The sequence below is a fragment of the Scyliorhinus canicula genome, chromosome 6, assembly GCF_902713615.1.
Source record: "Scyliorhinus canicula chromosome 6, sScyCan1.1, whole genome shotgun sequence".
Lineage (NCBI taxonomy): Eukaryota > Metazoa > Chordata > Chondrichthyes > Carcharhiniformes > Scyliorhinidae > Scyliorhinus > Scyliorhinus canicula.
The window spans coordinates 214662482-214806660 of NC_052151.1; positions in this window are offsets into that span (position 1 = coordinate 214662482).

Sequence of the window (144179 nt, forward strand, 5' to 3'; positions counted from 1 at the left end):
ACAGATAGAAACATGGACAGAGAGTGGATCACCAGACACACAAAGGGACACAGAGAGAGAATCACAGATACATACAGGGACACCGAGAGAATCACAGATAGAAACATGGACAGAGAGTGGATCACCAGACACATAAAGGGACACAGAGAGTGAATCACAGATACACACAGACACAGATAAAGAATGACAGAGACACACATGGACACGGTGGGAGATTCACAGATACACTTTGGTGCAAAGGAAAAATCACTCATGGACACATGTACAGAGAGATTGAATCAGTGATAGAAAATGAGACAGAGAGTGGATCACCAGAAACACAAAGGGACTCAGATGGAAAATACCAGATAGACACAGGGATACACAGAGAGCGAATCACATGTGCACTCAGGGAGAGAGAGGCCGAATCACAGATACACACAGGGAAACAGAGAAAAAATCACAGATACTCACAGGGACACAAATAGTGAAGCACAGATGCACACAATTACACAGAAAGACAGTCACAGATGCACACAGGGGCCCAGAGAGAGGGTCACAGATACACAGAGGGACAGAGAGAGAGAATCACAGATACACACAGGGACACAGAGAGCGAATCACAAATACACTCAGGGACACAGAGTAAGAGAATCACGAGGGCACAGAGAGGACACACAGACAAAGAATAGCAGATACAGAGGGAGACAGAGATAGAATCGCAGACCACTTTGGGGCAAACAGAGAATCATGGATACCCACAGGGGCACAGAGGAAGAATGCCTGATCCGCACAGGAACAAAGTAGGGTAATAACAGAGACAGAGAGGGGCAGAGAGCAAGTCACAAATACACACAGCGACACATAGCGAATCACAAATACACACAGGGACACAGTGAGACAATCAGAGATACACACAGAGACAGAGGATCACAAGTAAAAATGAAATGTTTACAGAGAAAGGAAAAACTAACAGTAATGTTAGACGACGTCAAATTCTTGCGAACGAAATGAGACTAATTAAGAAGCGTAGATAACAGGAATGCAATAATCATAGAGATACACAGAGGGAGAAACCCATTCTGAGTCACAGTAAACGATAGTGAAATAGAATGGAAAAGAAACACAGAGATTGTGAAATGCAATCTGGGCGAGACAAAACAATAGACTGATAAACATGTTCACATGTACACACAATTCCTTTATACAGGGAAGGGGAGTGTGAATCAAAGTGGAAATAAAAGTACAGCACAGGAACAGGCCCTTCGGCCCTCCAAGCTGCCCGACTAACCTACAATCTTCTACACTTCCTGGATCCGTATCCCTCTATTCCCAATCCTATTCATGTTGAGGGACGAACTGATAGAGGTCTAAAAATTATGAGGGGCATCGACAAAGTGGATAGTCAGAGGTTGTGCCCCAGGGTAGAGGGGTCAATTACTAGGGGGCAGAGGTTAATGTGTGAAGTGCAGACAGAGAAAGTAGAACAAATAAATACATAGTGGCACAGAGAGAGAATCACATATACACACTGGATGGCAGAGAGAGAATCACAAATACACACAGGGACACACAGAGGGAATCACAGATGCACACACGGACAAGAGAGAGAATCACAGATACCACAGTGGCTCACAGAGAGAATCACAGATACACACAGTGACACAGAGAGATTCACAGATATACACAAAGACACACAGAAGGAATCACAGATGCACACAGGGAGATAGAGAGAATAACAGAGACACACAGGGGCACAGAGAATCACAGATAGAAACAGCGACCCATTGAGAATCATAGATATACACAGCGACACAGAGATAATCACAGTATAAACATGGACAGAGTGGATCACCAGACACGCAACGGTACACAGAGCGAACAGAGATACACACAGGGACACACAGAGAGCATCATAGATGCACACAGGGACACCGAAAGAAAATCACAGATACACAGAAACGCACAGAGAGAGAATCACAGATGCACACCGAGACATAGAGTGGGAATCACAAATACACTCAGGGTCACAGGGAGAGAGAATCACAGACACACAGAGGGGCAGGCAGAGAGACAATAACAGATACAGAGAGCGACAGAGAGAATCACAGACCACTTTGCAAGAAAGGGAAAATCACGGATACACACAGGGTCACAGAGGAAGATTGGCAGATCCACCCAGGACACAGAAGAGGAATAACAGAGACAGTGAGAGACAGAGAGTGAGTCACAGATACACACAGCGGCACACAGAGAGAATCACCAATACACACAGGGACACAGTGAGACAATCAGAGGTACACACAGAGAGAGAGAGGATCTCCAGTAAAAATGAAAGGTTTACAGGGTAGAGCAGTTGATGTGGTGTATATGGATTTCAGTAAAGCTAGTGAGCACTTTGGAAACAGTGACCACAATTCGGTGACCTTTACGTTAGTGATAGAAAGGGATAAGTATACCCCGCAGGGCAAGAGTTATAGCTGGGGGAAGGGCAATTATGATGCCATTAGACATGACTTAGGATGTGTTGGTTGGAGAAGTAGGCTGCAAGGGTTGGGCACACTGGATATGTGGAGCTTGTTCAAGGAACAGCTATTGCATGTTCTTGATAAGTACGTACCAGTCAGGCAGGGAGGAAGGGGTCGAGCGAGGGAACCGTGGTTTACCAAAGAAGTGGAATCTCTTGTTAAGAGGAAGAAGGAGGCCTATGTGAAGATGAGGCATGAAGTTTCAGTTGGGGCGCTTGATAGTTACAAGGAAGCGAGGAAGGATCTAAAGAGAGAGCTGAGACGAGCAAGGAGGGGACATGAGAAGTCTTTGGCAGGTAGGATCAAGGAAAACCCAAAAGCTTTCTATAGGTATGTCAGGAATAAAAGAATGACTAGGGTAAGAGTAGGGCCAGTCAAGGACAGTGGTGGGAAGTTGTGTGTGGAGGCTGAGGAGATAAGCGAGATACTAAATGAATACTTTTCGTCAGTATTCACTCAAGAAAAAGATAATATTGTGGAGGAGAATGCTGAGACCCAGGCTATTAGAATAGATGGCATTGAGGTGCGTAGGGAAGAAGTGTTGGCAATTCTGGACAAGGTGAAAATAGATAAGTCCCTGGGGCCGGATGGGATTTATCCTAGGATTCTCTGGGAAGCCAGGGAAGAGATTGCTGAGCCTTTGGCTTTGATTTTTATGTCATCATTGGCTACAGGAATAGTGCCAGAGGACTGGAGGATAGCAAATGTGGTCCCTTTGTTCAAGAAGGGGAGTAGATATAACCCCGGTAACTATAGGCCAGTGAGCCTAACGTCTGTGGTGGGTAAGGTCTTGGAGAGGATTATAAAAGATACGATTTATAATCATCTAGATAGGAATAATATGATTAGGGATAGTCAGCATGGTTTTGTGAAGGGTAGGTCATGCCTCACAAACCTTATCGAGTTCTTTGAGAAGGTGACTGAACAGGTAGACGAGGGTAGAGCAGTTGATGTGGTGTATATGGATTTCAGTAAAGCGTTTGATAATGTTCCCCACGGTCGGCTATTGCAGAAAATACGGAGGCTGGGGATTGAGGGTGATTTAGAGATGTGGATCAGAAATTGGCTAGTTGAAAGAAGACAGAGTGGTAGTTGATGGGAAATGTTCAGAATGGAGTTCAGTTACGAGTGGCGTACCACAAGGATCTGTTCTGGGGCTGTTGCTGTTTGTCATTTTTATAAATGACCTAGAGGAGGGCGCAGAAGGATGGGTGAGTAAATTTGCAGACGACACTAAAGTCGGTGGAGTTGTAGACAGTGCGGAAGGATGTTGCAGGTTACAGAGGGACATAGATAAGCTGCAGAGCTGGGCTGAGAGGTGGCAAATGGAGTTTAATGTGGAGAAGTGTGAGGTGATTCACTTTGGAAAGAATAACAGGAATGCGGAATATTTCGCTAATGGTAAAATTCTTGGTAGTGTGGATGAGCAGAGGGATCTCGGTGTCCATGTACATAGATCCCTGAAAGTTGCCACCCAGGTTGATAGGGGTGTGAAGAAGGCCTATGGTGTGTGGGCCTTTATTGGTAGAGGGATTGAGTTCCGGAGCCATGAGGTCATGTTTAGTTGTACAAAACTCTAGTACGGCCGCATTTGGAGTATTGCGTACAGTTCTGGTCGCCTCATTATAGGAAGGACGTGGAAGCTTTGGAACGGGTGCAGAGGAGATTTAACAGGATGTTGCCTGGTATGGAGGGAAAATCTTATGAGGAAAGGCTGATGGACTTGAGGTTGTTTTCATTAGAGAGAAGAAGGTTAAGAGGTGACTTAATAGAGGCATACAAAATGATCAGAGGGTTAGATAGGGTGGACAGCGAGAGCCTTCTCCCGCGGATGGGGGTTGCTAGCACGAGGGGACATAGCCTTAAATTGAGGGGTAATAGATAAAGGACAGAGGTCAGAGGTGGGTTTTTTACGCAAAGAGTGGTGAGGCCGTGGAATGCCCTACCTGCAACAGCAGTGAACTCGCCAACATTGAGGGCATTTAAAAGTTTATTGGATAAGCATATGGATGATAAGGGCATAGTGTAGGTTAGATGGCCTTTAGTTTTTTTTTCCATGTCGGTGCAACATCGAGGGCCGAAGGGCCTGTACTGCGCTGTATCGTTCTATGTTCTATGTTCTATCAGTAATATTAAACGATGTCAAATTCCTGTGAACGACATGAGAGAAATGAAGAAGTGCAGATAATAGGGATCAAATAACAGTAGAGATAACAAAGGGAGAAACCCATTCTGAGTCACAGTGGACAATTGTGAAATACAATGGAAAATAAACAGAGGTTGTCAAATGCAATGTCGGCAAACAAAACAATAGACTGATAAACATGTTCACATGCACACACAGTCCTTGACACAGAGACGCGGAGTGAATCAAAGAACAAAGAACAAAGAAAGGTATAGCACAGGAACAGGCATTTTGGCCCTCCAAGCCCGGGCCAATAATGCTGCCCGACGAAACTACAGTGAGACAATCAGACATACACACAGAAAGAGAGAGGATCTCGAGTAAAAATGAAAGATTGACAGCGGAAGTAAAAACTAACTGTAATGTTAGACGACGTCAAATTCTTCTGACCGAAATGAGAGAAATTAAGAAGTGCAGATATAAGGGATGAAATAATCATAGAGACACAAAGAGAGAGAAACCCATTCTGAGTCACAGATTGTGAAATAGAATGGAATATAAACACAGAGATTATGAAATGCAATCTCGGCGAGATAAAACAATAGACTGATAAACATGTTCACATTACACACAGTCCTTTACACAGAGACGGGGAGAGTGAGTCAAAGATGCACACAGACAAATAGATCAAATGTAGACACAGGGACACAGAGAGCGAGTCACAGATACACACAGCAACATACAGAGAGAAACACACATACACACAAGGACACAGTGAGACAATCAGAGATACACACAGAGAGACAGTCACAGATACATACAGTGACACGTGAAGAGAATCACAGATACACAAAAGGCTCAGAGTAAGTATCAAACTTATACACAAGGACACAGAGAGTCACAGACACACTCAAAGTCACAGAGAGAAAATCACAGATGCACATAGGGTCAGAGAGAGAGAATCACAGATACAGTGAGGGTCACAGCGAGTGAATCACACATACACTCAAGGACATAGAGAGATAATCAAAAATACACTCAGGGTCACAGAGAGAGTATCACAGACACACAGAGGGTCAGAGAGAGACAATAGCAGATACAGAGAGCGACAGGGAGAATGACAGACTACTTTGCTGCAATGATAGAATCACGGATACACACAAGGGCACAAAGAAAGAATGCCAGATCCACCCAGGAACACAGAAGAGGAATAACAGAGATAGGGAGAGACAGACATCGAGTCACAGATACACACAGCGACACACAGAGATAATCAGAAATACACACAAGGAGACAGTGAGACAATCAGTGATACACATAGGGACAGAGAGGATCACGAGTAAAATTGAAAGGCTGACATAAAAAGTAAAAACTAACAATAATGTTAGACGACGTCAAATTCTTGTGAACGAAAAAAGACAAAATAAGAAGTGCAGATAATAGGCATGAAAAAATCATAGAGATACACAGAGGGAGAAACCCATTCTGAGTCACAGTAAACAATTGTGAAATAAAATGGAAAATAAACACAGAGATTGTGAAATGCAAACTCGGCGAAACAAAATAGACTGATAAACATGTTCACATGCACACACAGTCCTTGACACAGAGACGCGGAGTGAATCAAAGAACAAAGAACAAAGAAAAATATAGCACAGGAACAGGCCCTTCGGCCCTCCAAGCCCGTGCCGACAATGCTGCCCGACGAAACTACAATCTGCTACACTTCCTGGGTCCGTATCCCTCTATTCCCATCCTATTCATGTTTAGGGGTGACCTGAAAGAGGTCCACAAAATTATGAGGGGCATAGACCGAGTGGATAGTCAGAGGCCTTTTCCAAGGGTAGAGGGGTCAATTACCTGGGGCAGAGGTTTAAGGTCCAAGGTGCACACAGATAAAGTAGATCAAATATTGGCACAGGGGCACAGAGAGAGTATCACAAATACACACAGGGACGCACAGAGAGAATCACAGAATCACACATTGTCAGAGAGGGAGAATCAGCGATAGACTCAGGGTAACAGAGAGAGAATCACAAAAACACTCAGGGTCACAGAAAGAGTGAATCACAGATATACAGAGGGACAGAGAGAGACAGAGACAATGGCAGATACAGAGCGACAGAGAGAATGACAGGTCACTTCGCTGCAATGATAGAATCACGGACACACAGAGGGGCATAGAGAAAGGTTGGCAGGTCCACCCAGGAACACAGAAGAGGAATAACAGAGACAGAGAGGGACAGAGAGCGAGTCACAGATTCACACAGCGACACACAGAGAGAATCACGGAAACACACAGGGACACAGTGAGAACATCAGAGTTACACACAGAGGCAGAGAGGATCACGAGTGAAAATGAAAGGATTATAGAAAAAGTAAAAACTAACAGTAATGTTAGACAACGTCAAATTCTTCTGAACGAAATGAGAGAAATTAAGAAGTGCAGATAATAGGCATGAAATGATCATAGAGATAACAAAGGGAGAAACCCATTCTGAGTCTCAGTAAACAATTGTGAAATAGAATGGAAAATAAACACAGAGATTGTGAAATACAATCTCGGCTGGACAAAACAATAGACTGATAAACATGTTCACATGTACACACAGTCCTTCACACAGAGACGCAGAGTGAATCAAAGAACAAAGAACAAAGACAAGAATAGCACAGGAACAGGAACTTCGGCCCTCCAAGCCCGTGCCAACAATGCTACCCGACGAAACTACAATCTTCTACACTTCCTGGGACCGTATCCCTCTATTCCCACCCTATTCATGTTGAGGGACGACCTGATAGAGGTCCACAAAATTATGAGGGACATAGACCGAGTAGATAGTCAGAGGATTTTCCCCAGGTTAGAGGGGTCAATTACCTGGGAGCAGAGGTTTGAGGTCCACGGTTCACACAGATAAAATAGATCAAATATAGACACAGGGGCACAGAGAGAGAATCACAAATACACACAGTGGCACACAGACAGAAACACGAATGCACACAGGGACACAGAGGGAGAGATGCACAGATATGCACAACGACACACAGAGAGAATCACAGATGCGAACAGGTAGATAGAGAGAATCACAGATACGTACAGGGGGATACAGATAATCACAGATAGAAACAGCGACCCATAGAGAATCACAGATGAACAGAGCGTCACAGAGATAATCACAGGTGGAAACATGGACAGAGAGTGGATCACCAGACACACAACGGAACTCAGACATAACACAGGTACAGACAAAAACACAGAGTGCATACAGTTGCACACAGTGACACAGAGAGAGAATTACAGATACACACAAACGCACAGAGAGAGAATCACAGATGCACACATACACAGAGAGTGAGAGTCACAGATAGACACATGGGCACAGAGAGAGAATCGCAGATACACTCAGGGTCACATAGAGAGAATCACATATACACTCAGAGACACAGAGACAGAGAATTACAGACACAGAGGGACAGAGAGAGAGAGACAATAGCGGATACAGAGAGTGACAGAGAATCACAGACCACTTTGCTGCAAAGATAGAATCACGGATACACACAGGGACACAGTGAGACAATCAGAGTTCCACCCAGAGACATTGAGGATCACGACTAAAAATGAAAGGTTTCCAGAAAAAGTAAAATCGAACAGTAATGTTAGACGATGTCAACTTCTTGTGAACGAAATAGGAGAAATGAAGACGTGCAGGTAAATGGGATGAAATAATAATAGAGAGATCAAAGGGAGAAACGCATTCTGAATCACATTAACCGATTGTGAAATAGAATGGAAAATAAAGACAGATATTGTGAAATGCAATCACTGGGAGACACAACAATGGATTGACAAACATGTTAACATGTACACACAGTCCTTTGTACAGACACGGGGAGAGTGAATCAAAAAATAAAGAACAAAGAAAAGTACAGCACATGAACAGGCCCTGCGGCCCTCCAAGCATGTGCCCACCATTCTGACCGACTAATCTACAATGTTCTACACTTCCTGGATCCGTATCCCTCTATTTCCATCCTATTCATGTTGGGGGATGACCTGATAGAGATCTAGAAAATTATGAGGGGCAGAGACAGTGTGGATAGTCAGAGGCTTTTCCCCAGGGTAGAGGGGTCAATTACTAGGGGCCAGAGGTTTAAGGTCCTAGGTTCACACAGACAAAGTAGATCAAATATTGTCAAAGTGGCAGAGAGAGAGAATCACATATACATATAGGGGCGCAGAGAGAGAATCACAAATAAACAGAGGGAAACAAAGGGAATCACAGATAGAAACAGTGAGTCATATAGAACCACAGATACACACAGGGACACGGAGATAATCACAGGTAGATACATGGACAGAGGGTGGATCACCAGACACACAACGGAACTCAGAGAGAATACAGATACACACAAGGACACATAGAGAGCATCATGTTTGCACACAGGACACAGAGAGAAAATCACAGATACACACAAACGCACAGAGAGAGAATCACAGATGCACACAGACACACACAGAGAGAATCACAGATAGACACATGGACAGAGAGAGAGAATCAAAGATACACTCAGGGTCACGGAGAGAGAATCACAAATACACTGAGGGAGACAGAGACAGAGAATCACAGACACACAGAGGGACAGTGAGAGAGACAATCGCAGATACTCGTGTGACAGAGAGTATCACAGGCCACTTTGCTGCAAAGGGAGAATCACGGATATACAAAGGGGCACAGAGAAGTAATGGCAGATCCACCCAGGAACACAGAAGGGGAATAACAGAGACACAGTGGACAGAGCGTGAGTCACAGATACACACAGCGACACACAGATAGAATCACAAATACACACACAGTGTGACAATCAGAGATACACACAGAAAGAGAGAGGATCTCGAGTAAAAATGAAAGATTTACAGCGGAAATAAAAACTAACAGTAATGTTAGACGACGTCAAATTCTTCTGAACGAAATGAGAGAAATTAAGAAGTGCAGATATAAGGGATGAGATAATCATCGAGATACACAGAGGGAGAAACCCATTCTGAGTCACAGTATACGATTGTGACATAGAATGGAAAATAAACACAAAGATTGTGAAATGCAATCTCGGCTACACAAAACAATAGACTGATAAACATGTTCACAAGTAAACACAGTCCTTCACACAGACACGGAGGGAGTCAATTAAAGATGCACACAGACAAAGCAGAGCAAATGTAGACACAGAAGCAGGGAGAGAGAATTACTGATCAACACGGGGACACAGAGAGACAGTCACACTTACACACAGGGACAGAGAGAGATAATCACAGATACACACAGTGACACGGGGAGAGAATACAGATATACACAGGACACAGATAAAGTATATACACAAGGACAGAGAGAATCACAGATACACTGAGGGTCACAGAGACAGAATCACAAATACACAGAGGGACAGAGAGTGAGAGAAAACACACTCAGAGAAGGAGAGTGAGACAATCACAGATACACACATGGACAGAGTGGGAGAATCATAAATACACACAGGGTGACAGAGAGAGAATCACAAATGCATCCAGGGTCACAGAGAGAGAGAATCACATAGACACAGAGGGACAGAGAGAGAGATAATAGCAGATACAGAGAGCGACAGAGAGAATCACAGGCCAGGTTAGTGCAAAGGGGGAATCAAGGATACATACAGGGGCACAGTGTAAAAATGGCAGATCCACCAAGAAACACAGAAGAGGAATAACAGAGACAGAGACGGTCAGAGAGCGAGTCACAGACACACAAAGCGACACACAGAGAGAATCACAAATACACACAGGGACACAGTGAGACATTCAGATATACTCACAGAGGCAGAGAGAATCCCGAGTAAAAGTGAAAGCTTTACCGAGAGTGTAAAAACTAACAGTAACGTTAGACGATGTCATATTCATGTGAACGAAATGAGAGAAATTAAGGAGTGCAGATAATAGGGATGAAATAATCATAGAGATAACAAAGGGAGAAACCCATTCTGAGTCACAGTCAACGATTCTGACATGGAATGGAAATTAAACACAGAGGTTGTCTAATGCAATCTCGGCGAGACAAAACAATAGAATGACAAACTTGTTCACATGTACACACATTCCTTTAGACAGAGACGGGGAGAGTGAATCAAAAAACAAAGAAAAAATAAAAGTATAGCAAAGGAACAGGCCCTTCGGCCCTCCAAGCCCGTGCCGACAATGCTGCCCAACTAAACTACAATCTTCTACACTTATTGGGTCCGTATCCCTCTATTCCCAACCTATTCATGTTGAAGGGCGACCTTATAGAGGTCTACAATATTATGAGGGGTATATACAGATTGCATAGTCAGAGGCATTTTCCCAGGGTAGAGGGGTCAATTACGTGGTGTCAGAATGACGTGATGTCGGCGTTGAATTGGGGTCAGCACAGTAGGAACAAACACGTTGGACTTTAACCTGGTGTTGTAAGACTTCTTACTAGGGGGCAGAAGTTTAAGGTCCAAGGTGCACACAACGAAGATGCAATATAGACACATGGGCACAGAGAGAGAATCACAAACACACACAGGGACAGAGATGTTGATCCACAGAGGGTGAATCACTGATGCACACAGGGACAAAGAGAGAATCAAAGATAAACAGAGTGGAAAAAAGAGAGCCACAGATACACTGAAGGACACAGAGACAGGGAATCACAGACACACAGAGGGACAGAGAGAGAGACAATAGCAGATATATAGAGTGGCTGAGAGAATCACAGACCACTTTGATGCTATGGGAGCATCACGGATATACACGGGGCATAGAAAAAGAATGGCAGAACTACCCAGAAACACAGAAGGGGATTAACAGAGACAGAGAGGGACAGAGAGCGAGTCACAGGTACACACAGCGACACACAGAGAGAATCACAATACACACAGGGACACAGTGAGACAATCAAAGATACACACAGAGACAGAGAGGATCTCGAGTAAAAGTGAAAGGTTTACAGAGAAAGTAAAACCTAACAGTAATTAGATTACGTCAAACTCTTGTGAAGGAATGAGATAAATGAAGAAGTGCAGACAATAGGGATGGAATAAGCATAGAGATACACAGAGGGAGAATCCCATTCTATGTCACAGTAAACGATTGTGAAATAGAACGAAAAATAAACACAGAGATTGTGAAAAGCAATCTCGGCGTGACGAAACAATAGACTGATAAACATGTTCACATGTACACAGAGAAAGTAGATTAAATGTGGACAGAGGCAGAGAGAGAATCACAGATACACACAGGGACACAGAGAGGCAGTCACCGATACACAGGGACAGTTAGAGATAATCACAGATACACACAGTGACACGCGGAGAGAAAACAGATACACACAGGACACAGCGACACAGAGAAAGTATCACATACACAAGGCCAGCATGGTAGCATAGTGGTTAGCACAGATGCTTAACAGCTCCAGGGTCCAGGTTCGAACCCTGGTTTGGGTCACTGTGTGTGTGGCATCGGCGCGTTTTCCCTGTGTGTGCGTGGGTTTCATCTTGGTGCTCCGGTTTCCTCCCACGGTCCAAAGATGTGCAGGTTAGGTGAATTGGCCAGGCTAAATTGTCCTCCGGGTCCAAATAGCCGTCAGTGTTAGGTTGGGTTATGGGGATAGGGTGGAGGTATGGGCTTGGGTATGCTGCTCATACTAAGAGCTGGTGGAGACTCAATGGGCCGAATGACCTCCTTTTGCACTGTAAATTTTATGAAACTTCTATGACGCAGAGAATCACATACACTCAGGGTCACAGAGAGAGAATCACAAATGCACTGAAGAACACACACACAGAGAATCACAGACACACGGAGGGACAGAGAGTGAGCAAAAAGCTCATACAGAGAGGGAGAGTGAGACAATCATAGATACACACATGGACAGAGTGGGTGAATTACAGATACACTCAGGGTGACAAAGAGAGAATCACAAATACATTCAGGGTCACAGAGAGAGAATCACAGGAACAGAGAAGGACACAGAGAGAGATAATAGCAGATACAGAGAGCGACAGGGAGAATCACAGGCCAAGTTGCTGCAAAGGGGGAATCACAAATACACACAGGGGCACAGAGAAAAAATGGCAGATCCACCAAGAAACTCAGAATATCAGAGACAGAGAGGGCCAGAGAGCGAGTCACAGATACACAAAGTGACACAAAGAGAGAATCACAAATACACACAGGGACACAGTGAGACAATCCGAGATACACACAGAGACAGAGAGGATCCCAAGTAAAAATGAAAGATTTACACAAAAAGTAACAACTAACAGTAATGTTAGACGTGTCAAATTCTAGTGAACGAAATGAGAGAAATCAAGAAGTGCAGATAATAGGGATGAATTAATCATAGTGATAACAAAGGCAGAATCCCATTCTGAGTCAAAGTAAACGATTCTGACATAGAATGGAAAATAAACACAGAGATTGTAAAATGCAATTTGGGCGAGACAAAACAATAGACTGATAAACATGTTCACATGTAAACACAGTCCATTACACAGAGACTAGGAGAGTGAATCACAGAAAAAAGAACATAGACAATAATAGCACAGGAACAGGCCCTTCGGCCCTCCAAGCCCGTGCAGACCATGCTGCCCGACTAAACTACAATTGTATTCACCTCCTGGGTCCGTTTCCCTCTATTCCCATCTTATTCATGTTGAGGGACGAACTGATAGGGTTCTACAAAATTATGAGGGGCATCGACAGAGTGGATAGTCAGTGGCTTTTCCCCAGGGTAGAGGGGTCAATTACTAGGGGGCAGAGGTTTACGGTCCAAGGTGCACACAAACAAAGTAGATCAAATATAGACACAGGAACACACAGAGAGGATTACAGATGCTCACAGGGAGATAGAGAGAATCACAGATACACACAGGGACACATAAATAATCACAGGTGGAAACATGGACAGAGATTGGATCACCAGACACACAACGGGTCACAGAGTGAACACAGATACACACAAGGACACATAGAGAGCATGATAGTTGCACACAGGGACAAAAATCACAGATACACATAAAAGCATTGAGAGAGAATCAGAGATGCACACAGAGACACAGAGAGAATGGCAGATAGACACGTGGACAGAGAGAGAGAATCACAGATACACTCAGGGTCACAGGGAGAGATACAATAGCAGATACAGAGAGCGACAGAGAGAATCACAGACCACTTTGCTAAAAAGGGAGAAAGATTGGCAGATCCACCCATGAACACAGAAGAGGAATAACAGAGACAGAGAGCGACAGAGAGCGAGTCACAGATGCACCCAACGACACACAGAGAAAGTCACAAATACACTCAGGGACACAGTGAGACATTCAGATATACTCACAGGACAGAGAGGATCACGAGTAAAAGTGAAAGTTTTATAGAGAATGGAAAAACTAACAGTAACGTTAGACGATGTCATATACTTGTGAACGAAATGAGAGAAATTAAGGAGTACAGATAATAGGGATGAAATAATAATAGAGTTAACAAAGGGAGAAACCCATTCTGAGTCACAGTAAACGATTCTGACATAGAATGCAAAATAAACACTGAAATTGTGAAATGCAATCTCGTCGAGTCAAAACAATAGAATGACAAACATGTTCACATGTACACACTGTCCTTTATACAGAGACGGGGAGAGTGATTCAAAAAACAAAGAACAAAGAAAAGTATAGCACAGGAACAGGCCCTTCGGCCCTCCAAGCCCCTGCCGATCATGCTGCCCAGCTAAACTACAATCATCTGCACTTATTGGGTCCCTACCCCTCTATTCCCATTCTATTCATGTTGAAGGGCGACCTTATAGAGGTCTAAAAAATTATGAGGAGCATATACAGATTGCATAGTCAGAGGCATTTTCCAAGGGTAGACGGGTCAATTACGCGGTGTCAGAATGACGTGATGTCGGCGTTGGATTGGGGTCAGCACAGTAGGAAACACATGTTGGACTTTAACCTGGTGTTGTAAGACTTGTTACTAGGGGGCAGAGGTTTAAGGTCCAAGGTGCACACAACGAAGATCCAATATAGACACATGGGCACAGAGAGAGAATCACAAACACACACAGGAGCACAGAGGTTGAATCATTGAAGCACACAGGGACAAAGAGAAAATCAACGATACACACAGTGGCACACAAACAGAACCACAGATACACTGAAGGAAAAAGAGAAAGGGAATCACAGACACACAGAGGGACAGCGAGAGAGACAATAGCAGATCCATAGAGTGGCTGAGAGAATCACAGACCACTTTGCTTCTATGGGAGAATCACGGCTAAACACAGGGGCATAGAAAAAGAATGGCACATCCACCCAGAAACACAGAAGGGGATTAACAGAGACAGAGAGCGAGTCACAGATACACACAGCGACACACAGAGAGAATCACAACTACACACAGGGACACAGTGAGACAATCAGAGATACACACAGAGACAGAGAGGATCTCGTGTAAAAATGAAAGGTTTACAGAGAAAGTAAAAACTAACAGTAATTAGACGACGTCAAATACTTGTGAAGGAAATGAGAGAAATTAAGAACTGTAGACAATAGGGATGAAATAATCATAGAGATACACAGAGGGAGAATCCCATTCTGAGTCACAGTAAACGAATGTGAAATAAAATGGAAAATAAACACAGAGATTGTGAAATGGAATAGCGGCGAGACAAAACAATAGACTGATAAACATGTTCACATGTACACACAGTCATTTACACAGACACGGAGAGAGTGAATCAAAGATGCACACAGAGTCACAGAGAGGCAGTCACAGATACACAGGGACAGAGAGAGAGAATCACAGATACACACAGCGACACGGGGAGAGAAAACAGATACGCACAGGACACAGAGACACAGAGAAAGTATCACATGCACAAGGGCAGCACGGTAGCACAGTGGTTAGCACAAATGCTTCACAGCTCCAGGGTCCAGGTTCGAATCCTGGCTTGGGTCACTGTCTGTGTGGTGTCTGCACGTTTTCCCCGTGTGTGCGTGGGTTTCCTCCGGGTTCTCCGGTTTCCTCCCACAGTCCAAAGATGTGCAGGTTAGGTGAATTGGCCAGGCTAAATTGTCCTCAGGGTCCAAATTTTCCCCAGGGTAGAGGGGTCAATTACTAAAGGTCAGAATGATGTGGAGATGTCGGCGTTGGACTGGGGTGAGCACAGGATGAACAAACCTGTTGGACTTTGACCTGGTGTAGTAAGAATTCTTACTAGGGGGCAGAAGGTGCACACAATGAAGATCCAATATAGACACATGGGCACAGTGAGAATCACAAATACACACAGGGAAAAAGAGGGTGAATCACTGATGGGCACAGGGACAAAGAGAGAATCAAAGATACACACAGTGGCACACAAAGAGAATCACAGATACACTGAAGAACACAGAGACAGGGAATCACAGACACACAAAGGGACAGAGAGAGAGACAAAAGCAGATACATAGAGTGGCAGAGAGAATCACAGACCACTTTGTTGCTATGGGAGAATCATGGATATACACGGGACATAGAAAAAGAACGGCAGAACCACCCAGAAACACAGAAGGGGATTAACAGAGACAGAGAGGGACAGAGAGCGAGTCACAGATACACACAGCGACACACAGAGAGAATCACAAATACACACAGGGTCACAGTGAGACAATCAGAGATACAGATTGAGACAGAGAATATACAGTAAAAATGAAAGGTTTACAGAGAACGTAAAAACTAACAGTAATTAGACGACGTCAAATTATTGTGAAGGAAATGAGAGAAATTAAGGAGTGCAGGAAATAGGGATGAAATAATCGTAGAGATACCCAGAGGGAGAATCTCATTCTGAGTCACAGTAAACGATTGTGAAATAGAACGAAAAATAAACTCAAAGATTGCGAAATGCAATCTCGGGGAGACAAAACAATGGACTGATAAACATGTTCACATGTACACTCAGTTCTTTACACAGACACGGAGAGAGTGAATCAATAGATGCACACAGAGAAAGTAGATTAGACGTGGACACAGAGGCAGAGAGAGAATGACAGATACACACAGGGACACAGAGAGTCAGTCAAAGATACACAGGGACAGAGAGAGGGAATCACAGATACACACAGTGACATGGGGAGAGAAAACAGATACACACAGGACATAGAAACTCAGAGAATGTCTCACATAGACAAGGGCAGCAAGGTAGCATAGTGGTTATCACAAATGCTTCACAGCTCTAGGGTCTCATGTCGTTACCCGGCTTCGGTCACTGTTTGCGTGGAGACTGCACGTTTTCCCCGTGTGTGCGTGGGTTTCCTCCGGGTTCTCCGGTTTCCTCCCACAGTCCAAAGATGTGCAGGTTAGGTGAATTGGCCAGGCTAAATTGTCCTCAGGGTCCAAATTGCCCTTAGTGTTAGGTTGGGTTATGGGGATAGTGTGGGGGTATGGGCTTGGTTATGCTGCTCTTTCTAAGAGCCGGTGCAGACAGGATGGGCCGAATGGCCTCCTTCTGCACTGTAAATTCTTTGAAACTTCTATGACGCAGAGAATCACCTACACTCAGGGTCACAGAGAGAGAATCACAAATGCACCGAAGGACACACAGTGAGAGAATCACAGACACACGGAGGGACAGAGAGTGAGCAAAAAGCTCACACAGAGAGGCAGAGAGAGACAATCATAGATACACACATGGAAAGAGTGGGAGAATCACAGATACACTCAGGGTGACAGAGAAAGAATCACAAATGCATTCAGGGTCACAGGGAGAGAATCACAGGCACACAGAAAGACAGAGAGAGAAAGATAATAGCAGTGGTAGAGAGCGACAGAGAGAATCACAGGGCAAGTTGCTGCAAAGGGGAATCACGAATACACACAGTGGCACAGAGAAAAAATGGCAGATCCACCAAGAAACTCAGAAGAGGAATAACTGAGACAGAGAGGGTCAGAGAGCGGGTCACAGACACACAAAGTGAGACAAAGAGAGAATCATAAATACACACAGGGACACAGTCAGACAAGCAGAGATACACACAGAGACAGAGAGGATCCCAAGTAAAAATGAACGATTTACACAAAAAGTAAAAACTAACAGTAATGTTAGACGACGTCAAATTCTTGTGAACAAGATGAGAGAAATCAAGAAGTGCAGATAATAGGGATGAAATAATCATAGAGATAACAAAGGGAGTATCCCATTCTGAGTCATAGTAAACGATTCTGCATAGAATGGAAAATAAACACCGAAATTGTGAAATACAATCGCGGCGAGTCAAAACAATAGACTGACAAACATGTTCACATGTACACACAGTCCATTGCACAGAGACGGGGAGAGTGAATCAAAGAAAAAAGAACAAAGACAAGAATAGCACAGGAACAGGCCCTTCGGCCCTCCAAGCCCGTGCAGACCATGCTGCCCGATTAAACTACAGTCTTCTACACTTCCAGGTTCCGTTTCACTCTATTCCCATCCTATTCCTGTTGAGGGACGAACTGACAGGGGTCTACAAAATTATGAGGGGCATCGACACATTGGTTAGTCAGAGGCTTTTCCCCAGGGTAGAGGGGTCAATTACTAGGGGGCAGAGGTTTACACAGACAAAGTAGATCAAATATAGACACAGGAACACACAGAGAGAATTACAGATGCTCACAGGGAGATAGAGAATCACAGATACACACAGGGACACATAAATAATCACAGGTGGAAACATGGACAGAGATTGGATCACCAGATACACAACGGGTCACAGAGAGAACACAAATACACACATGAACACAGTGAGACAATCAGAGAAACTCACAGGGACAGAGAGGATCACAAGTAAAAGGGAAAGCTTTACAGAGAATGTAAAAACTAACTGTAATGTTAGTCGATGTCATATTCTTGTGAACGAAATGAGAGAAATAATGGAGTGCAGATAATAGGGATGAAATAATCATAGAGATAACAAAGGGAGAAACCCATTCTGAGTCACAGTAAACGATTCTGACATCGACTGGAAAATAAACACAGAGCTTGTGAAATACAATCTCGGCGAGACAAAACAATAGAATGACAAACATGTTCACATGTACACACAGTCCTTTATACAGAGACGGGAAGAGTGAATCATAAAACAAAGAACAAAAAAAAGTATAGCACAGGAACAGGCCCCTCGGTCCTCCAAGCCCGTGCCGACCATGCTGCCCAAATAAACTACAATCTTCTACACTCACTGGGACCCTACCACTCTATTCCCATCCAATTCATTTTGAAGGGGGACCTTATAGAGGTCTACACAATTATGAGATGCATATACAGAGTGGATAGTTAGTTGCTTTTCCCCAGGGTAGAGGGGTCAATTACTAAAGGTCAGAATGATGTGGAGAGGTCGGCGTTGGACTGGGGTGAGCACAGGATGAACAAACCTGTTGGACTTTGACCTGGTGTAGTAAGACTTCTTACTAGGGGGCAGACGTTTAACTCCAAGGTGCACACAATGAAGATCCAATATGAAGACACATGGGCACAGAGAGAGAATCACAAACACACACAGGGAAAAAGAGGGTGAATTACTGATGCACACAGGGACAAAGAGAGAATCAAAGATACACACAGTGGCACACAAAGAGAATCACAGATACACTGAAGGACACAGAGACAGGGAATCACAGACACACTGAGGGACAGAGAGTGAGACAATAGCAGATACATCGAGTGGCTGAGAGAATCACAGACCACTTTGCTACTATGGTAGAATCACGGATATACACGGGGCACAGAAAAAGAATGGCAGAACCACCCAGAAACAAAGAAGGGGATTAACAGAGACAGAGAGGGATAGAGAGCGAGTCACAGATACACACAGCGACACACAGAGAGAATCACAAATACACACAGGGACACAGTGAGACAATCAGAGCTACATATAGAAACAGAGGATCTCCAGTAAGAATGAAAGGTTTACAGAGAAAGTAAAAACTAACAGTAATTAGACGACGTCAAATTCATGTGAAGGAAATGACAGAAATTAAGAAGTGCAGAAAATAGGGATGAAATAATCATAGAGATACACAGAGGGAGAATCCCATTCTGAGCCACAGTAAACGATTGTGAAATAGAACGAAAAATGAACACAGAGATTGTGAAATGCAATCTCGGCGAGACAAAACAATAGACTGATAAAGATGTTCACATGTACACTCAGTCCTTTACACAGACACGGAGAGAGTAAATCAAAGATGCACACAGAGAAAGTAGATTAAACGTGGACACAGAGGCAGAGAGAGAATCACAGATACACACAGGGACACAGAGAGTCAGTCACAGATACACAGGGACCGAGAGAGAATCACAGATACACACAGTGACATTGGGAGAGAAAACAGATACACACAGGACATAGAGACGCAGAGAAAGTCTCACATACACAAGGGCAGCATGGTAGCATAGTTGTTAGCACAAATGCTTCACAGCTCCCGGGTCCCATGTTCGAATCCTGGCTTGGGTCACTGTTTGCGTGGAGACTGCACGTTTTCCACGTGTGTGCGTGGGTTTCCTCCGGGTGATCCGGTTTCCTCCCACAGTCCAAAGATGTGCAGGTTATGTGAATTGGCCAGGCTAAATTGTCCTCAGGGTCCAAATTGCCCTTAGTGTTAGGTTGGGTTATGGGGATAGGGTGGGGATGTGGGCTTGGTTATACTGCTCATTCTAAGAGCCGGTACAGACACGATGGGCCGAATGGCCTCCTTCTGCACTGTAAATTCTATGAAACTTCTATGACGCAGATAATCACATACACTCAGGGTGACAGAGAGAGAATCACAAATGCACCGAAGGACACACAGAGAGAGAATCACAGACACACAGAGAGACAGAGAGTGAGCAAAAAGCTCACACAGAGAGGGAGAGTGAGACAATCATAGATACACACATGAAAAGAGTGGGAGAATCACAGATACACTCAGGGTGACAGAGAGAATAACAAATACATTCAGGGTCACAGAGAGAGAAGCACACGCACATACAGAAGGACATAGAGAGATAATAGCAGATACAGAGAGCGACAGAGCGAATCACAGGCCAAGTTGCTGAAAAGGGGGAATCACGGATACACACAGGGACACAGTGAGACAGTCAGAGATATACACAGTCAGAGAGGTTCACCAGTAAAAATGAAAGGCTTACAGAGAAAGTAAAAACTAACAGTAATTAGACGACGTAAAATTCTTGTGAAGGAAATGAGAGAAATTAAGAAGTGCAGACAATAGGGATGAAACAATCATAGAGATACACAGAGGGGGTAACCCATTCTGAGTCACAGTAAACGAATATGAAATAGAAAGGAAAATAAACATAGAGATTGTGAAATACAAACTCGGCGAGACAAAACGATAGACTGATAAACATATTTACATGTACACCGTCCTCCATACAGGTACGGGGAGACTGAATCAAAGATGCACACAGACAAAGTGGATCAAATGTGGAGGCAGGGACTCAGAGAGCGAGTCACAGATACACACAGCGACACACAGAGAGAATCACACGTACACACAAGTACACAGTGGGACAATCAAAGATACACACAGATGCAGAGAGAGAGAATCACAGATACACACAGGACACAGCGTAAGTATCACACTTATACACAAGGACACAGAAAATCACAGATACACTCAGAGTCACAGAGAGAGAATCACAGACACACTCAGAGTCACAGATACACACAGGGACAGAGAGAGAGAATCACAGATACACTCAGGATCACAGAGTGAATCACAAATACACTCAAGGACACAGAGGTAGAGAATCACAGACAAACAGAGGGACAGAGAGATAGAGAATAGCTCATACAGAGAGGGAGAGAGAGAGAATCACAGGTACACACATGGTCAGAGAGGGAGAATCACAGATACACTCAGGGTCACACAGAGATAATCACAAATACACTCAAGGACACAGAGATAGAAAATCACAGACAAACAGAGGGACACAGAGAGAGAGGGAATAGCACATACAGAGAGGGAGAGAGAGAATCACAGATACACACATGGACAGAGAGGGAGAATCACAGATACACACAGGGTCACAGAGAGAGAATCACAGATACACACAGAGGGACAGAGAGAGAGAGAATTGTAGATACAGAGAGCGACAGAATCACAGACCACTTTGGTGCAAAGGGAGAATCACGGATATACACAGGGGAACAGAGAAAGAAGGGCAGATCCAAACAGGATCACAGAAGCAGAATAACATAGACAGAGAGGGACAGCCAGCGGCATACAGAATGAATCACAAATACACACAGGGACACAGTGAGACAATCAGAGACATACACAGAGACAAGGGCACACAGCAATAATATAGATACACACAGGGACATAGAGAGATAGAATCGCAGATACGCACGTGGACACAAAGAGCGAATCACGGATTCAACACACGGACAGAGAGAATATCAGATACACAGATTAACAAAGAGAGAAAATCACAGGTCAACAGAGGGGCACAGAGAGACAATCAGAGATACACTGATGCACACAGGTACACAGAGAAAGAATCATAGATGCACAGAGGTACACTAAGAGAGAACCACAGATATACACAGTGAGAGAATCATATCACAAGCAAAAATAAAAGTTTTACAGTGGGAGTAATAACTAACACTATTGATAGACGATGATAAATTCCTGTGAAGGAAATGAGAGAAATTGAGAAAAACAGTGAAACTTGGATGTAATAATCAGAGGGAGAAAGTCATTCTGATAAACAGTAAACAAGAGATTGTGATATGCAATCTCGGCTAGACAAACCAATAGACTGATAAACATGTTGGAAAACGACGAGATAGTTCCAAGTAAGGATAGGGTGTGACTTGGAGACACACTTTCAGATGACGATATTCTCAACTTCCAGCTGGCCTTGCTCATTCAGCGATATGATAGCAAGTTTGCTAGATACTGATGAAGAAGATTCCATAATCCTCCACTGCAGTTTATGATGGCACTAAGTCTACGAATACAGATAATACAAAGAAAATGAATGTTTAAGGCAATGTCCAAGTGGATCATTAATTTAACTTTATTTTCATTGATAAAATTCCAGGATCTTGAGATAATCACAGCCTGCAGGGCAATTCGAAAGAACAGCCCACGCCTCCATCCTACCCCTAACCCAGTAACCCAACCTAACGTTTTCGAACCTTAAGGACAATTTAGCAGAGGAGAAATATTTCAACTGTGAGAGGAAACCAGAGCACGAGCAGGTGGTCCAAGCAGATACAAGGGGAAATTAAGAATGTGCATCACTGATACACACAGGGCAAGATAGAGAATCACAGATACACGAGGGGGCACAGAGCCAGAACCATAGATACACACAAACGCAGAGAGAGAATAACAGATATACGAGGTCGCACAGAGCCAGAATCACAGATGCACACAGAAACAGAGAGCGATCATAGTTACACACAGGGACAGAGGGAGAGATTAACAGATACACACAGGGACAAAAAGAGAATCACAGATACACACAAACGCAGACAGAGAATTACAGATGCACGCAGAGACACAGCAAGAGAATCACAGATACATGGACAGAGAGAGAGAATCTCATATACACTCAGGGACAGAGAGACAAAGAATCAGACACACAGAGGGACAGAGAGAGAGAGAGACAGTAGCAGATACTAGAGTGGCTGAGAGAATCACAGGCCACTTCGCTGCCAAGGGAGAATCACGGAGAATCAGAGAACAAATGGCAGATCCACCCAGGAACACAGCAGGGGAACAACAGAGACAGAGAGGGAAAGGGAGCGAGTCACAAATACACACAGGGATACAGTGACACAATCAGAGATACACACAGAGACAGAGAGGATCTCGAGTAAAAATGAAAGCTTTACAGCGTAAGTCAAAAGTAACAGTAATGTCAGACGACGTCAAATTGTGAACGATGGTGAAATAGAATGAAAAATAAACACAGAGATTGTGAAATGCAATCTCGACGAGACAAAACAATAGGCTGATAAACATGTTCACATGTAAACACATTTGCTCTACATGTAAACATGCAAAGCAAATGTAGACAGAGATGCAGGAAGAGAGCATCACAGATACACACAGGGACACAGGGAGACAGTCACAGATACACACAGGGACAGAGGGAGAGAATCGCACATACACAGGGATCCAGAGAATCACAGATACACTGAGGGTCACAGAGAGAGAACCACAAATACACAGAGGGACAGTGAGTGAGAAAATAGCTCACACAGACAGGGATGGTGAGACAATCATAGATACACACATGGACAGAGTGGGAGTATCACAGATACATTCAGGGTGACAGAGATAGAATCACAAATACATTAAGGGTCAGAGAGAGAGAATCACAGACACACAGAGGGACAGAGAGAGAGAGACATTAGCAGATACAGAGAGCGACAGAGAGAATCACAGGCCACGTTGTTGCAAAGGGAGAATCACGGATACATACAGGGGCACAAAGAAAGATTGGCAGATCCACCAAGAAACACAGAAGAGGAATAACAGAGACAGAGATGGACAGAGAGCGAGTCACAGATACACAAAGTGACACTCAGAGAGAATCTCAAATACACACAGCGACACAGTGAGACAATCAGAGATACATACAGAGACAGAGAGGATCCCAAGTAAAAATGAAAGATTTACGCAAAAAGTAAAAACTAACAGTAATGTTAGACGACGTTAAATTCTTGTGAACGAAATTAGAGAAATTAAGAAGTGCAGATAATAGGGATGAAATAATCATAAATAACAAAGTGAGAAACCATTCTGAGTCACAGTAGACAATTATGAAATAGAATGGAAAATAAACACAGAGATTGTGAAATGCAATCTCGGCGAGACAAAACAATAGACTGATAAACATGTTCACATGTACACGCAGTCCTTCACACAGACACGGAGGGAGTGAATCAAAGATTCACACTGACAAATAGATCAAATGTAGACACAAGAACACAGAGAGCGAGTCACAGATACACACAGCGACATACAGAGAGAATCACACATACTCATAAGGACACAGTGAGACAATCAGAGATACATACAGAGACAGAGAGAGAGAATCACATATACACAAAGGGACAAATAGAGACAGTCACAGATATACACATAGACAGAGAGAGAATCACAGTTACACAAGTGACACGGGGAGAGAATAACAGATACAAACAGGACTCAGAGTAAGAATCAAACTTATACAGAAGGCACAGAGAGTCACAGACACACTGAAAATCACAGAGAGAGATAATCACAGATACAGTGAGGGTCACAGAGAGTGAATCACACATACACTCAAGGACACAGAGAGAATCACAGACACACAGAGGGACAGAAAGAGAGAGTGAATAGATCAGACAGAGAGGCAGAGAGAGAGAATCACACATACACACATTGTCAGAGAGGGAGAATCACAGATACACAGGGTCACAGAGACAGAGTATCACAGACACACAGAGGGACAGAGAGGGAGAGACAATGGCAGATACAGAGAGTGCCAGAGAGAATCAGATACCACTTTGCTACAATGATAGAATCACGGATACACACAGAGACACAGAGAAAGATTGGCAGGTACACCCAGGAACACAGAAGAGGAATAACAGAGAGAGAGAAAGGGACAGAGAGCGAGTCACAGATACACACAGCGACACACAGAGAGAATCACAAATACACACAGTGATACAGTGAGACAATCAGAGATATACACAGAGACAGAGAGAATCCCAAGTAAAAATTAAAGATTTACAGAAAATGTAAAAACTAACAGTAATGTTAGACGACGTCAAATTCCTGTGAACGAAATGAGAGAAAATAAGAAGTGCAGATAATGGACACGAAATAATCATAGAGATAACAAAGGGAGAAACCCATTCTGTGTCACAGTAAACGATTGTGAAATTGAATGGCAAATAAACACAGAGATTTTGAAATGCAATCACAGCGAGGCAAAACAATAGACTGATAAACATGTTGACATGTACACACAGTCCTTTACACAGATACTGAGAGAGTGAAACAAAGAACAAAGAACAAAGAAAAGTATAGTACAGGAACAGGCTCTTTGGCTCTGCAAGCCCGTGCCGACAATGCTGCCGACTAAACTACAATCTTCTACACTTCCTGGGTCCGTTTCCCTCTATTCCCGTCCTATTCATGTTGAGGGACGACCTGATAGAGGGTCACAAAATTATGAGGGGCATAGACCGAGTGTATTGTCAGGGGCTTTTTCCCAGGGTAGAGGGTCAATTACCTGGGAACAGAGGTTTACGGTCCAAGGTACACACAAAGTAGATCAAATATGGGCACGGGGCACAGAGAGAGAATCACAGAAGCACAAAGGGAGATAGAGAGAATCACAGATACACACAAACGCACAGAGAGAGAATCACAGATGCGCATAGAGACAGAGAGAGAGAGGCAGAGATAGACACATGGTCAGAGAGTGAGAATCACAGATACACTCAAGGTCAACACAGTGGGCAGCACGGTAGCATGGTGGTTAGCATAAAGGCTTCACAGCTTCATTGTCCCAGGTTCGATTCCCGGCGGGTCACTGTCTGTGCGGAGTCTGCACGTGCTCCCTGTGTGTGCGTGGGTTTCCTCCGGGTGCTCCGGTTTCCTCCCACAGTTCAAAGATGTGCCGGTTAGGTGGATTGGCCATGCTAAATTGCCCGTAGTGTCCTAAAAAGTAAGGTGGGGGGGGGGGGGTTGTTTGGTTACGGGTATAGGGTGGAAACGTGTGTTTGAGTAGGGTGATCATTGCTCGGCACAACATCGTGGGCCCAAGGGCCTGTTATGTGCTGTGCTGTGCTATGTTCTATGTCACAGAGAGAGAATCTCATATACACTCAGTGATACAGAAACAGGGAATTACAGACACACAAGGGACAGAGAGAGAGAGACAGTAGCAGGTACGTAGAGCGACAAAGAGAATCACAGACCACTTTGCTGCTATGGGAAAATCACGGATAACACAGGGGCACAGAGAAGAGAAAGGCAGATCCACCCAGGAACACAGAAGGGGAATAACAGAGAGGGACAGAGCGAATCACAGATACACACAGCGACATACAGAGAGAATCACAAATACACACAGGGACACAGTGAGACAATCAGAGATACATCAAGAGACAGAGAGGACCTCGTGTAAAAATAAAAGATTTAAGGCAAAAGTAAAAACTAACAGTAATGTAAGAGAGAAAACAGTAATGTAAGAGAGAAAATCACAGGTCAACAGAGGTGCACAGAAAGACAATCAGAGATACACTGATGCACACAGGTACACAGATAAATAATCATAGATGCACAGAGGTACACTAAGAGAGAACCACAGATATACACAATCAGAGAATCATATCACAAGCAAAAATAAAAGTTTTACAGTGGGAGTAAAAACTAACACTATTGATAGGCGATTACAAATTCATGTGAACGAAATGAGAGAAATTGCGAAAAACAGTGAAACGGATGTAATAATCAGAGGGAGAAAATCATTCTGATTGACAGTAAACAAGAGCTTGTGATATGCAATCTCGGCTGGACAAACCAATAGACTGATAAACATGTTTGAAAACGACGAGATAGTTCCAAGTAAGGATAGGGTGTGACTTGGAGACAAACTTAAGGGGGACGATATTTTCAACTTCCAGCTGGCCTTGCTCATTCAGCGATATGATAGCAAGTTTGCAAGTTGCTGATGAAGAATATTCAATAATCCTCCACTGCAGTTTCTGATGGCACTAAGTCTACGAATACACATAATGCAAAGAAAATGAATGTTTCAGGCAATGATTCTCTCTCTCTGTCCCTGGGTGTTCATTTCACAAGGACACACTGGGACAATCACAGATTCAAAAAGGAACATAGAATGATACACAGAAAAGCACAGGTACACAAAGAGCGACACGCAGGGACACAGAAAGAGAATCTCAGATGCACACAGCGACACAGAAAGAGAGAATCACAGTTGCACACAGGATCGCAGACAGAGAGAGTCACAGATGCACATATTGACACGGTATGTGAGAATCACAGATGCACACAGGGATACAGAGATATTCACATATGCACACATGGACACAGAGAGTGAAGCATACATACACACAGGGAGACAGTGAGTGAATCAGAAATGTAATGTAAATGCAAAGACAACATAATCCCAGATGACCACAGGCTGCTTTCCCTTTGATGAGTTGAGCAGACAGATGGTGATCAATGCACCTCAGGTGAGGGAAAGTTTGTGAATGCTGGCCTTCATGAATAAACACAGTCTGTCGGGGAATTGAAAAGAATTGTCTACTTTAGCCAACACCTCCATCCTACCCCTAACCCATTAACCCCACCAAACGTTTGAGACTCTTAGGGGCAATTTAACATCGGTAACTACCTTACCTGCAAATATTTTGGACTGTGCGAGGAAACCAGAACACTCGGAGGTGGCCCAAGCAGACTCAATGAGAAATTAAGATAGTGCATCACAGTTACACACAGGGGTAGAGAGAGAATCACAGATACACACATGAATAGAAAGGGAATCGCAGATGCACACAGTGTACAGATGCAGTGAATCACAGATACACACAGGGACAGAGAGTCATCATAGTTACACACAGGGTCACAGAGACAGAAACACAGATACACACAGGGACACAGAGAGAGAATCACAGATACACAGAGGGACAGAGAGAGAATCGCAGATACACATAGGAACAGAGAGAGAGAGTCGCAGATAAGCACAATGCCATTGTCGACTGTTGAAAACCCCATCTGGTTCACTCCTTCAGGGAAGGAAATCAGCCATTCCTACCTGGTCTGGCCTACATGTGACTGCGGACCCACAGCAATACGATTGACTCTTAAATGGCCTCAGTTCAATTTATCTTGCCCATCCAGCGATGCCACATGCCCATGAACAAATTAGAAAAAAGCTGATGCTCCCATCAGTCATCTATATAAGCTTCAAGAGTTCATGTTCCCCATAGCACCCTTCCTCATGGTCACAACGTCCTGTCTCTGATGAGGGAACCAATCAGAAGGGTATAAATTAAAAGGTTGCGAGGGTCTCTCTCTGAACCAAAGGGCGGGATGTACCACCACACCCTCCCCTGCGGCATGGTTCCCGGCAGACGGGCGATCCATACAACATGCCCCTAACGTCGGATGTACTGGAAGATCCCGCCGGATCCACAGCCGGAAAACAATGGGTGGGGCCGGAAAATCTGACCCACATTGTCCAGGTTATCATTGATTTGTCACCCTGCAACTTTGACTCCTAATCATTGTTTCTGCTCAGAATATCCCCAAGGACACGCGCTAATTGTCGCTACCGTTGTTGCGATTTACACTGGAGGCCATCAGCACCCACAGACTACAGCTGCAACACATGTACTGCCATACCTTTTTGCGGTGTTTAGTTGCCACAAATTGATCAGATGTCCATATATTACGGATTTCTAAACGTTAAACATTCAAATTAATGTATTTCCTAAATGTCCCCATTTCCAGCTTAAAATATAGACCCAGTAAGGAGGGAAGCCATAACATAAAACTCACCAATGACTTGCCTGAAGAGATTCTGAATGCTTTAAGAATCCAGAGCAGTGTTTCTGAATGTCTACTTCAAACCAGTCAACACTTGAACAATGTCAGAAGAAGCAGCTCTCCACGCTCTGTATCGAATTCACTCACTCAACAATTGCAGAAATCAAGCAATTTGTCACGCAAAGCTCAGTCTCCCGATGTTCCTTAAAGTTAGGCAGAATAAACACAGCGACACAGACAAAGAGAGGCAGAGGCAGAATCACAACAACATGTAGGTCCAGACAGAAAGAGGAAACATGATATTCGAACGGGACAGAGAGAGAGAATCACAGATGCACACAGGGAAATAGAGGTCACAGATACACACAGGGAAACAGAGAGAATCACAGATACACACAGGGAAACAGAGAGAATCACAGATACACACAGGGACACAGTCAGAGAATCACAGATACACAAAAGAACAGAGATATAATCACAGGCACACACAGGGACAGAGAGAAGCACAGACAAACGGGAGCACGCAGAAAGAATGACAAATACACACAGGGACAGAGATAGAATATTACTGATACACACGGGGACACAGAGAGAGAATCACAGATACACACAGGGACAGAGAGAATCACAGATACACACAGTGACACAGACAGAGAGGGAGAACTATAGATACACGCAGGGGAAGAGATAGATTCACAGATACACACAGGGAAAATAGAAAATCACAGGGACAGAGAAAGAGTGAATCTCTGATGTAAGACAAAGATGGTCATCATTGTCCCAGTTGACCATCGGCTGCTATCCCCTTTCAGGGGGTGAGTTGACTGGTGATGATTTAACCTGAGGGTCACCAAACCTCAGGAGAATGGCAAGGTTGGGAAGGCGTTGCCTTCATGAGTAACCTCAGCCTATATGGGAATTGATCCCACTAGTTGGTGGCACTCGGTATCATGAACCAGCTGTCGAGCTAAGATGTACCAGGGTGAGTGAGACAAAGAGTCTGAGATTAACACAGGGCACATAGAGTCAAATACACATACACTCAGGGACTGATAGAGAGAGAATGAGATTTATACACAAGGATCAGTGCTGAGCCTCTGGTGTTTGTAGTATGCATAAATGAATTGGAGGAAAACATAGCTGGTCTAATTCGTAAATTTGAGGATGACACCAAGGTTGGTGGAGTGGCAGATAGTGTTGAGGATTGCCAAAGGTCGCAGAAGGACATAGAGAAGTTGGAAATTTGAACAGGCAAACGGCAAATGGAGCTTAGTCCGGGCAAATGTGAGGTAATGCATTCTGGTCGATCAAAGAGAGCGGGGGAATATACCCGTTAAAAACAAAAGTCTTCGGAATATAGAACGTCCGAGAGATCTGGGCACACAGTCCACAGATCATTGAAAGTGGCAACATAAGTGGACAACGTAGTAAAGAAAGCATACGGAGCATTCATCGAGCAGAACAACTGGCAAGTCATGCTGCAGTTGTGCGATCATTGGTAACGCCACACTTGGAATACAGGACAGGATTCTGGTCACCACACGTCTAGAATAATATGGAGGCTTTGGAAAGGGTGCAGAGGAGGTTTACCAGGATGTTCCATGTTATGAAGAATGTTAGCGATGTGCAGAGATTGAAAAGATTTGGAATGTTTTCATTAGATAGATGGAGTTTGAGGGATGATGTGATAGAGGTTTACAAGGTGATGAGGGGAACGGATCGAATGGCTGGATAAGCACTCTTTCTCAAGGTGGAGGGGTCAGGCACTCGGGGGGCATAGTTTTAAGTTCCATGGAACACGGTTTAGAGGCTCTGTGCGAGACATGATTTCTACACAGAGGGTGGTGAGTGCCTCGAATGCGTTGCCAGGGGAGCCTGTGGAAGCAGATGCATTAACGGCATTCAAAAGGCATATCTAACAAAATATGGATAGGATGGAACGGGATACAGCACTAGGAAGTGGGAAGGGTTTTGGGCAAGGGTGGAATCATGACCAGAAAAGCCTTGGAGGCGTGAAGGGCATGTTGCTGTGCTTTATTGTCCTTTGTCTTTTGGCTGATAGAGAAAAATATACACAGGTAGTGATGGAGAGAGAATCACAGATACACAGAGGTGAAATGCGACAGAATCACTGATACACACAGGGACACCAACCGAGAATCACAGATCGACAGAGGGGAAAGGAGAGTGAATCACAGATACATACAGGGTACAAAGAGAGAATCAAAGATACACCCATGGGCACAGGGAGAGATTCACGACACACACAGGAACACAGAGAGAGACTCACTGACAGACAGAGGGGTATAGGATAGAGAATCATACACACACACAGGGACAGAGATAATCACAGATACATACGGTGATAGAGATTCACAGATACACACAGGAACATAGAGATACAAATCACAGATATTCACATGGACTGAGACGTAGAGATTCAAGGATTTACTCAGTGACACAGAAGGAAAATCAAACATACACAATGGGTCAAATAGAGGGAGAGATTCAAAGATAGAGACAGTGACATGGGGATGGAATCACAGATGTGCGCAGGTTACAGAGAATCACATATACACACTGGGATGAAGAGAGAGAACCACAGAGAGAGAATAACAGATACACACATGGACATAGAGATATCATCACAGATACACACTGGGAAGAGGTAGAATAACAGGGGTTCACCAAGTCACCTTGGACAACATCTTCAAAATTAGCAAAAAACATTCAGAGTGAGACAAAAGGAGGAGATATTGAGAACATCACCATCAGCACGGTCACCTCCAACACACACACGATGCTGACTGTTCTATCCTCTTTTTTATATAAATTTAGTGTACTCAATTATTTTTATCCAATTAGGGGGCAATTTAGCGTGCCCAATCCACCTACACTGCACATCATTGGGTTGTGGTTGAAACCCACGCAAACAAGGGGAGAATTTGGAAACTGCACACTTACCATTCTATTCCAGTCACTGGGTCAAATCCAGACGGTCCCCCAACCCAATGGACAGCAGAAATGTCATAAAACAGCTCTCCATCACGTTCGAGACGGCAATATGTGATGGTTCATTACTGCTGGCCTTGCAGTTCAGGTGGGCGATTGTGAATTTGACTGAGCGACAGAGAAGGAACGACGAGATAGTTCCAAGTCAGAATAGTGCTTGACTTGGACGAGGTCATACAGGTGGTGATATTGTCATCATTCACCTGTTCTTGCCCATTAGCCATGTTCTCACGTTTGCAGGACGTTGTTGAAATAGATTCAGAGCATTCACTATAGTTTCTGACGGCACAAATGCGATGAATATGCAGAGGGTGTAGAAAGTTAATGTTTCAGACAATGTCCGACTGGATCATTAATATAACTTTGCTGGCATCAATACAATTCAAGGATGTTGAGAAGGGGGGAATTCACAATAGCACAAAGGGAAAAATTAAGAATCGCAGATTCAGACAGTGAAGCACAGGTAGATTGACAGATACACACACAGAAACAGAGAGAATCATACATCCACACAGGGGAGAGAGAGAGTGTCATGCATACACACAGGGACACAGAGAGATTCACAGATACACAGGCACAGATATATACAAATCGGGGATTCTCGAAGGCTCAGAGAGGTAGAGATTCAACGATTTGCTCACAGACAGAGAAGGAAAATCACACATACTCAAAGTGACAAAGCGAGAGAAAGATTCACAGATGGCGATAGTGACACGGGGATAGAATCACAGATGCGCCCAGGGTACAGAGACTCACATATACACACAAGGAACGGAGAGAGAATCAAGTATATACACAGGGACACAGAGAGAGAATCACAGACAGAGAATCACATATACACACAGGGACACATAGAGAACCAGAGATACACATATGGACACAGAGAGAGTATGACATATGCACAAAGGGACACAGAGAGATAATCACATATATACACAGAGTCACAGAGAGAGTATTACGGATGCACAGAGTGACACAGAGACAGAATCTCAGATACACACTGGGCAAAGGGAGAATCACAGGAAGTCGCCAATTCTCCTTTGACAGCATCTTCACAATCAGCAAAAAACATTCAGAGTCAGACAAGACGAAGAGTTATTGAGAACATCACCATCACCACAGTCACCTCCAGAACACACATCGTGCTGACTTGGAAATATATCACTGTTCTATCAACATTTTTATATAAATTTAGCGTACCCAATTATTTTTTTCCAATTATGGGGCAATTTAGTATGCCCAAACTAACTACAATAAACATCTTTGGGTTGTGGTGTGAAATCCACGCAAACACGCAGAGAATTTGGAAACTACACACTCATTGTTCTATTGCTGTCACTGAGTCAAATCCGGAGCATCCCCCACAACCCAATGGACAGCAGCAATGTCATCAAACGGTTCTCCGTCACATTCAAGGGGGTAATATGTGGTGGTTCATTACTTCTGGCCTTGAGTTGAGGTGGCAGAGACTGGATTTGACTGAGCGACAGAGAAGGAAGAACGAGATAGTTTCAAGTCAGAGTAGTGTGTGACTTGGCCGAGAACATACAGGTGCTGATATTGTCACCATTCACCTTTTCTTGCCCATTCAGCCATGATATCATGTTTGCAAGAAATTGTTGAAGTGGATTCAATGATCATTCACTGCTGCGTCTTATGGCACAAGTTCGATGACTAGGTAGAGATTCAAGGATTTGCTCAGGGACCGAGAAGGAAAATCACACATACACAGAGGGACAAAGAGAGAGAGAGATTCACAGATAGAGACAGCAATACGGGGATAGAATCACAGATGCGCCCAAGGCACAGGGAATAACACATACACACAGGGATACACAGAGTAAATCAGAGTGAGGGAATCACATATACACACAGGGACACAGAGGGAGTATCACAGATACACAGGACACCGAGAAAGTATCACAAGTAAACAGAAGGACACAGGGAGATTTATTACAGATACACAGGGGGCCGCAGAGAGAGCATCACACGGATTAGCCAAAATACCTTTGTCAGCATCTTCCCAATCAGCAAAAACATTCAGAGTCAGACAAGAGGACGAGATACTGACAACACCACCATCACCACGGTCACCACCAATGCAAACACCATGCTTACTCTGAAATATATCTCTGTTATATTCTTTATTTTTAAATAAATTTAGTGTACCAATTATTTATTTCCAATTAAGGGGCAATTTAGCATGCCCAATCCACCTACCCTGCACATATTTGGGTTGTGGGGTGAAACCCACGGAAACACAGGGTGAATGTGGAAACCCCACACTCACTGTTCTATTCCTATCTCCGAGTCAAATCCAGACCCTCCCCCCAAACCCAATGGAGAGCAGCAAGGTCATAAAACAGCTCTCCATCACAGTCAAGAGGGTAATATGTGGTGGTTCATTACTGCTGGCCTTGAGTTGAGGTGGCAGAGACTAGATTTGACTGAGCGACAGAGAAGGAAGAACGAGATAGTTTCAAGTCAGAGTAGTGTGTGACTTGGCCGAGAACAAATAGGAGGTGATATTGTCGCCATTCACCTTTTGTTGCCCATTCAGCCATGTTCTCAAGTTTGCAGAAGTTGTTGAACAGGATTCAATGATCATTTACTGCCGTGTCTAATGGCACAAGTTCAATGAATAGGTAGAGATTCAAGGATTTACTCTGGGACCGAGAAGGAAAATCACACATACACAAAGGGACAAAGAGAGAGAGAGAGATTCACAGATAAGGACAGCAATACGGGGATAGAATCACAGATGCGCCCAGGGTACAGAGAATAACACATATGCACAGGGACACACAGAGAGAATCAGAGTGAGGGAATCACATATACACACAGGGACACAGAGTGAGTATCACAGATACACAGGACACCGAGAAAGTATCACAGGTACACAGAAGGACACAGGGAGAGTATCACAGATATGCAGGGGGCCGCAGAGAGAGCATCACACAGATTCACCAAAATTCCTTTGACAGCATCTTCCCAATCAGCAAAAACATTCAGAGTCAGACAAGAGGACGAGATACTGACAACACCACCATCACCACGGTCACCACCAGTGCAAACACCATGCTTACTCTGAAATATATCTCTGTTATATTCTTTATTTTTAAATAAATTTAGTGTACCAATTATTTATTTCCAATTAAGGGGCAATTTAGCATGCCCAATCCACCTACCCTGCACATATTTGAGTTGTGGGGTGAAACCCACGGAAACACAGGGTGAGTGTGGAAACCCCACACTCACTGTTCTATTCCTGACTCCGAGTCAAATCCAGACCCTACCCCCAAACCCAATGGAGAGCAGCAAGGTCATAAAACATCTCTCCATCACACTTAATGGGGTAATATGTGGTGGTTCATTACTGCTGGCCTTGAGTTGAGGTGGCAGAGACTGGATTTGACTGAGCGACAGAGAAGGAAGAACGAGATTGTTTCAAGTCAGAGTAGTGTGTGACTTGGCCGAGAACATACAGGTGGTGATATTGTCACCATTCACCTTTTGTTGCCCATTCAGCCATGTTCTCAAGTTTGCAAGAAATTGTTTAACAGGATTCAATGATCATTCACTGCCTTGCTTATGGCACAAATTCTATGAATAGGTAGAGATTCAAGAATTTACTCTGGGACCGAGAAGGAAAATCACACATACACAAAGGGACAAAGAGAGAGAGAGATTCACAGATAAGGACAGCAATACGGGGATAGAATCACAGATGCGCCCAGGGTACAGAAAATAACACATACACACAGGGATATACAGAGAGAATCAGAGAGAGGGAATCACATATACACACAGGGCCACAGAGGGAGTATCACTGATAACCAGGACACCGAGAAAGTATCACAGGTACACAGAAGGACTCAGGGAGAGTACTATAGATACACAGGGGGCCGCAGAGAGAGCATCACACAGATTCACCAAGATTCATTTGACAGCATCTTCCCAATCAGCAAAACACTCAGAGTCAGACAAGAGGACGAGATACTGACAACATCAAAATCACCACGTTCACTACCAATGCACACACCATGCTTACTCGGAAATATATCACTGTTATATTCTTTATTTTTAAATAAATTTAGTGTACCAATTATTTATTTCCAATTAAGGGGCAATTTAGCATGCCCAATCCACCTACCCTGCACATATTTGGGTTGTGGGGTGAGACCCACGGAAACACAGGGTGAGTGTGGAACCCCACACTCACTGTTCTATTCCTGTCTCCGAGTCAAATCCAGACCCTACCCCCAAACCCAATGGAGAGCAGCAAGGTCATAAAACATCTCTCCATCACACTTAATGGGGTAATATGTGGTGGTTAATTACTGCTGGCCTTGAGTTGAGGTGGCAGAGACTGGATTTGACTGAGTAACAGACAAGGAAGAAAGAGATCGTTTCAAGTCAGAGTAGTGTGTGACTTGGCCGAGAACATTCTGGTGGTGATATTGTCGCCATTCACCTTTTGTTGCCCATTCAGCCATGTTCTCAAGTTAGCAAGAAGTTGTTGAACAGGATTCAATGATCATTCCCTGCTGCGTCTTATGGCACAAATTCGATGACTAGGTAGAGATTCAAGGATTTACTCTGGCACCGAGAAGGAAAATCACACATACACAGGGGGACAAATAGAGAGAGAGAGATTCACAGATAGAGAAAGCAATACGGGGATAGAATCACAGATGCGCCCAAGGCACAGAGAATAACACATACACACAGGGATACACAGAGTGAATCAGAGAGAGGGAATCACATATACACACAGGGACACAGAGTGAGTATCACAGATACACAGGACACCGAGAAAGTATCACAGGTACACAGAATGACACAGGGAGAGTATCACAGATATGCAGGGGGCCGCAGAGAGAGCATCACACAGATTCACCAAGATTCCTTTGACAGCATCTTCCCAATCAGCAAAAACACTCAGAGTCAGACAAGAGGACGAGATACTGACAACACCACCATCACCACGGTCACCACCAATGCAAACACCATGCTTACTCTGAAATATATCACTGTTATATTCTTTATTTTTAAATAAATTTAGTGTACCAATTATTAATTTCCAATTAAGGGGCAATTTAGCATGCCCAATCCACCTACCCTGCACATATTTGGGTTGTGGGGTGAAACCCACGGAAACACAGGGTGAGTGTGGAAACCCCACACTCACTGTTCTATTCCTGTCTCCGAGTCAAATCCAGACCCTACCCCCAAACCCAATGGAGAGCAGCAAGGTCATAAAACATCTCTCCATCACACTTAATGGGGTAATATGTGGTGGTTCATTACTGCTGGACTTGAGTTGAGGTGGCAGAGACTGGATTTGACTGACCGACAGAGAAGGAAGAACAAGATCGTTTGAAGTCAGAGTAGTGTGTGACTTGGCCGAGAACATACAGGTGGTGATATTGTCACCATTCACCTTTTGTTGCCCATTCAGCCATGTTCTCAAGTTTGCAAGAAATTGTTTAACAGGATTCAATGATCATTCACTGCCTTGCTTATGGCACAAATTCTATGAATAGGTAGAGATTCAAGAATTTACTCTGGGACCGAGAAGGAAAATCACACATACACAAAGGGACAAAGAGAGAGAGAGATTCACAGATAAGGACAGCAATACGGGGATAGAATCACAGATGCGCCCAGGGTACAGAAAATAACACATACACACAGGGATATACAGAGAGAATCAGAGAGAGGGAATCACATATACACACAGGGCCACAGAGGGAGTATCACTGATAACCAGGACACCGAGAAAGTATCACAGGTACACAGAAGGACTCAGGGAGAGTACTATAGATACACAGGGGGCCGCAGAGAGAGCATCACACAGATTCACCAAGATTCATTTGACAGCATCTTCCCAATCAGCAAAAACACTCAGAGTCAGACAAGAGGACGAGATACTGACAACATCAAAATCACCACGTTCACTACCAATGCACACACCATGCTTACTCGGAAATATATCACTGTTATATTCTTTATTTTTAAATAAATTTAGTGTACCAATTATTTATTTCCAATTAAGGGGCAATTTAGCATGCCCAATCCACCTACCCTGCACATATTTGGGTTGTGGGGTGAGACCCACGGAAACACAGGGTGAGTGTGGAACCCCACACTCACTGTTCTATTCCTGTCTCCGAGTCAAATCCAGACCCTACCCCCAAACCCAATGGAGAGCAGCAAGGTCATAAAACATCTCTCCATCACACTTAATGGGGTAATATGTGGTGGTTCATTACTGCTGGCCTTGAGTTGAGGTGGCAGAGACTGGATTTGACTGAGTAACAGACAAGGAAGAAAGAGATCGTTTCAAGTCAGAGTAGTGTGTGACTTGGCCGAGAACATTCTGGTGGTGATATTGTCGCCATTCACCTTTTGTTGCCCATTCAGCCATGTTCTCAAGTTAGCAAGAAGTTGTTGAACAGGATTCAATGATCATTCCCTGCTGCGTCTTATGGCACAAATTCGATGACTAGGTAGAGATTCAAGGATTTACTCTGGCACCGAGAAGGAAAATCACACATACACAGGGGGACAAATAGAGAGAGAGAGATTCACAGATAGAGAAAGCAATACGGGGATAGAATCACAGATGCGCCCAAGGCACAGAGAATAACACATACACACAGGGATACACAGAGTGAATCAGAGAGAGGGAATCACATATACACACAGGGACACAGAGTGAGTATCACAGATACACAGGACACCGAGAAAGTATCACAGGTACACAGAATGACACAGGGAGAGTATCACAGATATGCAGGGGGCCGCAGAGAGAGCATCACACAGATTCACCAAGATTCCTTTGACAGCATCTTCCCAATCAGCAAAAACACTCAGAGTCAGACAAGAGGACGAGATACTGACAACACCACCATCACCACGGTCACCACCAATGCAAACACCATGCTTACTCTGAAATATATCACTGTTATATTCTTTATTTTTAAATAAATTTAGTGTACCAATTATTTATTTCCAATTAAGGGGCAATTTAGCATGCCCAATCCACCTACCCTGCACATATTTGGGTTGTGGGGTGAAACCCACGGAAACACAGGGTGAATGTGGAAACCCCACACTCACTGTTCTATTCCTGTCTCCGAGTCAAATCCAGACCCTCCCCCAAACCCAATGGATAGCAGCAAGGTCATAAAACAGCTCTCCATCACAGTCAAGAGGGTAATATGTGGTGGTTCATTACTGCTGGCCTTGAGTTGAGGTGGCAGAGAGTAGATTTGACTGAGCGACAGAGAAGGAAGAACAAGATAGTTTCAAGTCAGAGTAGTGTGTGACTTGGCCGAGAACAAATAGGAGGTGATATTGTCGCCATTCACCTTTTGTTGCCCATTCAGCCATGTTCTCAAGTTTGCAAGAAGTTGTTGAACAGGATTCAATGATCATTCACTGCCGTGTCTCATGGCACAAGTTCAATGAATAGGTAGAGATTCAAGGATTTACTCTGGGACCGAGAAGGAAAATCACACATACACAAAGGGACAAAGAGAGAGAGAGAGATTCACAGATAAGGACAGCAATACGGGGATAGAATCACAGATGCGCCCAGGGTACAGAGAATAACACATATGCACAGGGACACACAGAGAGAATCAGAGAGAGGGAATCACATATACACACAGGGACACAGAGGGAGTATCACAGATACACAGGACACCGAGAAAGTATCACAGGTACACAGAAGGACACAGGGAGAGTATCACAGATATGCAGGGGGCCGCAGAGAGAGCATCACACAGATTCACCAAAATTCCTTTGACAGCATCTTCCCAATCAGCAAAAACATTCAGAGTCAGACAAGAGGACGAGATACTGACAACACCACCATCACCACGGTCACCACCAATGCAAACACCATGCTTACTCGGAAATATATCACTGTTAGATTCTTTAGTTTTAAATAACTTTAGTGTACCAATTATTTATTTCCAATTATGGGGCAATTTAGCATGCCCAATCCACCTACCCTGCACATATTTGGGTTGTGGGGTGAGACCCACGGAAACACAGGGTGAGTGTGGAAAACCCACACACTGTTCTATTCCTGTCTCCGAGTCAAATCTAGACCCTACCCCCAAACCCAATGGAGAGCAGCAAGGTCATAAAACAGCTCTCCATCACACTTAATGGGGTAATATGTGGTGGTTCATTACTGCTGGCCTTGAGTTGAGGTGGCAGAGACTGGATTTGACTGAGCGACAGACAACGAAGAAAGAGATCGTTTCAAGTCAGAGTAGTGTGTGACTTGGCCGAGAACATTCTGGTGGTGATATTGTCGCCATTCACCTTTTGTTGCCCATTCAGCCATGTTCTCAAGTTAGCAAGAAGTTGTTGAACAGGATTCAATGATCATTCACTGCTGCGTCTTATGGCACAAATTCTATGAATAGGTAGAGATTCAAGGATTTACTCTGGGACCGAGAAGGAAAATCACACATACACAAAGGGACAAAGAGAGAGAGAGATTCACAGATAGAGACTGCAATACGGGGATAGAATCACAGATGCGCCCAGGATACAGAAAATAACACATACACACAGGGACACACAGAGAGAATCAGAGAGAGGGAATCACATATACACACAGGGATACAGAGGGAGTATCACAGATACACAGGACACCGATAAAGTATCACATGTACACAGAAGGACACAGGGAGAGTATTACAGATACACATGGGGCCGCAGAGAGAGCATCACACGGATTAGCCAAAATACCTTTGACAGCATCTTCCCAATCAGCAAAAACATTCAGAGTCAGACAAGAGGACGAGATACTGACAACATCACCATCACCACGGTCAACCACAACGCACACACCATGCTTACTCTGAAATATATCACTGTTATATTCTGTATTTTTAAATAAATTTAGTGAACCAATTATTTATTTCCAATTAAGGGGCAATTTAGCATGCCCAATCCACCTACCCTGCACGTCTATAGGTTGTGGGGTGAAACCCACGGAAACACTGGGTGAATGTGGAAACCCCACACTCACTGTTCTATTCCTGTCTCCGAGTCAAATCCAGACCCTCCCCCCAAACCCAATGGATAGCAGCAAGGTCATAAAACAGCTCTCCAACACAGTCAAGAGGGTAATATGTGGTGGTTCATTACTGCTGGCCTTGTGTTGAGGTGGCAGAGACTCGATTTGACTGAGCGACAGAGAAGGAAGAACGAGATAGTTTCAAGTCAGAGTAGTGTGTGACTTGGCCGAGAACAAATAGGAGGTGATATTGTCGCCATTCACCTTTTGTTGCCCATTCAGCCATGTTCTCAAGTTTGCAAGAAGTTGTTGAACAGGATTCAATGATCATTCACTGCCGTGTCTAATGGCACAAGTTCAATGAATAGGTAGAGATTCAAGGATTTACTCTGGCACCGAGAAGGAAAGTCACATATACACAAAGGGACAAAGAGAGACAGAGAGATTCACAGATAAGGACAGCAATACGGGGATAGAATCACAGATGCGCCCAGGGTACAGAGAATAACACATATGCACAGGGACACACAGAGAGAATCAGAGAGAGGGAATCACATATACACACAGGGACACAGTGAGTATCACAGATACACAGGACACCGAGAAAGTATCACAGGTACACAGAAGGACACAGGGAGAGTATCACAGATATGCAGGGGGCCGCAGAGAGAGCATCACACAGATTCACCAAAATTCCTTTGACAGCATATTCCCAATCAGCAAAAACATTCAGAGTCAGACAAGAGGACGAGATACTGACAACACCACCATCACCACGGTCACCACCAATGCAAACACCATGCTTACTCTGAAATATATCACTGTTATATTCTTTATTTTTAAATAAATTTAGTGTACCAATTATTAATTTCCAATTAAGGGGCAATTTAGCATGCCCAATCCACCTACCCTGCACATATTTGGGTTGTGGGGTGAAACCCACGGAAACACAGGGTGAGTGTGGAAACCCCACACTCACTGTTCTATTCCTGTCTCCGAGTCAAATCCAGACCCTACCCCCAAACCCAATGGAGAGCAGCAAGGTCATAAAACATCTCTCCATCACACTTAATGGGGTAATATGTGGTGGTTCATTACTGCTGGACTTGAGTTGAGGTGGCAGAGACTGGATTTGACTGACCGACAGAGAAGGAAGAACAAGATCGTTTGAAGTCAGAGTAGTGTGTGACTTGGCCGAGAACATACAGGTGGTGATATTGTCACCATTCACCTTTTTTTGCCCATTCAGCCATGTTCTCACGTTTGCAAGAAATTGTTGAAGTGGGTCACTGATCTTTCACTGCAGTTTCTTATGCCACAAATTCTATGAATATGCTTGCGGTGTAGAAAGTTAATGTTTCAGACAATGTACGAATGAATCATTATTTTATCTTTGCTTGCATCAATACAATTCAAGGATCTTGAAAAGAGGGGATTCACAATATCACACAGGGAAAAATGGAGAATCACAGATTCACACAGGGACGCAGAGAGAGAATCCAAGATACACACAGGAACAGAAAGGGAGGATCACAGACACACACAGGGAAACAGAGTGTATCACACATACACGGAGGGGGCAGATAGAGGGTCATACATACACCAGGGACACAGGTTCAAAAATACACACAGGCACAGATAGATACAAATCACAGATACTCACATGGACTACGAGGTAGAGATTCAACGATTTACTCGGACTGAGATGGAAAATCACACATTCACAAGGGGACAGAGAGAGTGAAAGATTCACAGATAGAGACAGTGACACGGGAATAGAACCACTGATATACCCAGAGTACAGATAATCACATATACACACAGGGACGAAGAGTGAATCAAATATATACACAGGGTCACAGAGAGAAAATCACAGAGAGAGAATCACATATACACTCAGGGACACAGAAAGAGAACCACAGATACATACAGACGAAGAGTGAATCAAATATATACAGGGTCACAGAGAGAGAATTACAGAGAGAGTATCATAGACGCATAGATGGACAGAGAGAGAGTATCACAGATACACACAGGGACAAAGGCAGAATCACAGATACACGCTGGGAATGACGGAGAATCACAGGGTTCAGCAAGTCTCCTTTGACAGCATCTTACCAATCAGCAAAAAACATTTAGAGTCAGACAAGATGACGAGATCCTGACAACATCACCATCACCACGGTCACCACCAACGCACACACCATGTTTACTCGGAAATATATCACTGTTATATTATTTTTTAAAAATAAATTTAGTGTACCCAATTATTTATTTCCAATGAAGGGGTACTTTAGCATGCCCAATCCACCTAACCTGCACATCTTTGGGTTGTGGGGCGAAACCCACGGAAACACGGGCAGAATGTGGAAACTCCACACTCACAGTGATATTTCTGTCACAGAGTCAAATCCAAAGCCGCCACACCCCACCCCAGGCCAATGGATACCAGCAAGGTCATAAAACAGCTCTCCATCACATTTGAGTTGGCAATATGTGATGGTTCGTTTCTGCTGGCCTTAAGTTGAGGTGCGAGAGAGACTTGATTTGACTGATCGACAGAGAAGGAAGAACGAGATAGTTTCAAGTCAGAATAGAGTGTGACTTGGCCGAGAACATACAGGTGCTGATATTGTCACCATTCACCTTTTCTTGCCCATTCAGCCATGATATCATGTTTGCAAGAAGTTGTTGAAGAGGATCACTGATCTTTCACTGCAGTTTCTTATGGCACAAATTCTATGAAAATGCATGCGGTGTAGAAAGTTAATGTTTCAGACAATGTTCGAATGAATCATTGTTTTAACTTTGCTTGCATCAATACAATTCACGGATCATGAGAAGGGGGGATTCACAATATCACACAGGGAAAAAGGGAGAATCACAGTTTCACACAGGGACGCAGAATGAGAATCCAAGATACACACAGGAACAGAAAGGGAGGATCACAGACACACACAGGGAAACAGAGTGTATCACGCATACACGGAGGGGGGCAGAGAGAGGGTCAAACATACACACAGGGACACAGAGAGGTTCAAAATACACACAGGCACAGACAGATACAAATCACAGATACTCACATGGACTGAGAGGTAGAGATTCAACGATTTACTCAGACAGAGATGGAAAATAACACATTCACAAGGGGACAAAGAGAGTGAAAGATTCACAGATAGAGACAGTGACACGGGAATAGAATCACTGATGTGCCCAGAGTACAGAGAATCACATATACACACAGGGACGAAGAGTGAATCAAATATATACACAGGGTCACACAGAGAGAATCACAGAGAGAGAATCACATATACACACAGGGACACAGAGAGAGAACCACAGATACACACAGAGACGAAGAGTGAATCAAATATATACAGGGTCACAGAGAGAGAATTACAGAGAGAGTATCATAGACACATAGATGGACACAGAGAGAGTATCACAGACACACAGAGGGACAGAGGCAGAATCACAGATACACGCTGGGAATGACGGAGAATCACAGGGTTCAGCAAGTCTCCTTTGACAGCATCTCTCCAATCAGCAGAAAACATTCAGAGTCAGACAAGATGACGAGATCCTGACAACATCACCATCACCACGGTCACCACCAACGCACACACCATGTTTACTCGGAAATATATCACTGTTATATTCTTTTTTTTAAAAATAAATTTAGTGTACCCATTTATTTATTTCCAATGAAGAGGTAATTTAGCATGCCCAATCTACCTACCCTGCACATCTTTGGGTTGTGGGGTGAAACCCACGGAAACACGGGCAGAATGTGGAAACTCCACACTCAGTGATATTTCTGTCACAGAGTCAAATCCAAAGCCTCCACCCCCCACCCCAGCCCAATGGATACAGGCAAGGTCATAAAACAGCTTTCCATCACATTCAGTGGGGTAATATGTGATGGTTCATAACTGCTGGCCTTGAATTGAGGTGGGAGAGACTGGATTTGACTGAGCGACAGAGAAGGAAGAACGAGATAGTTTCGAGTCAGAATAGAGTGTGACTTGGCCGAGGACATACAGGTGCTGATATTGTCACCATTCACTTTTTGTTGCCCAGTCAGCCATGATATCATGTTTGCAAGACGTTTTTGAAGAGGATCACTGATCTTTCACTGCAGTTTCTTATGGCACAAATTCTATCTATATGCATACGGTGTAGAAAGTTAATGTTTCAGACAATGTTCGAATGAATCATTATTTTAACTTTGCTTGCATCAATTCAATTAAAGGATCTTGAGAAGGGGGGATTCACAACATCACACAGGGAAAAAGGGAGAATCACAGTTTCACACAGGGACCCAGAGAGAGAATCCAAGATACGCACTTGAACAGAAAGGGATGATCACAGCCACACACTGGGAAACAGAGTGTATCACACATACACGGAGGGGGCAGAGAGAGGGTCATACATACACACAGGGACACAGGTTCAAAAATACACACAAGCACAGATAGATACAAATCACAGATACTCGCATGGACTGAGAGGTAGAGATTCAACGATTTACTCGGACAGAGATGGAAAATCACACATTCACAAGGGGACAAAGAGAGTGAAAGATTCACAGATAGAGACAGTGACACGGGAATAGAATCACTGATGTGCCCAGAGTACAGAGAATCACTTATACACACAGGGACGAAGAGAGAGAACCACAGATACACACAGAGACAAAGAGTGAATCAACTATATACAGGGTCGCATAGAGAGAATTACAGATAGAGTATCATAGACACACGGATGGACACAGAGAGAGTATCACAGATACACACGGGGACAGAGGCAGAATCATAGCTGTTCACTAAGTCTCCATTGACAGCATCTTCTCATTCAGGAAAAAACATTCAGAATCAGACAAGAGGAAGAGATACTGTGAACATCGCAATCACATCCGTCACCTCATACACACAAATCATCTTGACTTGGAAGTATATCACTGTTCTATTCTTTTTTCAAATAAATTCGGAGTACTCAATTAATTTTTGACTGAGCGACAGAGCAGTAACGACGAGATACTTCCAAGTCAGAATAGTGTGTCACTTGGAGGAGATCATACAGGTGGTGATACTGTCGTCATTCCCTTGTTCTTGCCCATTCCGCCATGTTCTCACGTTTGCAAGATGTTGTTGAAGTGGATTCAATGATCTTTCTCTTCAGTTTCTTGTGGCACAAATTCTATGAATATGCAAATGGTGTAGAAAGTTAATGTTTCAGACAATGTCCGACTGGATCATCAATTTAAGTTTGCTTGCATCAATACTATTCAAGGTTCTTGAGAAGTAAGAATTCACAACAGCACACAGGGAAAAGGGGAGAATCACAGATTCAGACAGTGAAGCAGAGAGAATCACAGATACACACTTGAAGAGAAAGAGAGGATCACAGAAACACACAGGGAAACACAGAGTATCACAGATACACACAGGGGACGGGGAGAGGGTCATGCGCACACAGGGCCACAGAGAGGTTCACAGATACACACAGGCACAGAGAGATACAAATCACAGATACTCGCCTGGACAGAAAGGTAGAGATTCAAGGATTTACTCAGGGACCGAGAACGAAAATCACACTTACACAAAGGGACAAAGAGAGCGAGATATTCACAGATAGAGACAGATATATGGGGATAGAATCACAGATACGCTAAGGGTACAGAGAATAACACAAACACACAGGGACATGGTCTCACACGGCGGGGTCTGGCAGGTAAGTTGGCGTGGGCGGTCCATGGAGGATTGAAACTCTCACCTAATTTAAAAGCTTCCTGGACCTGCATCTGAATTTCTGCAACTTGCCCGGCTACAGACCAGGTGCAGGAAGTGGGATTAAAATCAGGGGCTATATTTCTTTGCTCTTTATTGTTCCATCCAGACATGATGGGCGGAATGGCCTCTTTCTGCACCATAACAATTCTACATTTCGACGACTAATCGCGTACAGACGTGGAAATATATCACGGTGCCGTCACTTTCACTGTGTCAAATCCTGGACTTCTGCTCGAAGTGCACAGAGGGTGTCCCTACACCAGTTGGACTGTAGAGGTTCAAGAGTTTCTTGGGATGCTGACTCACATCCCAAGAAGAAATGTTTCAATCTTTACAAAGCAAATGGGAGAGGAACACAGACGGAAAAATCAGAATCGCAGACACAGAGATAGAGAGAGGGAGAGAATAACAGACGTCTGAAAATGTCTTCATGGAATTTCAGTTCCTTACAAATCCAGCAGTTCCCCATCCCTAATTTCCCTCCAGAAGGAGACGGGGAGCTGCTTTCTACAAATGCTGCAGTCTGTCTGCTGTAGGTTCACCTGCAGGGCAGTTAGGGAAGGAGTTCCAGGGTTGGACTCTGTGACAGTGAAGGGGCACCGATATAGTTCCACACGGTGTGTGTTTCAGAGGGGAATTGCAGATGGCCACAAGTGCTAGATATCCTGATCCGCCAGTTTGAGAAGTGTCCCTGAGATTAAACAGTGCCTTCATTTGAGGTTTGATGTGTGATTCGGTGCAACTTGCACACGATAGAGATTGCTAGTTCTGTGCACCGAGCGATAGGAACCACATGTGTCAGCGGGCAGATGCATTGCCGATCAATTGGGCAGTTTGTCTGAGATACCCATAGTGTATGACTGGGTGAATCACAGATTCTCGTACCAGGAGAGATTGGGTCGACTCGACCCGTATTCACTGGAATTTGGAAGAATGAGACGGCCTCAAATTCTCACAGGAAATGACAGAGTGGATGGAGAAATGTTGATTCCTCTGGCTGAGCGGGGTGGGGCAGGGGAGGATGTGCAATAGAATAAATGGTTAGGACTGAGGTGAGAATAAACCACTTCACTGGGAAGTTCTGGAATTCTCTACCACAGCAGGATGGATTTGGAAAATTAACCAAGGACACAGTAGGCACAATGGTTCAAATCGCTGCCTCATAGCTTCACGGACATGAGTCAAATTCTGGCATTGGGTGACTGTGTGGAGTTTGCACTTTCTCCCTGAGCCTGTGTGGTTTTCCTGACACTGTCCAAATAATTGCAGATTAGGTGAATTGGCCATGCTAAATTGCCCCTTAGTGTACAAGTTAGATGGGGGTACAAGGATAGGGTGGGGAAGTGGGCCTGGGTAGGGTGCTGTTCCAGAGGGTGGTGCAGACTGAATGGGCTGAATGGTCTCTTTCTGCACTGTAGGGGGTTTATGGTTACATGATTGGGACAGGCATCTGATTAAAATGAATCACAGAACTGCACATTCTCGTTGACGAAGATGTGTGAAATATTACAACACAGCGAGTGTAGTGAGAGAGCAAATGTCGGAAGGACTGGCATACCTGAAGGTGGATAAATTACCAGAGCCCGATGGATTGTATCCCAGGCTGTTGAAGGAAGCCAGGGAGAAAATACCAAAGGGTCTGAGCATTACAGTTATGCAAAAGTTGTCCTATTATATTATAAAGGCTGGGAAGGACTGGCCGAATAAAATACAGGTCAGTCAGTTGAACGTTAATGGTGAAAGAATTACTGCAAACAATTCTGAGAAATTATCTTAATGTTCATTTTGAAACGCATGCATTGATCAGAGATAGTCAGCGTTATTTTATAAGGGTGAGACAGCCTTTAACTAATTTATATAATGGTTTGAGGAATCAACAAGGAGGATTGAGGAGGGTAGTTCAGTGGATGTTGCTTACATGGATTCAGTGAGGTATGCAACATGGTACCAATTGGCAGACTGGTCAGAAAAGTAAGGTTTCATGGGATGCAGGAGAAGGTGGCAGGTTGGATCCAAGATTATCTCAGTGACAGGAAACATGGATATTTGTCGATGGCAGATTTTGAGAAGGGAAAACAATTTGAAGTGACATTCCACATAAATCAGACTTAGGGCCCTTGCAGTTTGTTGTCTATAGTAACTATTCCATTTTAAATGTGTCTCGAATGAGAATGTTTGGGAAGTGGGCAGAACGGTAGCACAGTGGTTAGCATTGTGGCTTCACAGTGCCAGGGTCCCAGGTTTGATTCCCGACTGGGCCACTGCATATGCGGAGTCTGCACGTTCTTCCCGTATCTGCGTGGGTTTCCTCCGTGTGCTCTGGCTTCCTCCCACAGTCAAAAGATGTGCAGGTTAGTTGGAATGGATATGCTAAATTGCCCTTAGTGTCCAAAAATGTTGGGAGGGGTTATTGGGTAATGGCGGTAGGGTGGAAGTGAGGGCTTAAAGTGGGTTGGTGCAGACTCGATGGGCTAAATGGCTTCCTTCTGCACTTTTTGTTCTATTCAAAGCAGCTCCAGCTTGTCAAGTTCCTGGCGCCAAATCCTACCCCAGTGAATCCGACACTGGCAGGAATGAGAATTACTCTAGATTCACGTGGGCAGAGTGCAGGCCCAGTAGAATGTCCTGCATTGCTGCAGAAATAGCACCTTCAACGGTAATGGGAACCACATGCAATTCAGTCCCCACATCAACACTCCACCCAAAGAATGTGAACGGCGCAGAGTATTCACAATTCTCAAACTGCATTAAAGAGATCTTTTTGAGACAGAAATAGGAATGCCAATAAAGGGAGGCTCAAATCCTGGTTTAGTCTGATTAAGTGAAGCTGGGCAAGTAGATGATGTAACAGTGGGGGGCCATTTTTGAGATACTGTTCATAGACAGTTGGATTGAGCATTGTTGTGTAAACGAACAAAGATAAAACAGCAGTACGTATCCTAAACTGGGGGAAGACAAATCTTACAGACCTGAGAGATGAACAGTAGCGAGTGGATTGTATAAGCTTTCAGAAGGAAAATCAGTGTCCACGCAATGGGAGGAATTCAGTGGTGAGATTTGATGGGCACAGTGTATACATGTCGCTGCAAATAAAAAGATTGTAATGCCAAATGTAGACACCCCCCCCTCCCCCCCCCCCCCACCGTTATACAGAATTTTACAGTCCAGGACAAAGCAGAAAAAGAAAGCTATTGACAGCCACAAAACATATGGGGCTGGATTCTCCGATTGCCGATGCCAAAATTGCGTTCGGTGATTGGCCAGAGAATCCGTTTTCATGTCGAGATCGAGGGCGGCGCCCTTTTTCAAATGCTCCACCCCTCAATAATGGCGTGAGCCATTGGGATGGCCTCAGGACGTCACCTGAGGCCCTCCCCCAATGCTCCGCCCCCGATTGACCGACTTCCCGATGGTGTCGGTGGCATGTGCTCATAATTTGTGGGGACCTCACGTGGTGGCTGCGGACTGTGTCAAGCGCTGCCACAGTCGGGTCGGTGGATGAAGCCATTCTGATGGCCGGGTGCCTTCAGCGGGGACTCGGGGATCTGGCGGGGGGTGGTACGGGGTTGGAGAGAGGGGTTACAGGGGAACACTATCTGGCAGGCCGCGTCTGTGCATGGCTGGCACCAAGCTGTACGCCGCGGCCACCGCCGTGCGCGTGTGAGGCCATGGTCCCGACAATTCTCCATCTGTACCTGCAAGTGAAGTCGGGGCTTTACACGACACAACTGCTAGCCCCCCACCGGTAGGAGCATCGGTGCAGGTGCAGCGCCAACGGTTTGGATGTAAGACTCAACAAATGCTCCACACATAGCCTCAAAATCAGAGAATCCAACCCCTCTGATTCTCTACAAAAACCTGCAGGGGTATCGCAAGGACAGGGATGAAGTAAAAATGTAATTTTGGAAAGCAAACAGAGGATATGAGAAAACATTGGCAGGCAGAATAAAATAAACTAACAGATTTTGCTGGCAATTAAGATCAAAAGAATAATTAAGGAAAAGCTGGAACTATCAAAGATGTGGGACAGGATTCACTGTCCCGCCTCACCAGTTTTCGGGTGTTGCGTGCCCCCGCCGGCAGTGGGATTCTCCATCCCGATAGCCGGCCAATGGGGTTTACCATTGTGGGCACCTCCACGCCATAGGAAATCCGCGGGTGTGTGTGCTGCCGGAGGAACAGAGAATTCCACTGAAGGGGAATCCAGCCTGTGATTTTTATGGGTTGATTCAGAAGATGTGGGCAGGGTTCTCAATGAGCACTTTGTCTCTGCCTTCACTGAGGAGATGGATGACTCAGACATTCTAGTTGAAGAGGAGGAGTGGTGCAGACGTTGGCACTGCTGCCTCACGGCACTGAGGATCCAGGTTCAATCCCGGCCCCAAGTCATCGTCCACATGGAGTTTGCACATTCTGAACATGTCTGGGTGGATCTCACACCCACAACACAAAGATGTACAGAGTAGCACGGTAGCACAATGGTTAGCACTGTTGCTTCACAGCTCCAGCGTTCCAGGTTTGATTCCCGGCTCAGGCATTCTGTCTGTGCGGAGTCTACGTGCTCCCTGTATCTGTGTGGGTTTCCTCCGGGTGCTCCAGTTTCCTTCCACAAGTCCTGAAAGACGTGCTAGTTATGTGAATTGGACATTCTGAATTCTCTCTCGGTATACCCGAACAAGCGCTGCAATGTGGCAACTAGGGGCTTTTCACAGTAACTTCATTACAGTGTTAATGTAAGCCTACTTGCAACACTAATAAAGATGGATTGGCCACGTAGTATTGTCCCTTAATTGAAAAATGTTAAAAGACGAGTATGAAATACTAGATACAATGAACATAGTGAGAGCGAAAGCACTAGAGGGACTGGCATTCAGGAAGGTGGATAGATCAACAGGTTGTTGAAGGAAGCCAGAGAGGAAATAAAGGATGCACTGTGGATCATTTTCCTCACCTCACTCGATAAAGGGGAGCTTCTTGGAATGTGTGCCCATTGGTTCCACATGGATTAAACTAGCGTGATAGAGGTGGGCTTGTTATGTTCTGTCTTAAAATGTTCTCTTGAACGCAGTTCACCAATTATGCGCCCTCTGTCCTTCACACTCGTTGAATCCCACCTGTCACTGGGATAGCCGAGGACAATGATCAGTGCCCCATTGGTTTTGTACTCAGAAATCTCTCAAAATACTTTATCTTCTAACTTCTATCCCGTCTGCACCGGGCTTGAAGACATGATTTTATTCAAAGTTGGATGGGTGTCCCCTTCACTTGTCTCTATCTGTCCCGTGTGTATGAACAGATTTGGATGGGAGATCTGCGAACATTGTACCTTTATTTTCAGAAAGTGCGAGAGATAGACAATAAACTATAGGCTGGTCAGTCTGACATCAGTGGTGGGCAATTTATTGGAAATAAGAGCTTAAAATGTCATGGAATGATCAGGGTAGTCGGCATGGTTATGCTACATGTAGATCACGTCTTACTAAATAGGATAGTTTTTGAGTAATTAACAAGCAGGGGTTGATGAGGGTAGTACAGTGGATGTTGTCTAACTGGATTTCAGGAAGACACTTCACAGCGTCCCAAATGCCAGCCTGATCAAAGAAGCAGAATAACCTGCGATACAGGGGATGGGGGCGAGTTGGATCCAAAAATGTTTCAGTGTCAGGAACAAAGAGGGAGGTGAACCTATGGAATTCTCTGCCGGATGAGGATGGTTGGAGGACTACCTCAGGACATGGCGGGTCGCTTCAGGGACATGGGTTCAATTCCAGCCTTGGAAGACTATCTGTGTGGAGTTTGTACCTTCTCCCTCTGTCTGCGTTGTTTCCTCTGGGTGGTTCGGTTTCCTCCCATAATCCAAAAATTGCAGGTTAGGTGGATTGGCCAATGCTAAATTGCGCCTTAATGTACAAGTTTCACGGAGAAGTGGGGATAGGCCAGTGAAGTGAGCCTACGTAGGTTGTGTGTTGTTCCTCGTGTCTTAATAAAGCTCGTAGTCTCAGAGGTGGAGAAGATGCTTTATTGTGAATTTGTTCTGTCTTCAGACCTTAACTTACGGCTACCTCAAATGCTGCCTGCCTGCGTCTATGTCCTGCTACGTTCTGCCTTCCGTGAAGTGTGTCCTCACTTCCTGTCCCGGTGTATTTATAGCTCTCTAGTGCTCCCTCTAGTGCTTGCTCAGTTGTATTGCATCTACACTGATACACAATCACCACAGGTTGCTCTTTTCGAGGATCAGTGCAGGATCACTGTGGAGAATGGCCTCCTTGTGCACTGTAGGGATTCTATGGTTGGGACTGGCACTGAATTAGAATGAATCTCAGAACTGTAAATTCTAGTTGAAGAGGAGGAATATGAAATATTACAACACAACATGATTAGTGAGAGAGATACTGGACGGACTGTCATAACTGAAGGTGGGGAAATCGCCAGAGTCAGTTGGATTGTATCCTAGGTGCTTGAAAGAGGCCAGGGAGACATTTCCAAATGCTCTGAGGATTGATTAGATCTATGCAAAGGTTGTACTATTGTATAATGAAGGGTGGGAGGAACAGGCTAAAAAAAAAGGACAGCCAGTCAAACCTCAGTGAAGGACAAATGATTGCAAACAATTCTGAGAAATTGGAAAAATATTCCCTTCGAAATCATGGATAGATCAGCGATAGTCAGCGTGATTTTGTAAACAGAAGCACACCTTTAATTAACCTTGTAGACTTTTTTTGGGAATCAACAAGGAGGATTGGTGAGGGTAGTGTAGTAGATGTTGTCTACGTGGATTTTAGTAAAGTATCTATTAAGGCCGTAAATTGCAGACTGGTCAGAAAAGTAAGGTCAAATGTGACACAGTAGAAGGTGGCAAGTTGCATCCAAGATTGTCTCAATGATAGGAAACACGGGTATTTGTTGGTAGCAGGTTTTGAGAATGGAAAACAGTTTCCACAGGGCTCAGATTTGAGGCCCTTGCAGTTTGTTGTCTGTGGAAATGATGCAAATTTAAATGTGGGCGGCAGGATTGGGCTTTTTGCAGATTACATGAAAATTGGCTGTGCAGTTGATGGTGAAGATGACAGCTGTCGACCACAGAATTATATCCATACTTTGGTTGAGTAGGCAGAGGCGTGTCAATTAGAATTTGATCCTACAATGCATTTCGGTAGGGGATACAGAGAAAGGGAATACCCAAAAAATGGGAAAAAAGCAAGGGGGACGGAGTGCATGTCCACAGCTCTTTGAAGGTGACAGAACAGATATACCAATGGAGAATGTTGGGAGAGATGGGTGTTCAGGGGAAAGCAGTGGCAGCCAACTTCAGGGCACCATGGGTGGATCGACGTTAAAATCCGGGAGGAGGAAAAATGGCAGGACTCTAGTGGTCAGGGATTCAATTGAAAATGAAAATCACTTATTGTCACGAGTAGGCTTCAATGAAGTTACTGTGAAAAGTCCCTAGTCGCCACATTCCGGCGCCTGTCCGGGGAGGCTGGTACGGGAACTGTACGGGAATTGTAAGGGGAACAGGTGGGCATTTCTGTGGCCATAAAAGTGACTCCAGGTTGATATGTTGCCTCCGTAGTGCCAGGGTCAGTGGTGTCACTGAGCAGCGGCAACATATTCCAAAGAGGGAGGCTAAACAGATATCATCTTACACATTGTTATCAATGATCTATAGAGCCTCCACCAGCCCATGGAAAGACCTAACCCCACACCTTTACCCTATCCCTGTAATCCAGTAACCCAAAAGAATCGTTTTGGACACAAACGGCAATATAGCATGGCCAATCCACCTAACCCGCACATCTTTGGGTGGTGGGACAAAACCGGAGGACCCGAAGGAAACCCACGCAGCCACCGGGAGAACGTGCAGTCTCCGCACAGACAGTGATCCAAGCCGGGAATCGAACCTGGGAACCTGGAACTGTGAAGCAACTGCGCTAGCCACTGTGCAACCGCTGTGCCCGTTATGGCTGGAGAGAGGGTGCAGGAGGGAGGCCCCTAGATTTCTGTGACATTTGGACTGTTTTGGAGATGGTGTGACCTGTGCAAGATGGACAGGTTGCACATGAACTGAAGAGGGAAAAGTGCCCTTGCAGGTAGGTTTGTTAGTGCTGTTGGGGATGGTTTAAACTATCTTTGCGGGGGGGGGGGGGGGTGTTTCTGAGAGAAGGTTCAGCTGGGGGAGATGAGCAGCCATAATTATTAATAAGAATAATCTGTATTTCACAAGTAGGCTTCCATGAACAGTGCAATGAAGTTACTGTGAAAATCCGAGTCGCCATATTCCGGCACCTGTTCGGGTACACAGAGGGAGAATTCAGAATGTCCAATTCGCCTAACAACACGTCATTCATGGCTTGTTGGAGGAAACCGGAGAACCCGGAGGAAACCAATGCAGATTCGGAGAGAACGTGCAATCTCCACACAGACAGAGGCAGCAAGTAAATCAGTGAAACATAGAAAGAGAATTTGACAAGAATGGATGGTAATTATTTTAATGCAAGGAGTCTGACAAATGAGGCAGATGAGTTGAGGGCACAGATTAGAAGATGGTGGTAAGATGACATTGCTGTCACTGAGTCATGATTGAGAGAGGGGCAGGATTGGCTGCTCAATATTCCAGGATATTTTGATTCTTCAGTCTCCCAGCTCTATTTATCAGTAATGCCAAATTGTCTGACGGTGAGATGCTATACTCCCACCGCTGGTCAATGGGATTTCCCATTGAAGCAACACCATGCCACTGGGAAACCCATTGGGAGGAGTGTGCAGACGGGCAAAGTGAGTCACAATAGCTGGAGAATTCCAGCCATGATCCTCAGGCAAGGTAAGGAAGGAGATAAGAGAGGAGAAGGTGATGCAATTTTAATCAGGGAATCAATTGCTGCAAAAAATAAAAGTCTTGGGAGCAACAAATCCATAACAAAATTAGGCTTATGGCAGACATCGGAATGGTGGGATTCACAGGATACCACGACAGCACACCCCTTCCCATGGATTTTCTAACAACTTGGTGTGGCTTCAATTGTAAATTTTCGTTGACAAGCAGCAGGACCAGATAGTGAGAGCAGAGCGCGCAACGGAGGATCCCGGCCAGAGATTATTACACAGGGTCATAAAGATAGAGAGAGAGAGATGCTCAGATATATACAGGGACATAGAGAGAGAACTACAGATACACACAGGGACACCGAGAGAATCACAGATGCACAGAGGGACACAGAAAGAGAATCACAGATGCACACAGAGACACACGGAGAGAATCACAGATTCACAAGGGACACCGAGAGAATCACAGATGCACACAGGGACACAGGAAGAGAATCACAGATGCACACAGAGACACACGGAGAGAGTCACAGATTCACACAGGGACACAGAGAGAGAATCACAGATAAACACAGGGACATAGAAACATGTGGCGAGGACACACATTCAACTGTGAAATATTCATATCCTCCAGTTCTCATACACATAATGGGAAGGAGTTAGAAGTTAAAGTATATCGATGTGGACCCCAATATTAGTTGGAATTCAAACCTGATCGCTTGTACTTTAAAGGTAGTGAGACAAGTGGATAAGGTGATTTCAAAAAGCCTATGGAATGCTTTCCTTAATTGGATGAGGCATTGAACACAATTTAGGGATGTAATGATGGAATTGTGACAAACGCTGACTCGGCACAGCAAGAAGTCTGTGTTCAGTTCTGGTCACCACATTACAGGAATGACAAGATATATGTGGAAGTCATTGCCGCAGAAGGCTCTGGAGGCCAAGTCCCTGATATGAAGACAGAGATAGATACGTTCATCATTAATAGGGGGATCACTGGTTATGGGGAGAGGGCAGGAGAATAGGTATGAGAAAGATATCTGCCATGATTCACCAGACTTGATGGGCCTATTGACCGACTTATGCTCCTCAGTCTTATTGTCGATAAGAACTCTGGAGTGAGTGGTGAGCAGATTTACAAGAATGTAGCCAGGGCTTGAAAGTTGCTGGTTTGAGGGGGGGGGGGGGGGGGGGGGGTCGGTTTGCAGGGACGAGAGGAGGCCAACATTTGACCGAATCGATGTGACCGAATTATGAGAGGCCAAGTCTGTGTAAACAGCAAAGTCCTGTTTCCCTAGCTGAAGGGTTAATACGAGGGAGTATAGATTTATTGTAATTCGTCGAAGGATTACAGGGTACATGAGGAAAAACATTTTCACCCAGAGGGTGAGGGGCATCTGGAATTCCCTGCATGAGCTCGTGGTTGAGGCTGAAACTCTTAACTTATTTCAAAGGTCCCAGGATCTGCATCTCAATGATACTAATAATAATCTCTAATGTCACAAGCAGTCTCATATTACACTGCAATGAAATTGCTGTCGAAAGTCACTCGTCGCCAAATTCTGGCGCCTGTTCGGATACACAGAGGGAGAATTCAGAATGTCCAAATTACCTAACAGCACATCTTTCAGCACTTGTGGGATGAAACGGGAGCACCCGGAGGAAACCCATGCAGACACGGGGAGAACGTGCAGACTCCGCACAAACAGTGACCCTTTGAATTGAAGCTGGGACCCTGGCACAGTGATACCCACTGTGCTACCGTGCCACCCGAAGTGCTGCAACCTGCCAGGCTACGGACCGGGTGCTGGCAGTAAGACTAAACTGAGAGGCCAATTTGTTCCTGCCCTTTTTCGATCAATCCAGTAACGATGGATGCCGTCTTTCTGCAACGGAACCTTTCTACGTTTCTGAGATCAACCCCGTACAAACTTGGAAATATCCGCTGCACCTTCACTGTCACTGGGTCAAATCCTCGACTTTTGCTCCAACTGCACTGAGGCTGTACCTACAACAGTCGGACTGCAGGGGGTCAAGCAGATGAGTGATGCGCACTCACACCCCAAGAAGAAATACTTGAATGCTTGCAAGGAAATGGAAGTAGAACACAGACACACAGAGGTAGAGAGAGGGGCGGGGGGTGGGGGGTGTCACAGGTTTCTGTAAATTTTTTCATGGGATATGAGTGTTGCTGAAAAGGCTAACAGTTCCCCATCCCTTATTGCCCACCAAAAGTGGATGTGCAGGTAGGGAAGGAGTTCCAGGATTGGACACTGTGACATTGAAATACACTGAGATCATTCCCGACGGTGTGTGTGTCACAGAGAGCAATTGTAGATTGTCACAGAACTGAGAGAACTGACAGAGTAGATCGAGGAATGTTGATTCCTCTGTCTGGGCAGACAGGTGATATGGAACAAATGGTCACTGTATCAGAACATGGGGCAAGCCAGTTAGGACTGAGGAGAAGAAACCTCGTCACTGGAAGGGTGGTGAACCAAGGGTACGCTCTCCCACAGAAGGATGGATTTGGAGAATTACCTAAGAATATGGTGACGCAGTGTTTAGCACTGCTGCCTCAGAAGTACAGGGACACAGGTTTAATTTTCAGTTTGGATGGCTGTCTGGGTAGAGTCTGCACTTTCTCTCCGTTTCTGCATGGGTTTCCTCCGGATGCTCCAGTTTCCTCCCACAGTCCAATCAAGTTCAGGCTATGTAGATTGACCATGCTAAATTATCCCTTAGAGTGTAAGTTAGATTTGAGTACAGGGATAGGGAAGATATAGAGGCCCAGGACGGGTGCTGTTCCAGAGGGTTGGTGCAAATGACATGGGGTGAATGGGCACCTTCAGCTTTGTTGTGGTTTTATAGTTGGCACAGGCACTGAATTAGAATAAATCACAGAACACACAGGGGCAGGGGAGAACATCACAGATATACACAGGGACACATAGAGATAATCACAGATACACACAGGGACACAGAGAGAGAATGACAGACGCACAGAGGGACACAGAGAGAGAATCACACACACACACACACACAGAAACAGAGGGAGAATCACAGAACACACAGGAACAGGAAGAGAGCATCGCATATATACACAGGGACACATAGAGATAATCACAGATACACACAGGGACACAGAGAGAGAATGACAGACGCACAGAGGGACACAGAGAGATAATCACAGACAGATTTAGAGAAACAGAAAGAGAATCACAGATACACACAGGGACAGAGAGAGAAGATCACAGACACACAAGGAACAAGAGACTGAATCACAGATTCACAGAGGGATACAGAGAGAATGATGGATACACATAGGGACAGGAAATTGAGAATGAGAGATTGAATCTGGGATATTCACAGGGATACAGAGACAAGAGTTAGAGTGACAGGGATACAGACAGTGACAATGTCAGACAGAGATACGGAGATTGGCATGTGGTATGAACCATGCATAAGAATGGATGACAACAAAAATTGTCAGTTATAGGCCAGTGTGCCCCTTGAGCCTATACAGTAATGATAAATTACATTTATTGACCTGATTTACTTTGTAACCCATTTTCCTGCCTGATCCCCAAAGTCTTGACTCGCTGTCAATCAAAAATCTAACTCAACTTGAATCATTTCAATGATGCATCCTCCACTGTTCTCCGTAGGAGAGAATTTCAAACATTAACAGCTCTCTCAGACAAGGAAATCTTCCTCTCCCTACCCCAAGAATCGAATCCCCGCCTCTTTGAGCCACACAATCAGCTCTTGAATTATATTTAGTCAACACTAATGTGCTCGTAGTTCAAGTAGTCCAGAAATACGTATATTTTCGTATCGACCCCCCCCCCCCAATCTCCATCCATTCCTTCAGCAGGACATCTATCTCAGCCCTATCCCAGTCATCAGTGTCCAGACATTTTTATCGTGTCTCTCCCACTCCATTTTCCTCTCTAACCTCAATTAAATGTGCTTAACTCCCGCACCGGGCGGCAACCCAGACTTCGGAACTCATTACCGAACTGGCAGAGAGGTGTTCATCCCTCTAAGTATAACGGGCGAGATTCTCCGCACTCCCGACGGTGCGGAGAATAGCGTGGCTCGTAAAATTTTACGGCCACGCTGTTCTCCCCCCCACGCCCAACTCCCGACACGAATCGCTGCCGCCGTTTTTTTACGGCCGGCAGCGATTCACAGCTGATCGATGGGCCGAGTTCCCAGCCCTTTACGGCTGTTTTTACGAACGGCAAACACACCTGGTCTGGCCGTTCGTAAAAACGGCCGTAAACACTCGCATTTTATAACCATGGCACCGATTGGTACGGCAGTACCACGGCCGTGCCAAGGGTGCCATGGGCCCGCGATCGGTGCCCACCGATCGCGAGCAGCGGGCCCGATGCCCGCGCACTATTTCTCCTTCCGCCGCCCCGCAGTATCCATTTGCGGGGCGGCTGAGGGGCAACCCGGCCTGCGCATGCGCGGGTTTCGCGCAAATGCGCGATGACGTCATCCGCGCATGCGCGGGTTGGAGTCTTCCAATCCACGCATGCGCGGCTGACGTCATATGACGCGTCAGCCGGCGCTAACTCCGGCAAGCGGGCTTAACGAAATTCGTTAAGCCCGTGATGCCGGAGCTTACGGCGTCGGGCTGCTAGCCCCGACCGGGGACCAGAATCGGTTCCCGGTCGGGAAGGGGGGGGGCTGGCGTCAAACCCGGGTGGCCAGCCTTACGATTTCTCCCGTTTTGGGAGAATCGCGCCCAACGTTCCCCACGACATTACATTTCTCTTGACTTCCAACAAATGTCCCCCCTTCACCATGGTACTGGAGTCAATTTTGTCATCTTCCCTGCAGTCCCTCCACGGACCCATACAGCTTTGGGATCCTGAAACATGTCAGGTGATAGCAATGGCCGCTGTTCCCCCATTGTTATGAATTCCCATAATTGCTTCACGCTCAGTCAGGACATCCTGTCCCTGATGACAGACTGAATTTGTAGTACTTAGCGTAAAGATTGCGGTTCTCTCCTTGAGCGACGTGTCCAGGAAATTATTTTTTTTTTAAATTTTGAGTACCCAATTAATTTCTTCCTATTAAGGGACAATTTAGTGTGGCCAATCCACCTAGCCTGCAAATCTTTGGGTTGTAGGGGCGAAACCCACGCAGACACGGGGAGAATGTGCAAACTCCACACAGACAGTGACCCAGAGCTGGGATCGAACCTGGGACCTCGGCGCTGTGAGGCAACAGGGCTAACCCACTGCGCCACCGTGCTGCGCGTGTCCAGGAAATTATGTCCCCTCCCTGATGTGTCTGCTCAACTCCAGGTTATTCTATCTGTTCCAAAGTTCCTCGGGTTCCAGGCACTGTCGATCATACTGGTGGCCAGAAGTGGCCACAGGCAGCAGCTGCAACACATCTACCCTGATTAATTTATCTAAATAGATTCACATGTTTAGAATGTCACTCAATGATCGTCCGTTCACAGATCATGAACTTTTCCAGTTACAGTATTAAAGTAATTTCAGGCTTAAATATTCCCATCGCAAACTTAAAATCCTGACGCAGTTAAGAGGGAAACCAAACATTAAAATCACAAATGACCTACCTGAAATCCTACTGGTGCACCTGGCTTTCAGAATTCCTGGCGCAATGTCTTTGAATCCCTCTCTTGACCAATTCAATGTTTGGAAAAATGTCCAGAACGACAGCTCCTCACAAGCTGTATCGAATTCCGAAACTTCCCAAATTGCCAGGGTTTGTCACTCTGTCTCGCACTATTCAATGTTCAATCTTCATCTGCAACTTCACTAGAAGGAGAAAAGAATCACAGGGACACAGAGAGAAAGGAGGAAACACGGATTCAATCAGCGATTGGTACTCACGGACAGATGATGAACACGGGGAGGGAGGGAGAGAGCGAAAGAATCACAGATGCACAAAACAAATAAGAGAGGGTGAGAGAGAATCAGAGATTGAAGCAATGATACATGCAGGCAAACAATAGTGAGTCACATGTACTCAGAGAAATAGAGATAGAGTGAATCACAGATACTCACAGGGACAAAGACGAGTGGAGAGTTATCCAATCCAACAATGAAACATACATTTCCTCCAACGCCCATGGACACAGTGGAAAGGTCTTAGAAGAACTAATTTATTGACTGGTTTCTGAGTAGAAAAACACTGGGCAGTAATTGTTGTGGGACTTGATTCCCCGAATATAAATCACGATATGAAAAGTGTGAAGGTCACAGAGGATGCAAAACACATGATCTAAATACATAGAATGATAGAATGATAGAATCCAGATAAGTGGCAGGAGATGTCGAGGGGACATGAGGAACAAGTATATTACGCAGCGTGTATTGGGAGTCTGGAATTCACTGCACTTGTTTGTGGTGGAGGCAGATATCCTTAACCCTATAAAATGCACCGGACCTGCAGCTTAAGTTATCTACGCTACAGGGCGCTATGGACCGAGTGCAAGAATGTGGGATTAGAAAGGGCATCTGGGTATCCTTGACCTGGCATGGACAAGATGGGACAAATTGCTTCCTACTGAGCTGTAACTTTTCTATCATTCCAGGATGTTAATCCCAACAGTGCAGAAGGAGGCCATTCAAGCCATCGCGTCTGCACTGACCCTCAGAAAGAGCACCCCACTTCGGCCAAATTTCCCGCCCTAGCCACAAAACCTCGCCGACACTTTAACAACAAAGTTAGAACGGCCAATCCACCTAACCTGCGCATCTTTTGACTGAAAGGAAACCGGAGCCCACGGAGGAAACCCACGCAGACACGGGAAGAAAAAACAATCTCCACACTGTCATCCGAGGGCGGAATTCAATGCATCACCTTGGCATTGTGAGGCAGCAGTGCTAATCACTGAGAACATTTTACTAAGAAGCACTGAGAACTTTTCAGCCAGAACATTACAAGTCCAAGAAGAGGTAGACAAATTTTAAATTTTGCTATTGTGATGCTATTCATCGACGTTTGATGTGTTGATTCACTGCAAACTGTATGGCTATTGCATATTTTGTGCACTGAGGAACAGGGAGAGATTTTGTGAATTGCATGTCATGCGGCCTGCTTTGTCTGAGATGCACGTGGGCCCTCAGAGAGAGATTACATACATGCGTCACTTTCAAAAACCAAAGATCACGTTGTTAAGTCTCTCACTGGATTGGTAGCACAGCCATTAGCAGTGATACCTCACAGCGCCAGGGACCAGGGTTTATTTCCAGCTTTGGGTCACTGCGTACACGGTGTTTGTACTTTCGTCATGTGTCTGCGTGGTTTTCCACCGGTTTCTGCGATTTCCTCCCACAGTCCAAAGATGTACGGGATAGGTTGATTGGCCATTCCAAATTGCTCCTTGGTGAACAGGATTTTTCACATTAAGTGATAAGATTACAAAGATAGAGTTGGGTGGACGTGGAAGTGGAGATAGGTCAATTGCTCATTCAAAGGGTAGGTTTAGACATAATGGGCTGAAGGTTATGGACCGTGTGCAGGAATGTGGGTTAGAAAGGGCATCTGGGTATCCTCTGGGCTGTTATCGCCATGATGGGCCTAATGGCCCCCTTCTGAGCTGTGAATGTTCTATGATTCTATGATGTTAATCCCGACAGTGCAGAAGGAGGTCATTCAGACCATCCCGTCAGCACTGACACTCAGAAAGAGCAGCCCACTTCGGCCAAATTCCCTGCCCTGACCCAGTGACCTCGTCGACAATTTTGAACACTGATGGGCAACTTAGCACGCACAATCCGCCTAACCTGAACATATTGTGATTGTAAGGAATCCGGAGCACCCGGAGGAAACCCAAGCAGACACGGGAAGAATGTCCAAACTCCACATTGTCACCCATGGTCGGAATTGAACGCATCACCTTGGCGCTGTGAGGCAGCAGTGCTAACTTCTGAGAACCTTTTGCTAAGAGGCACAGAGTATCTTTCAGCCAGAACGTTACAAGTCCAAGAAGAGTTAGACCAATTTTAAATTTTAGCCTTCGGAATTGAAACATGGATGAAATAAAGGGGAACCATTTTGGAAATAGTGACCAAAATACAGTTAGAGGTAGCAACATAATGGAAAAGGACAGACATAGAAAAGGAGTACAATTCAAAAATGAAGTAAGACAACTTTTACATCACTGAGAGATAGGAGCTGGGGCGAATGGATTGGATAACGCTATTGGAAAGAAAACCTTTGTCAAAACAGTGGGAGGCATTCAATGGTGAGATTCTACAGGCAGTGTAGACATGTCCCCACAAAGATAAAGAGAATGGGTGGTATTGTCATTTGGTGGAGGCAAACAAAATGACGGAACACTGAATAAACGGGAAGATAATGAAACGGGTTGAAGAAGTGAAATAATTTGGCGTGCATGTCCTCAGGACTTTGAAGTTGGCAGGATAAGTGGATAAGATGGTCAAGAAAGCCCATGAAATGTTCTTCTTTAATGGTCGAGATATTGAATACAAGATCAGAGCTGCAATGAAGGAACTGTATAAAACGCTGGCTAGGCCACAGCAGGAGTTTGTGTACAGTTCTGAGAACTACATTAGAGGACGGAGATCATTGCTATGGAGAGAGTGTGGAGGAGATTTCCAAAAATGTTTCAAAGTCTTGAAAATTGTAGCTATGAGGAGAAATTGGATAGGCTTGGGTTTATTTCAGAAAAACAGAGAGGGAGGTGGGGTGACTCAATCTAGGTTTACAAATTGTGTGTGGCCAAGACAGCGTAGACAGGAAAGAGTTAATTCCCATCACTAAGGGCTGAACTACAATGGAGCAGAGACTTAAGGTGATTGATCGGGACACAATGAAAAACCTTTTTCATTAATTTCAGAAAAACACTGCCTAAATTGGTGGTTGACGATGAAACTCACAACTTATTTCTAAGGTGTCTGGATCTGCATCTGATGTGCCAGACTACAGACCAGGTGTTAGAACATGTAGAGATTCTTTTTATATTTCGACCAGTGTGGATATGATGAGCTGAATTGCCTCTATCTGCAGCCAGACATTTCTGTGGTTCTATGATACAGCGATAGCACTGTGTACCAGTAACATCACACAATCATCAAATCGCTACAGCACAGAAGGAGGCAATTCGGCCCATGGAGTGGGTATCCCAGCAATCCCACCTAACCTATGGACACTGAGGGGCAATTTAACATGGCCCATCCACCTAACCTGCATATCTGAGGAGTGTGGGGGAAAATCGGAGCACTCGGAGATAATCCACACAGACACGGGCAGAACGTGCAGAAGCAACACAGCCAAGGCCGGAATCGAACCTGGATCCCAGGCACTGTGAAGGACCAGAGCTAACCACTGTGCCTGCTGCAGAATCTCAGCAAGCATCTGTGGACAGCACTTTGTAAGTCAGAGAACAACATTTTTGGACAGGCAATGGCTGCAGAAACATGAAACATTAGTATCATCCATTTATAATGTGCAGACTTGAAAATGTATCTCTGTTCCTTCACTCTCACTCGGGGGTCAAATCCTGGACATCTGCTCTAACTGCACAGAGGCTGTAACTACACCAGTTGGACTGCAGTGGTTCAAGTAACCGCGTGATGCTGACTCACATCCCAAGAAGATCTGTTTCAAAGTTTACAAAGGAAATGAGAGGGAAACAGATACGCACACGGACAAATCAGAATCACAGACGCACAGGGATAGACAAAGTGAAGGAATCACAGATTTCTCTACATTTCTTTGTGGGATTTGAGTGTTGCTGACAAGGCCAGCAGGTTCCCATCCCTACTTACCCCTATTAGGTGATGGGGAGCTGCTTCCTTGAAAGTTGCAGTCTGTCTGGTGTGGCTAAGTCAGCAGTGCAGTTGGGCAGGAGTTTCAGGATGGGACTCAGTGACAGTGAATGGAGGGCGATACAGTTTCAGTGGCGTGTTCCCCACAATGGAACTTGCAGATGGTCACCTGAATCTTCAGACCTTGTCCCTCCTGGTGGTCGGGTTTGTCTGATTGGGTGATGCTATTATTCAACGTTTGATGTGTTGATTCACTGCAAACAGTACAGCTATTGCAAATTTTGTGCACTGAGGGACAGGGAGAGATTTTGTGAATTGCATGTCATGCGGCCTGCTTTCTCTGAGATGCACATGGGCCCTCAGAGAGAGATTACATACATGCATCACTTTCAAAAATCAATGATCACGTTGTTAAGTCTCTCACTGGATTGGTACCACAGTCATTAGCAGTGATACCTCACAGCGCCAGGGACCAGGGTTTATTTCCAGCTTCGGGTCACTGCGTACACAGAGTTTTGACTTTCGCCATGTGTCTGCGTGGTTTTCCTCCAGTTTCTGCAATTTCCTCCCACAGTCCAAAGATGTACGGGATAGGTTGATAGGCCATTCGAAATAGCTCCTTAGTGAACATGATTTTTCACATTAAGTGATAGGGTTACAATAATAAGGTGGGGTGGACGTGGAAGTGGAGATAGGTCAATTGTTCATTCAAAGGGTAGGTGTAGACTCAATGGGCCGAAGGTTATGTACCGTGTGCAGGAATATGGGATTAGAAAGGGCATCTGGGTATCCTCGAGCTGTTATAGACATGATGGGCCAAATGGCCTCCTTCTGAGCTGTGAATGTTTTATGATTCAATGATGTTAATCCCTACAGTGCAGAGGGAGGCCATTCAGACCATCCCGTCAGCACTGACACTCAGAAAGAGCAGCCAACTTCGGCCAAATTCCCTGCCCTGACCCAATAACCTTGTCGACACATTTGAACACTGATGGACAAATTAGCGCGGCCAATCTGCCTAACTTGCACATATTTTGACTGTATTGAAACCGGCGCACCCGGAGGAAACCCAAGCAGACACGGGAAGAATGTTCAAACTCCACATTGTCACCCGAGGTCGGAATTGATGCATCACCTTGGCGCTGTGAGGCAGCAGTGCTAACTACTGAGAACCTTTTGCTCAGAAGCACCGAGAACCTTTCAGCCAGAACATTACAAGTCCAAGAAGAGTTTGACCAATTTTAAATATTAGCCTTCGGAAATGTAACATGGATGAAATAATACAGTTAGATTTAGCATCATAATGGAAAAGGGCAGATATAGAAATGGAGTGCAATTTTAAAATGGAGTAAGACAACTTATACATAGCTGAGAGATAGGAGCTGGTGCGAATGGATTGCATAAAGCTATTGGAAAGAAAAACTTTGTCAAAGCAGTGGGAGGCATTCAATGGTGAGATTCTACAGGCAGTGTAGACATGTCCCCACAAAGATAAAGAGAATGGGTGGTATTGTCATTTGGTGGAGGCAAACAAAATGACGGAAGACTGAATAAACGGGAAGATAATGATAAGGGTTGAAGAAGTGAAATAATTTGGCGTGCATGTCCACAGGACTTTGAAGTTGGCAGGATAAGTGGATAAGATGGTCAAGAAAGCCCATGAAATGTTGTTCTTTAATGGTCGAGATATTGAATACAAGATCAGAGCTGTAATGAAGGAACTGTATAAAACGCTGGCTAGGCCACAGCTGGGGTTTGTGTACAGTTCTGAGAACCACATGAGAGGAAGGAGATCATTGCTATGGAGAGAGTGAGGAGGAGATTTCCAAAAATTTTTCAAAGGCTTGAAAATTGTAGCTATGAGGAGAAATTGGATAGGCTAGGGTTTATTTCAGAAAAAACAGAGAGGGAGGTGGTGTTACTCAATCTAAGTTTACAAATTGTGTGTGGCCAAGACAGCGTAGACAGGAAAGAGTTAATTCCCATCGCTGAGGGCTGAACTACAATGGAGCAGAGACTTGAGGTGATTGATCGGGACACAATGAAAAACCTTTTTCATTACTTTCAGAAAAACTCTGCCTAAATTGGTGGTTGACGATGAAATCACAACTTATTTCTAAGGTGTCTGGATCTGCATCTGAAGTGCCAGACTACAGACCAGGTGTTAGAACATGTTGAGTTTCTTTTTATTTTTTAACCAGTGTGGATATGATGAGCTGAATTGCCTAAATCTGCAGCCAGACATTTCTGTGGTTCTATGGTACAGCGATAGCACTGTGTACCAGTAACAACATCACACAATCAACAAATCGCTACAGCACAGAAGGAGGCAATTCGGCCCATGGAGTGCGTATCCCAGCAATCCCACCTAATGTTTGGACACTGAGGGGCAATTTAACATGGCCCATCCACCCAACCTGCATATCTGAGGAGTGTGGGGCAAAATCAGAGAACTCGGAGATAATCCACACAGACACGGGGAGAACGTGCAGAGGCCACACAGCCAAGGCCGGAATCGAACCTGGATCCCAGGCACTGTGAAGGACCTCAGCTAACCACTGTGCCAACTGCAGACTCTCAGCAAGCATCTGTGGACAGCACTTTGTAAGTCAGAGAACAACATTTTTGGACAGGCAATGGCTGCAGAAACATGGAGAATTAGTATCTTCCATTTATAATGTGCAGACTTGAAAATGTATCTCTGTTCCTTCACTCTCACTCGGGGGTCAAATCCTGGACATCTGCTCTAACTGCACAGAGGCTGTAACTGCACCAGTTGGACTGCAGTGGTTCAAGTAACCGCGTGATGCTGACTCACATCCCAAGAAGATCTGTTTCAATGTTTACAAAGGAAATGAGATGGGAACAGATACGCACACGGACAAATCAGAATCACAGACGCACAGGGATAGACAAAGTGAAGGAATCACAGATTTCTCTACATTTCTTTGTGGGATTTGAGTGTTGCTGACAAGGCCAGCAGGTTCCCATCCCTACTTACCCCTATTAGGTGATGGGGAGCTGCTTCCTTGAAAGTTGCAGTCTGTCTGGTGTGGCTAAGTCAGCAGGGCATTTGGGCAGGAGTTTCAGGATGGGACTCAGTGACAGTGAATGGAGGGCGATAGAGTTTCAGTGGCGTGTTCCCCACAATGGAACTTGCAGATGGTCACCTGAGTCTTCAGCCCTTGTCCCTCCTGGTGGTCGGGTTTGTCTGATCGGGTGATTCTATTCATCGACGTTTGATGTGTTGATTCACTGCAAACTGGACAGCTAGAGCAAATTTTGTGCACTGAGGGACAGGGAGAGATTTTGTGAATTGCATGTCGTGCGGCCTGCTTTCTCTGAGATGCACATGGGCCCTCAGAGAGAGATTACATACATGCGTCACTTTCAAAAATCAATGATCACGTTGTTAAGTCTCTCACTGGATTGATCGCACAGACATTAGCAGTGATACCTCACAGCGCCAGGGACCAGGGTTTATTTCCAGCTTTGTGTCACTGCCAGCACGGTGTTTATACTTTCGCCATGTGTTTGCGATTTCCTCCCACAGTCCAAAGATGTACATGATAGGTTGATAGGCCATTCCAAATTGCTCCTTGGTGAACAGGATTTTTCACATTATGTGATAAGGTTACAAAGATAGAGTGGGGTGGATGTGGAAGTGGAGATAGGTCAATTGCTCATTCAAAGAGTAGGTGTAGACTCAATGGGCTGAAGGTTATGGACCGTGCGCAGGAATGTGGGTTAGAAAGGGCATCTGGGTATCCTCGGTCTGTTATCGACATGATGGGCCAAATGGCCTCCTTCTGAGCTGTGAATGTTCTCTGATTCTATGATGTTAATCCCTACAGTGCAGAAGGAGGTCATTCAGACCATCCCGTCAGCACTGACCATCAGAAAGAGCACCCCACTTCGGCCAAATTCCCTGCCCTGACCCAGTAACCTCGTCGAAACTTTTGAACACAGATGGACAACTTATCACGCCCAATCCGCCTAACTTGCACATATTTTGACTGTAAGGAAACCGGAGCACCCAGAGGAAACCCAAGCAGACACGGGAAGAATGTCCAAACACCACACTGTCACTCGAGGTCGGAATTGAATGCATTACCTTGGCGCTGTGAGGCAGCAGTGCTAACTACCGGGAACCTTTAGCTAAGAACACCGAGAACCTTTCAGCCAGAACATTACAGGTCCAAGAAGAGTTAGACCAATTTTAAATTTTAGCCTTGGAAGTGAAACATGGATGAAATAACGGGGTACCAATTTGGAAATAGTAACCATTATACAGTTAGAGTTAGCATCATAATGGAAAAGGACAGACATAGAAAAGGAGTACAATTCTAAAATGGAGTAAGACAACTTATACATAGCTGAGAGAGAGGAGCTGGTGCGAATGGATTTGATAAAGCTATTGGAAGGAAAAACTTTATCAAAGCAGTGGGAGGCATTCAATGGTGAGATTCTACAGGCACAGTGTAGACATGTCCCCACAAAGATAAAGAGAATGGGTGGTATTGTCATTTGGTGGAGGAAAACAAAATGACGGAAGACTGAATAAATGGGAAAATAATGAAACGGGTTGAAGAAGTGAAATAATTTGGCGTGCGTGTCCACAGGACTTTGATGTTGACAGAAAAAGTGGATAAGATAGTCAAGAAAGCCCATGAAATGTTGTTCTTTAATGGTCGAGATATTGAATACAAGATCAGAGCTGTAATGAAGGAACTGTATAAAACGCTGGCTAGGCCACAGCTGGGGTTTGTGTACAGTTCTGAGAACCACATTAGAGGAAGGAGGTCATTGCTATGGAGAGAGTGTGGAGGAGATTTCAAGAATGTTTCAAAGGCTTGAAAATTGTAGCTGAGGAGAAATTGGATAGGCTTGGGTTGATTTCAGAAAAACAAAGAGGGAGTTGGGGTGACTCGATTGAGGTTTACAAATTGTGTGTGGCCAAGACAGAGTAGACAGGAAAGAGATAATTCCCATTTCTGAGGGCTGAACTACAATGTTGCAGAGACTTAAGGTGATTGATAGGGACACAATGAAAAACCTTTTCAGCCAGAGGGTGAAATACTCTGCCTAAATTGGTGGTTGATGATGAAACTCACAACTTATTTCAAAGGTGTCTGGATCTGCATCTGAAGTGCCAGACTACAGACCAGGTGCTAGAACGTGGGATTAAAATGATTAATGAGTTTCTTTTTATTTTTCGACCAGTGTGGATATGATGAGCTGAATTGCCTCTATCTGCAGCCAGACATTTTTGTGGTTCTATGGTACAGCGATAGCACTGTGTACCAGAAACAACATCACACAATCATCAAATCGCTACAGCACAGAAGGAGGCATTTCGGCCCATGGAGTGCGTATCCCAGCAATCCCACCTAACCTATGGACACTGAGGGGCAATTTAACATGGCCCATCTACCTAACCTGCATATCTGAGAAGTGTGGGGGATATTCGGAGCACTCGGAGATAATCCACATAGACATGGAGAGAATGTGCAGAAGCCACACAGCCATGGCCGGAATCGAAGCTGGGTCCCAGGCAGTGTGAGGGACCAGAGCTAACCAATGTGCCAACTGCAGAATCTCAGGAAACATCTGTGGATAGTACTTTGTAAGGCAGAGAACAACATTTCTGGACAGGCAATGGCTGCAGAAACATGGAGCATTAGTATCTTCCATTTATAATGTGCAGACTTGAAAATGTATCTCTGTTCCTTCACTCTCACTGGATGTCAAATCCTGGACATCTGCTCTAACTGCACTGAGGCTGTACCTACACCAGTTGGACTGCAGTTGGTCAAGTAACTACGTAATGCTGACTCACATCCCAAGAAGATCTGTTTCAAAGTTTACAAAGGAAATGAGAGGGAAACAGATACGCACACGGACAAATCAGAATCACAGACGCACAGGGTTAGACAAAGTAAAGGAATCACAGATTTCTCTACATTTCTTCATGGGATTTGAGTGTTGCTGACGAGGCCAGCATGTTCCCATCCCTACATCCCTCTATGAAGGTGATGGGGAGCTGCTTCCTTGAAAGTTGCAGTCTGTCTGGTGTGGCTAAGTCAGCATTGCGGTTGGACAGGAGTTTCAGGATGGGACTCAGTGACAGTGAATGGAGGGCGATACAGTTTCAGTGGCGTGTGCCACAGAATGGAACTTGCAGATGGTCACCTGAGTCTTCAGCCCTTGTCCCACTTTGTGTTCAGGTTTGTCTGATTGGGTGATGCTATTCATCGACGTTTGATGTGTTGATTGACTGCAAACTGTACAGCTATTGCAAATTTTGTGCACTGAGGGACAGGGAGAGATTTAGTGGACTGCATGTCATGCGGCCTGCTTTGTCTGAGATGCACATGGGCCCTCAGAGAGAGATTACATACATGCGTTACTTTAAAAAAACCAACGATCACGTTGTTAAGTCTCTCACTGGACTGGTTGCACAGCCATTAGCAGTGATACCTCACAGGGCCAGGGACCAGGGTTTATTTCCAGCTTCGGGTCACTGCCAGCACGGTGTTTATACTTTCACCATGTGTCTGCGTGGTTTTCCACCGGTTTCCGCGATTTCCTCCCACAGTCCAAAGATGTACAGGATAGGTTGATTATCCATTCCAAATTGCTCCTTGGTGAACAGGATTTTTCACATTATGTGATAAGGTTACAAAGATAGAGTGGGGTGGACGTGGAAGTGGAGATAGGTCAATTGCTCATTCAAAGGGTAGGTGTAGAATCAATGGGCTGAAGGTAATGGACCGTGTGCAGGAATGTGGGTTAGAAAGGGCATCTGGGTATCCTCGGGCTGTTATCAACATGATGGGCCAAATGGCCTCCTTCTGAGCTGTGAATGTTCTATGATTCTATGATGTTAATCCCGAAGACTGAATAAATGGGAAGATAATGCAACGGGTTGAAGAAGTGAAATAATTTGGCGTGCATGTCCACAGGACTTTGAAGTTGGCAGGAAAAGTGGATAAGATGGTCAAGAAAGCCCATGAAATGTTCTTATTTAATGGTCGAGATATTGAATACAAGATCAGAGCTGTAATGAAGGAACTGTATAAAACGCTGGCTAGGCCACAGCAGGAGTTTGTGTACAGTTCTGAGAACCACATTAGAGGACGGAGATCATTGCTATGGAGAGAGTGTGGAGGAGATTTCCAAAAATGTTTCAAAGGCTTGAAAATTGTAGCTATGAGGAGAAATTGGATAGGCTAGGGTTTATTTCAGAAAAACAGAGAGGGAGGTGGGGTGACTCAATCTAGGTTTACAAATTGTGTGTGGCCAAGACAGCGTAGACAGGAAAGAGTTAATTCCCATCGCTGAGGGCTGAACTACAATGGAGCAGAGACTTAAGGTGATTGATCAGGACACAATGAAAAACCTTTTTCATTAATTTCAGAAAAACTCTGCCTAAATTGGTGGTTGACGATGAAACTCACAACTTATTTCTAAGGTGTCTGGATCTGCATCTGAAGTGCCAGACTACAGACCAGGTGTTAGAACATGTTGAGTTTCTTTTTATTTTTCGACCAGTGTGGATATGATGAGCTGAATTGCCTCTATCTGCAGCCAGACATTTCTGTGGTTCTATGGTACAGCGATAGCACTGTGTACCAGAAACAACATCACACAATCATCAAATTGCTACAGCACAGAAGGAGGTAATTCGGCCCATGGAGTGCGTTTCCCAGCAATCCCACCTATCCTATGGACACTGAGGGGCAATTTAACATGGCCCATCCACCTAACCTGCATATCTGAGGAGTGTGGAGGAAAATCGGAGCACTCGGAGATAATCCATACAGACACGGGGAAAATGTGCAGAAGCCACACAGCCAAGGCCAGAATCGAACCTGGATCCAAGGTTCTGGTGAGGGACGTGAGCTAACCACTGTGCCAACTGCAGAATCTCAGCAAGCATCTGTGGACAGCACTTTGTAAGCAGAGAACAACATTTTTGGACAGGCAATGGCTGCAGAAACATGGAGCATTAGTATCTTCCATTTATAACGTGCAGAATTGAAAATGTATCACTGTTCCTTCACTCTCACTGGATGTCAAATCCTGGACATCTGCCCTAACTGCACAGAGGCTGTAACTACACCAGTTGGACTGCAGTGGTTCAAGTAACCACGTCATGCTGACTCACATCCCAAGAAGATCTGTTTCAAAATTTACAAAGGAAATGAGATGGAAACAGATACGCACACGGACAAATCAGAATCACAGACGCACAGGGTTAGACAAAGTGAAGGAAACACAGATTTCCCTACATTTCTTTGTGGGATTTGAGTGTTGCTGACAAGGCCAACAGGTTCCCATCCCTACTTACCCCTATTAGGTGATGGGGAGCTGCTTCCTTGAAAGTTGCAGTCTGTCTGGTGTGGCTAAGTCAGCAGGACAGTTGGACAGGAGTTTCAGGATGGGACTCAGTGACATTGAATGGAGGGCAATAGAGTTTCAGTGGCGTGTTCCCCACAATGGAACTTGCAGATGGTCACCTGAGTCTTCAGCCCTTATCCCTCCTGGTGGTCGGGTTTGTCTGATTGGGTGATTCTATTCATCGACGTTTGATGTGTTGATTCACTGCAAACAGTACACCTAGAGCAAATTTTGTGCACTGAGGGACAGGGAGAGATTTTGTGAATTGCATGTCATGCGGCCTGCTTTCTCTGAGATGCACATGGGCCCTCAGAGAGAGATTACATACATGCGTCACTTTCAAAAATAAATGATCATGTTGTTAAGTCTCTCACTGGATTGATACCACAGTCATTAGCAGTGATACCTCACAGCGTCAGGGACCAGGGTTAATTTCCAGCTTCGGGTCACTGCGTACACAGAGTTTTGACTTTCGCCATGTGTCTGCGTGGTTTTCCTCCGGTTTCTGCGATTTCCTCCCACAGTCCAAAGATGTACGGGATAGGTTGATAGACCATTCGAAATTGCTCCTTAGTGACCAGGATTTTTCACATTAAGTAATAGGGTTACAAAAATAGAGTGGGGTGGACGTGGAAGTGGAGATAGGTCAATTGCTCATTCAAAGGGTAGGTGTAGACTTAATGGGCCGAAGGTTATGGACCTTGTGCAGGAATGTGGGATTAGAAACAGCATCTGTGAATCCTCGGTCTGTTATAGACATGATGGGCCAAATGGCCTCCTTCTTAGCTGTGAATGTTTTATGATTCAATGATGTTAATCCCTACAGTGCAGAAGGAGGTCATTCAGACCATCCCGTCAGCACTGACACTCAGAAAGAGCAGCCAACTTCTGCCAAATTCCCTGCCCTGACCCAATAACCCCGTCGACACATTTGAACACTGATGGGCAACTTAGCACGGCCAATCTGCCTAACTTGCACATATTGTGGCTGTAAGGAAACCAGAGCACCCGGATGAAACCCAAGCAGAAACGTGAAGAATGTCCAAACTCCACACTGTCACCCGAGGATGGAATTGAACGCATCACCTTGGCGCTGTGAGGCAGCAGTGCTAACTACTGACAACCTTTTGCTAAGAAGCACCGAGAATCTTTCAGCCAGAACATTACAAGTCCAAGAAGAGTTAGACCAATTTTAAATTTTAGCCTTCGGAAGTGTAACATGGATGAAATAACGGGGAATCAATTTGGAAATAGTGACCATAATACAGTTAGTTTTAGGATCATAATGGAAAAGGGCAGATATAGAAATGGAGTGCAATTTTAAAATGGAGTAAGACAACTTTTACATAGCTGAGAGATCGGAGCTGGTGCGAATAGATTGCATAAAGCTATTGGAAAGAACAACTTTGTCAAAGCAGTGGGAGGCATTCAATGGTGAGATTCTACAGGCAGTGTAGACATGTCCCCACAAAGATAAAGAGAATGGGTGGTATTGTCATTTGGTGGAGGCAAACAAAATGACGGAACACTGAATAAACGGGAAGATAATGAAACGGGTTGAAGAAGTGAAATCATTTGGCGTGCATGTCCACAGGACTTTGAAGTTGGCAAGAGAAGTGGATAAGATGGTCAAGAAAGCCCATGAAATGTTGTTCTTTAATGGCGAGATATTGAATACGAGGAGAGCTGTAATGAAGGAACTGTATATAACGGTGGCTAGGCCACAGCTGGAGTTTGTGTATAGTTCTGAGAACCACATTAGAGGAAGGAGATCATTGCTATGGAGAGAGTGTGGAGGAGACTTCCAAGAATTATTCAAAGGCTTGAAAATTGTAGCTATGAGGAGAAATTGGATAGGCTTGGGTTGATTTCAGAAAAACAGAGAGGGAGGTTTGGTGACTCGATTGAGGTTTACAAATTGTGAGTGGCCAAGACAGAGTAAACAGGAAAGAGTTAATTCCCATCGCTGAGTGCTGAACTACAATGGAGCACAGACATAAGGTGATTAATAGGGACACAATGAAAAACCTTTTTTCTTTTTCTTTTTCGACCAGTGTGGATATGATGGGCTGAATTGCCTCTATCTGCAGCCAGACATTTCTGTGGTTCTATGGTACAGCGATAGCACTGTGTACCAGAAACAACATGACACAATCATCAAATCGCTACAGCAGAAGGAGGCAATTCGGCCCATGGAGTGCGTATCCCAGCAATCCCACCAAACCTATGGACACTGAGGGCCAAGTTAACATGGCCCATCTACCTAACCTACATATCTGAGGAGTGTGGAGGAAAATCGGAGCACTCGGAGATAATCCACACAGACACGGGCAGAACGTGCAGAAGCCACACAGCCAAGGCCGGAATCGAACCTGGATCCCAGGCACTGTGAGGGACCAGATCTAACCACTGTGCCAACTGCAGAATCTCAGCAAGCATCCGTGGACAGTACTTTGTAAGGCAGAGAATCATCATTTTTGGACAGTTAATGGCTGCAGAAACATGGAGAATTAGTATCATCCATTTATAATGTGCAGACTTGAAAATGTATCACTGTTCCTTCACTCTCACTCGGGGGTCAAATCCTGGACATCTGCTCTAACTGCACAGAGGCTGTAACTACACCAGTTGGACTGCAGTGGTTCAAGTAACCACGTGATGCTGACTCACATCCCAAGAAGATCTGTATCAATGTTTACAAAGGAAATGAGAGGGAAACAGATACGCACACGGACAAATCAGAATCACAGACGCACAGGGTTAGACAAAGTGAAGGAATCACAGATTTCTCTACATTTCTTCGTGGGATTTGAGTGTTGCTGACAAGGCCAGCAGGTTCCCATCCCTACTTACCCCTATTAGGTGATGGGGAGCTGCTTCCTTGAAAGTTGCAGTCTGTCTGGTGTGGCTAAGTCAGCAGGACAGTTGGGCAGGAGTTTCAGGATGGGACTCAGTGACATTGAATGGAGGGCGATAGAGTTTCAGTGGCGTGTTCCCCACAATTGAACTTGCAGATGGTCACCTGAGTCTTCAGCCCTTATCCCTCCTGGTGGTCGGGTTTGTCTGATTGGGTGATGCTATTCATCGATTTTTGATGTGTTCATTCACTGCAAACAGTACAGCTATTGCAAATTTTGTGCACTGAGGGACAGGGAGAGATTTTGTGAATTGCATGTCATGCAGCCTGCTTTCTCTGAGATGCACATGGGCCCTCAGAGAGAGATTACATACATGCGTCACTTTCAAAAATCAATGATCACGTTGTTAAGTTTCTCACTGGATTGGTACCACAGTCATTAGCAGTGATACCTCACAGGGCCAGGGACCAGGGTTTATTTCCAGCTTCGGGTCACTGCGTACACAGAGTTTTGACTGTCGCCATGTGTCTGCGTGATTTTCCTCCGGTTTCTGTGATTTCCTCCCACAGTCCAAAGATTTACGGGATAGGTTGATAGGCCATTCGAAATTGCTCCTTAGTGAACAGGATTTTTCACATTAAGTGATAGGGTTACAATAATAGAGTGGGGTGGACGTGGAAGTGGAGATAGGTCAATTGTTCATTCAAAGGGTAGGTGTAGACACAATGGGCCGAAGGTTATGGACCGTGTGCAGGAATGTGGGATTAGAAAGGGCATCTGGGTATCCTCGGGCTGTTATAGACATGATGGGCCAAATGGTCTCCTTCTGAGCTGTGAATGTTTTATGATTCAATGATGTTAATCCCTACAGAGCAGAAGGAGGTCATTCAGACCATCCCGTCAGCACTGACACTCAGAAAGAGCAGCCAACTTCGGCCAAATTCCCTGCCCTGACCCAATAACCTTGTCGACGCATTTGAACACTGATGGGCAAATTAGCACGCACAATCTGCCTAACTTCCACATATTTTGACTGTAAGGAAACCGGAGCACCCGGAGGAAACCCAAGCAGACACGGGAAGAATGTCCAAACTCCACATTGTCACCCGAGGTCGGAATTGAACGCATCACCTTGGCGCTGTGAGGCAGCAGTGCTAACTACTGAGAGCCTTTTGCTAAGAAGCACCGAGAACCTTTCAGCCAGAACATTACAAGTCCAAGAAGAGTTAGACCAATTTTAAATTTTAGCCTTCGGAAGTGTAACATGGATGAAATAACGGGGAATCAATTTGGAAATAGTGACCATAATACAGTTAGATTTAGCATCATAATGGAAAAGGGCAGATAGAGAAATGGAGTGCACTTTTAAAATGGAGTAAGACAACTTTTACATAGCTGAGAGATAGGAGCTGGTGCGAATGGATTGCATAAAGCTATTGGAAAGAAAAACTTTGTCAAAGCAGTGGGAAGCATTCAATGGTGAGATTCTACAGGCAGTGTAGACATGTCCCCACAAAGATAAAGAGAATGGGTGGTATTGTCATTTGGTGGAGGCAAACAAAATGACGGAACACTGAATAAACGGGAAGATAATGAAACGGGTTGAAGAAGTGAAATAATTTGGCGTGCATGTCCACAGGACTTTGAAGTTGGCAAGAGAAGTGGATAAGATGGTCAAGAAAGCCCATGAAATGTTGTTCTTTAATGGTCGAGATATTGAATACAAGAGCAGAGCTGTAATGAATGAACTGTATAAAATGCTGCCTAGGCCACAGCTGGATCTTGTGTCTAGTTCTGTGAACCACATTAGAGGAAGGAGATCATTGCTATTGAGAGTGTCTGGAGGAGATTTCCAAGAATTTTTCAAAGGCTTGCAAATTGTAGCTGAGGAGAAATTGGATAGGCAAGGGTTGATTTCAGAAAAGCAGAGAGGGAGGTGTGGTGACACGATTGAGGTTCACAAATTGTGTGTGGCCAAGACAGCGTAGACAGGAAAGAGTTAATTCCCATCGCTGAGGGCTGAACTACAATGGAGCAGAGACTTAAGGTGATTGATCGGGACACAATGAAAAACCTTTTTCATCAATTTCAGAAAAACTCTGCCTAAATTGGTGGTTGACGATGAAACTCACAACTTATTTCTAAGGTGTCTGGATCTGCATCTGATGTGCCAGACTACAGACCAGGTGTTAGAACATGTTGAGTTTCATTTTATTTTTCGACCAGTGTGGATATGATGAGCTGAATTGCCTCTATCTGCAGCCAGACATTTCTGTGGTTCTATGGTACAGCGATAGCACTGTGTACCAGAAACAACATCACACAATCATCAAATTGCTACAGCACAGAAGGAGGTAATTCGGCCCATGGAGTGCGTTTCCCAGCAATCCCCCCTATCCCATGGACACTGAGGGGCAATTTAACATGGCCCATCCACCTAACCTGCATATCTGAGGAGTGTGGAGGAAAATCGGAGCACTCGGAGATAATCCATACAGACACGGGGAAAATGTGCAGAAGCCACACAGCCAAGGCCAGAATCGAACCTGGATCCAAGGTTCTGGTGAGGGACGTGAGCTAACCACTGTGCCAACTGCAGAATCTCAGCAAGCATCTGTGGACAGCACTTTGTAAGGCAGAGAACAACATTTTTGGACAGGCAATGGCTGCAGAAACATGGAGCATTAGTATCTTCCATTTATAACGTGCAGACTTGAAAATGTATCACTGTTCCTTCACTCTCACTGGATGTCAAATCCTTGACCTCTGCCCTAACTGCACAGAGGCTGTAACTACACTAGTTGGACTGCAGTGGTTCAAGTAACCACGTGATGCTGACTCACATCCCAAGAAGATCTGTTTCAAATTTACAAAGGAAATGAGATGGAAACAGATACGCACACGGACAAATCAGAATCACAGACGCACAGGGTTAGACAAAGTGAAGGAATCACAGATTTCCCTACATTTCTTCGTGGGATTTGAGTGTTGCTGACAAGGCCAGCAGGTTCCCATCCCTACTTACCCCTATTAGGTGATGGGGAGCTGCTTCCTTGAAAGTTGCAGTCTGTCTGGTGTGGCTAAGTCAGCAGGACAGTTGGGCAGGAGTTTCAGGATGGGACTCAGTGACATTGAATGGAGGGCGATAGAGTTTCAATGGCGTGTTCCCCACAAAGTAACTTGCAGATGGTCACCTGAGTCTTCAGCCCTTGTCCCTCCTGGTGGTCGGGTTTGTCTGATTGGGTGATGCTATTCATCGACGTTTGATGTGTTGATTCACTGCAAACCGTACAGCTATTGCAAATTTTGTGCACTGAGGGACAGGGAGAGATTTTGTGAATTGCATGTCATGCGTCCTGCTTTCTCTGAGATGCACATGGGCCATCAGAGAGAGATTACATACATGCGTCACTTTCAAAAATCAATGATCACGTTGTTAAGTCTCTCACTGGATTGATAGCACAGTCGTTAGCAGTGATACCTCACAGCGCCAGGGACCAGGGTTTATTTCCAGCTTTGGGTCACTGCCTACAGAGTTTTGACTTTCAGCATGTGGCTGCGTGGTTTTTCTCCGGTTTCTGCGATTTCCTCCCACAGTCCAAAGATGTACGGGATAGGTTGATAGGCCATTCCAAATTGCTCCTTAGTGTACAGGATTTTTCACATTAAGTGATAGGGTTACAGTAATAGAGTGGGGTGGACGTGGAAGTAGAGATAGGTCAATTGCTCATTCAAAGGGTAGGTGTAGACTCAATGGGCCGAAGGTTATGGACCGTGTGCAGGAATGTGGGATTAGAAAGGGCATCTGGGTATCCTCGGGCTGTTATAGACATGATGGGCCAAATGGCCTCCTTCTGAGCTGTGAATGTTCTATGTGTCTATGATGTTAATCCCTGCAGTGCAGAAGGAGGCCATTCAGACAATCCCATCAGCACTGACACTCAGAAAGAGCACCCCACTTCGGCCAAATTCCCTGCTCTGACCCAGTAACCTCGTTGACACTTTTAAACACTGATGTGCAACTTAGCACGCCCAACCCGCCTAACTTTCACATATTTTGATTGTAAGTAATCCGGAGCACCCGGAGGAAACCCAAGCAGACACGGGAAGAATGTCCAAACTCCACATTGTCACCCGAGGTCGGAATTTAACGCATCACCTTGGCGCTGTGAGGCAGCAGTGCTAACTACTGAGAACCTTTTGCTAAGAAGCACCGAGTATCTTTCAGCCAGAACGTTACAAGTCCAAGAAGAGTTAGACCAATTTTAAATTTTAGTCTTCGGAAGTGTAACATGGATGAAATAACGGGGAATCATTTTGGAAATAGTGACCATAATACAGTTAGAGGTAGCATCATAATGGAAAAGGACAGACATAGAAAAGGAGTACAATTCAAAAATGAAGTAAGACAACTTTTACATCACTGAGAGATAGGAGGTTGTGCGAATGGATTGAATAAAGCTATTGGAAATAAATCCTTTGTCAAAACAGTGGGAGGCATTCAATGGTGAGATTCAACATGCAGTGTAGACATGTCCTCACAAAGATAAAGAGAATGTGTGGTACTGTCATTTGGTGGAGGCAAAAAAAATGACGGAACACTGAATAAACGGGAAGATAATGAAACGGGTTGAAGAAGTGAAATAATTTGGCGTGCATGTCCACAGGACTTTGAAGTTGGCAAGAGAAGTGGATAAGATGGTCAAGAAAGGCCATGAAATGTTCTTTAATGGTCGAGATATTGAATACAAGAGCAGAGCTGTAATGAAGGAACTGTATAAAACGCTGGCTAGGCCACAGCAGGAGTTTGTGTACAGTTCTGAGAACCACATTAGAGGACGGGGATCATTGCTATGGAGAGAGTGTGGAGGAGATTTCCAAAAATGTTTCAAAGGCTTGAAAATTGTAGCTATGAGGAGAAATTGGATAGGCTATAGTTGATTTCAGAAAAACAGAGAGGGAGGTGGGGTGACTCAATTGAGGTTAACAAATTGTGTGTGGCCAAGACGGCGTAGACAGGAAAGAGTTAATTCCCATCGCTGAGGACTGAACTACAATGGAGCAGAGATTTAAGGTGATTGATAGGGTAAAATGAAAAACCTTTTTCATTAATTTCAGAAAAACGCTGCCTAAATTGGTGGTTGACGATGAAACTCACAACTTATTTCTAAGGTGTCTGGATCTGCATCTGAAGTGCCAGACTACAGACCAGGTGTTAGAACATGTTGAGTTTTATTTTATATTTCGACCAGTGTGGATATGAGGAGCTGAATTGCCTCTATCTGCAGCCAGACATTTCTGTGGTTCTATGGTACAGCGATAGCACTGTGTACCAGTAACAACATCACACAATCATCAAATCGCTACAGCACAGAAGGAGGCAATTCGGCCCATGGAGTGCGTATCTCAGCAATCCCACCTAACCTATGGACACTGAGGGGCAATTTAACATGGCCCATCCACCTAACCTGCATATCTGAGGAGTGTGGGGCAAAATCGGAGCACTCGGTGATAATCCACACAGACACGGGGAGAACGTGCAGAAGCCACACAGCCAAGGCCGGAATCGAACCTGGATCCCAGGCACTGTGAGGGACCTGAGCTAACCACTGTGCCAACTGCAGAATCTCAGCAAGCATCTGTGGACAGCACTTTGTAAGGCAGAGAACAACATTTTTGGACAGGCAATGGCTGCAGAAACATGGAGAATTAGTATCATCCATTTATAATGTGCAGACTTGAAAATGTATCACTGTTCCTTCACTCTCACTCGGGGGTCAAATCCTGGACATCTGCTCTAACTGCACAGAGGCTGTAACTACACCAGTTGGACTGCAGTGGTTCAAGTAACCACGTGATGCTGACTCACATCCCAAGAAGATCTGTTTCAAAGTTTACAAAGGAAATGAGAGGGAAACAGATACGCACACGGACAAATCAGAATCACAGACGCACAGGGTTAGACAAAGTGAAGGAATCACAGATTTCTCTACATTTCTTCGTGGGATTTGAGTGTTGCTGACAAGGCCAGCAGGTTCCCATCCCTACTTACCCCTATTAGGTGATGGGGAGCTGCTTCCTTGAAAGTTGCAGTCTGTCTGGTGTGGCTAAGTCAGCAGGGCAGTTGGGCAGGAGTTTCAGGATGGGACTCAGTGACATTGAATGGAGGGCGATAGAGTTTCAATGGCGTGTTCCCCACAATGGAACTTGCAGATGGTCACCTGAGTCTTCAGCCCTTGTCCCTCCTGGTGGTCGGGTTTGTCTGATTGGGTGATTCTATTCATCGACGTTTGATGTGTTGATTCACTGCAAACAGTACAGCTATAGCAAATTTTGTGCACTGAGGGACAGGGAGAGATTTTGTGAATTGCATGTCATGCGGCCTGCTTTCTCTGAGATGCACATGGGCCCTCAGAGAGAGATTACATACATGCGTCACTTTCAAAAATCAATGATCACGTTGTTAAGTCTCTCACTGGATTGATAGCACAGTCATTAGCAGTGATACCTCACAGCGCCAGGGACCAGGGTTTATTTCCAGCTTTGGGTCACTGCCTACAGAGTTTAGACTTTCGCCATGTGTCTGCATGGTTTTCCTCCAGTTTCTGCGATTTCCACCCACAGTCCAAAGATGTACGGGATAGGTTGATAGGCCATTCCAAATTGCTCATTAGTGAACAGGATTTTTCACATTAAGTGTAGGGTTACAATAATAGAGTGGGGTGGACGTGGAAGTGGAGATAGGTTAAATGTTCATTCAAAGGGTAGGTGTAGACTCAAAGGGCCGAAGGTTATGGACCGTGTGCAGGAATGTGGAATTAGAAAGGGCATCTGGGTATCCTCGGGCTGTTATAGACATGATGGGCCAAATGGACACATTCTGAGCTGTGAATGTTCTATGATTCTATGATGTTAATCCCTACAGTGCAGAAGGAGGTCATTCAGACCATCCTGTCAGCACTGACACTCAGAAAGAGCAGCCATCTTCGGCCAGATTGCCTGCCCTGACCCAGTAACCTCATCGACACTTTTGAACACTGATGGGCAACATAGCACGCACAATCCGCCTAACATGCACATATTTTGACTGTAAGGAAACCGGAGCACCCGGAGGAAACCCAAGCAGACACGGGAAGAATGTCCAAACACCACACTGTCACCCGAGGTCGGAATTGAACGCATCACCTTGGCGCTGTGAACCAGCAGTGCTAACTACCGGGAACCTTTAGCTAAGAAGCACCGAGATCCTTTCAGCCAGAACATTACAAGTCCAAGAAGAGTTAGACCAATTTTTAATTTTAGCCTTCGGAAGTGTAACATGGATGAAATAACGGGGAATCAATTTGGAAATAGTGACCATAATACAGTTAGATTTAGCATCATAATGGAAAAGTGCAGATATAGAAATGGAGTGCAATTTTAAAATGGAGTAAGACAACTTTTACATAGCTGAGAGATAGGAGCTGGTGCGAATGGATTGCATAAAGCTATTGGAAAGAAAAACTTTGTCAAAGCAGTGGGAGGCATTCAATGGTGAGATTCTACAGGCAGTGTAGACATGTCCCCACAAAGATAAAGAGAATGGGTGGTATTGTCATTTGATGGACGAAAACAAAATGACGGAACACTGAATAAACGGGAAGATAATGAAACGGGTTGAAGAAGTGAAATAATTTGGTGTGCGTGTCCACAGGACTTTGAAGTTGACAGAAAAAGTGGATAAGATGGTCAAGAAAGCCCATGAAATGTTGTTCTTTAATGGTCGAGATATTGAATACAAAAGCAGAGCTGTAATGAAGGAACTGTATAAAACGCTGGCTAGGCCACAGCTGGGGTTTGTGTACAGTTCTGAGAACCACATTAGAGGAAGGAGATCATTGCTATGGAGAGAGTGTGGAGGAGATTTCCAAGACTTTATCAGAGGCTTGAAAATTGTAGCTATGAGGAGAAATTGGATAGGCTAGGGGTGATTTCAGAAAAACAGAGAGGGAGGTGGGGTGACTCGATTGACGTTTACAAATTGTGTGTGGCCAAGACAGCGTAGACAGGAAAGAGTTAATTCCCATCGCTGAGGGCTGAATTACAATGGAGCAGAGACTTAATGTGATTGATCGGGACACAATGAAAAACCTTTTTCATTAATTTCAGAAAAACTCTGCCTAAATTGGTGGTTGACGATGAAACTCACAACTTATTTCTAAGGTGTCTGGATCTGCATCTGAAGTGCCAGACTACAGACCAGGTGTTAGAACATATTGAGTTTCTTTTTATTTTTCGACCAGTGTGGATATGATGAGCTGAATTGCCTCTATCTGGAGCCATACATTTCTGTGGTTCTATGGTACAGCGATAGCACTGTGTACCAGTAACAACATCACACAATCATCAAATCGCTACAGCACAGAAGGAGGCAATTCGGCCCATGGAGTGCGTAACCCAGCAATTTCACCTAACCTATGGACACTGAGGGGCAATTTAACATGGCCCATCCACCTAACCTGCATATCTGAGGAGTGTGGGGAAAATCGGACCACTTAGAGATAATCCACACAGACACGGGCAGAACGTGCAGAAGCCAAACAGCCAAGGCCGGAATCGAACCTGGATGCCAGGCACTGTCAGGGGCCTGAGCTAACCACTGTGCCAACTGCAGAATCTCAGCAAGCATCTGTGGACAGCACTTTGTAAGGCAGAGAACAACATTTTTGGACAGGCAATGGCTGCAGAAACATGGAGCATTAGTATCTTCCATTTATAATGTGCAGACTTGAAAATGTATCACTGTTTCTTCACTCTCACTCGGGATGTCAAATCCTGGACATCTGCCCTAACTGCACAGAGGCTGTAACTACACCAGTTGGACTGCAGTGGTTCAAGTAACCACGTGATGCTGACTCACATCCCAAGAAGATCTGTTTCAAAGTTTACAAAGGAAATGAGAGGGAAACAGATACGCACACGGACAAATCAGAATCACAGACGCACAGGGATAGACAAAGTGAAGGAATCACAGATTTCTCTACATTTCTTCGTGGGATTTGAGTGTTGCTGACAAGGCCAGCAGGTTCCCATCCCTACTTACCCCTATTAGGTGATGGGGAGCTGCTTCCTTGAAAGTTGCAGTCTGTCTGGTGTGGCTAAGTCAGCAGGGCAGTTGGGCAGGAGTTTCAGGATGGGACTCAGTGACATTGAATGGAGGGCGATAGAGTTTCAATGGCGTGTTCCCCACAATGGAACTTGCAGATGGTCACCTGAGTCTTCAGCCCTTGTCCCTCCTGGTGGTCGGGTTTGTCTGATTGGGTGATGCTATTCATCGACGTTTGATGTGTTGATTCACTGCAAACAGTACAGCTATAGCAAATTTTGTGCACTGAGGGACAGGGAGAGATTTTGTGAATTGCATGTCATGCGGCCTGCTTTCTCTGAGATGCACATGGGCCCTCAGAGAGAGATTACATACATGCGTCACTTTCAAAAATCAATGATCACGTTGTTAAGTCTCTCACTGGATTGGTACCACAGTCATTAGCAGTGATACCTCACAGCGCCAGGGACCAGGGTTTATTTCCAGCTTCGGGTCACTGCGTACACAGAGTTTTGACTTTCGCCATGTGTCTGCGTGGTTTTCCTCCGGTTTCTGCGATTTCCTCCCACAGTCCAAAGATGTACGGGATAGGTTGATAGGCCATTCCAAATTGCTCCTTAGTGAACAGGATTTTTCACATTAAGTGATAGGGTTACAATAATAGAGTGGGGTGGACGTGGAAGTGGAGATAGGTCAATTGTTCATTCAAAGGGTAGGTGTAGACTCAATGGGCCGAAGGTTATGGACCGTGTGCAGGAATGTGGGATTAGAAAGGGCATCTGGGTATCCTCGGGCTGTTATAGACATGATGGGCCAAATGGCCTCATTCTGAGCTGTGAATGTTCTATGATTCTATGATGTTAATCCCTACAGTGCAGAAGGAGGTCATTCAGACCATCCCGTCAGCACTGACACTCAGAAAGAGCAGCCAACTTCGGCCAAATTCCCTGCCCTGACCCAGTAACCTTGTCGACACATTTGAACACTGATGGGCAAATTAGCACGGCCAATCTGCCAAACTTGCACATATTTTGACTGTAAGGAAACCGGAGCACCCGGAGGAAAACCAAGCAGACTCGGGTAGAATGTCCAAACTTCACATTGTCACCCGAGGTCGGAATTGAACGCATCACCTTGGCGCCGTGAGGCAGCAGTGCTAACTACTGAGAACCTTTTGCTAAGAAGCACCGAGATCCTTTCAGCCAGAACATTACAAGTCCAAGAAGAGTTAGACCAATTTTAAATTTTAGCCTTCGGAAGTGTAACATGGATGAAATAACGGGGAATCAATTTGGAAATAGTGACCATAATACAGTGCGAGTTAGCATCATAATGGAAAAGGACAGAATAGAAAATGGAGTACAATTCTAAAATGGAGTAAGACAACTTTTACATAGCTGAGAGATAGGAGCTGGTGCGAATAGATTGGCATAAAGCTATTGGAAGAAAAACTTTGTCAAAGCAGTGGGAAGGCATTCAATGGTGAGATTCTACAGGCAGTGTAGACATGTCCCCACAAAGATAAAGAGAATGGGTGGTATTGTCATTTGGTGGAGGCAAACAAAATGACGGAACACTGAATAAACGGGAAGATAATGAAACGGGTTGAAGAAGTGAAATAATTTGGCGTGCATGTCCACAGGACTTTGAAGTTGGCAAGAGAAGTGGATAAGATGGTCAAGAAAGCCCATGAAATGTTGTTCTTTAATGGTCGAGATATTGAATACAAGAGCAGAGCTGTAATGAAGGAACTGTATAAAACGTTGGCTAGGCCACAGCTGGAGTTTGTGTATAGTTCTGAGAACCACATTAGAGGAAGGAGATCATTGCTATGGAGAGAGTGTGGAGGAGATTTCCAAGAATTTTTCAAAGGCTTGAAAATTGTAGCTATGAGGAGAAATTGGATAGGCTAGGGTTGATTTCAGAAAAACAGAGAGGGAGGTGGGGTGACTCGATTGAGGTTTACAAATTGTGAGTGGCCAAGACAGAGTAAACAGGAAAGAGTTAATTCCCATCGCTGAGTGCTGAACTACAATGGAGTACAGACTTAAGGTGATTGATAGGGACACAATGAAAAACCTTTTCAATCAGAGGGTGAAATACTCTGCCTAAGTTGGTGGTTGATGATGAAAATCACAATTTATTTCAAAGGTGTCTGGATCTGCATCTGAAGTGCCAGACTACAGACCAGTTGCTAGAACGTGTGATTAAAATGAACAATGAGTTTCTTTTTATTTTTCGACCAGTGTGGATATGATGGGCTGAATTGCCTCTATCTGCAGACAGACATTTCTGTGGATCTATGGTGCAGCGATAGCACTGTGTTGCAGAAACAACATCACACAATTATCAAATCGCTACAGCACAGAAGGAGGCAATTCGGCCCATGGAGTGCGTATCCCAGCAATCCCCCCAAACCTATGGACACTGAGGGGCAATTTAACATGGCCCATCTACCTAACCTGCATATCTGAGGAGTGTGGAGGAAAATCGGAGCACTCGGAGATAATCCACACAGACACGGGGAGAACGTGCAGAAGCCACACAGCCAAGGCCGGAATCGAACCTGGATCCCAGGCACTGTGAGGGACCAGAGCTAACCACTGTGCCAACTGCAGAATCTCAGCAAGCATCTGTGGACAGCACTTTGTAAGGCAGAGAACAACATTTTTGGACAGGCAATGGCTGCAGAAACATGGAGCATTATTATCTTCCATTTATAATGTGCAGACTTGAAAATGTATATCTGTTCCTTCACTCTCACTCGGGGGTCAAATCCTGGACATCTGCCCTAACTGCACAGAGGCTGTAACTACACCAGTTGGACTGCAGTGGTTCAAGTAACCACGTGATGCTGACTCACATCCCAAGAAGATCTGTTTCAAAGTTTACAAAGGAAATGAGATGGAAACAGATACGCACACGGAAAAATCAGAATCACAACGCACAGGGATAGACAAAGTGAAGGAATCACAGATTTCTCTACATTTCTTCGTGGGATTTGAGTGTTGCTGACAAGGCCAGCAGGTTCCCATCCCTACTTACCCCTATTAGGTGATGGGGAGCTGCTTCCTTGAAAGTTGCAGTCTGTCTGGTGTGGCTAAGTCAGCAGGGCAGTTGGGCAGGAGTTTCAGGATGGGACTCAGTGACATTGAATGGAGGGCGATAGAGTTTCAATGGCGTGTTCCCCACAATGGAACTTGCAGATGGTCACCTGAGTCTTCAGCCCTTATCCCTCCTGGTGGTCGGGTTTGTCTGATTGGGTGATTCTATTCATCGACGTTTGATGTGTTGATTCACTGCAAACAGTACAGCTAGAGCAAATTTTGTGCACTGAGGGACAGGGAGAGATTTTGTGAATTGCATGTCATGCGGCCTGCTTTCTCTGAGATGCACATGGGCCCTCAGAGAGAGATTACATACATGCGTCACTTTCAAAAATCAATGATCATGTTGTTAAGTCCCTCACTGGATTGGTACCACAGTCATTAGCAGTGATACCTCACAGCGCCAGGGACCAGGGTTTATTTCCAGCTTCGGGTCACTGCGTACACAGAGTTTTGACTTTCGCCATGTGTCTGCGTGGTTTTCCTCCGGTTTCTGCGATTTCCTCCCACAGTCCAAAGATGTACGGGATAGGTTAATAGGCCATTCCAAATTGCTCCTTAGTGAACATGATTTTTCACATTATGTGATAAGGTTACAATAATAGAGTGGGGTGGACGTGGAAGTGGAGATAGGTCAATTGTTCATTCAAAGGGTAGGTGTAGACTCAATGGGCCAAAGGTTATGGACCGTGTGCAGGAATGTGGGATTAGAAAGGGCATCTGGGTATCCTCGGGCTGTTATAGACATCATGGGCCAAATGGCCTCCTTCTGAGCTGTGAATGTTTTATGATTCAATGATGTTAATCCCTACAGTGCAGAAGGAGGTCATTCAGACCATCCCGTCAGCACTGACACTCAGAAACAGCAGCCAACTTCGGCCAAATACCCTGACCTGACCCAGTAACCTTGTCAACACTTTTGAACACTTATGGGCAACTTAGTACGCACAATCCGCCTAACATGCACATATTCTGACTGTAAGGAATCCGGAGCACCCGGAGGATACCCAAGCAGACACGGGGAGAATGTCCAAACTCCACATTGTCACCCGAGGTCGGAATTGAACGCATCACCTTGGCGCTGTGAGGCAGCAGTGCTAACTACAGAGAACCATTTGCTAAGAAGCACCGAGATCCTTTCAGCCAGAACATTACAAGTCCAAGAAGAGTTAGACCAATTTTAAATTTTAGCCTTCGGAAGTGAAACATGGATAAAATAACGGTGAACCATTTTGGAAATAGTGACCACAATACAGTGCAAGTTAGCATCATAATGGAAAAGGACAGACATAGAAAAGGAGTACAATTCTAAAATGAAGTAAGAAAACTTTTACATCACTGAGAGATTGGAGCTGGTGCGAATGGATTGGATAAAGCTATTGGAAAGAAGAACTTTGTCAAAACAGTGGGAGGCATTCAATGGTGAGATTCTACAGGCAGTGTAGACATGTCCCCACAAAGATAAAGAGAATGGGTGGTATTGTCATTTGGTGGAGGCAAACAAAATGACGGAACACTGAATAAACTGGAAGATAATGATAAGGGTTGAAGAAGTGAAATAATTTGGCGTGCATGTCCACAGGACTTTGAAGTTGGCAGGAAAAGTGGATAAGATGGTCAAGAATGCCCATGAAATGTTCTTAATTAATGGTCGGGATATTGAATACAAGATCAGAGCTGTAATGAAGGAACTGTATAAAACGCTGGCTAGGCCAGCAGGAGTTTGTGTACAGTTCTGAGAACCACATTAGAGGAAGGAGATCATTGCTATGGAGAGAGTGTGGAGGAGATTTCCAAAAATGTTTCAAAGGCTTGAAAATTGTAGCTATGAGGAGAAATTGGATAGGCTAGGGTTGATTTCAGAAAAACAGAGAGGGAGGTGGGGTGACTCAATTAAGGTTAAAAAATTGTGTGTGGCCAAGACAGCGTAGACAGGAAAGAGTTAATTCCCATCGCTGAGGGCTGAACTACAATGGAGCAGAGACTTAAGGTGATTGATCGGGACACAATGAAAAACCTTTTCCATCAATTTCAGAAAAACTCTGCCTAAATTGGTGGTTGACGATGAAACTCACAACTTATTTCTAAGGAGTCTAGATCTGCATCTGATGTGCCAGACTACAGACCAGGTGTTAGGAAATGTTGAGTTTCATTTTATTTTTCAACCAGTGTGGATATGATGAGCTGAATTGCCTCTATCTGCAGCCAGACATTTCTGTGGTTCTATGGTACAGCGATAGCATTGTGTACCAGAAACAACATCACACAATCATCAAATCACTACAGCACAGAAGGAGGCAATTCGGCCCATGGAGTGCGTTTCCCAGCAATCCCACCTATCCTATGGACACTGAGGGGCAATTTAACATCCACCTAACCTGCATATCTGAGGAGTGTGGAGGAAAATCGGAGCACTCGGAGATAATCCATACAGACACGGGGAAAATGTGCAGAAGCCACACAGCCAAGGCCAGAATCGAACCTGGATCCAAGGTTCTGGTGAGGGACGTGAGCTAACCACTGTGCCAACTGCAGAATCTCAGCAAGCATCTGTGGACAGCATTTTGTAAGGCAGAGAACAACATTTTTGGACAGGCAATGGCTGCAGAAACATGGAGCATTAGTATCTTCCATTTATAACGTGCAGACTTGAAAATGTATCACTGTTGCTTCACTCTCACTGGATGTCAAATCCTGGACATCTGCCCTAACTGCACAGAGGCTGTAACTACACCAGTTGGACTGCAGTGGTTCAAGTAACCACGTGATGCTGACTCACATCCCAAGAAGATCTGTTTCAAAGTTTACAAAGGAAATGAGATGGAAACAGATACGCACACGGACAAATCAGAATCACAGACGCACAGGGTTAGACAAAGTGAAGGAAACACAGATTTCCCTACATTTCTTCGTGGGATTTGAGTGTTGCTGACAAGGCCAGCAGGTTCCCATCCCTATTTACCCCTATTAGGTGATGGGGAGCTGCTTCCTTGAAAGTTGCAGTCTGTCTGGTGTGGCTAAGTCAGCAGGGCAGTTGGGCAGGAGTTTCAGGATGGGACTCAGTGACATTGAATTGAGGGTGATAGAGTTTCAGTGGCGTGTTCCCCACAATGGAACTTGCAGATGGTCACCTGAGTCTTCAGCCCTTGTCCCTCCTGGTGGTCGGGTTTGTCTGATTGGGTGATGGTATTCATCGACGTTTGTTGTGTTGATTCACTGCAAACAGTACAGCTATAGCAAATTTTGTGCACTGAGGGACAGGGAGAGATTTTGTGAATTGCATGTCATGCGGCCTGCTTTCTCTGAGATGCACATGGGCCCTCAGAGAGAGATTACATACATGCGTCACTTTCAAAAATCAATGGTCACGTTGTTAAGTCTCTCACTGGATTGGTACCAAAGTCATTAGCAGTGATACCTCATAGCGCCTGGTACCAGGGTTTATTTCCAGCTTCGGGTCACTGCGTACACAGAGTTTTGACTTTCGCCATGTGTCTGCGTGGTTTTCCTCCGGTTTCTGCGATTTCCTCCCACAGTCCAAAGATGTACGGGATAGGTTGATAGGCCAATCCAAATTGCTCATTAGTGAACAGGATTTTTCACATTAAGTGTAGGGTTACAATAATAGAGTGGGGTGGACGTGGAAGTGGAGATAGGTCAATTGCTCATTCAAAGGGTAGGTGTAGACTCAAAGGGCCGAAGGTTATGGACCGTGTGCAGGAATGTGGGATTAGAAAGGGCATCTGGGTATCCTCCGTCTGTTATAGACATGATGGGCCAAATGGCCTCATTCTGAGCTGTGAATGTTCTATGATTCTATGATGTTAATCCCTACAGTGCAGAAGGAGGCCATTCAGACCATCCCGTCAGCACTGACCCTCAGAAAGAGCACCCCACTTCGGCCAGATTACCTGCCCTGACCCAGTAACCTCACTGACACTTTTGAACTCTGATGGGCAACTTAGCGCGGCCAATCTGCCTAACTTGCAAATATTTTGACTGTACGGAAACCGGAGCACCCGGAGGAAACCTAAGCAGACACGGGAAGAAAGTCCAAACTCCACATTGTCACCCGAGGTCGGAATTGAACGCATCACCTTGGCGCTGTGAGGCAGCAGTGCTAACTACTGAGAACTTTTTGCTAAGAAACACCGAGATCCTTTAAGCCAGAACATTACAAGTCCAAGAAGAGTTCGACCAATTTTAAATTTTAGCCTTCGGAAGTGAAACATGGATGAAATAACGGGGAACCAATTTGGAAATAGTGACCATAATACAGTTAGAGTTAGCATTATAATGGAATAGGACAGATATCAAAAAGGAGTACAATTCTAAAATGGAGTAAGACAACTTTACATAGCTGAGAGAGAGGAGCTGATACGAATCGATTGGATAAAGCTATTGGAAGGAAAAACTTTATCAAAGTAGTGGAAGGCATTCAATGGTGAGATTCTACAGGCAGTGTAGACATGTCCCCACAAAGATAAAGAGAATGTGTGGTATTGTCATTTGGTGGAGGCAAACAAAATGACGGAACACTGAATAAACGGGAAGATAATGAAACGGGTTGAAGAAGTGAAATAATTTGGCGTGCATGTCCACAGGACTTTGAAGTTGGCAGGAAAAGTGGATAAGATGGTCAAGAAAGCCCATGAAATGTTGTTCTTTAATGGCGAGATATTGAATACAAGAGCAGAGCTGTAAAGAAGGAACTGTATATAACGGTGGCTAGGCCACAGCTGGAGTTTGTGTACAGTTCTGAGAACCACATTAGAGGATGGAGATCATTGCTATGGAGAGAGTGTGGAGGAGATTTCCAAGAATTTTTCAAAGGCTTGAAAATTGTAGCTATGAGAAATTGGTTAGGCTTGGGTTGATTTCAGAAAAACAGAGAGGGAGGTGGGGTGACTCGATTGAGGTTTACAAATTGTGAGTGGCCAAGACAGAGTAAACAGGAAAGAGTTAATTCCCATCGCTGAGTGCTGAACTACAATGGAGCACAGACTTAAGGTGATTGATAGGGACACAATGAAAAACCTTTTCAATCAGGGGGTGAAATACTCTGCCTAAGTTGGTGGTTGATGATGAAACTCACAATTTATTTCAAAGGTGTCTGGATCTGCATCTGAAGTGCCAGACTACAGACCAGTTGCTAGAATGTGTGATTAAAATGAACAATGAGTTTCTTTTTATTTTTCGACCAGTGTGGATATGATGGGCTGAATTGCCTCTATCTGCAGACAGACATTTCTGTGGATCTATGGTACAGCGTTAGCACTGTGTTGCAGAAACAACATCACACAATCATCAAATCGCTACAGCACAGAAGGAGGCAATTCGGCCCATGGAGTGCGTATCCCAGCAATCCCACCAAACCTATGGACACTGAGGGGCAATTTAACATGGCCCATCCACCTAACCTGCATATCTGAGGTGTGGAGGAAAATCGGAGCACTCGGAGATAATCCACACAGACACGGGGAGAACGTGCAGAAGCCACACAGCCAAGGCCGGAATCGAACCTGGATCCCAGGCACTGTGAGGGACCAGAGCTAACCACTGTGCCAACTGCAGAATCTCAGCAAGCATCTGTGGACAGCACTTTGTAAGGCAGAGAACAACGTTTTTGGACAGGCAATGGCTGCAGAAACATGGAGCATTAGTATATTCCATTTATAATGTGCAGCCTTGAAAATGTATCTCTGTTCCTTCACTCTCACTCGGGGGTCAAATCCTGGACATCTGCTCTAACTGCACAGAGGCTGTAACTACACCAGTTGGACTGCAGTGGTTCAAGTAACCACGTGATGCTGACTCACATCCCAAGAAGATCTGTATCAATGTTTACAAAGGAAATGAGAGGGAAACAGATACGCACACGGACAAATCAGAATCACAGACGCACAGGGATAGACAAAGTGAAGGAATCACAGATTTCCCTACATTTCTTCGTGGGATTTGAGTGTTGCTGTCAAGGCCAGCAGGTTCCCATCCCTACTTACCCCTATTAGGTGATGGGGAGCTGCTTCCTTGAAAGTTGCAGTCTGTCTGTTGTGGCTAAGTCAGCAGGGCAGTTGGGCAGGAGTTTCAGGATGGGACTCAGTGACATTGAATGGAGGGCGATAGAGTTTCAGTGGCGTGTTCCCCACAATGGAACTTGCAGATGGTCACCTGAGTCTTCAGCCCTTATCCCTCCTGGTGGTCGGGTTTGTCTGATTGGGTGATTCTATTCATCGACGTTTGATGTGTTGATTCACTGCAAACAGTACAGCTATTGCAAATTTTGTGCACTGAGGGACAGGGAGAGATTTTGTGAATTGCATGTCATGCGGCCTGCTTTCTCTGAGATGCACATGGGCCCTCAGAGAGAGATTACATACATGCGTCACTTTCAAAAATCAATGATCATGTTGTTAAGTCTCTCACTGGATTGATACCACAGTCATTAGCAGTGATACCTCACAGGGCCAGGGACCAGGGTTTATTTCCAGCTTCGGGTCACTGCGTACACAGAGTTTTGACTTTCGCCATGTGTCTGCGTGGTTTTCCTCCGGTTTCTGCGATTTCCTCCCACAGTCCAAAGATGTACGGGATAGGTTGATAGACCATTCGAAATTGCTCCTTAGTGACCAGGATTTTTCACATTAAGTAATAGGGTTACAAAAATAGAGTGGGGTGGACGTGGAAGTGGAGATAGGTCAATTGCTCATTCAAAGGGTAGGTGTAGACTTAATGGGCCGAAGGTTATGGACCTTGTGCAGGAATGTGGGATTAGAAACAGCATCTGTGAATCCTCGGTCTGTTATAGACATGATGGGCCAAATGGCCTCCTTCTTAGCTGTGAATGTTTTATGATTCAATGATGTTAATCCCTACAATGCAGAAGGAGGTCATTCAGACCATCCCGTCAGCACTGACACTCAGAAAGAGCAGCCAACTTCTGCCAAATTCCCTGCCCTGACCCAATAACCCCGTCGACACATTTGAACACTGATGGGCAACTTAGCACGGCCAATCTGCCTAACTTGCACATATTGTGGCTGTAAGGAAACCGGAGCACCCGGATGAAACCCAAGCAGAAACGTGAAGAATGTCCAAACTCCACACTGTCACCCGAGGATGGAATTGAACGCATCACCTTGGCGCTGTGAGGCAGCAGTGCTAACTACTGACAACCTTTTGCTAAGAAGCACCGAGAATCTTTCAGCCAGAACATTACAAGTCCAAGAAGAGTTAGACCAATTTTAAATTTTAGCCTTCGGAAGTGTAACATGGATGAAATAACGGGGAATCAATTTGGAAATAGTGACTATAATACAGTTAGTTTTAGGATCATAATGGAAAAGGGCAGATATAGAAATGGAGTGCAATTTTAAAATGGAGTAAGACAACTTTTACATAGCTGAGAGATCGGAGCTGGTGCGAATGGATTGCATAAAGCTATTGGAAAGAACAACTTTGTCAAAGCAGTGGGAGGCATTCAATGGTGAGATTCTACAGGCAGTGTAGACATGTCCCCACAAAGATAAAGAGAATGGGTGGTATTGTCATTTGGTGGAGGCAAACAAAATGACGGAACACTGAATAAACGGGAAGATAATGAAACGGGTTGAAGAAGTGAAATAATTTGGCGTGCATGTCCACAGGACTTTGAAGTTGGCAACAGAAGTGGATAAGATATTCAAGAAAGCCCATGAAATGTTGTTCTTTAATGGCGAGATATTGAATACAAGAGGAGAGCTGTAATGAAGGAACTGTATATAACGGTGGCTAGGCCACAGCTGGAGTTTGTGTACAGTTCTGAGAACCACATTAGAGGAAGGAGATCATTGCTATGGAGAGAGTGTGGAGGAGATTTCCAAGAATTATTCAAAGGCTTGAAAATTGTAGCTATGAGGAGAAATTGGATAGGCTTGGGTTGATTTCAGAATAACAGAGAGGGAGGTTTGGTGACTCGATTGAGGTTTACAAATTGTGAGTGGCCAAGACAGAGTAAACAGGAAAGAGTTAATTCCCATCGCTGAGTGCTGAACTACAATGGAGCACAGACATAAGGTGATTAATAGGGACACAATGAAAAACCTTTTTTCTTTTTCTTTTTCGACCAGTGTGGATATGATGGGCTGAATTGCCTCTATCTGCAGCCAGACATTTCTGTGGTTCTATGGTACAGCGATAGCACTGTGTACCAGAAACAACATGACACAATCATCAAATCGCTACAGCAGAAGGAGGCAATTCGGCCCATGGAGTGCGTATCCCAGCAATCCCACCAAACCTATAGACACTGAGGGGCAAGTTAACATGGCCCATCTACCTAACCTGCATATCTGAGGAGTGTGGAGGAAAATCGGAGCACTCGGAGATAATCCACACAGACACGGGGAGAACGTGCAGAAGCCACACAGCCAAGGCCGGAATCGAACCTGGATCCCAGGCACTGTGAGGGACCAGAGCTAACCACTGTGCCAACTGCAGAATCTCAGCAAGCATCTGTGGACAGCACTTTGTAAGGCAGAGAATCATCATTTTTGGACAGTTAATGGCTGCAGAAACATGGAGAATTAGTATCATCCATTTATAATGTGCAGACTTGAAAATGTATCACTGTTCCTTCACTCTCACTCGAGGGTCAAATCCTGGACATCTGCTCTAACTGCACAGAGCCTGTAACTACACCAGTTGGACTGCAGTGGTTCAAGTAACCACGTGATGCTGACTCACATCCCAAGAAGATCTGTATCAATGTTTACAAAGGAAATGAGATGGAAACAGATACGCACACGGACAAATCAGAATCACAGACGCACAGGGATAGACAAAGTGAAGGAATCACAGGTTTCTCTACATTTCTTCGTGGGATTTGAGTGTTGCTGACAAGGCCAGCAGGTTCCCATCCCTACTTACCCCTATTAGGTGATGGGGAGCTGCTTCCTTGAAAGTTGCAGTCTGTCTGGTGTGGCTAAGTCAGCAGGGCAGTTGGGCAGGAGTTTCAGGATGGGACTCAGTGACATTGAATGGAGGGCGATAGAGTTTCAGTGGCGTGTTCCCCACAATGGAACTTGCAGATGGTCACCTGAGTCTTCAGCCCTTGTCCCTCCTGGTGGTCGGGTTTGTCTGATCGGGTGATTCTATTCATCGACGTTTGATGTGTTGATTCACTGCAAACAGTACAGCTAGAGCAAATTTTGTGCACTGAGGGACAGGGAGAGATTTTGTGAATTGCATGTCATGCGGCCTGCTTTCTCTGAGGTGCACATGGGCCCTCAGAGAGAGATTACATACATGCGTCACTTTCAAAAATCAATGATCATGTTGTTAAGTCTCTCACTGGATTGGTACCACAGCCATTAGCAGTGATACCTCATAGCGCCAGGGACCAGGGTTTAGTTCCAGCTTCGGGTCACTGCCAGCACGGTGTTTATACTTTCGCCATGTGTCTGCGATTTCCTCCCACAGTCCAAAGATGTACAGGATAGGTTGATTGGCCATTCCAAATTGCTCCTTTGTGAACAGGATATTTCACATGAAGTGATAAGGTTACAAAGATAGAGTGGGGTGGACGTGGAAGTGGAGATACGTCAATTGCTCATTCAAAGGGTAGGTGTAGAATCAATGGGCCGAAGGTTATGGACAATGTGCAGGAATGTGGGTTAGAAAGGGCATCTGGGTATCCTCGGGCTGTTATCAACATGATGGGCCAAATGGCCTCCTTCTGAGCTGTGAATGTTCTATGATTCTATGATGTTAATCCCGACAGTGCAGAAGGAGGTCATTCAGACCATCCCGTCAGCACTGACACTCAGAAAGAGCACCCCACTTAGGCCAAATTCCCTGCCCTGACCCAGAAACCTCGTCGAAACTTTTGAACACTGATGGGCAACTTAGCACGCCCAACCCGCCTAACTTGCACATAATTTGATTGTAAGGAATCCGGAGCACCCGGAGATTACCCAAGCAGACACGGGAAGAATATGCAAACTCCACATTGTCACCCGAGATCGGAATTGAACGCATCACCTTGGCGCTGTGAGGCAGCAGTGCTAACTACTGAGAACCTTTTGCTCAGAAGCACCGAGTATCTTTCAGCCAGAACGTTACAAGTCCAAGAAGAGGTAGACCAATTTTAAATTTTAGCCTTCGGAATTGAAACATGGATGAAATAACGGGGAACCATTTTGGAAATAGTGACCATAATACAGTTAGAGGTAGCATCATAATGGAAAAGGACAGACATAGAAAAGGAGTACAATTCAAAAATGAAGTAAGACAACTTTTACATCACTGAGAGATAGGAGCTGGGGCGAATGGATTGGATAACGCTATTGGAAAGAAAACCTTTGTCAAAGCAGTGGGAGGCACTCAATGGTGAGATTCTACATGCAGTGTAGACATGTCCCCACAAAGATAAAGAGAATGGGTGGTATTGTCATTTGGTTGAGGCAAACAAAATGACGGAACACTGAATAAACGGGAAGATAATGAAACGGGTTGAAGAAGTGAAATAATTTGGCGTGCATGTCCACAGGACTTTGAAGTTTGCAGGAAAAGTGGATAAGATGGTCAAGAAAGCCCATGAAATGTTCTTATTTAGTGGTCGAGATATTGAATACAAGATCAGAGCTGTAATGAAGGAACTGTATAAAACGTTGGCTAGGCCACAGCAGGAGTTTGTGTACAGTTCTGAGAACCACATTAGAGGAAGGAGATCATTGCTATGGAGAGAGTGTGCAGGAGATTTCCAAAAATGTTTCAAAGGCTTGAAAATTGTAGCTATGAGGAGAAATTGGATAGGCTCGGGTTGATTTCACAAAAACAGAGAGGGAGTTGGGGTGACTCAATTGAGGTTAACAAATTGTGTGTGGCCAAGACAGCGTAGACAGGAAAGAGTTAATTCCCATCGCTGAGGGCTGAACTACAATGGAGCAGAGACTTAAGGTGATTGATCGGGACACAATGAAAAACCATTTTCATCAATTTCAGAAAAACTCTGCCTAAATTGGGGGTTGACAATGAAACTCACAACTTATTTCTTAGGTGTCTGGATCTGCATCTAATGTGCCAGACTACAGACCAGGTGTTAGAACATGTTGAGTTTCTTTTTATTTTTCGACCAGTGTGGATATGATGAGCTGAATTGCCTCTATCTGCAGCCAGACATTTCTGTGGTTCTATTGTACAGCGATAGCACTGTGTACCAGTAACAACATCACACAATCATCAAATCGCTACAGCACAGAAGGAGGCAATTCGGCCCATGGAGTGCGTATCCCAGCAATCCCACCTAACCTATGGACACTGAGGGGCAATTTAACATGGCACATCCACCTAACCTGCATATCTGAGGAGTGTGGGGCAAAATCGGAGCACTCGGAGATAATCCACACAGACATGGGGAGAACGTGCAGAAGCCACACAGCCAAGGCCGGAATCGAACCTGGATCCCAGGCACTGTGAGGGACCTGAGCTAACCACTGTGCCAACTGCAGAATCTCAGCAAGCATCTGTGGACAGCACTTTGTAAGGCAGAGAACAACATTTTTGGACAGGCAATGGCTGCAGAAACATGGAGAATTAGTATCATCCATTTATAATGTGCAGACTTGACAATGTATCACTGTTCCTTCACTCTCACTCGGGGGTCAAATCCTGGACATCTGCCCTAACTGCACAGAGGCTGTAACTACACCAGTTGGACTGCAGTGGTTCAAGTAACCACGTGATGCTGACTCACATCCCAAGAAGATCTGTATCAATGTTTACAAAGGAAATGAGAGGGAAACAGATACGCACACGGACAAATCAGAATCACAGACGCACAGGGATAGACAAAGTGAAGGAATCACAGATTTCTCTACATTTCTTCGTGGGATTTGAGTGTTGCTAACAAGGCCAGCAGGTTCCCATCCCTACTTACCCCTATTAGGTGATGGGGAGCTGCTTCCTTGAAAGTTGCAGTCTGTCTGGTGTGGCTATGTCAGCAGGGCAGTTGGGCAGGAGTTTCAGGATGGGACTCAGTGACATTGAATGGAGGGCGATACAGTTTCAGTGGCGTGTGCCACAGAATGGAACTTGCAGATGGTCACCTGAGTCTTCAGCCCTTGTCCCTCCTGGTGGTCGGGTTTGTCTGATTGGGTGATTCTATTCATCGACGTTTGATGTGTTGATTCACTGCAAACTGGACAGCTATAGCAAATTTTGTGCACTGAGGGACAGGGAGAGATTTTGTGAATTGCATGTCATGCGGCCTGCTTTCTCTGAGATGCACATGGGCCCTCAGAGACAGATTACATACATGCGTCACTTTCAAAAATCAATGATCATGTTGTTAAGTCTCTCACTGGATTGGTACCACAGCCATTAGCAGTGATACCTCACAGCGCCAGGGACCAGGGTTTAGTTCCAGCTTCGGGTCACTGCCAGCACGGTGTTTATACTTTCGCCATGTGTCTGCGATTTCCTCCCACAGTCCAAAGATGTACAGGATAGGTTGATTGGCCATTCCAAATTGCTCCTTGGTGAACAGGATTTTTCACATTATGTGATAAGTTTACAAAGATAGAGTGGGGTGGATGTGGAAGTGGAGATAGGTCAATTGCTCATTGAAAGGGTAGGTGTAGAATCAATGGGCTGAAGGTTATGTACCGTGCTTAAGAATGTGGGTTAGAAAGGGCATCTGGGTATCCTCGGTCTGTTATCGACATGATGGGCCAAATGGCCTACTTCTGAGCTGTGAATGTTCTATTATTCTATGATGTTAATCCCTACAGTGCTGAAGGAGGTCATTCAGACCATCCCGACAGCATTGACCATCAGAAAGAGCACCCCACTTCGGCCAAATTCCCTGCCCTGACCCAGTAACCTCGTCGAAACTTTTGAACACTGATGGGCAACTTAGCACGCACAATCCGCCTAACTTGCACATATTTTGACTGTAAGGACACCGGAGCACCCAGAGGAAACCCAAGCAGACACGGGAAGAATGTCCAAACACCACACTGTCACCCGAGGTCGGAATTGAATGCATTACCTTGGCGCTGTGAGGCAGCAGTGCTAACTACAGAGAACCATTTGCTAAGAAGCACCGAGAACCTTTCAGCCAGAACATTACAGATCCAAGAAGAGTTAGACCAATTTTAAATTTTAGCTTTGGAAGTGAAACATGGATGAAATAACGGGGTACCAATTTGGAAATAGTAACCATTATACAGTTAGAGTTAGCATCATAATGGAAAAGGACAGACATAGAAAAGGAGTACAATTCTAAAATGGAGTAAGACAACTTATACATAGCTGAGAAAGAGGAGCTGGTGCGAATGGATTTGATAAAGCTATTGGAAGGAAAAACTTTATCAAAGCAGTGGAAGGCATTCAATGGTGAGATTCTACAGGCACAGTGTAGACATGTCCCCACAAAGATAAAGAGAATGGGTGGTATTGTCATTTGGTGGAGGCAAACAAAATGATGGAAGACTGAATAAATGGGAAGATAATGAAACGGGTTGAAGAAGTGGAATAATTTGGCGTGCGTGTCCACAGGACTTTGAAGTTGACAGAAAAAGTGGATAAGATGGTCAAGAAAGCCCATGAAATGTTGTTCTTTAATGGTCGAGATATTGAATACAAGAGCAGAGTTGTAATGAAGGAACTGTATAAAACGCTGGCTAGGCCACAGCTGGAGTTTGTGTACAGTTCTGAGAACCACATTAGAGGAAGGAGATCATTGCTATGGAGAGAGTGTGGAGGAGATTTCAAGAATGTTTCAAAGTCTTAAAAATTGTAGCTTAGGAGAAATTGGATAGGCTAGGGTTAATTTCAGAAAAACAGAGAGGGAGGTGGGGTGACTCGATTGAGGTTTACAAATTGTGAGTGGCCAAGACAGCGTAGACAGTAAAGAGATAATTCCCATCGCTGAGGGCTGAACTACAATGGAGCAGAGACTTAAGGTGATTGATAGGGACACAATGAAAAACCTTTTCAGCCAGAGGTGAAATACTCTGCCTAATTTGGTGGTTGATGATGAAAATCACAACTTATTTCAAAGGTGTCTGTATCTGCATCTGAAGTGCCAGACTTTAGACCAGGTGTTAGAACGTGGGATTAAAATGAATAATGAGTTTCTTTTTATTTTTCGACCAACGTGGATATGATGAGCTGAATTGCCTCTATCTGCAGCCTGACATTTTTGTGGTTCTATGGTACAGCGATAGCACTGTGTACCAGAAACAACATCACACAATCATCAAATCGCTCCAGCACAGAAGGAGGCAATTCGGCCCATGGAGTGCGTATCCCAGCAATCCCACCTAACCAATGGACACTGAGGGGCAATTTAACATGTCCCATCCACCTAACCTGCATATCTGAGGAGTGTGGGGGAAAATCGGAGCACTCGGAGATAATCCACATAGACATGGGGAGAATGTGCAGAAGCCACACAGCCATGGCCGGAATCGAACCTGGGTCCCAGGCAGTGTGAGGGACCAGAGCTAACCAATGTGCCAACTGCAGAATCTCAGGAAATATCTGTGGACAGTACTTTGTAAGGCAGAGAACAACATTTCTGGACAGGCAATGGCTCTCTGTTCCTTCACTCTCACTGGATGTCAAATCCTGGACATCTGCTCTAATTGCACTGATGCTGTACCTACACCAGTTGGACTGCAGTGGTTCAAGTAACCACGTGATGCTGACTCACATCCCAAGAAGATCTGTTTCAAAGTTTACAAAGGAAATGAGAGGGAAACAGATACGCACACGGACAAATCAGAATCACAGACGCACAGGGTTAGACAAAGTAAAGGAATCACAGATGTCTCTACATTTCTTCATGGGATTTGAGTGTTGCTGACGAGGCCAGCAGGTTCCCATCCCTACATCCCTCTATGAAGGTGATGGGGAGCTGCTTCCTTGAAAGTTGCAGTCTGTCTGGTGTGGCTAAGTCAGCAGTGCAGTTGGACAGGAGTTTCAGGATGGGACTCAGTGACAGTGAATGGAGGGCGATACAGTTTCAGTGGTATGTGCCACAGAATGGAACTTGCAGATGGTCACCTGAGTCTTCAGCCCTTGTCCCTCTTGGTGTTCGGGTTTGTCTGATGGGGTGATGCTATTCAACAACGTTTGATGTGTTGATTGACTGCAAACAGTACAGCTATTGCAAATTTTGTGCACTGAGGGACAGGGAGAGATTTAGTGGACTGCATGTCATGTGGCCTGCTTTGTCTGAGATGCACATGGGCCCTCAGAGAGAGATTACATACATGAGTCACTTCCAAAAACCAAAGATCACATTGTTAAGTCTCTCAATGGATTGGTAGCACAGTCATTAGCAGTGATACCTCACAGCGCCAGGTACCAGGGTTTATTTCGAGTTTAAGGTGATTGATCGGGACACAATGAAAAAACTTTTTCATTAATTTCAGAAAAACTCTGCCTAAATTGGTGGTTGACGATGAAACTCACAACTTATTTCTAAGGTGTCTGGATCTGCATCTGAAGTGCCAGACTACAGACCAGGTGTTAGAACATGTTGAGTTTCATTTTATATTTCGACCAGTGTGGATATGATGAGCTGAATTGCCTCTATCTGCAGCCACACATTTCTGTGGTTCTATGGTACAGCGATAGCACTGTGTACCAGAAACAACATCACACAATCATCAAATCGCTACAGCACAGAAGGAGGCAATTCGGCCCATGGAGTGCGTAACCCAGCAATTCCACCTAACCTATGGACACTGAGGGGCAATTTAACATGGCCCATCCACCTAACCTGCATATCTGAGGAGTGTGGGGGAAAATCGGAGCACTCGGAGATAATCCACACAGACACGGGCAGAACGTGCAGAAGCCACACAGCCAAGGCCGGAATCGAACCTGGATCTCAGGCACTGTGAGGGACCAGAGCTAACCACTGTGCCTACTGCAGAATCTCAGCAAGCATCTGTGGACAGTACTTTGTAAGCCAGAGAACAACATTATTGGACAGGCAATGGCTGCAGAAACATGGAGCATTAGTATCTTCCATTTATAATGTGCAGACTTGATAATGTATCTCTGTTCCTTCACTCTCACTGGATGTCAAATCCTGGACATCTGCTCTAACTGCACTGAGGCTGTAACTACACCAGTTGGACTGCAGTGGTTCAAGTAACCACGTGATGCTGACTCACATCCCAAGAAGATCTGTATCAATGTTTACAAAGGAAATGAGAGGGAAACAGATACGCACACGGACAAATCAGAATCACAGACGCACAGGGTTAGACAAAGTGAAGGAATCACAGATTTCCCTACATTTCTCCGTGGGATTTGAGTGTTGCTGACAAGGCCAGCAGGTTCCCATCCCTACTTACCCCTATTAGGTGATGGGGAGCTGCTTCCTTGAAAGTTGCAGTCTGTCTGGTGTGGCTAAGTCAGCAGGGCAGTTGGGCAGGAGTTTCAGGATGGGACTCAGTGACATTGAATGGAGGGCGATACAGTTTCAGAGGTGAGTGCCCCGGAATGGAACTTGCAGATGGTGAACTGAGTCTTCAGCCCTTGTCCCTCTTGGTGTTCAGGTTTGTCTGATTGGGTGATGCTATTTATCGACGTTTGATGTGTTGATTCACTGCAAACAGTACAGCTATTGCAAATTTTGTGCACTGAGGGACAGGCAGAGATTTTGTGAATTGCATGTCATGCGGCCTGCTTTCTCTGAGATGCACATGGGCCCTCAGAGACAGATTACATACATGCGTCACTTTCAAAAATCAATGATCACGTTGTTAAGTCTCTCACAGGATTGATCGCACAGACATTAGCAGTGACTTCACAGCGCCAGGGACCAGGGTTTATTTCCAGCTTTGGGTCACTGCCTACACAGAGTTTTGACTTTCGCCATGTGTCTGCGTGGTTTTCCTCCAGTTTCTGCGATTTCCGCCCATAGTCCAAAGATGTACGGGATAGGTTGATAGGCCATTCCAAATTGCTCCTTAGTGAACAGGATTTTTCACATTAAGTGATAGGGTTACAATTATAGAGTGGGGTGGAGGTGGAAATGGAGATAGGTCAATTGCTCATTCAAAGGGTAGGTTTAGACTCAATGGGCCGAAGGTTATGGACCGTGTGCAGGAATGTGGGATTAGAAAGGGCATCTGGTTATCCTCGGGCTGTTATAGACATGATGGGCCAAATGGCCTCCTTCTGAGCTGTGAATGTTCTATGATTCGATGATGTTAATCCCTACAGTGCAGAAGGAGGTCATTCAGACCATCCCTTCAGCACTAACACTCAGAAAGAGCAACCCACTTCGGCCAAATTCCCTGCCCTGTCCCAGTAACCTCGTCGACACTTTTGAACACATATGGGGAACTTAGCACGCACAATCCGCCTAACATGCACTTATTCTGACTGTAAGGAATCCGGAGCACCCGGAGGATACCCAAGCAGACACGGGGAGAATGTCCAAACTCAACATTGTCACCCGAGGTCGGAATTGAACGCATCACCTTGGCGCTGTGAGGCAGCAGTGCTAACTACAGAGAACCATTTGCTAAGAAGCACCGAGATCCTTTCAGCCAGAACATTACAAGTCCAAGAAGAGTTAGACCAATTTTAAATTATAGCCTTCGGAAGTGAAACATGGATGAAATAACGGTGAACCATTTTGGAAATAGTGACCATAATACAGCGCGAGTTAGCATCATAATGGAAAAGGACAGACATAGAAAAGGAGTACAATTCTAAAATGAAGTTAGAAAACTTTTACATCACTGAGAGATAGGAGCTGGTGCGAATCGATTGGATAAAGCTATTGGAAAGAAGAACTTTGTCAAAACAATGGGAGGCATTCAATGGTGAGATTCTACAGGCAGTGTAGACATGTCCCCACAAAGATAAAGAGAATGGGTGGTATTGTCATTTGGTGGAGGCAAACAAAATGACGGAACACTGAATAAACGGGAAGATAATGAGATGGGTTGAAGAAGTGAAATAATTTGGCGTGCATGTCCACAGGACTTTGAAGTTGGCAGGAAAAGTGGATAAGATGGTCAAAAAAGCCCATGAAATGTTCTTCTTTTATGGTCGGGATATTGAATACAAGATCAGAGCTGTAATGAAGGAACTGTATAAAACGCTGGCTAGGCCACAGCAGGAGTTTGTGTACAGTTCTGAGAACCACATTAGAGGAAGGAGATCATTGCTATGGAGAGAGTGTGGAGGAGATTTCCAAAAATGTTTCAAAGGCTTGAAAATTGTAGCTATCAGGAGACATTGGATAGGCTCGGGTTGATTTCAGAAAAACAGAGACGGAGGTGGGGTGACTCAATTGAGGTTAACAAATTGTGTGTGGCCAAGACAGCGTAGACAGGAAAGAGTTAATTCCCATCACTGAAGGCTGAACTACAATGGAGCAGAGACTTAAGGTGATTGATCGGGACACAATGAAAAACCTTTTTCTTCAATTTTAGAAAAACTCTGCCTAAATTGGTGGTTGACGATGAAACTTACAACTTATTTCTAAGGTGTCTGGATCTGCATCTGATGTGCCAGACTACAGACCAGGTGTTAGAACATGTTGAGTTTCTTTTTATTTTTCGACCAGTGTGGATATGATGAGCTGAATTGCCTCTATCTGCAGCCAGACATTTCTGTGGTTCTATGGTACAGCGATAGCACTGTGTACCAGAAACAACATCACACAATCATCAAATCGCTACAGCACAGAAGGAGGCAATTCGGCCCATGGAGTGCGTATCCCAGCATTCCCACCTAACTTTTGGACACTGAGGGGCAATTTAACATGGCCCATCCACCTAACCTGCATATCTGAGGAGTGTGGGGGAAAATCGGAGCACTCGGAGATAATCCACACAGACACGGGGAGAACGTGCAGAAGCCACACAGCCAAGGCCGGAATCGAACCTGGATCCCAGGTTCTGGTGAGGGACCAGAGCTAACCACTGTGCCAACTGCAGAATCTCAGCAAGCATCTGTGTACAGCACTTTGTAAGTCAGAGACCAACATCTTTGGACAGGCAATGGCTGCAGAAACATGGAGAATTAGTATCATCCATTTATAATGTGCAGACTTGAAAATGTATCACTGTTCCTTCACTCTCACTCGGGGGTCAAACCCTGAACATCTGCTCTAACTGCACTGAGGCTGTACCTACACCAGTTGGACTGCAGTGGTTCAAGTAACCACGTGATGCTGACTCACATCCCAAGAAGATCTGTTTCAAAGTTTACAAAGGAAATGAGATGGAAACAGATACGCACACGGACAAATCAGAATCACAGACGCACAGGGATAGACAAAGTGAAGGAATCACAGGTTTCTCTACATTTCTTCGTGGGATTTGAGTGTTGCTGACAAGGCCAGCAGGTTCCCATCCCTACTTACCCCTATTAGGTGATGGGGAGCTGCTTCCTTGAAAGTTGCAGTCTGTCTGGTGTGGCTAAGTCAGCAGGGCAGTTGGGCAGGAGTTTCAGGATGGGACTCAGTGACATTGAATGGAGGGCGATACAGTTTAAGTGGCGTGTGCCACAGAATGGAACTTGCAGATGGTCACCTGAGTCTTCAGCCCTTATCCCTCCTGGTGGTCGGTTTGTCTGATTGGGTGATTCTATTCATCGACGTTTGATGTGTTGATTCACTGCAAACTGTACAGCTATAGCAAATTTTGTGCACTGAGGGACAGGGAGAGATTTTGTGAATTGCATGTCATGCGGCCAGCTTTCTCTGAGATGCACATGGGCCCTCAGAGAGAGATTACATACATGCGTCACTTTCAAAAATCAATGATCATGTTGTTAAGTCTCTCACTGGATTGGTACCACAGTCATTACCAGTGACCTCACAGCGCCAGGGACCAGGGTTTATTTCCAGCTTCGGGTCACTGCCAGCACGGTGTTTATACTTTCGCCATGTGTCTGCGATTTCCTCCCACAGTCCAAAGATGTACAGGATAGGTTGATTGGCCATTCCAAATTGCTCCTTGGTGAACAGGAGTTTTCACATGAAGTGATAAGGTTACAAAGATAGAGTGGGGTGGATGTGGAAGTGGAGCTAGGTCAATTGCTCATTGAAAGGGTAGGTGTAGAATCAATGGGCTGAAGGTTATGTACCGTGCTTAGGAATGTGGGTTAGAAAGGGCATCTGGGTATCCTCGGTCTGTTATCGACATGATGGGCCAAATGGCCTCCTTCTGAGCTGTGAATGTTCTATGATTCTATGATGTTAATCCCTATAGTGCAGAAGGAGGTCATTCAGACCATCCCGTCAGCAGTGACCCTCATAAAGAGCACCCCACTTCGGCCAAATTCCCTGCCCTGACCCAGTAACCTCGTCAAAACTTTTGAACACTGATGGGCAACTTAGCACGCACAATCCGCCTAACTTGCACATTTTTTGACTGTAAGGAAACCGGAGCACCCAGAGGAAACCCAAGCAGACACGGGAAGAATATCCAAACACCACACTGTCACCCGAGGTCGGAATTGAATGCATTACCTTGGCGCTGTGAGGCAGCAGTGCTAACTACCGGGAACCTTTAGCTAAGAAGCACCGAGAACCTTTCAGCCAGAACATTACAGGTCCAAGAAGAGTTAGACCAATTTTAAATTTTAGCCTTCGGAATTGAAACATGGATGAAATAACGGGGAACCATTTTGGAAATAGGGACCATAATACAGTTAGATGTAGCATCATAATGGAAAAGGACAGACATAGAAAAGGAGTACAATTCAAAAATGAAGTAAGACAACTTATACATCACTGAGAGATAGGAGCTGGGGCGAATGGATTGGATAAAGCTATTGGAAATAAATCCTTTGTCAAAGCAGTGGGAGGCATTCAATGGTGAGATTCTACAGGCATTGTAGACATGTCCCGACAAAGAGAAAGAGAATGGGTGGTATTGTCATTTGGTGGAGGCAAACAAAATGACGGAACACTGAATAAACGGGAAGATAATGAAACGGGTTGAAGATGTGAAATAATTTGGCGTGCATGTCCACAGGACTTTGAAGTTGGCAGGAAAAGTGGATAAGATGGTCAAGAAAGCCAATGAAATGTTCTTATTTAATGGTCGAGATATTGAATACAAGATCAGAGCTGTAATGAAGGAACTGTATAAAACGGTGGCTAGGCCACAGCAGGAGTTTGTGTACAGTTCTGAGAACCACATTAGAGGACGGAGATCATTGCTATGGAGAGAGTGTGGAGGAGATTTCCAAAAATGTTTCAAAGGCTTGAAAATTGTAGCTATGAGGAGAAATTGGATAGGCTAGGGTTGATTTCAGATAAACAGAGAGGGAGGTGGGGTGACTCAATTGAGGTTAACAAATTGTGTGTGGCCAAGACAGCGTAGACATTAAAGAGTTAATTCCCATCGCTGAGGGCTGAACTACAATGGAGCAGAGACTTAAGGTGATTGATCGGGACACAATGAAAAATCTTTTTCATCAATTTCAGAAAAACTCTGCCTAAATTGGTGGTTGACGATGAAACTCACAACTTATTTCTAAGGTGTCTGGATCTGCATCTGAAGTGCCAGACTACAGACCAGGTGTTAGAACATGTTGAGTTTCTTTTTATTTTTCGACCAGTGTGGAGATGACGAGCTGATTTGCCTCTATCTGCAGCCAGACATTTCTGTGGTTCTATTGAACAGCGATAGCACTGTGTACCAGAAACAACATCACACAATCATCAAATCGTTAAAGCACAGAAGGAGGCAATTCGGCCCATGGAGTGCGTTTCCCAGCAATCCCACCTATCCTATGGACACTGAGGGGCAATTTAACATGGCCCATCCACCTAACCTGCATATCTGAGGAGTGTGGAGGAAAATCGGAGCACTCGGAGATAATCCATACAGACACGGGGAAAATGTGCAGAAGCCACACAGCCAAGGCCAGAATCGAACCTGGATCCAAGGTTCTGGTGAGGGACGTGAGCTAACCACTGTGCCAACTGCAGAATCTCAGCAAGCATCTGTGGACAGCATTTTGTAAGGCAGAGAACAACATTTTTGGACAGGCAATGGCTGCAGAAACATGGAGCATTAGTATCTTCCATTTATAACGTGCAGACTTGAAAATGTATCACTGTTCCTTCACTCTCACTGGATGTCAAATCCTGGACATCTGCCCTAACTGCACAGAGGCTGTAACTACACCAGTTGGACTGCAGTGGTTCAAGTAACCACGTGATGCTGACTCACATCCCAAGAAGATCTGTATCAATGTTTACAAAGGAAATGAGAGGGAAACAGATACGCACACGGACAAATCAGAATCACAGACGCACAGGGTTAGACAAAGTGAAGGAAACACAGATTTCCCTACATTTCTTCATGGGATTTGAGTGTTGCTAACAAGGCCAACAGGTTCCCATCCCTACTTACCCCTATTAGGTGATGGGGAGCTGCTTCCTTGAAAGTTGCAGTCTGTCTGGTGTGGCTAAGTCAGCAGGGCAGTTGGGCAGGAGTTTCAGGATGGGACTCAGTGACATTGAATGGAGGGTGATAGAGTTTCAGTGGCGTGTTCCCCACAATGGAACTTGCAGATGGTCACCTGAGTCTTCAGCCCTTGTCCCTCCTGGTGGTCGGGTTTGTCTGATTGGGTGATGGTATTCATCGACGTTTGTTGTGTTGATTCACTGCAAACAGTACAGCTATAGCAAATTTTGTGCACTGAGGGACAGGGAGAGATTTTGTGAATTGCATGTCATGCGGCCTGCTTTCTCTGAGATGCACATGGGCCCTCAGAGAGAGATTACATACATGCGTCATTTTCAAAAATCAATGGTCACGTTGTTAAGTCTCTCACTGGATTGGTACCAAAGTCATTAGCAGTGATACCTCATAGCGCCAGGGACCAGGGTTTATTTCCAGCTTCGGGTCACTGCGTACACAGAGTTTTGACTTTCGCCATGTGTCTGCGTGGTTTTCCTCCGGTTTCTGCGATTTCCTCCCACAGTCCAAAGATGTACGGGATAGGTTGATAGGCCATTCCAAATTGCTCATTAGTGAACAGGATTTTTCACATTAAGTGTAGGGTTACAATAATAGAGTGGGGTGGACGTGGAAGTGGAGATAGGTCAATTGCTCATTCAAAGGGTAGGTGTAGACTCAAAGGGCCGAAGGTTATGGACCGTGTGCAGGAATGTGGGATTAGAAAGGGCATCTGGGTATCCTCCGTCTGTTATAGACATGATGGGCCAAATGGCCTCATTCTGAGCTGTGAATGTTCTATGATTCTATGATGTTAATCCCTACAGTGCAGAAGGAGGCCATTCAGACCATCCCGTCAGCACTGACCCTCAGAAAGAGCACCCCACTTCGGCCAGATTACCTGCCCTGACCCAGTAACCTCACTGACACTTTTGAACTCTGATGGGCAACTTAGCGCGGCCAATCTGCCTAACTTGCACATATTTTGACTGTACGGAAACCGGAGCACCCGGAGGAAACCTAAGCAGACACGGGAAGAAAGTCCAAACTCCACATTGTCACCCGAGGTCGGAATTGAACGCATCACCTTGGCGCTGTGAGGCAGCAGTGCTAACTACTGAGAACTTTTTGCTAAGAAACACCGAGATCCTTTCAGCCAGAACATTACAAGTCCAAGAAGAGTTCGACCAATTTTAAATTTTAGCCTTCGGAAGTGAAACATGGATGAAATAACGGGGAACCAATTTGGAAATAGTGACCATAATACAGTTAGAGTTAGCATTATAATGGAATAGGACAGATATCGAAAAGGAGTACAATTCTAAAATGGAGTAAGACAACTTTACATAGCTGAGAGAGAGGAGCTGATACGAATCGATTGGATAAAGCTATTGGAAGGAAAAACTTTATCAAAGCAGTGGAAGGCATTCAATGGTGAGATTCTACAGGCAGTGTAGACATGTCCCCACAAAGATAAAGAAAATGTGTGGTATTGTCATTTGGTGGAGGCAAACAAAATGACGGAAGACTGAATAAACTGGAAGATAATGATAAGGGTTGAAGAAGTGAAATAATTTGGCGTGCATGTCCACAGGACTTTGAAGTTGGCAGGAAAAGTGGATAAGATGGTCAAGAAAGCCCATGAAATGTTGTTCTTTAATGGTCGAGATATTGAATACAAGAGCAGAGCTGTAATGAAGGAACTGTATAAAACGCTGGCTAGGCCACAGCTGGAGTTTGTGTACAGTTCTGAGAACCACATTAGAGGAAGGAGATCATTGCTATGGAGAGAGTGTGGAGGAGATTTCAAGAATGTTTCAAAGGCTTGAAAATTGTAGCTATGAGGAGAAATTAGATAGGCTTGGGTTGATTTCAGAAAAACAGAGAGGGTGGTGGGGTGACTCCATTGAGGTTTACAAATTGTGAGTGGCCAAGACAGCGTAGACAGGAAAGAGTTAATTCCCATCGCTGAGTGCTGAACTACAATGGAGCAGAGACTTAAGGTGATTGATAGGGACACAATGAAAAACCTTTTCAATCAGAGGGTGAAATACTCTGCCTAAGTTGGTGGTTGATGATGAAACTCAGAATTTATTTCAAAGGTGTCTGGATCTGCATCTGAAGTGCCAGACTACAGACCAGTTGCTAGAACGTGTGATTAAAATGAACAATGAGTTTCTTTCTTATTTTTCGACCAGTGTGGATATGATGAGCTGTATTGCCTCTATCTTCAGACAGACATTTATGTGGTTCTATGGTACAGCGATAGCACTGTGTTGCAGAAACAAAATCACACAATCATCAATTCGCTACAGCACAGAAGGTCGCAATTTGGCCCATGGAGTGCGTATCCCAGCAATCCCACCAAACCTATGGACACTGAGGGGCAATTTAACATGGCCCATCTACCTAACCTGCATATCTGAGGAGTGTGGAGGAAAATCGGAGCACTCGGAGATAATCCATACAGACACGGGGAGAACGTGCAGAAGCCACACAGCCAAGGCCGGAATCGAACCTCGATCCCAGGCACTGTGAGGGACCTGAGCTAACCACTGTGCCAACTGCAGAATCTCAGCAAGCATCTGTGGACAACACTTTGGAAGGCAGAGAACAACATTTTTGGACAGGCAATGGCAGCAGAAACATTAAGCATTAGTATATTCCATTTATAATGTGCAGCCTTGAAAATGTATCCCTGTTCCTTCACTCTCACTCGGGGGTCAAATCCTGGACATCTGCTCTAACTGCACAGAGGCTGTACCTACACCAGTTGGACTGCAGTGGTTCAAGTAACCGCGTGATGCTGACTCACATCCCAAGAAGACCTGTTTCAAAGTATACAAAGGAAATGAGAGGGAAACAGATACGCACACAGACAAATCAGAGTCACAGACGCACAGGGTTAGACAAAGTGAAGGAATCACAGATTTCTCTACATTTCTTCGTGGGATTTGAGTGTTGCTGACAAGGCCAGCAGGTTCCCATCCCTACTTACCCCTATTAGGTGATGGGGAGCTGCTTCCTTGAAAGTTGCAGTCTGTCTGGTGTGGCTAAGTCAGCAGGGCAGTTGGGCAGGAGTTTCAGGATGGGACTCAATGACAGTGAATGGAGGGCAATAGAGTTTCAATGGCGTGTTCCCCACAATGGAACTTGCAGATGGTCACCTGAGTCTTCAGCCCTTGTCCCTCCTGTTGGTCGGGTTTGTCTGATTGGGTGATGGTATTCATCGACGTTTGATGTTTTGATTCACTGCAAACAGTACAGCTATTGCAAATTTTGTGCATGAGGGACAGGGAGAGATTTTGTGAATAGCATGTCATGCGGCCTGCTTTCTCTGAGATGCACATGGGCCCTCAGAGAGAGATTACATACATGTGTCACTTTCAAAAATCAATGATCACATTGTTAAGTCTCTCACTGGATTGATAGCACAGTCATTAGGAGTGACCTCACAGCGCCAGGGACCAGGGTTTATTTCCAGCTTTGGGTCACTGCCTACACAGAGTTTTGACTTTCGCCATGTGTCTGCATGGTTTTCCTCCAGTTTCTGCGATTTCCGCCCACATTTCAACGATGTACGGAATAGGTAGATAGGCCATTCCAAATTGCTCCTTAGTGAACAGGATTTTTCACATTAAGTGATAGGGTTACAATAATAGAGTGGGGTGGACGTGGAAATGGAGATAGGTCAATTGCTCATTCAAAGGGTAGGTGTAGACTCAATGGGCCGAAGGTTATGGACCGTGTGCAGGAATGTGGGATTAGAAAGGGCATCTGGGTATCCTCGGGCTGTTATAGACATGATGGGCCAAATGGCCTCCTTCTGAGCTGTGAATGTTCTTTGATTTTATGATGTTAATCCCTACAGTGCAGAAGGAGGTCATTCAGACCATCCCGTCATCACTGACCCTCAGAAAGAGCAGCCAACTTCGGCCAAATTCCCTGCCCTGACCCAAAACCTCATCGACACTTTTAAACACTGATGGGCAACTTAGCACAGCCAATCCGCCTAACTTGCACATATTTTGACTGTAAGGAAACGGGAGCACCCGGATGAAACTCAAGCAGAAACGGGAAGTATGTCCAAACTCCACACTGTCACCCGAGGTTGGAATTGAACGCATCACCTTGGCGCTGTGAGGCAGCAGTGCTAACTACTGAGAACCTTTTGCTAAGAAGCACCGAGAACCTTTCAGCCAGAACATTACAAGTCCAAGAAGAGTTAGACCTATTTTAAATTTTAGCCTTCGAAGGGAATCATGGATGAAATAACGGGGAACCAATTTGGAAATAGTGACCATAATACAGTTTGAGTTAGCATCATAATGGAAAAGGACAGATATCGAAAAGGAGTACAGTTCTAAAATGGAGTAAGACAACTTTACATAGCTGAGAGAGGAGCTGGTACGAATCGATTGGATAAAGCTATTGGTAGGAAAAACTTTATCAAAGCAGTGGGAGGCATTCAATGTTGAGATTCTACAGGCAGTGTAGACATGTCCCCACAAAGATAAAGAGAATGTGTGGTATTGTCATTTGGTGGAGGCAAACAAAATGACGGAACACTGAATAAACGGGAAGATAATGAAACGGGTTGAAGAAGTGAAATCACTTGGCGTGCATGTCCTCAGGACTTTGAGGTTGGCAGGAAAAGTGGATAAGGTGGTCAAGAAAGCCCATGAAATGTTGTTCTTTAATGTTCGAGATATTGAATACAAGAGCAGAGCTGTAATGAAGAACCTGGATAAAACGCTGGCTAGGCCACAGCTGGAGTTTGTGTACAGTTCTGAGAACCACATTAGAGGAAGGAGATCATTGCTATGGAGAGAGTGTGGAGGAGATTTCCAAGAATGTTTCAAAGGCTTGAAATTTGTAGCTATGAGGAGAAATTGGATAGGCTTGGGTTGTTTTCCGAAAAACAGAGAGGGTGGTGGGGTGACTCGATTGAGGTTTACAAATTGTGAGTGGCCAAGACAGCGTAGACAGGAAAGAGTTAATTCCCATCGCTGATGGCTGAACTACAATGGAGTACAGACATAAGGTGATTGATAGGGACACAATGAAAAACCTTTTCAGCCAGAGGGTGAAAAACTCTGCCTAATTTGGTGGTTGATAATGAAACTCACAATTTATTTCAAAGGTGTCTGGATCTGCATCTGAAGTGCCAGACTACAGACCAGGTGCTAGAACGTGGGATTATAATGAATAATGAGTTTCTTTCTATTTTCGACCAGTGTGGATATGATGGGCTGAATTGCCTCCATCTGCAGCCAGACATTTCTGTGGATCTATGGTACAGCGATAGCACTGTGTACCAGTAACAACATCACACAATCATCAAATCGCTACAACACAGAAGGAGGCAATTCGGCCCATGGAGTGCGTATCCCAGCAATCCCACCTATCCTATGGACACTGAGGGGCAATATAACATGGCCCATCAACCTAACCTGCATATCTGAGGAGTGTGGGGGAAAACCGGAGCACTCGGAGACAATCCACACAGACACGTGGAGAAAGTGCAGAAGCCACACAGCCATGGCCGGAATCGAACCTGGGTCCCAGGCACTGTGGGGGACCAGAGCTAACCACTGTGCCTACTGCAGAATCTCAGCAAGCATCTGTGGACAGCACATTGAAAGGCAGAGCACAACATTTTTGGACAGGCAATGGCTGCAGAAACATGGAACATTAGTGTCTTCCATTTATAATGTGCAGACTTGAAAATGTATCACTTTTCCTTCACTCTCACTCGGGGATCCAATCCTGGACATCTGATCTAACTGCACTGAGGCTGTACCTACACCAGTTGGACTGCAGTGGTTCAAGTAACCACGTGATGCTGACTCACATCCCAAGAAGATCTGTTTCAAAGTTTACAAAGGAAATGAGAGGGAAACAGTTCCGCAGACGGACAAATCAGAATCACAGACGCACAGGCTTAGACAAAGTGAAGGAATCACAGGTTTCTCTACATTTCTTCGTGGGATTTGAGTGTTGCTACAAGGCCAGCAGGTTCCCATCCCTACTTACCCCTATTAGGTGATGGGGAGCTGCTTCCTTGAAAGTTGCAGTCTGTCTGGTGTGGCTAAGTCAGCAGGGCAGTTGGGCAGGAGTTTCAGGATGGGACTCAGTGACATTGAATGGAGGGCGATAAGGTTTCAATGGCGTGTTCCCCACAATGGAACTTGCAGATGGTCACCTGAGTCTTCAGCCCTTGTCCCTCTTTGTGGTCGGGTTTGTCTGATTGGGTGATGCTATTCATCGACATTTAATGTGTTGATTCACTGCAAAATGTACAGCTATTGCAAATTTTGTGCACTGAGGGACAGGGAGTGATTTAGTGGACTGCATGTCATGCGGCCTGCTTTCTCTGAGATGCACATGGGCCCTCAGAGAGAGATTACATACATGCGTTACTTTCAAAAACCAACCATCACGTTTTTAAGTCTCTCACTGGATTGGTAGCAGAGTCATTAGCAGTGATACCTCACAGCGCCATGGACCAGGGTTTATTTCCAACTTCGGGTCACTGCCTACACAGAGTTTATACTTTCGCCATGTGTCTGCGTGGTTTTCCTCCTGTTTCTGCGATTTCCTACCACAGTCCAAAGATGTACGTGATAGGTTGATAGGCCATTCCAAATTGCTCCTCAGTGAACAAGATTTTTCACATTAAGTGATAAGACAACTTTTACATCGCTGATAGAGAGGAGCTTGTGGGAGTTAATTGTATGCAGCTATTGGAAGGAAAGGCTTTGACAAAGCAGTGTTAGGCATTCAATGGTAAGATTCTACGGGCACGGTGCAGACATGTCCCCTCAAAGATAAACAAATGAGTGGATTGTCATTTGGGGAAGGCAAACAGAATGATTGAATACTGAATAAACGGGAAGATAATAACACGGTTTGTGGAAATGAGACAACTTGGGATGCATGGCCACAGGACTTTAAAATTGGCAGGGAAAATGGATAAGATGGTCAAGAAAGCCCATGAAACGGTGCCCTTTATTGGATGAGATATTGAATACAAGAGCAGGGATGTAATGAGGAAACTGTATAAAACGCTGGCTTGGCCACAGCTGGAGTTTTTGTACAATTCTGGTTCCCACATTACAGGAGGGACATCATTGCGAAGGAACGAGAGTAGAGGAGATTTCCAAGAATATTGCCAAGGCTTGAAAATTGCATCTAGGAGGAGAAATTGGATACGCTAGGGTTGATTTCAGTTAAAGAGAGAGGGAGGTGGGGTGACTAAATTAAGGTGTACAAATTGTGAGTGCCCAAGACAGAGTAGACAGGAAAGAGTTAATTCCCATCGCTGAGGGCTGAACTACAATGGAGCACAGATTTAAGGTGATTGATAGAAGGGACATGATGAAAAAACATTTAAGCCAGAGGGTGAAATACTCTGCCTAAGTTGGTGGTTGATGATGAACCTCGCAACTTATTTCAAAGGTGTCTGGATCTGCATCTGAAGTGCCAGACTACAGACCAGGTGTTAGAACGTGTGATTAAAATGAACAATGAGTTTCTTTTCATTTTTCGACCAGTGTGGATATGATGGGCTGAATGGCCTCCTTCTGCATCCAGGCATTTATATGGTTCTGTGGTACAGTGATAGTACTGTGTACCAGAAACAACATCACACAATCATCAAATCGCTGCAGCACAGAAGGAGGTAATTCGGCCCATCGAGTCTGTATCCCCGCAGCCCCGCCTAAGCTATGGACACTAGGGGCAATTTAACATGGCCCATCTTCCTAGCCTGCATATCTGTGGAGTGTGGGGGAAACCGGAGCACCCGGAGATAATCCACACAGACACGGGGAGAATGTGCAGAAGCCATACAACGTAGACCGGAATGGAACCTGGGTCCCAGGTTCTGGTGAGGGAGCAGAGCTAACCACTGTGCCAACTGCAGAATCTCAGCAAGCATCTGTGGACAGCACTTTCTGAGGCAGAGAATTACATTTCTGGATAGGTGATGGCTGCAGAAACATGGAGCATTAGTATCTTCCATTTACGCTCAATGATCCAGACTTGGAAATGTATCACTGTTCCTTCACTGTCACTGGGTCAAGTCCTGGACATCTGCTCTAACTGCACTGAGGCTGTACCTACACCAGTTGGACTGCAGTGGTTCAAGTAACCACGTGATGCTGACTCACATCCCAAGAAGGTCTGTTTCAAAGTTTACAAAGGAAATGAGAAGTTTGACGTGTTGATTCACTGCAAATGACAGCGATTGCTGGTTTTGTTAACTGAGGGACACGGAGAGATTTTTGTGAATTGCAGGTCATGCGGCCTGCTTTGTCTGAGATTCACATTGGACCTTCATAGTGAGATTACATACATGCGTCACTTTAAAAAACCAACAATCACGTGGTTAACTCTCTCAGTGGCTTGGCAGCACAGTCGTTAGCACTGATACCTCACAGCACCAGGGACCAGGGTTTATTTCCAGCTTTGGGTCACTGCCTGCGCAGAGTTTATACTTTGAATAACCAATGATCACACCGTTAACTCTCTCACTGGCCCAGAGTTTCTACTTTCGCCCTGTGTCTGCTGTGGATTCCTCCGGGTTCTGCGTTTTCCTCCCACTTTCTAAGCATGCACGGGCTAGGTTGATTGGCCATGCCAAATTTCTCCATGGTGACCAGGGATTTGAAGATTCGGTGATAGGGTTACTCCGGTAGGGTGGCTTGGACGTGGGAGTGGAAATAGTTCAAGTCCTCATTCAAAGGGGAGGTGCAGACTCAGTGGGCCGAATGGTCCTTTTTGCACTGTCGGGATTCTGTAATTCACTGATCTTAAAATGTCGATAGAAACTCTTACTGTCTGCCTTTTCATTACCGGCTAGCTTTCACTCAGACTCTAATTGGGCGGCATTCTCTGCCCCGCCAGCTCTGTTTTCCGGCGTGACCTGCCCCTGTCAGCAGCGGGATTTTCCGTTCACGCAGCCAACCAAAGAGGTTTCCCATTGTAACTCCCCGTTGCTGTCTGGAAACCTGTGGGTGTGGGTGCTGCCGGAGTAGTGGAGGATCCCGCCGATGGAGCATCAACAGCTGATTTGTCCTATACCAATTGGCATGTGGCTCAGATAATAATCCACAAATTATGCCCTTTGAGACTCCGTACCTTTTTTTGGTGCCTTGCCCCTCACACTGACGATGCAGAACCTCCTGTCTCTGTCGCTGGTGCCTATAAGGACTACAACCATGCATCCTCTCCCTCCCACTATCGGTTTCTCTGCATCCCAATGCAGAATTCCTGAACCCTGGCACAAGGCATTTAACACAGCCCACTGGAATTTCGCTCTTTCCTATGGGAAACAATATTCATCCCCTCATTTCACTGTCCCCTACTACCACAAGAGTCTTACGTGCTCCCTCCACTAGGTTGGTTTGACAGCTCATCCATCCTGCAGCCTTTTCCCTCATACAAACCAGCTGAAAGAACCGGGAACCTGTTGGTTAAAGGCAGTGGCTGACACAACTAAACTCCTCCTCACGGGGGTCCCCTTATCTGCGTCAGGTGCAGACATACTATCCTGTGGCTGACCACTTTCCAAAGCAGAAGATCCTATCCGAAGAGTGTGACCATCTCCTGAAGCAACACATCGAGGTAATTCTTGCCCGCCCCCCCATCCCCAATGTGTCTCAGTGTCCGCAGACCACTGCGAGGGGCAAGGTTTAGAGGAGGTGGACGAGGCACGTTTTTTACACAGAGGGTAGTGGGTGCCTGGAACTCGCTGCCAGAGGAGGTGGTGGAAGCAGGGACGATAGTGACATTTAAGGGGCGTCTTCACAAACACATGAATTAGATGGGAATAGAGGAATACGGACCCTGGATGTGTAGAAGATTTTAGTTTCAACGGGCAGCATGGTCGGCGCAGGATTGGAGGGCCGAAGGGCCTGTTTCTGTGCTGTACTTTTCCTTTGTTCTTTATCAGCCTCCAGCTCAATAACTGAGTCAAAACTCCTCAAGCCGCAGACACTTACTGCAGATGTGCTTGACCTGGCGAACACCAGTATCTACGAGCTTCTGCATACTGCGGCCTTGACACATTACCTCACCTGCCATACTCATGGGGCTGGATACTCTGCTGTCTGGATTCTCTGTTCCATCGGCAGCGCACCCATGCCTGGGAATTTCCCAACGGCTGGAGCTACCTACAATGGGAAACCCCATTAGCCAACTGGCGGGACGGAGAATCCCTCTGCCGCTGGGGCACAGAATTCGGGTGTCAGTCTTTAACTGGTTATATTTTTCAATTACTTTTTTTTGGCTACATTTACTAAACTTCTCACAAACTGCAGGACAAATTTACACCATTGGAGAATAGACCTTGACCACTTACCTTCCGTATGTTCATTAAAAGCTCACCTCCATCTCTGCAGTAGACCAAAATCCGATTCCAACTTCCTCTTCTCACCAAACCTCCACACTCTGTATGAAGTTGCAATCAGTGCGACATATGGTAACGGAGATTGAAAGAGAGAATGACAGAAATACAGGAGGATAGAGGGTGATTATCGAAGCTGGTCACAGGGATAGAGAGACAGAATCACATATATATACTTGGTGAAACATAGAAATGTAAAACAAAAGGAGGAGATGTGGGCCAATTGGCAATTCGGAGCTAATCCGCCCTTCAACATTATCATGGCTGATAATCTAACTCAATGCCATACTCTTGCACTACCCTCATACCCTATTGACACTGTGAGTGTGAAGAAATCTATCTATTTCCTTTTTGAGCACATTCAGTGATAACTCTACAAATCATTCAACGATAGAGAATCCACACATACATCACCCTCTGCGTGAAGAAATTTCTCACCATCTCAGTCATAAATGGATTACCCGGTATCCTGAGATTGTGGGCCCTTGTTCTAGATGCGCCCAGACAGAGCAAACAGCATCCCTCCATCCAGTCTGTCCAGCCATATAAGATTTTGACATCTTTCAATCAGATCCTCTCTCGTTCTTCTAAATTCCTGTGAATATCGGCCAAAACTCTTCTTTTTCATTTGTTCGTGGGCATCACTGGCAGGAGCAGCATTTATTGCCCATCCCTGGGGGGGAGGGGGGGGAAGAGAGGGAAGGGGGGGGGGGGGCATTTAAGAGTCAACAACATTTCTGTCGATCTGGAGTGACATGTAGGCCAGACCAGGTGAGGGTGAAAGATTCCCTTCCCTAATGGATATTCGTGAGCCAGAGGGGTTTTTACGCCAATCTGCAATGGTTTCACGGTCATCGTTATACTTTCTGTTCCAGATTTGTATTGTATTTAAACTTCACCATTTGCCAAGGTGGGATTTGAACCTGGGTCCCGGGAATGATACCGGCTCTCTGGATTGCTAGTCGAATGACAATACCATTATGCCTCTGCCTCTTCTTAAATGACAATTATTCCATCCCAGGAATCAATCTGGTGGTCCTTTACTACACTCCCTCTCTGGCAAGGGTATTCTTTCTTAGTTAAGGAGACAACAACTGCCCTGAATACTCCGGATGTGGTCAAACCAATGCCCTGTACAGCTGCAGTAAGACATCCTTGCTCCGTAACTCAAGACCTCTTGCAATGAAGGCCAAAAAATCATTTGCCATCCTGACTCCTTGATGGACCTGCAGTCCAGTGAACCAGGACACCCTCTTTGTACATCAACATTTCCCAATCTATCACCATTTCAATAATATTCTGCTATTCTCTTTCTCCTTCAGAAGTGGATAACTTCAAACTTATCCATCATATATTGCATCTGTCATGTGATTTCCCACTAACCCAACCTGTCAAAATTATCTTGAAGCATTAACATCCTTCTCACCGCTCACATTCAGAAAATTATCAAATCAATATGCTGCAGAAAGAGGTTATTCGTCCCATCGAGTCTGCACCGACCCTCCCAAAGAGCACCCTAACTTTCCCAATCCGTCACCCTATCCCGCATCCCAGTTTAACATTTTGGACACTCAGGGGAAGTTCAGCGTGGCCAATCCACCTGACCTCTAACCTGCACATCTTTGGACTGTGGAAAGAAACCGAACTTCCGGAGGAGATCACACAGATAGTCACCCAAGGTCGGAATTGAGGTAACAGTGCTAACCCATCTCTACCACCCTCCCAGGAAGTTCATTCCAGACTCCCAGTACCCTCTGGGTGAAAATAGATTTCCTCAAATTCCTAAACCTCCTGCTCTTCACTTGAAAATTATGTGCCTCTCGCGATTGGCCCTTCAACTAAGGCAAACAGCCGATTCTAATCCACCCTTTCCATACCATTTATAATTTTATCCACATCAATCAGGTCCCCCCGCCACCCCCCCCCCCCCCCCCTCAGTATTCTCTGGCTTAAATAAATCAACCCAACCCTATCCAACCTCTCTTCATAGCTCAAATCCAAGGCAGCAAAAAAGTGAATGTTTAAAATTTTGTGGCGGGGATGGGATCCCAGTGATAAGATCATAGGTCAAATTCAGATCAGGAAAATGGAGGTAGAGCATTAGGTAGTGATGCAGAAGATGTACTGGCAGACGTACTATTACAAGAGAAGCAAAGTTTAAACAGTCCAGCAAGGGAAATTGATGGCGTTAAACTACTTATTCGCAATTCAAGGAGTATTGCAAACAAGGTAAATGAGTTAAGGGCACAGATTGACACATGGCAGCAAGATGTCATTGCTCTAACAGAGACTTGGCTGAAGGAAAGGCAGAATTGGCAACACAATAGCCTTGGTTACAGAGTTTTCAGGCAGTACAGAGTGGCAGATTAAAAAGGAGGGGGAGGACCACTAATCGTTGAAGAATCCATTCCAGTTGTGAGAAGGGATGATATACTGAAAGGGTCAATAAACAAGGCTTTATGGTTTGAGCTTAGAAATACAAAAAGGGCATTCACACTCCTGGGAGTATACTACGGACCCTCAAATTGTGAAAGGGAGTTATAAGAGCAAAGATATCGGCAAATCTCTGCCTGTAAGAGCAAGAGGGTAATAATCGGAGGAGACTTTAACTATTTCAATATTGACTGGGATTCAAACAATATCAGGAGAACTGAGAGAGAAAAATACATGCAGTGTGCCAAGGACATTCTTTTAATCAATTAATGTCAAATCCAACGATCTTGAGAAATGAAGAAGGGCAAGCGGGGGAAATGACATTTGGTGACCATATCGGAGATAGTGATCACAATTCAGTTAGATTCATTATTATCATGAAAAAGGACAGAAATGAAGCAGGAGTAAAACATTTGAACTGGGGTGTTTTGCAGGAATGAGACTGGGCTGAGGAGGGCTGGACAGCACTGCTCGAGGATAAATCTGTGGAAAAGCAGTGGGAGCACTAAACTTAGAGATCCTAAATGTCCAAAGTAGTCATGTCCCCAGCAAAAATAAAAGTGGTGCTGCCAAATCTAGACCGTCCTTGTTGTTTCAAGGAATACAGTGGAAGATCAAACAGAAAAAGAAAGGATACAATAGGTACAAAGAACTAAGCACTTCAGAAATCCTAGACAAGTATAGAAAGTGCAGGGACAAAGTCAAAAAGGAAAGAAGGAAATCAAAACAAGGGCATGATAAAAGTTCAGGAAGTAAAGTTAAAGAAAACCCAAAGACGATTTGCCAGTATGGGTAGCATGGTAGCATACTGGTTAGCACAGTTGCTTCAAAGCTCCAGGGTCCCAGGTTTGATTGATTACATTGTTTGGTTTACTTTTTGTGAAACTGAACTGATATAGCTTTGTAATAGTACCAAGATAGAACAATGACAGGGTTTCCTAGTTGATTAATAGTTAGTGTGATAGGTGGTATCATAGAATTTAGAATCATAGAATTTACAGTGCAGAAGGAGGCCTTTCAGCTCATCGAGTCTGTACCGGCTCTTGGAAAGAGCACCCTACCCGAGCCCCCACCTCCACCCTACTCCCATAACCTAGTAGCCCCACTCGACACTAAGGGCAATTTTGGACACTAAGGGCAATTCAGCATGGCCAATCCACCTAACCCGCACATCTCTGGACTGTGGGAGGAAACCGGAGCACCCAGAGGAAACCCACGCACACACGGGAGAACGTGCAGACTCCGCACAGACAGTGCCCCAAGCAGGGAATCAAAGCTGGGACCCAGGAGCTGTGAAGCAATTGTGAAAACCACTATGCGACCGTGCCACCCCATGTTATGTCATTGATTTTCAAATCATGGCTAATGTTGTCCGTTTTAATAAAAAACGGATTATTGAATTGGCTTCTCGTGGGTTGACGTGTTATGTCTTAGCTGATGATAATTTCAGTGCAATTCAATCACACTTGAAGCCTGAGAACTTTGTTTGACCTCTAGAAGCGCCAGCAGCATAGAGGCAGCAGCCAACAATCACTCAAGAGCTGGGCTTCAGCGCTGGGGATATCCTCACAACCAAAGGGTGAGTATCTGGATCTTGGCCTACTTGGATCGTGGAGTACTTGGAAGCGCATGTTAAAATAGGACAGAGTCAGCACGGCTTCGTCAAGGGGAGGTCATGCATGACACCTCTGCTCAAGTTCTTTGAGAAAGTAACGAGGAAATTAGACAAAGGAGAACTAATCGACGTGATCTATTTAGATGTCCAGAAGGCCTTTGAAAAGGTGGCCAAATAGGAGATTGTTAAGTAAGTTAAGAGCCAATTGGGATAAGGGTAAGATCCTGGCATGGATAGAGGATTGGCTGACTGGCAGAAGGCAGAGAGTGGGGAGTTTTGTGAGTGCCACGAAGAGACTAGCACGAGTTTGCAGACTAGAAAGAAATAACATTAATTTGCAATTATATATATATATATATATAGTAACTCCCTTGCTGCTCACTCCTCTCTAGCTGGACCCATACTGGCTGGCATATACTTATGCAGAGACTCTGCTAATGATTTCTCTGCCCCCTTGTTGGGGAAGTTCATATTCCCTAAGCATTGTGGGATTGCCATTGGTCTCCAGCCAGTAGTAAGCAGGCAGGTCATAACAGGGATAAAGGGGTCTTTTTCAGGATGGCAGCCAGTGACCAGTGGTGTACCTTGGGGGTCGGTACTGGGGCTACAACTTTCCACAATATACATTAGTGATCTGGAAGAAGGTACTGAAGGCATTGTTACTAAGTTTGCAGATGATACAAAGATCTGTAGAGGGACAGGTAGTCTTGAGGAATCAGGTGGACTTCAGAAGGACTTGGACAGGCTAAGACAGCGGGCAAAGAACTGGCGGATGGAATATAATGTGGAAAAGTGTGAGGTTATGCACTTTGAAAAGAGAAACGGATGCATAGACTGTTTTCCAAATGGGATGATTGGTAGGAAATCAGAAGCAGAAAGGGATTTGCGAGTCCTTGTTCGCGATTCTCTTAAGGTTATCGTGCAGGTTCAGTCGGTAGTTAGGAAGGCAAATGCAAGGTTAGCATTCATGTTGAGAGGGCTGGAATACAGGGATGTACTTCTGAGGCTGTAGAAGGCTCTGGTCAGACCCCATTTAGAGTATTGAGAGCAGTTTTGGGCCCCGTATCTAAGGAAAGATGGACTGGCCTTGGAAAGAGTCCAGAGAAGGTTCAGTAAAATAATCCCTGGAATGAAGAGCTTGTCGTGTGAGGAACGGTTGAGGACTCTGGGTCAGTACTCGTTGGAGTTTAGAAGGATGAGGGGGGGGGGGCGGATCTTATTGAAACTTACAGGATACTGCGTGACCTGCATAGAGTGGACATGGAGAGCATGTTTCCACTTGCAAGAAAAACCAGAAGCAGAGGACCATCTCAGACTAAATGAATGATCCTTCAAAACAGAGATGAGGAGGAATTTATTCAGCCAGAGGGTGGTGAATCTGTGGAACTCTTTGCTACAGAAGGCTGTGGAGCCCAAATCAATGAGAGTCTTGAAGACAGAGATAGATAGGTTCTAGATTAATAAGGGGATCAGTGGTATGGCGACCAAGGCAGGAGTTTGGGGAACAGAAATATATCAGCCATGATTGAATGACGGAGACGACTCGATGGGCCGAGTGGCCTAATTCTGCTCCTATATCTTATGGTCTTATGGGAATAGCAACTGGGCATGGTCTCCCTCATGTTCCCGACAGTGGTCTGGGGTCTGGGATCTTGGGGCTCCTGCAGTGGCTGGTGGTCAGTGTGCAGTTCACAGTTTTCCAGTGCAAGTGGCTGGCTGGATGGCACTGGCACTCTGAGTGAAGGTAGCATATGTAAGGGTGCGGGAAGCTTGGGAAATTTGAGGGGCCTGCGGTGGACTGATTGTTAGTCCATCTCTTTCTCCAATTCCTTGCAGAGACCAAGATGGATGGTGAGGTCGTTCCCACAGAAGATGCCCTCGCAGTGCTGATGGCAGTCCAGGAGCTGGATGCCGGAGAAGTCAGCAGCGTCCAGGCTGGCCTGAGGTGGCAGCCCAGATGCGGGGCGGGGGGGGGGGGGGGGGGCACACACCCTGAAAACCCGGTTGCCCATTCAACTGAGGAGGACCCCAGAGGAGGAGGCCAGTGTGATGGCCCAAGTTGTACAGGCATCGTTGGTCTTTCGAGGAGATGATGGACACATGCTGCAGGAGATCCGTCTCAACAAAGAGACAGTGCGGCACCTGTGCCACGTTCTCGCAGACTTGGCACCCTGTGGACGGAAGGATATGTCCTCACGGTGGCTGTGAAGGCTAGCGCAGCTCTGCACTTCTATGCCTCCAGTTCATTCCAAGGCTCGAGCGAGGTCTTGTGCAGCTTTTCATAAACAGAGGTCATGCATGCCCTGTAAGCACAGGCAGTAGATTATATCGAATTTGAGCTGGACTAAGCCTACCAAAATTCCCGGGATGCAGGATTCTCTGCCATCGTCAGGATGCCAAGTACCAAGGGGTAATGGATGGCACGTGTGCCGCCTTGCAAGCATCGGGGTGTCAGGGAATGCCTTTCATTACCAGGAAAAGGTTCCAGTCCCTGAATGTTAAACACGTTTCCCTCCAACCACCTCCACCCCTGCATGACTAATATCCAGTTCTACCCTGCCGTGTCCTGTGTAACCTTACCCGAGGGCGATGGGCCTTAATTTAATCCAGGGCCTTAATTAAACCTCTTGTAGGACTTTCCAAGTGCTGGCTTACAATGGTTTCCTGAAACATCATAGCTTCTTTTTGTTTTGATTTAGGGGCTTAGTTTCACAGCGAGCAGAGGTGTATTTACACTTTGTGAAACCTGCACGGACATTGATGTCTGCCGTCGCATGACATCAGGCTCCTCCCATCCACGCCCACGCTCTCCCCACAAAAGGCAAAGGTGCAAGCCACAATAATACTCAAATTGCTCACCGCTTTTGCAATTTTTAACTTGTATGGATGATTGCGGAATTGAAATGCAAGCTTACCGCTTGGCAGAGTGGCGGTAAAGATGGAAAAAGTTGCGTTGCGTATCTTGAGGCGAGCAAATGTAGAACTCGCAGAGGAGTAACGAGGCGAAAAAAATAGCCAGTGACATGACTGTAGCACAGGCCAGTGGAGGTCAGAATGAGCCTGTCCAGTACATTAGCAAATATTGTGAGCAACAAGATGCATACGCTGCCATTCAGGATATTTCAGCGCCTCATTCAGTTTTAAAAGTTAACTTCCTTACTTCCGCTCTCAATATCAAAGAAGTCATTGTCGTAAATTCATGCGAGCAGAGTGCCGACTGAGTCCAAGTCCAATATCAGTGTCTCTGTCTGCAGGATTCCTTATTTGTCCGTGAAGAGACTTTCCGAAGGCCAGTCTTGAGAGCAATGGTGAGGAGAACTGTCAGCATGTGACCAGCTGCAGCCATCATATCAGACCAGCAATGGTCTAGTTTGAAAAACCGAATTTAACCGAGCATGGAAGATGGACAACATTTTGAGATTGTCTTGTTTCATCGCGTGTTGGCACAATGTAATAGCTTTCTCCTCTGCTTTTTCTTTTCAGAATCATCAATTATGTCATCACAGGTGAAATCTTGTCAAGATACACTTTCAATCGTTAATGTTTCTGTTAAATGTACGATTCGTCATGCTTCGCAAATAATTTTGAACACTTTTCCATGTAGAAAAACGATGTTCACCAGAACGATTTGTGTCAATTATTTGCAGAATGGTTTCCACATTTGGAAAGGACGTCCGCAAAACACCATGGGGAAGTCTGCACAAATCTGATGCGGAAATGTGGAATAATGTTTCCTTTATATCAGCAAAGTTAGGGTGGTGCAATGGGTAGCACTGCTAATCCGATCCCGACCCCAGGCCACTGTCCGTGTGGTGTTTGCACATTCTCCCCGTGTCAGCATGGGTCTCTCCCCCACAATCCAAACAAGCACAGGGTAGGTGGATTGGCCATGTGAAATTTTCCCTTAGGAGGAAAAAAAAATGAATTGGGTACTTTAAATTTGTTGAGAAAATATCAGCAAAGTTCATTTTCAAAATTAAAACATCATTTGCACAAGTAGATTATTTGCTGTAACAAATTATTTTGACAGTCAAATGTTACCATTTGCCAGCTCCAAACATGATTTCAACATATTCCACTGATGCGTGCAAATTTAAATAAAGTCGTACAGATTTTGAAAAAATCCAAACAGTGTACAGCTCCCCAACAGGGTTCAGCTGCAGCATTCAAGGAGTGACTGGAATATGGAATGAATAATGCACAGGGGCTTGCATTGCTCAGTCCAGCTTGTGGAACAGAATATTTCTCCGGCATATTTGTGGCATTATCGAAGGTCTGCCCACGACTACTTTTGATGTCCAAACCTAAATTTGCAATGGTTTCCAAGAATATTGCTTCCAGACATTCAGAAGTGTGGGGTTGTAGCTGGTCAAAATAAATAAAGCTCTCTACAATACCTCCATCGCTGGTCACATATCTTAAAATCAATGTTCATCGATCCACATGACACAAATTTGGAGTTGAATCAATGATGATGGAATTGTATTTCGCATCTTTGACTTCATGAGGAAAATGGTTTCTGAGCCATTCTGCCAATACAGTGATGACGTTGTCTTTCATTTGGAGCGTCAGAAAGTCGGTCTTCTGAGGTAGCTGTGGCAATGGATGCGGAAAAGGCGTTCGACCGGGTGGAGTGGGACTATCTATGGGAGGTGCTGGAACGATTTGGGTTTGGTAGGGGCTTTATCGACTGAGTCAGTCTGTTGTACCAGGCCCCCGGAGACTAGTGTAAGGATGAATTGGACGACCTCGGACTATTTTAGACTGTACCGGGGGGGACAAGACAGGGGCACCCTCTCTCATTACTGTTGTTTGCATTAGCTATAGAGCCGCTGGCAATTCGTCTGTGAGCTTCAAGGGGCTGAAAGGGGTTGGCTCGGGTTGGGGGAAGTGGAACATAGCGTCTCACTGTGCGCGGACGACCTGTTATTATACGTATCGGATCCAAGGGCAGGGATGGGCAAAATTATGATGATTTTTGGAGAATTTAGCCGTTTTTCGGGGTATAAACTGAATATGACAAAAGAGTGAGATGTTTGTAGTCCAGGCGAGGGGTCTGTAGGGTCGGCTGAGAAAGCTGCCATTTAGGTTAGTAGGGGGCAGTTTCAGGTACTTAGGGATACATGTGGCTGGGGCCGGTTACACAAGTTGAACTTGTCCCGGTTGGTTGAACAGATGACAGTCGAGTTTTGGAGATGGGATGCGCTCCCGCTGTCGTTAGCTGGGAGAGTTCGGACGGCAAAAATGATGGTCCTACCAAGATTTCTGTTCGTATTTCATTGTCTCCCAATTTATAAGAGGCTTAATAAAATCATCCTGGGCTTTGGGTCGGCGGGTAAGTTCCCACGAGTGAGGAAGGGGATGCTCGAGTAGAATCGGGGGGAGGGGGGCTTGAGTTGCCGAATCTTAGTCATTATTACTGGTCGGTGAACATTGCCAAGATAAGGAAGTGGGTGGTTGGGGTGGGGTCGGCTTGGGAGTGGATGGAGGCTGCTTCTTGTAGGGGCATCAGTATGGGGGCATTGATAACGCAGCTCTGCCTTTCCTGCCGGCGACGTGCTCTGCCAGATCCATAGTGGTGGTGGACCTGAGAATCGGGTCAGTGGAGGCAGTACGCTGGAGCAGTGAGAGCATTGGTCTGGTCCCCAATATGTGACAATCAACGGTTTGCCCCGGGGAGCTTGAATTACATAGAATTTACAGTGCAGAAGGAGGCCATTCGGCCCATCGAGTCTGCACCGGCTCCTGGAAAGAGCACCCGACCCAAGGTTAAAACCTCCAACCTATCCCCATAACCCAGTAACCCCACCCAACAGTAAAGGCAATTTTGGACACTAAGGGCAATTTATCATGGCCAATCCACCTAACCTGCCCATCTTTGGACTGTGGGAGGAAACCGGAGAACCCGGAGGAAACCCACGCACACACGGGGAGGATGTGCAGACTCCGCACAGACAGTGACCCAAGCCGGAATCAAACCTGGGACCCTGGAGCTGTGAAGCGATTGTGCTATCCACAATGCTACCGTGCTGCCCTAAATGGATGGGGGGGGTTCCGAGTGTGGCGAAGGGCGGGAATTGAGAAGATGGGGAACTTGTTTCCAGATGGGAGCTTCCCTCGCTTGAGGGCGCTGGAGGAGAAATTTGGGTTGGCCAGGGGGAACGAATTTAGATCTTTACAGGTGCGGGACTTTCGGCGTAGGCACTTCCCACTTCTGCCACTCAGGGGGGATCCAGGATAGAGTAGTGTCTACAAGATGGGTGGGAGAGGGGAGAGTCTCGGACATCTACAAAGAACTCATGGAGGCGGAGGAGACGCAGACCGAGGAGCTGAAGCGTAAATGGGAGGAGGAGCTTGGTGGTGAGATGGAGGATAGCTTATGAGCGGACGCTGAGCAGAGTCAACGCGACCGCAACATGCGCCAGGCTCAGCTTGATCCAATTCAAGGTGATCCACCGGGCCCAGATGACAGTGGCCCGGAAGAGTAGATTCTTTGGGGCGGAGGACAGGAGTGTAAAATATGCGGGAGGACCATGTCCACATATTCTGGGCGGGTCCAAAACTTAGGGGATGTTGGCAGGGGTTTGCAGACGTCATGTCCAGAGTATTGAAAACAATGGTGGCGCTGAGTCGAGCGGTGGCGATTTTCGGGGTGTCGGAAAGACCCGGGAATCCAGGAGGAGAAGGGCAGATGTTCTGGCCTTTACTTCCCTGGTAGCCCGGAGATGGATACTGCTAGCTTGGAGGGACTCAAAGCCCCCGAAGTCGAAGACCTGGTTAACTGACAGGGCGAGCTTTCTCGGCCTACACAAGATTAAGTTCGCCTTGAGAGGGTCAGTGTTAGGGTTCGCCCCGAGGTGGCAACCATCCATTGACCTCTTTGCAGATAATTAATCATCAGCGGTGAGGGGGGGGGGAGGGGGGGGGGAGAGAAGGAGGGTTAGGGGTGTGGAATAGGGGGTAAATTTGGCGGGTCTTGGCTGAACAGGAGTCGGCACTATGTTTATTGTTCTTTGTACATTGTTTTTATACTGTTGCTGTTTGCAATGCCAAAAATACCTCATTAAAAGTGTTTATTAAAAAAAGGAAATCTTCCCTGAGCCACAACATTAATAACTTTTCAAATGCTCTGTGCGAAGCTCAGCAAATTCACTGAAATTCGCCCTCAGGCTTGACACTGATGACTTATCATGTCCTCTGAGAGGAAATGCAAAAGAGGACGTCAGGTTGGCAGTGGAAACAACACAAATAAGCACTTTCCTCCAATAGGAGGAGCCGTTTGCCAAATCAGCTGACAAGGCAGAATCAATTCTCCCACATTTTGAACCAGCCGACACACAGCATTGACATGACTTTTAACATCAACCTGGCTGGGTCAAGTCGCCACTCACCTGCTCCTCTCGATGCTTCACAGGCACGGTCGAGATGGCTCACCTTGGCACATGGCTAGCGCCCTGAGCATCACGCCTCCTTATTGCTGGCTAGCCTGTCCTCCTCTGCAGTGGAGCCCGAGCTTCCACTCAACCATTCACCTGGCTGCTCGACAGCTGTTCACCCCGGCAGGCTCTCTCCGTCACCTCAGGGCTTCCACTGGCCTCAGAGCCTTGATTTTCTGTTTCCCACCCTGTCCTCACATTGTTCACGCTCGTTCTTCACGTGCATGCATTCGGTTATTCGGACCAGAAAGTTCTTCCACTGGTCGGGGATTCCAGCAAGCAAAGTCTGATACCGCTGACCATTGTTGCTGATAGCCTGTTGAAGAACAAAAAGAGAAGCAGAGATACATACAGGGACTCAGAGAGACAAGCACAGATACACATAGGGACAGAGAGAGAGAGAATCACAGATATACAAGGACACCGAGAGAATCACAGATATACAGGGACACAGAGAGAGAATCAGGTATACAGGGACACAGAGAGAGAATCACAGATATACAGGGACACAGAGAGAGAATCACAGATATACAGGGACACAGAGAGAGAATCACAGATATACAGGGACACAGAGAGAGAATCACAGATATACAGGGACACAGAGAGAGAATCACAGATATACAGGGACACAGAGAGAGAATCACAGATATACAGGGACACAGAGAGAGAATCACAGATATACAGGGACACAGAGAGAGAATCACAGATATACAGGGACACAGAGAGAGCATCACAGATATACAGGGACACAGAGAGAAAATCACAGATATACAGGGACACAGAGAGAGAATCACAGATATACAGGGACACAGAGAGAATCAGATATACAGGGACACAGAGAGAGAATCACAGATATACAGGGACACAGAGAGAGTCACAGATATACAGGGACACAGAGAGAGAATTACAGATATACAGGGACACAGAGAGAGAATTACAGATATACATGGACACAGAGAGATAATCAGATATACAGGGACACAGAGAATCACAGATATATAGGGACACAGAGAGAGAATCACAGATATACAGGGACACAGAGAGAGAATCACAGATATACAGGGACACAGAGAGAGAATCACAGATATGCAGGGACACAGAGAGAGAATCACAGATATGCAGGGACACAGAGAGAGAATCACAGATATACAGGGACACAGAGAGAGAATCACAGATATACAGGGACACAGAGAGAGAATCACAGATATACAGGGACACAGAGAGAGAATCACAGATATACAGGGACACAGAGAGAGAATCACAGATATACAGGGACACAGAGAGAGCATCACAGATATACAGGGACACAGAGAGAAAATCACAGATATACAGGGACACAGAGAGAGAATCACAGATATACAGGGACACAGAGAGAATCAGATATACAGGGACACAGAGAGAGAATCACAGATATACAGGGACACAGAGAGAGTCACAGATATACAGGGACACAGAGAGAGAATTACAGATATACAGGAACACAGAGAGAGAATTACAGATATACATGGACACAGAGAGATAATCAGATATACAGGGACACAGAGAATCACAGATATACAGGGACACAGAGAGAGAATCACATATATACAGGGACACAGAGAGAGAATCACAGATATACAGGAACACAGAGAGAGAATCAGATATACAGGGACACAGAAAACGATTCACAGATACAGAAAGGGACAGAGAGAGAGAGAGAATTATAGACACACACAGAGACAAAGAGAGAGAGAGAGAGTCACAGATACTCACAGGTACACAGAGAGAATCACAAATGCACTCAGAGACAGAGAGAATCACAGCACTCAGAGACAGAGAGAGATTCACAGATACACTCAGAGACAGAGCGAAAGACTCACAGGTGCATACCGTGTCTAATAATGTCAGATAATGACAGTTAAATGTACAGAGAAAGGGGTGAAATAGATGGCAGTTTGTTTGACAGCTGGCAGGAGGTGTTGTGTGTGAAGGTGTCACTTTACATTGTGGAGAACAAAAGGTTTTGCTTTGCTGGAGCACCTGTTGGGCCCTCATGGGATTTGCTTGTGATTGGTCAGGTGTCCGGGAGCCAGAAGACACTTAAAGCTTCTGGAGAGCAGAGTGCACATATATCCACCAGGGTCCTGTGAGTGTCATCACTCTATATCAAAATGCATGGTCACAAAACTGTGAGGAACAAATCCGGGGAGACCAAAGCACAGCATTGACTCAGGAAGGGATAAATAGCAAGGGAGTATAAATTGTCTGAGCTTGTTCAGACCTCAGCAATGAGACGGTTACCAACATATCCCGTGGCACAGTGGCACAGCAGTTAGCCCTGCTACCTCGCAGCGCCAGAGAGCCAGATTTCATTCTGGAGGTTCTGGGTGTCTGGCCATGTGAATTTTGTACATTCTCTTCGTGTCTGCCTGCATTTCCTCCGGTACATCCCATTTCCTCCCCCAGTCCAAAGATGGTTCGGTGAATTGGCCATGCTAAATTGCCCACTCATGTCCAAAAGGTTTACATAGAACATAGAACAGTACAGCACAGAACAGGCCCTTCGGCCCTCGATGTTGTGCCGAGCAATGATCACCCTACTCAAACCCACATATCCACCCTATACCCGTAACCCAACAACCCCCCCTCCCCCCCTTAACCTTACTTTTTTTTTAGGACACTACGGGCAATTTAGCATGGCCAATCCACCTAACCCGCACATCTTTGGACTGTGGGAGGAAACCGGAGCACCCGGAGGAAACCCACGCACACACGGGGGAGGACGTACAGACTCCGCACAGACAGTGACCCAGCCGGGAATCGAACCTGGGACCCTGGAGCTGTGAAGCATTTATGCTAACCACCATGCTACTGTGCTGCCCGTTTGTGGGGCTTAATGTGTTTCAAGCGTGCGTGCTTAGGCAGGGTGCTCTTTCAGAGAGTCGGCACAGTCTCAATGGGCCAAATGGCCTTCTGCACTGCAGGAATTCGATGATGGGGAGGATGTGACCGTTGTTCATGATGAACAGACACAGAGAGTTACTGGGAAAGAGACAGTGGGGAAGACTGAGCTGGGCAGAGGGAGAGGGAAGGCGACATCGGCATGGTTTGATACAGGGACAGTGTTGAACAGAACGTTACATGCACTTACATATCCCAGTGGGAAAACAATTGTTCGCACCAGTGTTCTTCGCCGGAATTTCGCTGGCTGTTGGATTCGCGGTTCGGACGGCAGCGCACCCCTGCCAGCGAGCTTCACGGTGGCATAAGGTGCTTCCAAGGGGAAATCCCACTGACAGTGATTGGAGCAGCGAATCCCACGCCAATCAGTACGCCACCTCCCGCTGCCAAAGAATAGGCGGCTGGGAGGCCTGAAAATCCCGCCCCTTATTTCCCAGGTTTTGCTAGTGTATTATTTCAATTCTTACAGGACAAGCTGGACCACTACTCTCATCTCCCCGTTTTAATACTTTCTTTTTCCTGCCCAGTTGCTACGTGAGAGACGCCTGGGCAGGATTCTCCGTCCTGCCACACTCGGTTTCTGGAGTGGCACGCCTCTGACGGCAGCAGGATTCTCCGTCCTGGCAGCCGGCCAATGGGGTTTCCCATTGTGCGCACCGCCATGCCGTCTGGAAATGGCGGGGCGTGCGTGCGCTGCCGGCGAAACGGAGGATCTCGCCGACAGAGAATCCAGCCGATGGAGAATCCAGCCCAGGATCTCTGAATCCATCACAACCGGAAGCAAAAGACAGACTGAGAGGGAGGACCGGAATGTGAGGCCGATGAGAGAGGGAAAGAGAGAGACAATTGGACGGGCAGTGAGGGGAATGGAGACAGACATAGAGGCAAACGGCAGGAGGAAACGTGGCCTGGTTTGAGGATTTTGGTGCGCATTCGATGGAGTTTAGAAGGATGAGGTGGGATCATAATGAAGCTGAAAGGATACTGAGAGGCCTGGTTAGTGGACGTGGAGAGGATGTTTCCACCAGTCGTAAAAAAGTAGAACCAGAGGACACAATCTCAAACTAAAGGGCCGATCCTTTAAAACTGAGATGCGGAGGAATTTCTTCAGCCAGAGGGTGGTGAATCTATGGAACTCTTTGCCACAGAAGGCTGTGGAGGCCAATTCACTGACAGACAGGGATAGATAGGTTCTTGATTAATACGGGGATCAGAGGTTCTGGGAAGAAGGCAGGAGAATGGGGATGAGAAACATATCAGCCAAAATTGAATGGTGGAGCAGACTCCGGAGGCCAAATGGCTTAATCCTTCTCGAATAGAACATAGAAAAAGAACATGCAGTGCAGAAGGAGAATATTCAGCCCATCGAGTCTGCACCGATCAACTTACCCCACACTTCCACCCCATCCCCTCAACCCAATAACCCCTCCTAAACTTTGTGGACACCCAGGACAATTTATCATGGCCAATCCACCTAACCTACACACCTTTGGACTGCAGGAGGAAACCGGAGCACCAGGAGGAAACCCACGCACACACGGGGAGAACATGCAGACTCCGCACAGTGACCCGTAAGGGAATCGATCCTGGGACCCTGTTGCTGTCAATCACCGTGCTAGCCACTTGTGCTACCTTGCTACCATAGGACTATAATGACCTACGTTCTTATGGTATTGACACTGACCAAAAGCTGGATTAATGAGAGAGGGCAGAAGAGTGGGAGAGTGGGACAGAGGTCGAGGACGTAGTGAAATTGATAGGACGATGTACTCAGAGATACGGTGACAGAGGCTGGAGTGAGAGAAAGAGCTGGAGAATTAGGCCAAGAACAAGTGGGTGTAGAAATCAAGTATGAGAGAGAGACAAAGTGAGATTGACGGGGGGGGGGGAGGGGGGGGAGGAAGAGATGGGCAAAGGGTCTGGGGGCCAGCCCGCATTGCCGACGAAGGGGTGACAGGCATCATAATGGGGCTGGTTTAGCTCACTGGGCTAAATCGCTGGCTTTTAAAGCAGACCAAGCAGGCCAGCAGCACGGTTCGACTCCCGTACCAGCCTCCCCGGACAGGCGCCGGAATGTGGCGACTAGGGGCTTTTAACAGTAACTTCATTGAAGCCTACTCGTGACAATAAGCCATTTTCAATTTTTCAATTGTGGTTCTGCAAATAGTTGTTCAATGTGCAGTGCCATACCCCATTCCAAATATATCTTTTTCCCCACACCCCCAGCCACCAGTCCCACCCCCTTCCCACCCCCATCTAACCCCACACTCCCTCCCCCCTACCCCGTTTCCCTCTGTGATCCTCAACGTGCCTGGCCCTCCCAGCTCTACCTCTACATGTTGGTGTTCCCAGAATGCATATCTCAGGTGGAGGCTGCCAGCTGCCTGCCTCCTCCCGTGGCCCTCGATGCCCCTGAAGAGCGTCCTCTAGTGGCTCCAGGATCGGAGGTCACTGGCTCACTTGTCGGCGACACATGCGCAGCTGTGCCATCCTGTCCCATATTCTGCCTGCGAGAGGCACAGGGGTGGATGGGACCGGCCCGTCAGCCGGCCCCAATCCTGCCCAAAGATCTCTGGGGTTCACCATGGGACGAAGGGGCAGCTGGTTCGAGCCACAGTCGCCCCTGCACCGTCTTGCTCTGCCAGCCCTGGAGCTTCGCTATGGTCTGTACCATCATGTCGATGCCATCGGCGATGCTCCTCAGTGACTGGCAGATGCCATGACGCACCTCAGCCATGCCCACCTGCAGCTGGAACAAGCTCCCCAGCACCTTGGCCATTCCCATCTGAGAGCGGGACATGTCTCAAAGAACCTCATCAAGGTTAGCTGGGTACTGGGGAACATGCCCCAGCGAGTCGGACATTCTGCCCAGACCCTCATCCATTGCTGTCACCCACTGCGTGATGCCGTGGATACCTTTACTCACGGTGCCGATGTCGTGCACCAGCCCCCCCACTGCAGTGTTGGCCCCGTTGCCACTCATCGCCGGCGCCATCGTCTGCATCCTCAGCCGAGGAGGCACAGAGAGGGCATCATTAGCCACACACCTAGTTCCGTGGTTGGAGAGGGGGTGCAAAGGCGGGGTTGGGAGGAAAGGGGGAGGGAAGGCTGGGGGTCACAGAGAGTTGGGGTGGGGATGCTCCCGTGCTGGGGTGGGGGGGAGTGAGAATGACGCTGGTGTCAACTCACCTGTGCAGCCCACGGTGTTGGACTTGGGCCTTTTTCCTCCACTGCCGACACATCATCCCAGGCAGGGCTGGCTGAACCTTCGCTCACCCTCTGGGATTCACAGGGGATCAGGACATCCCTCTGGCTTCCACCGCCTCCAGGAACCACTCCGCGTCAGTGTACCGGAGATTAGGCCGCTCCCATCGGCGCTATTGCTGCAAGCTGGCTAGGGTTCACTGAGCAAGTGCAGTTGTTGTGCTGCTTGACCTTGTTAGCAGGGCGCTGGCGAGCACAGCCCTGGAGAAATTGCTGGGTAGGCCTGTAAGGCCTCATTGAATACAGCACTTAATGCCGAGCTCGAGGAAACTAGTGGCCATTCAGTGTCAGTGTCCTTCACTGTGTCTGTGTCTGTCACTCAGTGTCTGTGTCTCTCATTCAGTGTCTGTGTCTCACTCAGTGTCTGTGTCTCTCACTCAGTGTCTGTGTGTCTCACTCAGTGTCTGTGTCTCACTCAGTGTCTGTCTCTCACTCAGTGTCTGTGTCTCACTCAGTGTCTGTCTCTCACTCAGTGTCTGTGTCTCACTCAGTGTCTGTGTGTCTCACTCAGTGACTGTGTCTCACTCAGTGTCTGTCTCTCACTCAGTGTCTGTGTCTCACTCAGTGTCTGTCTCTCACTCAGTGTCTATGTCTCATTCAATATCTGTGTGTCTCACTCAGTCTGTGTCTCACTCAGTGTCTGTCTCTCACTCAGTGTCTGTGTCTCGCACTCAGTGTCTGTGTCTCACTCAGTTTCTGTGTCTCATTCAGTGTCTGTGTGTCTCACTCAGTGTCTGTGGCTCACTCAGTGTCTCTCTCACTCAGTGTCTATGTCTCACTCAGTGTCTGTGTCTCTCACTCAGTGTTTGTGTCTCTCACTCAGTGTCTGTGCCTCACTCAGTGTCTGTGTCTCACTCAGTGTCTGTCTCTCACTCAGTGTCTGTGTCTCTCAATCAGTGTCTGTTTCTCATTCATTGTCTGTGCCTCTCACTCAGTGTCTGTGTCTCACACAGTGTCTGTGTGTCTCACTCAGTGTCTGTGTCTCACTCATTGTCTGTGCCTCTCATTCAGTGTCTGTGTCTCACACAGTGTCTGTGTGTCTCACTCAGTGTCTGTGTCTCACTCAGTGTCTGTGTCTCTCACTCTGCGTCTGTGTCTCTCACTCAGTGTCTGTGTCTCTCAATCTGTGTCTGTGTCTCTCACTTAGTGTCTGTGTCTCTCAATCAGTGTCTGTGTCTCTCACTCAGTGTCTCTGTCTCTCACTCAGTGTCTGTGTCTCACTCAGTGTCTGTGTCTCTCACTCAGTGTCTGTGTCTCACTCAGTGTCTGTGTCTCTCACTCAGTGTCTGTCTCTCAATCAGTGTCTGTGTCTCTCACTCAATGTCTGTGTCTCTCACTCAGTGTCTGTGTCTCACTCAGTGTCTGTGTCTCTCACTCAGTGTCTGTGCCTCACTCAGTGTCTGTGTCTCTCACTCAGTTTCTGTGTCTCTCAATCAGTGTCTGTTTCTCACTCAGTGAATTTGTCTCTTACTCAGTGTCTGTGTTTCACTCAGTGGCTGTGTTTCAATCAGTGTCTGTGTCTCTCACTCAGTGTCTGTGCCTCACTCAGTGTATGTGTCTAAAACTCAGTGTCTGTGTCTCACTCATTGTCTGTGTTTCAATCAGTGTCTGTGTCTCTCACTCAGTGTCTATGTCTCACTCAGTGTCTGTGTCTCTCACTCAGTGTCTGTGTCTCACAGTGTCTGTCTCTCACTCAGTGTCTGTGTCTCACTCAGTGTCTGTCTCTCACTCAGTGTCTATGTCTCATTCAGTGTCTGTGTGTCTCACTCAGTCTGTGGCTCACTCAGTGTCTGTCTCTCACTCAGTGTCTGTGTCTCTCAGTCAGTGTTTGTGTCTCTCAATCAGTGTCTGTGTCTCACTCAGTGTCTGTGCCTCACTCAGTGTCTGTCTCTCACTCAGTGTCTGTGTCTCACTCAGTGTCTGTCTCTCACTCAGTGTCTATGTCTCATTCAGTGTCTGTGTGTCTCACTTAGTCTGTGTCTCGCTCAGTGTCTGTCTCTCACTCAGTGTCTGTGTCTCGCACTCAGTGTCTGTGTCTCACTCAGTTTCTGTGTCTCATTCAGTGTCTGTGTGTCTCACTCAGTGTCTGTGGCTCACTCAGTGTCTCTCTCACTCAGTGTCTGTGTCTCACTCAGTGTCTGTGTCTCTCACTCAGTGTTTGTGTCTCTCACTCAGTGTCTGTGCCTCACTCAGTGTCTGTGCCTCACTCAGTGTCTGTCTCTCACTCAGTGTCTGTGTCTCTCAATCAGTGTCTGTTCCTCATTCATTGTCTGTGCCTCTCACTCAGTGTCTGTGTCTCACACAGTGTCTGTGTGTCTCACTCAGTGTCTGTGTCTCACTCATTGTCTGTGCCTCTCACTCAGTGTCTGTCTCACACAGTGTCTGTGTGTCTCACTCAGTGTCTGTGTCTCACTCAGTGTCTGTGCCTCTCACTCTGTGTCTGTGTCTCTCACTCAGTGTCTGTGTCTCTCATTCTGTGTCTGTGTCTCTCACTCAGTGTCTGTGTCTCTCAATCAGTGTCTGTGTCCCTCACTCAGTGTCTGTGTCTCTCACTCAGTGTCTGTGTCTCACTCAGTGTCTGTGTCTCTCACTCAGTGTCTGTGTCTCACTCAGTGTCTGTGTCTCTCACTCAGTGTCTGTTTCTCAATCAGTGTCTTTTGTCTCTCACTCAATGTCTGTGTCTCTCACTCAGTGTCTGTTTCTCACTCAGTGAATTTGTCTCTTACTCAGTGTCTGTGTTTCACTCAGTGTCTGTGTTTCAATCAGTGTCTGTGTCTCTCACTCAGTGTCTGTGCCTCACTCAGTGTATGTGTCTAAAACTCAGTGTCTGTGTCTCACTCATTGTCTGTGTTTCAATCAGTGTCTGTGTCTCTCACTCAGTGTCTATGTCTCACTCAGTGTCTGTGTGTCTCACTCAGTGACTGTGTCTCACAGTGTCTGTCTCTCACTCAGTGTCTGTGTCTCACTCAGTGTCTGTCTCTCACTCAGTGTCTATGTCTCATTCAGTGTCTGTGTGTCTCACTCAGACTGTGCCTCACTCAGTGTCTGTCTCTCACTCAGTGTCTGTGTCTCACTCAGTGTCTGTGTCTCTCACTCAGTGTCTGTGTCTCTCACTCAGTGTCTGTGTCTCACTCAGTGTCTGTGCCTCACTCAGTGACTGTCTCTCACTCAGTGTCTGTGTCTCACTCAGTGTCTGTATCTCTCAGTCAGTGATTGTGTCTCTCACTCTGTGTCTGTGTCTCACTCAGTGTCTGTGCCTCACTCAGTGTCTGTCTCTCACTCAGTGTCTGTGTCTCTCAATCAGTGTCTGTTTCTCACTCATTGTCTTTGTCTCGCACTCAGTGTCTGTGTCTCACTCAGTGTCTGTGTCTGATTCAGTGTCTGTGTCTCACTCAGTGTCTGTGTCTCTCACTGAGTGTCTGTGTCTCACTCAGTGTCTGTGTCGCACTCAGTGTCTGTCTCTCACTCAGTGTCTGTGTCTCACTCAGTGTCTGTGTCTCTCAGTCAGTGTTTGTGTCTCTCACTCATGGTCTGTGTCTCTCACTCAGTGACTGTGCCTCACTCAGTGTCTGTCTCTCACTCAGTGTCTGTGTCTCTCAATCAGTGTCTGTTTCTCACTCATTGTCTGTGCCTCGCACTCAGTGTCTGTCTCTCACTCAGTGTCTGAGTCTCACTCAGTGTCTGTCTCTCACTCAGTGTCTATGTCTCATTCAATGTCTGTGTGTCTCACTCAGTCTGTGTCTCACTCAGTGTCTGTCTCTCATTCAGTGTCTGTGTCTCGCACTCAGTGTCTGTGTCTCACTCAGTTTCTGTGTCTCACTCGGTGTCTGTGTGTCTCACTCAGTGTCTGTGCCTCACTCAGTGTCTCTCTCACTCAGTGTCTGTGTCTCACTCAGTGTCTGTGTCTCTCACTCAGTGTTTGTGTCTCTCACTCAGTGTCTGTGCCTCACTCAGTGTCTGTGTCTCACTCAGTGTCTGTCTCTCACTCAGTGTCTGTGTCTCTCAATCAGTGTCTGTTTTCTCATTCATTGTCTGTGCCTCTCACTCAGTGTCTGTGTCTCACACAGTGTCTGTGTATCTCACTCAGTGTCTGTGTCTCACTCATTGTCTGTGCCTCTCACTCAGTGTCTGTGTCTCACACAGTGTCTGTGTGTCTCACTCAGTGTCTGTGTCTCACTCAGTGTCTGTGCCTCTCACTCTGCGTCTGTGTCTCTCACTCAGTGTCTGTGTCTCTCATTCTGTGTCTGTGTCTCTCACTTAGTGTCTGTGTCTCTCAATCAGTGTCTGTGTCTCTCACTCAAATTTTGTGTCTCTCACTCAGCGCCTGTGTCTCACTCAGTGTCTGTGTCTCTCACTCAGTGTCTGTGTCTCACTCAGTGTCTGTGTCTCTCACTCAGTGTCTGTTTCTCACTCAGTGTCTGTGTCTCTCACTCAATGTCTGTGTCTCTCACTCAGTGTCTGTGTCTCACTCAG